This window comes from Hyla sarda, chromosome 1 (assembly GCF_029499605.1).
Source record: "Hyla sarda isolate aHylSar1 chromosome 1, aHylSar1.hap1, whole genome shotgun sequence".
NCBI lineage: Eukaryota > Metazoa > Chordata > Amphibia > Anura > Hylidae > Hyla > Hyla sarda.
Window position 1 is genome coordinate 366587662 of NC_079189.1, and position 144179 is coordinate 366731840.

Consider the following 144179-nt stretch of genomic DNA (forward strand, 5'->3'; position numbering starts at 1 on the left):
TTCTATTTGTAGAAAAAAGAATTCTATCTTGTGAAAATGTTAGTGCATTGGTTTAAAAATGACCACATACAAATTGTTATTTCAACCATACCATCCAAATATACACCGTATTTTTCACCGTATAAGATGCACTTTTTCTTCCCCAAAACGGGGGGGGGGGGGGGGGGGAGTTGGTGCGTCTTATACGACGAATATACGCCCGAGGCTGCTGCGGGCGAGAGCGGGAAGTCAGCGGTAAGTAGAGGCTGTAGAGGCGGTGGTGCGGTACAGCGCTGACTACCCGCTCCCTGCCTGCAGAAGCCTCATGACCGCCGGTGAATTTTTCACCTCACACCGGCTAAGTTTATTGCCCTACGCCTGGAACATACACTCCCGGGCGCCGGGCAAGTTAATTACTAATAACTGTATACTAAAAACCAGGGTGCCTCCAGCTGTTGTGAAACTACAACTCCCAGCATGTCCGGACCGGCAAAGGCTGTCCGAGCATGCTGGTAGTTGTAGTTTCACAACAGTTGGAGGCACCCTGGTTTTTAGTATACATGAATTAGTTTTTACCTGCTCTGGCCGGCCCCCGCCTGCAGTCGCACACAGGAGCCGCGCCGGGCAGATAAGGATAGGTTTTCCTATACTGGACATCACTGTGTCCCGAAAAATCTTTTGGGAACATAAGGATGTCCGCGGGTCACTAACCATTCCCCGGCCGATGCACGTCCTCCTCCGGTCTTCCTGCGATCCTCCGCCTCTCTATGGTTGTACGCACAGGACCTCATAGAGGCGAAGGAGGACCGGAGGAAGACGCGCGCTGGTCAGGGCCTGGCGAGTGACCGGCGGCGCGTAATCTTCAGTGTTCTGGTCACCGCACCTATTGCTATGGTCCATAGGCCATAGCAGTAGATTGTGACACCGGACCAGAGGAGCGGTGACCGGAACACTGTGGGGGCAGCACACAGACATACAGCCTCCAGCCGTACACTGTATATGGCTGGAAGCTGTATGTCTGTGGGGGGGAGCTGCCTACCATTGTGGGGGAACTATACTGCCAACTATTGTGAGAGAACTATACTGCCAACCATTGTGGGGGGGGGGGGGAGCTGCCTACCATTGTGGGGGAACTATACTGCCAACTATTGTGGGGGAACTATACTGATATAAAATATTTTACTACAGTATTTGGTTCAGAATCTTTTTTTTTCTAGATTTTCCTCCTTTAAAATTAGGTGCGTCTTATATGGCGAAAAATACGGTAAATCTGTAAAGACCCGTACAGAGGTAACATTGTACAGTTGTCCATAACAACCAGATTACTTATTTCATTTTTAAAAGGCTTCTAAAAAATGACAAACAATGTGATTGGTTGCTATGGGCAACTGCTCCAATTTTCCCAAATGTCTGCAGAATGTTTCTTTCCGCACTGCAAAGATTGTGAATTTTCATTTACATATGTATTCCCTGTAGTAAACATGTAAAAGTAAAAAAAAAAAAAAAGGCATAAAATGTTCATCTGACCAGGGGGCTGTAACTGAACGCAACACTTGCCATATTTCTATATCCCCACTAAAAATCTGTGAATGCCAATATCAGTGACTTGTAGAAAGATTTTAATGATAAATACCTTTCAAGTAAACCACTGTGCAAAGAAATACACACTTAAAACGCTTCCAGTCAGATCCATAAAATATACACCATAAAATATCAGTAATATAAAAAAGTATAAAAATACAGTTTACAGCACATACAAAACCACCAAAAACCATAACATCTGCAAATCCTATCTTTACAAAACAGTCAAAAAAAAAAAAAAAAATCAAAGAATTATATACAACTAGAAGGTGCATTGGCATTAGGGCATTGATTTTAGGCCCCAGCTGTAAGGAACACAGTAACATGATTTTTGCTGGATAACAGTGTAACTGCCATAAATTAAATAAGTTAGTTCACATTTTTGCTTGACACGCCCCTGGAAGGCATATATTAATCTAATGTGTATTTAAAGCTCTTTTCAATAGTTCCATATCTTTTCTTTTATTTGAGCCGACTCTTCGACATTCATAGGCGTCATGCTGTAAAGGTATATAGCTATCCAGTAGTCCCAAGCCCTGCCCAGCAGGACTCATGAATAGTTTTGTCCAAGATAGTTTAAACTTTCCTTTGTATCCAAAGAAGGCAATGCTACCTAAAAAAGTAAGAAATAAATTATTATATATACAGATGTATATGCCTCTATGGTAATAAACTATAAAATCCGAACAAGAAGCCACACCTATATCTACCTACTCGCCACCACACCGCCACTTCTGAACTTGGTGAATGATTACAAGTAGTTGGAAGTGGTTTAACAGATGCTATTATACATCTCTATTCCTATATATTTTCTAGAATTAAACCCCCATCAAATTCCAAAAACACCAAACAATGCTCATTGATACAAAACTGTAAGAGGGCATTAAAGTATAATGCATCATAGAGGGGAGATGCCTGGTCTGAAGGCCCCACCTACTGCTAAATGCCCTAAATGGTCATATAGTATAGACCTTCTCACATTGTATTTCTCATCAGATGAATCAGGCAAACTACAGTTTCTGCCATTTCCTTATAAGTTTCACAGTGTTTTCTGTTAATGGATTATGTTACTATCACTGCGCAAGTCCAGCAATAAAGAGGCCTGTCATCCTGCCTGCAAAACATATGGAAGGGGCCGTGAAAACGGAGAAAACTAAATCCAAAACGGTCAGCAACTATGCTGTGGATGCCTTTGGCTATGTTCACATGTTGGAATTTCCTTGCTGGATTCCGCATTGGAATTCTAAACAAAAATTCCGCTGCAGCAGAGCTCCATTGAAACCAGAGAAAATCCCAAGGGCACAAATCCATTATATAGCTGGGTTCACACACAGTATTTTGGGCCAAGTTTTAGGCCTCATTTTGTTCATTTGGTTTTTCCACTCTTGGGTTTGTAAAACTAAGAAAAACTACAATGGAAAGATTTGCACCATTATAATGGTTTTGGATCCACTCTAGGTTCTGGTAAAGCTACTGAGTAAAATGAGACTCAAAATGAGGCCCAAAACAATGTGAACCCAGCCTCACCACACCAACCCATTACTTGATCTATGCACATGCCTTGATATATATTGACTTCTCCTCTTTCACAATCCAATGGCCACAACAGTGACCTGCCTCTGTCAGGGACTTAGTGTGCATTTCCTGCGGGTTGAGATAGGGAACAGGGATTTGGTGAGCATGGGGACCCACGCACCTTTGGAAGGGAATCAGCAGGGGATCAGACAGGTGAGTACAGCTTTTTATTTATTTCATTAATTTTTAACCCATTAAAGGGGTACTCCACTGGAAAACATTTTTTTTTTATTAACTGGTGCCAGAAAGTTAAACAGATTTGTAAACTACCTACTTCTATTAAAAAACACATCTTAGGATTCCAGTACAGCATCTGATAAGTACTGGAAGGATTGAGTTATTACAGTGAATTACCATAGAATCCATTCTATGTATCCCCTCAGGAGGACAGTCAATATTGGCAGAAACGCGTTGGAAATTATCTGAAGTGGAGTTGTGTTATGCATACAATTTATGGTCTTCTACCGGGTTTTTTTAGATGGCTAAGCTTTACCTGTTTGGTTGTGGTCAGTAGAGCACTGAATTATTTTTATGGTGAATTTTATCTGGTGTTATTAAAAGTTACGTTTTAGGCACCTACCCCTTTATCATTTGTTGATATAGTGTTGGTCTTCGAAGCTGGGAGATGTTGGATGCCTTGTAGATCCATTACTATTTAGCAAATTATTTCTAGAAAATGATTAAAATAATCATTTTGGGACACATAGGCCAAGCACATGGGCAAAAAAAAAATAACAGTGAAAGTTTGTGCCTTTCTGTAGTAATGAGCTCAAACCAGCAACTGGTAGCAAAGTAAAAAGAATGCTGTCCAAAACCGTCCTGCATGGGGACTATTAGTAAAAGTGATATGTTTACATCTATTAAAGCGATTAGATGTATTTTGCCTTTATTTTAAATTCTCCCTTATATAGTCCATATCCCCATTGTGTGCTCTATAGCCCATGATGACTAAGGTCAATGCACTTTACTTATAATTGCACCTTGTGAAAAGCTATGGTTTAAAACTAAAAACACTTTAATGTGCAGCTTACCTTTATTCTGAAGAATTGCTGGTTTAGCTGTTCCCAGAGAGTATAACCATTGTGCAATTTTGCCATAATCCGCTATGTATCCACGTGATGCAATGGCAACTATTGATCTAGTATATAAAACAATAAAGATACTTAAACATAGGGCTGACTGGTTTAGATTACCTCGCTGCTGGAACTCCAGTAATCAGCCATGACATGGGAAGAAACCCTGAAGAAGGGGCATAACTAACGGAGGTGCAGAAGAAGCTGTCGCACAGGGCCCCTGGTGCCTAAGGTGAGCCCAAGGCAACTCTGCCCATAAAAAGGCACATGGAAGACATGGTGGCCTGTTCCAGATTATGCCTCTGTTATGCCTCTGTCCTGTAGCAAAATTAGACACTTTCCATTTAAATAATCCAGTTGTTAGCTGTATTGTATCAGTAAACTAGTAGAATTACTACAGATTTAGGTTTATTTTCTAGGTAGGGTCGCTAACTGTTCCTGCCATAATCACAGCATTACTGTGCACAATATCAATATTTCTGTATATTTATGATAGAATTCTTGCAATTGTCATATGACCCAGCCCAACCTTAAAGAGAACCTGTGGCTGAATCAAAAATAGTGTGTTTCTAAGTATGTGCTTATAGGAAAGTGGGGGCTGATCACATACCAGTTTATGGTATGTAAATCAGCCCCCATTTGCTGAGATATGGGGAAGGGGTGTTTATTTCCATCCGACGGTCTGCTCATACTATTTGGTTGCAGATGAGGAGAGACCACCACCACACGGCACTGTGAAAAAGACCAGGGAACTGAACTGAACCCAGGCTGACCTGGGGACTGCACAGCACTGGCCAACTGCATCATAATGGTATGATGGGGTAGGGGTTAATGCAGAGTCGGTAGGTGTTAATGAATGGGAGGGTGGCAGCAGCTGAAACATGTACTTGTAAAGACCAAGAAGATGAAGGACAGCACTGGACCTGTCCAGTGTGCACATGGTCGTCCAGATACGCATACAGAAAATAGATTTTTTTGCAGCACAAAACACACCTCCCCTCTGACAGATTCACAAACCATCACATGGAAATAAACACCCCAATACCTCGGGGGGAGGGAGGCTGATCAACATACTGTAAATGGGTATGTGATCATTCTCCCTAACCTATCTGCACATACAGCTTATAGAAACAGGTATTTCTGATTCGGCCACAGGTCCCTTTTAAGGAAACACTGAGGTTGCTTATGAGTTAGGGTAATGTTTTCATTTTCAGGAGATCCTGTATCACTATGGAGCCCTACCCTGAATCATTTCAGAGTGTTAAAAAATAAAAATAAAAAAAAATAAGAAAGAAAAAAAGTAAGACATATTCATGTGTAACCTAATTTGGGAAATGTAGTGCTCTTTGTAAACTACTAAAGACAAAACAAGTTTCAAGGAAAAAAAAATAATGTATATTTCTGCCAATATATACCTTTGAGGGATTCTGTTTTCCAGTACATCAAAATCTTCTTGTTTAACATGCAAGTCTTCTTTTACTGCTCCAGTGCAAGCGTCAATGACAACGACGAATAAACCAGCTTGTTGAAAGGAATACTTGGTGCCATTAACCTGAAAAACACATGAATGCAACAAAAAGATTGCCAACTATAATAGGATGTGAGAAAAAGGGGCCTGTGTTCCTCATGTCCAAACCTATGACGACATTTCTTATAAGACACTATAATCTTTCTAAAGCTAAAATGAACTTAAATTTCCTCACTGCTGGAGGAGCCTAAAATAGAGAAATCCCTGGACAGAGTAACAGCCAAAAAGTTAAAGTCAATAAGGAGGTGGTCAGCTAATATTTTACTTTCCATGCTCAGCAGACAATGCGCTTTTCAGTGCAAAGCTAAAATGTGGCATTTTCACCAGCTTTCCTTGTCAGAATGCTACTTATTTTATAGTCTTAAGAAGCATATAAAAGGCACAGGAGAGGGTGAAATTATGACACAAACCCGTTAAAGGGAATCTGTCATGCTGAGCATTGTGCCCTGTGTACAGGCAGGAAGTTACAGAGCAGACTGATTTATAGAAACATAGAAGGTGTCGGGAGATAAGAACCATTTGGCCCATCTAGTTTGCCCAATAATCTGAATACTATGAATAGTCCCTGGCCCTATCTTATATGAAGGATAGCCTTATGCTTATCCCATGTATGTTTAAACTCCTTCACTGTATTTGCAGCGACCACTTCTGCAGGAAGGCTATTCCATGCATCCACTACCCTCTCAGTAAAATAATAACTTCCCGATATTACTTTTAATCCTTTGCCCCTGTAATTTAAAACTATGTCCTCTTGTGGTAGTTTTTCTTCTTTTAAATATGCTCTCCTCCTTTACCGTGTTGATTTCCTTTATGTACCGTATTTATCGGCGTATAACACGCATTTTTTAGGCTAAAATGTATCTGCGTGTTATACGCTGATAAGCCGCTGCAGTTCAATGATTTAAAGTGGGCACTTCAAATCAATGAACTGCAGCGGCTTTTGCAGGTGCAGAGACCTGCCATCGCTGCCAGCTTCTCTGCCCCTGCCTGTCCTGGGGTCTAGAGCCCTGCTGCCGCCGCTTCTCTCCCCCTGGCTATCGGTGCCGCTGCCCCTTCTCTCCCCCTGGCTATCGGTGCCGGCAATGGGGCAGCGGCGCCGATAGCCAGGGGGAGAGAAGGGGCAGCGGCACCCATTGCCGGCGCCGCTGCCCCGTTGCCTCCCCCTTCCCCTGTTGTATAATTACCTGTTGCCGGGGGTCGGGTCCGCGCTGCTTCTGGCCTCCGGTGTGGCGTCCCCTGCGTCGTTGCTATACGCTGCACGGCGAGGCGCAATGACGAGTGACGTCACTTGTCATTGCGTCTCGCAGCGCATAGCAATGACGCAGGGGACGCCACACCGGAGGCCAGAAGCAGCGCGGACCCGACCCCGGCAAAAGGTAATTATACAACAGGGGATGGGGGAGGCAACGTGGCAGCGGCGCCGGCAATGGGTGCCGCTGCCCCTTCTCTCTCCCCGGCACCGATAGCCAGGGGGAGAAAAGGGGCAGCGGCACCGATAGCCAGGGGGAGAAAAGGGGCAGCGGCAGGGCTCTAGACCCCAGGAAAGGCAGGGGGAGAGAAGCTGGCAGTGACGGCCTCTCTCCCCCTGCCTTTCCTGGGGGCTTCTGCGGGGTCAGAAACAGTGTATCGGGGTATACACATGCACACACCCTCATTTTACCAAGGATATTTGGGTAAAAAACTTTTTTTACCCAAATATCCTTGGTTAAATTAGGGTGCGTGTTACAGGCCGGTGCGTGGTATACCCCGATAAATACGGTATTTAAAGGTTTCTATCATATCTCTTCTAGTCTAGTCTTTCTTCCAAGCTAGGATCAAGAGATTTAGTGTCACTTGAAAGTTACAGATCAGATAATCGATAATTCAGCTAACCACAGTGCAGTGGAAACAGAAGTGCAATGAAAGGAACGAATCCAGCGTTCCCGGTGATGTGGAATAAAATCACAACTTTACTACCTTCTATTAAAAATAGTAACAAACGTGTATCAATGCAGCATAGCTCAGCCTGACGTGTTTCGTGGTGTCTCACTTTTATCAAAAGTGATAAAGTGGGACACCACGAAACGAGTCCGGCTGAGCTACGCTGCAATGGTACACATTTGTTACTATTTTTAATAGAAGTCATGATTTTATTCCACATCACTGGAAGCGCTGGATTTATTCCTTTCATTGCACTGAAATTTAGAGATGGTATGTCGACCTCCCTCCCTGCATGAGATTCTGGACCCATTCTGGAGATCCCAGAAGTCGGATCCCCTGCGATTAGACACATCCCCTATCCTGTGGATGTTTTAAAACACTGGATAGGTTTTTAAAATCAATATCTAGGCATGTCTTAAATGGATACTCCTGTGGAAAACTTTTTTTTTTTAAATCAACTGGTGCTAGAAAGTTAAACAGATTTGTAAATTAATGTAGGAGAGATATGGAAAAATCAATCGGCCCTCACCGGTCTTCTTCAGCAAAAGGTTTCTTTAATGCAAAATACTCACATACCGTATATACTCGAGTATAAGCCGACCCGAGTATAAGCCGAGACCCCTAATTTCAACCCAAAATCCCAGGAAAAGTTATTGACTCGAGTATAAGCCTAGGGTGGGAAATACATCATCCCCCCTTGTCATCATCCAGACCCGTCATTAACATCCTCATCATCATCACCGCCTGTCATCATCCAGACCCTCATCATCATCACCTGTCATCATCCCCTTGTCATCATCCCACACATCCCCCCTTCATCATCCCCTTGTCATCATCCCCACCCCCCTTCATCATCCCCTTGTCATCATCCCACACCCCCCCCCCCTTCATCATCCCCTTGTCACCATCCCCACCCCCCTTCATCATCCCCTTGTAATCATCCCACACCCCCCCCCCCTTCATCATCCCCCCCACCCCCCTTCGTCATCCTCTTGTCATCATCCGCCCTCAGTGGTCTTCAACCTGCGGACCTCCAGAGGTTTGAAAACTACAACTCCCAGCAAGCCCGGGCAGCCATCGGCTGTCCGGGCTTGCTGGGAGTTGTAGTTTTGAAACCTCCGGAGGTCCGCAGGTTGAAGACCACTGCGGCCTTCGACATCATCCAGCCCCCTCTCACCCCCCTTTAGTTCTGTACAGTACTCACCTCCGCTAGGCGCTGGTCCGGTGCTGCAGGACTGTCCGGAGAGGAGGTGGTCCGGTGGGATAGTGGTTCCGGGCTGCTATCTTCACCGGGGGCGCCTCTTCTCCGCGCTTCGGGCCCAGAATAGAGGTGTTGCCTTGACAATGACGCAGAAGTACGTTGGTAATGAACGTACCTCTGCGTCGTTGTCAAGGCAACGTGACTATTCTGGGGCCGGGCCCGAAGCGCTTAGAAGAGGCTTCCCCGGTGAAGATAGCAGCCCGGAACCACTATCCCACCGGACCACCTCCTCTCCGAACAGTCCTGCAGCACCGGACCAGCGCCGAGCGGAGGTGAGTACTGTACAGAACTAAAGGGGGTGAGAGGGGGCTGGATGATGTCGAAGGCCACAGTGGTCTTCAACCTGCGGACCTCCGGAGGTTTCAAAACTACAACTCCCAGCAAGCCCGGACAGCCGATGGCTGCCCGGGCTTGCTGGGAGTTGTAGTTTTGAAACCTCTGGAGGTCCGCAGGTTGAAGACCACTGCGGGTGGAGAGTTCACTCGAGTATAAGCCGAGGGGGGGTGTTTTCAGCACGAAAAATCGTGCTGAAAAACTCGGCTTATACTCGAGTATATACGGTACATAAAGGCAATTGGGGAGAGGGGTCGACAGGGGGGGTATTAACCTCCGGGGACAGAATCTGTTTCACTCGTTAGACGAGCTTCATCTGGCCATGACAGTCTGGAAGGTAGGCTGGTTCTTATACAGGTGATCGGCCAGTCTTGATAGCTCAGGACAGAATCCCTGTTCTGACGTACCCGGTGAGAAAAATTCTGTTACTCATCATTAGCTGTAAGTCGCTATTGTAGGTCTACGTCAGTAGAACTTAGATTATAGTTTTTGTATTTTAAATGTGAATGCTGAGTATATACAAAACAAAACACATGTATTTTAAAAACAAGGTGCATAATCAACCTCATCATTCAGGCCAAGAGGACCTGCTGCCGTATGGATAATCCAGTATGTCTCTCTTTGGAGCAAGTATCAATCTAAGTTTATTCCAGGTTTATACTTAACCTTCTCAATGCCGGCAAATCTAAGATGGTCTGATTTACCCCCGTGGGCTTCAGCTACATGGGCGATAAGACGAGGAGCTCCTTTCATAGTCCGAAATGAGTACCAATGTTCTCTAATCCTAGCATTAAGTTGTTTTATCGTCTTACTAATGTAGTAACACCCACAGGGGGAAAAGACCACATAAACAACATACTTAGTTCTGCACGTAATTAAATCTGACACTGTATGGGTAACACAACCCATTCTCATGGTTTTAAGTTCTGCATTATACCTGCAAAAATTACAGGATTTACATGCATAATTCCCTTTCGGGTTAGAGAAGTCAACCAGGTGAGTTCTCTTTTATCCATAATAGTGTCACGTTTCTTTAGAGAGTCACCTAATGTTCTGTTCTTCCTAAACAAAATAAGGGGTTTCCTATTTGCCACAACTTTTAAATCTAAATCACTCTCTATTATGTGCCAATTTCTTCTAATGGCACATTCTAAAATTTGATTGATAGGAGAATTTTGAAAAGTAAAAGTAAAAAGTTTCTGTTCAGGTTTAAATTTCTTACTAGCTTTTATTTTTCAACGGATGTTCTCTTTTCATTTTCTTGGCCCGGGTCCTTCCTTCCTTAATCAATTGCAGTGGATACTGTCTCTCTTGTAATCTCATCTGGAGCTCATCTGCCTGTATGTTATACATGGTGTCCAACGTGTTGTTCCGTCTTAAACGGACGAATTGGCTGTAAGGGATCCCCTTCACTGAGCTCGGATGCGAGCTGTAAAAGTGAAGAAGGGTATTCCTGGACAACTCTTTTCTATACCCTTCACTAATGATTCTGTCATGTTCGACTTTTAATCTCACGTCAAGAAATTCTATCGACGACCCTCTAAAATGGGATGTGAAGCACCGATTCATTGAGTTCGCCTCGTTAAGGTAGGCAACAAACTCATGAAACTGCTCCTCAGTCCCTGCCCAAGCTAACAAGACATCATCTATGTATCGAGAATAGAATTTGATACTACTGATATATGGGTTAGTGGAGGAGTAGATTTATCTACTCTCGAATTCAGCCAGAAAAAGATTGGCATAGGTACAGGACACTGGGGTCCTGCCTGTACCACTGATCTCCAAACTTGAAAGTACTGTTAGACAGAACAAAGGCCAAGGCCTCGGTGACAAAATTAACAAATTCGTGTGGCGTGTCAGATCTCTTGAGGCTCTCCCTTACGGCCTGTACACCCGTATCGAGCGGGATACGGGTGTACAGGCTGACTACATCGACTGAGCATAGATGCCAATTCGACTCCCACCTCAATCCTTCCATCATTCGCAATAAATGGAGGATCTTTAATATAGGCTGGAATACTGGTTAACATTGGACTGAGCAACCACTCCAAATAATGGGATAAGTGCTCAGTGACAGATCCCACCCCCGAGACGATAGGTTGTCCCGGGGGTGGAACCTGCCCTTTGTGGACCTTGGGCAAGTGGTACCAGGTGGCAGGTCAGGGTATTTCTGGGATGAGCCGCTTGTCGTTTTTCTTGGAAAGTACTTCTCTCTCTACTGCATTGTGTAAAAAAAGACGTAAGATTAGAAAGAATCTTGCTAGTGGGGTCTGTTTTTATGGGCGTGTAAGTGGACCTGTCACCCCGACCTATCTTCTCGGGGGTGGGATCTGTCACTGAGCACTTATCCCATTATTTGGAGTGGTTGCTCAGTCCAATGTTAACCAGTATTCCAGCCTATATTAAAGACACCCTGCATTTACTGTAAATGATGGAAGGATTGAGGTGGGAGTCGAATTGGCATCTATGCTCAGTCGATGTAGTCAGCCTGTACACCCGTATCCCGCTCGATACGGGTGTACAGGCCGTAAGGGAGAGCCCCAAGAGATCTGACAAGCCACACAAATTTGTTAATTTTGTCACCGAGGCCTTGGCCTTTGCTCTGTCTAACAGTACTTTCAAGTTTGGAGATCAGTGGTACAGGCAGGACACCGGGACCCCGGTGTCCTGTACCTATGCCAATCTTTTTCTGGCTGAATTCGAGAGTAGATACATCTACTCCTCCACTAACCCATATATCGGTAGTATCAAATTCTATTCTCGATACGTAGATGATGTCTTGTTAGCTTGGGCAGGGACTGAGGAGCAGTTTCATGAGTTTGTTGCCTACCTTAACGTGGCGAACTCAATGAATCTGTCCTTCACATCCAATTTGGAGGGTCGTCGATAGAATTTCTTGACATGAGATTAAAAGTCAAACATGACAGAATCATTAGTGAAGGGTATAGAAAAAAAGAGTTGTCCAGGAATACCCTTCTTCACTTTTACAGCTCGCATCCGAGCTCAGTGACGAAGGGGATCCCTTACGGACAATTCGTCCGTTTAAGACGGAACAACATGTTGGACACCATGTATAACATACAGGCAGATGAGCTCCAGATGAGGTTACAAGAGAGACAGCATCTACTGCAATTGATTAAGGAAGGAAGGACCCGGGCCAAGAAAATGAAAAGAGAACATCCGTTGAAAAAATAAAAGCTAGTAAGAAATTTAATCCTGAACAGAAACTTTTTACTTTTACTTTTCAAAATTCTCCTATCAATCAAGTTTTAGAATGTGCCATTAGAAGAAATTGGCACATAATAGAGAGTGATTTAGATTTAAAAGTTGGGGCAAATAGGAAACCCCTTATTTCGTTTAGGAAGAACAGAACATTAGGTGACTCTCTAAAGAAACGACACTATTATGGATAAAAGAGAACTCACCTGGTTGACTTCTCTAACCCCGGAAGGGAATTATGCATGTAAATCCTGTAATTTTTGCAGGTATAACGCAGAACTTAAAACCATGAGAATGGGTTCTGTTACCCATACAGTGTCAGATTTAAATACGTGCAGAACAAAGTATGATGTTTATGTGGTCTTTTGCCCCTGTGGGTTTTACTACATTGGTAAGACGAGAAGACAACTTAATGTTAGGATTAGAAAACATTGGTACTCATTTCGGACTATGAAAGGAGCTCCTCGTCTTATCGCCCATGTAGCTGAAGCCCACGGGGGTAAAACAGACCATCTTAGATTTGCCGGCATTGAGAAGGTTAAGTATAAACCTGGAATAAACTTAGATTGATACTTGCTCCAAAGAGAGACATACTGGATTATCCATACGGCAGCAGGTCCTCTTTGCCTGAATGATAAGGTTGATTATGCACCTTGTTTTTAAAATACATGTGTTTTGTTTTGTATATACTTATATTATAGTTTTTGTATTTTAAATGTGAATGCTAAGTTCTACTGACGTAGACCTTCAATGGCGACTTACAGCCAATGGCAAGTAACAGAATTTTTCTCACCGGGTACGTCAGAACAGGGATTCTGTCCTGAGCTATCAAGACTGGCCGATCACCTGTATAAGAACCAGCCTACCTTCCAGACTGTCATGGCCAGATGAAGCTCGTCTAACGAGTGAAACAGATTCTGTCGCCGAAGGTTAACCTCCTGAGCGGTAATCCCGAGCGTGACTCGGGGTTAATTTTCCCTGCTAGGATCGGTAACCCCGAGTCACGCTCGGGGTAGAATTGCTGAGTTCCCGGCCGGGCTGCACGATATATCGCAAAAGCAATGCGATATAGCGATGTGGCCCCCGGGAAAACATGCGATTATCTGCTCTGGTCGGCTCCCGTTGCTGGGGCCGGCCAGAGCAGGTAAAGAAAAATACTAAAAGTCAGTGTTTCCCTACCAGGGGGCCTCCAGCTGTTGCAAAACTACAACTCTCAGCATGCCCGAACAGCCAAAGGCTGTCCGGGCATGCTGGGAGTAGTAGTTTCACAACAGCTGGAGGCCCCCTGGTAGAAAAACACTGAGCTAAGTGTAAAAGGAAGAAGTAGTAAAATAAAAAAAACCTTTTGCTTACCTAATCCCGGTCCCTGCAGATGCCGTTCCCCTCCGTGCGGTCCGGGGTGTCCTCTCTTCACTATTCATCTTCTAGGACCTTTCACTTTTCAGCCAATCACAGGCCGCAGTGGTGTAAAGCCTGTGATTGGCTGAAGGGGAAAGGACTTGTTCTGCAGCAAATACAATAGGTTTGAAATCTGCCGGCAAACCTAGTGTATTTGCTGCAGGACAAGACAAGGTGAGAAGGGGGGGATGAATGTGACAAAGGGGGGAATGTGACAGGGGGGGGGGGGGGAAATGTGACATGAAGGGGGGATGTGACAAGGGGGGGAATGTGACAAGGAGGGGGGAGAATGTGACAAGGAGGGGGGAGAATGTGACAAGGAGGGGGGAGAATGTGACGGGGGATGTGACAAGGGAGAGGGGAATGTGACGGGGGAGATGTGAAATGGGCGGAGGGAGATGTGAAATTCAGTTACAAAAATTTTACCGCTTTTGGTACAAATTTCCAGACAGAATCATACCGCCAGGGAGGTTAATACCCCCCCTGTCGATCCCTCTCCCCAATTGCCTTTATGTATGTGAGTATTTTGCATTAAAGGGTACCTTTCATCAAATTTTTTTTTGATATATTATAGATTAATGTATGCAGAATAACTTTCCAATAGCATGTTATAAAAAAAATATGCTTCTTTCTATTTAATTTTCCACTTTGAAAAAATGACCACTAGGGGTCTCCCTTCCAGTCCCTTTTTTTATAGATTTCAGACTCATGCAGGAGTCCTAAATCTCAGACTGCAGCTAGGACACAGACAAACTCAGCACTGCTCCCTGTCAGGGAGTTTGTCTGTGTCCCAGCTGCAGTCTGAGATTTAGAACTCCTGCATGAGTCTGAAATCTATAAAAAGGACTGGTAGGGAGACCCCTAGTGGTCATTTTTTCAAAGTGGAAAATTTAATAGAAAGAAGCATATTTTTAATAACATGCTATTGGAAAGTTATTCTGCATACATTAACCTATAATATATCAAAAGTTTTTTTGATGAGAGGTACCCTTTAAAGAAACTTATTGCTGAAGAAGACCGGTGAGTGCCGATTGATTTTCCATATCTCTCCTACATTGCACTTTCACATATCAGTCAGAGCACCCCTACCTTCTCAAAAGACTGTTTTCCTGAATCTCATATCCTGGCCCACCATATCCAGTTGGTCAGCCGAAGCAGTGCCGGACACATTCTCCTTTTTGCTAGATTTGTAAATCACTTCCATTAAAAAAATCTTAATCCTTCCAATACTTTCGGGACTGTATAATAAAGAGAAATCCAAAAAAGAAATGCATTTCCTCTGATGTCATGACCACAGTGCTCTCTGCTGACCTCTGCTGTCCATTTTAGGAACTGTTCAGAGCTGGAGAAAATCCCCATAGAAAACATATGCTGTTCTGCACAGTTCCTAAAATGGACAGCAAAGAGCACTGTGGTCATGACATCAGAGGAAATGCATTTCTTTTTTGGATTTCTCTTTAGTATACAGCCCCGAAAGTACTGGAATGATTAAGATTTTTTAATAGAAGTGATTTACAAATCTGTTTAACTTTTTGGCACCAGGTGATTTAAAAAAAAAAAAAATAATTTCCACGGGAGTACCCCTTTAAATGAAACATTCTATGTCATAAAAAATATGCTTTGAATAATCTCACTATTCTACTTCAGAGAGGTTATTTCCATAACTAGTCTGAATTCTTACCAAAATAAAAGATTCAGTCGCTCCTTGTTGGATTTCCTCTTTACTAAGGGATTGAATTTCCAAGGGGAGGTAGATATTATGAGGATCACTGGTGAAGACAACCTACAAGCAGAGCATACATTTACAATAAGTACAGGTAGGAGAAAAATAGATCAGCTCACCACAATTTTCTCATATAGTAGAACACCACGGCATGGGGTTCGGAAGAACTGAACAAAGGAGCCGCCTCTCCTCGTAGTCACAGAAAATGGAGAAATTTGTAAATCCAGCTCCAGATGGAGAAAAAAAATGGATAAAACTTAACATTCAATAAACCATATTAAATATGGTTTATTAAACTAAGTTTTATCCATTTTTTCCTCCATCAGGATCTGGATTTACAAATTTATACATTTACAAAATTTGTAAAAAAATTATTTTTTAATACAGTTAAATACACATTTAAGTTTACAAAATTTTTGGCATCAATGTTGACTTCTGTATGTTTCACTAGCAACCAAAGTAGACTGTTCAGACCATTACAGTCAGGCTGCATCATAAGCCGACATTGGACACATAAGGACATTCTGTAAATGAATCAGACAAAGCTACTTTGGTGAGCTCATGTTTCTCAGAGTAGCCTCAACTGACTATTATTTGATTTAAGACTTTATATAATGTGAGATGCAATAAGATATTGCACCTTGCAACCAAAACAACTGAGAGACTAGGTTGATATCTCCGTGTATTTAACAGCCAAAACATATTGAGGGGAAATTCAAGAGAGGATTTTTATTTGCTCCTGACTAAGAACAGTTGGTGTGCAGTACCGACACTCCAGGATCACTGGGGCCACTCTGCAATTCATTGAATATTCACTCAGACAAGGCTGGAAGTCTTCAGCTTTGCCATTCATGTGTGGTGTGTGGCTGAAGCTTAGACTTGCCAAAACGACAAACACTTCAATACAATGCGTGTGTTGAAGAGAACGCCAGTTACATAACCAGCGGCTTTACGGAAGGACTGGATGACTGATAAATATGTATAAAAACTTAACATGTTTCTTCTGGTCTCTTAGAGAGTACAGGACCTGCTCAGAGTTGGTTATTTTGCTAGAATATTTCAATCTTAAATGTTCATATGCCAAAATTCTTCTTTACAAATATAGTTACAGTTTTCTATTCTAGCTTTCCAAGACTAGCATATTTTAAATAAACATCTGGAGGTCATCCTTGTAAATTGAAAGGGCACAGCAGAAAGTTTTTATGAGTTTTAAAGTTGGTTATTGGTCAAGCTTTACTGAGAAACTTGGCTCATAAAACCCAAACGTGGGGTGAACTATGTGACTGGTGAATCTATTTATCCTTCAGCTAGAAAAGAATACACCCCATTCACAAGTATCAGAACAGTCAGACATTGCTGTCCGTTATAGCTGAGGGCCTCTTTGTATTTGTCATATTCATTCTGTTAAGCCAATGATCTCTTTTGTTGGTGGATCTTTCAGTTACACACAGGGTGTATTTAAAGCTCCGGGTCCCTTAGGCGTTTTGACTGCATACACCCCATGAGGGTGATATCACAAGCATTGGAATTTTTTCATGCAGACGTGTCCATATATACAGCAGAAACCTCATGCAGAATAAGTTGCAGTTTCACTGTGGCTCTCACCCCTATACATAGAATGTGATGAAATCTCATATAATGGATTCACCAAAAGTGGTCAGCAGCAACATCAAAAGTGCTTATTATTATTATCTATTCACTGACGTGCCACCCCCCGCCCCCTCAACCCTGCTGCCATGGGCACAGGTTCGTAAGTGCCTACTTGCAAAGACAATCCTGGTTACATGCACATGGCTCTATTCCAACTCCATGTTGTACAAAGCCGCAATAGGGCATGCATGGGACACTATTGTACCTTCAAATGCTAGATTCCCTACAGGAGGTATCAAATTTTTTAGTATTTTTTCCTCCTGGATTCCATACAAAGCAAAAGAAAAGGGATTAGTAGACCATGCATCTGAATCCTGCAAAATTTAAACATATGTTGGGGAAATGGACCGTATGTAGTCACTAGTTGACAACATTTGGTCCATTAAAGGGGCATTTCCAACTCTCAAATGTTATGCCCCACTACAGGATAGAGGATAACAAGCTGACTGGATGGGGTGTGACTGCACAGCTAGCATTCTAGTCATTCTCTATGGGGATCCCAACTTTGCAGAGATCCAAGTGTGATGCGCTCCATTTATTTAGGTAAGTTTTACTTTGGTTTTTCTTCCAGCAGTCAGACCCCCACAATCAGCTTGTAAACTCAATAGGCCTGCTGTCACGACACTGCAATACACATCAGCATACTTTTCTGACTCCTACCTCTGACGTACCCTTGTAATGTGTGTAAACCTGTCCTTAGCAGCTGGAATACTACTAAGTGACCATCTTAAGGATACATACATTATCACTTACTTTACGAGTATAAGGAAATATCATTTTATATATATATATATATATATATATATATATTATATATATATATATATATATATATATATATATATATTTATTTATCTTTTGGCTGCAACTTTTCTTTTACCAACTTCCCAGGTGTGGTTCACATAATAAACTTCATCAGTACCTGTGATGCTCCACAGTCTGTGCAACTCTTAGTTGATTTAAGTGGCATTGGCTTTGTTGCTGAAGGTGCTTTGCCATATAAGGGGTATGCTTTGGTCATGCAGTTGCTGGTTGCTTTGGATCGAAACGTGGCATTGATCACAACCCTTTCACATCCCTGAGAAGAGCAATAGCTGTAGCTGTTGCGGTTGTGTTTTGCTTGGAGAAAGAGGAAAAGTAATCTAAAATAGATTTAAAAAAAAAAATGCCATTAGAATTAGAGAAATGTATCATGTATAATTTTTTACCAATTAGAGCGAGATACAAAAAACATTTTTTAAATATATTTCTATTTTCTGATAATTTATTTATTTTTTGTACATTATTTTGGGGGCTGCCATCCTGCCTGAGCTGTTTTAACAGTATTTAAGGATACTCCAAACAGAAGTATCCATGGACATTGACGACAGAATATAGGACCTGTCCCTTTCAGATGAATTGAAGATGCTACTGAGATAAGTTGCTGATCACGGGGGGTTCCAATGATCAGCTTGGGGAGTCCCAATGATCAGCTACTTATCCCCTATCCTGTGGATAGGGGATAAGTTAATTTTCACCAGAGTTCTTCTTTAACATAAATACTGGATTTTAATGATATGTTTCTAATGACACTATCCCTCCTTTAAAGGGGCACTGTCAGATAAAATGTTTTTATAAAGTGTGTATTAGAAAGATTACTGTAAGATGTACAATATATAAAAACTTTATATTACCTTTTTATAGAAATAATGGCTTATAAAAATCATGGTGTTATCCAAGCTCAAGCACAGGCGTGGACAAAGTCCAGTAAATGAGGGTGGGCTAGCACTCCTCTGTGCTCTCTGCTGCTGATAGGACAGGAGTGAGCACAGAGGAGTACTATCCAGGCCTCTGCTTTAGCTTGGACAAAGCCATGATTTTATAAGATATTAAATAAAAAAATAAAAAAAAAGGAAATAACATTTTCATATGAAGTATATTAGAAAGGTTAATGTTAATATAAAATTTTTGAATCTAACAGTGCGCATTTAAGGTAGAGCTCCTCATTCAACAGTCAGCACCATTATCTCAGTAGCTGCACAATTATTACACCCATTTCAGAACCTTTTAAAAGTATAAATAATTTATTTAAACTCAAGTTTGTTATATAATTTATATTAACTTATTTTTAGATTACCTTCCTGAGCACACCACGTCATTATACAACATCTATACTTTTAAAAAAGGAAAAGACTCTCAAAAACACAAGTACTGTGTCATGCCTAATGCATGGTCTGATGGGGCAGTGAATGGCTCAGAGAATCAAAAATAGAGGTCATAAACCAACAATTTGGGCCCTTTATAACGTATTAGTTTTTCCTGGTTGGTTTCATTTCAAGGAACATTATTTTAAAGTAATGCAGCACCATGAAGGACATCCAGCCCACACAAATGCACCTAAGGGGTCCAATCTCAAAGGTTTCCATCTTCTGCCTGTTGTGTTTTAGTACAGGGAAAACCATGCTGAACAACCTCAAAGTAAGGGGTCCCTCAGGGAAAGCTGAAAATCAGCTTGAATATGAAAACCATCTGTCTGGATGAACTGTAGAGCAGCTCGATTGTGAAATATGTTTACCAATGTTAGAAGGTTCTAAGAAGAGGTGAGATTTTGGGTACATGCAGTAAGATGGAACAAATGGTACATCAAATACATAGAATAGTGACACTTTTTTTTCCCTTCACTATGCCTGACCTATGAAAACACAGTAATTAGTGGAATATCCTAATAAAGCTATAAGGCTAAGTTTCTACTTGTTTTTTTGTCCTGCGTTTTTGGTTTGAAAGAAACGCAAGAAAATGAATGCAGTAGTGATATAAAAACAATATAAAGTTAAATATATTTTTTTTCCAACAAATAAATAATTTCTCTCTTTTTTGACTTTTTTTTTTAGGTAGTACTACTTCTCCCAGCATGCAACACACTGTTCCATGATGGGAGTAGTAGTACCTGTACTAATAGACCTATCGCCCGATGCGATCATCCATAATATAGCAGAGATGCGGAGCGGCTCTATACAGCGCTTACATCTCTGCACTATACTCCGGCCAGTAATGTGAATAGAACATCACTCATTCATATTTTCCGCCCAGAGTGGGGATTGGCCGGACGGTTGCAGCCAATCACAGAGATGCGAGTGCTGTATAGAGTGCTGTATAGAGCCACTTCACATCTCTGCAATAGATAGGACGATCACAGCGGATGTCAGGAGTGATACCCAATGTGATCTTTCCTTAACTGCAGGTACTACTACTCCCATCATGAAGCACACTCTGTTCCATGTTGGGAGCTGTAGTACCTGCAGTTAAGGAAAGATCACAGCGGATGTCACTCCTGACACCCGCTGTGATCCTCCTGTATAATGTATAGATGCAGCCGGCCACTCTTCGATGGTTACCTGCACTGCCGTATATATACAGTGACACCTCGACCTACAATGGCCCGGACATACGATAATTTCAACATGCGATGGCCTCTCAGAGGCCATCGCATGTTGAAGGCAGCATCAACATACGATGCTTTTTTATGTCGGAGCCATCGCATAAACGGCTATCCGGCAGCGCTAACTGCTTCAGCTGCCGCCGGATAGCTGTTTACGGTGTCCAGTGAGCTCCTGTGATGTCTCTTACCTGTCCTCGGGGCTCTGGCGCGTCCTTTTCGGGATCCCCTGCATCGTCGGCGCTCTCCATCGACGTCATCACGTCGCTGCGCACGCCGTCCCGTCATCCAATAGGAGCGGCGTGCGTAGCGACATGATGGCGGCGATGGAGAGTGCGGATGCCGGGGAAGCAGAGGACTTGCCGGAGCGTCGGGGACACCTCGGGGTCGCAGCGACAGCAATGGACGGCGACATCCCGGGCAGCGGTGACGGTCCGGAGCGGCGGGGACAGGTGAGTACAACTTCCTCCAACAGTGGTCTACAACCTGCGGACCTCCAGATGTTGCAAAACTACAACACCAAGCATGCCCGGACAGCCGACGGCTGTAAGGGCATGCTGGGTGTTGTAGTTTTGCAACATCTGGTGGTCTGCAGGTTGTAGACCACTGTCCTATACTTTATATTGCACGGATCCCTAAACATGCGATGGTATCAACAAACAATGGTCCGTTTGGAACGGATTACCATCGTATGTTGAGGGACCACTGTACACCTATTCATATTTCCCACATAGAGCTGTGAGTGGCAGGAACCATCTGGCCAATCACAGCTCTCGGCGGGAAATATGAATAGGTGCATATATACGTCAGTGCAGGGGACCATAGTAGAGCGGCCGACCGCATCTATACATTATACAGGAGGATCGCAATGGAACCCGGGGCGATAGGTCAATTAGTACAGGTGCCACTACTCCCATCATGGAACAGTGTGTGTTACATGCTGGGAGTAGTAGTACCACCTAAAAAATAAAGAATAAAAAGTGAAAGACACACACATACTCCATTTTTATTATTGCCGGCTACATTTTTAGTGCCCTGCCCACCCACATAACTTGATCCCTGTTTAAAAATTAATAAAAATTCTGTAATAAAAAAAGATAAATTTCGTTAAATACAATTTTTTTACATAACTACTATATATCTTTTTTATTATAATTTTTTTAATGGTATTCTACGAAATTTTATTAAAAAAAGGTATCTCCATCACTTCTTTGGACCGCTAAAGTACAAAAGAGAATAAAAAACGCCTGAAAAAAAAAAAAAAGCCAAAGTAAAAAAAAACAGAGTTTTTCTTGGTGTTTTTTTTTTACTCCCATAGACTTCTATGGAAGAAAAATGCCATGATTTCAGGGAAAAAAACACCAGTGGCTCAACATGCTGCGATTTTGCTAAACCACCAAGGAGCTGAAAAAACGTCAAAAGGATTTAAAAAAAAAAAAAACGCCAAGCTGAAATTTTTTTTTGCGACTTCTCATTGATTTACAGCTAACATCTGGCCGCAGCATTTTTTGGTCGAAAAAACGCCATGCGGCAGAATTGGCGTTTTTCTTGGCGTTAAAAAAAATAAATAAATAAAATAAAACACACAAGTAGAAACTTAGCCTAATAGCGAGTGAAGGAGATCTTAAGAAATGTCTTTGCCACTCCATATTTACATGTACAAAAGCGTGAACAAATCCTTAGAGTAAATGGACATAATGATTTGGTGTTTTTTGTTTTTTTTTAACAAAGGAAATCCACAGCAGATAACAGTACCAGATGCATACACACTGCAGAAATGTTCTGCATAGGAATGGAACTGAGGTGTGGAGTTTAATGTTGTTTTTTTTTTGTTTATATGTAGCATGTCCCTTAGCGTTGTAAAAGTGTTTATGGATTTTCCTTTATGGATTTCAGTAAAAAATATCCGCAACAAATCCATATATCTGCAGAATATTCTGCATCATTTTTCCCACTCTTAAAATCTGGGGTATTTACTGCACCCAAATCCGCATGATTTATGCAAATGAATCAGGCGGACTGTTCCACGGAAAAGCTGGCAAATAAATTACCCTGTGCCGTTATCAAAAAAATATTTCCCCTCCGTCCGTCTCTTCTGCAGTTCTTCTATGGAGGATACAGGCTGATATTCTTCAACGGGAAACGTTTGGCTCTTGACTATTTGTGACATCACCTGAAAGCTTGTGTCTGGAGGATAACAAAGACCAATCCTAAGCCAGTCGCCTCTATAAAATAAACCAAACAAAAGCAAAAAAAAAATCATTCACTAAATATGGGAGGAACCTTATATAGAACCATTGTTTTAAAAGGAAAATCAAGTATACAATTTTGTAAATAGAGGTCCACAAAATACAATTCAGATAGTCAGAGGCCCATGGAGACCAGTCAGGCTCTTTTACGCCTTCTGCTGACTAAATGACTAGCATCATTGCCCAATGTCTGTGCAGTGATCTTTTGGTTGAATGAATATGAAAACCTAATAGGTTAAAAATCTAGTTGAAAACCTTTTAAGAATATTGAAGGCTACAGCAGCAAAGAATGGAGTCAATCCATACAAATACATTGTTTGGAGTAAGAAAACAAGCCCCTAATTTTATAGATGTATTGTACAGGTGAACAAATGCTTTTTTATGAAACAATACAAACAATAAAACAAAAAGAAACACATGACAAATATCCTTACTTGTCAAAGTTGATAGGGTAAAGGTGAGTAGTTTGTGGAGCCTGTGCATTCCAATGAATGGTGTATCCCTTTTCCAACATCACCACCGGCTGATACTGCTGGTAAGGAGCTTTTTGGTTGATTCCCCTTAGAGTCATAGGATTTGACGGATACTCATCTCTCACTATGGTCATGGTGAGATTCTGGGGATTTCGTGCTTGAACATAGACCTAGTGGGGAAATAGATGAATAAAGATATGAAGTGTTTCTATTAAAATAGGAATCATTTTACCTCCCTAATAAACGTGTTTGTAGAAGCCTTAGGCTAGGCTCACATCTATACCACAAATCATCCAATTGTGTTCTGACACAAATGGATGTACCAAAACAAGACCAATTTGACCCAATATTGCATACGTTTGTAGTATCAGTTTTTGTTTGTGGTACAGTTTGCACACTTTTAAAACATATACCATTTTGTTGTAAAATGTTTGAATTTTTGTTTAACCACAACAAAAACGTAAACACTTATCGCTAATATACTTCTAAGAGAAAAAAAACACACAGCATACAATTTTTTTTTTTTAGAAAAAAAACTAAAAGTAGCGCATGCATAACTTTGCTATTCCACAAAAAACTAATTTACAATAGACAAAAAAGGTCCAAACTGACATACTTTTGGCAACTTTTTATAAACATGGGTATACCACAGCATACTGTACTTTACTCTCTCACTTTTGGATGCCTGGGTGACTTGACTACAAAGTTTTAATTTATAGAGTCATATGTTACAATTCAGAAAGCTGGACACCAATGGCCACTAAATATGGTACCATATCGGCCTGGAAAACATTTCAGCCAGATGACTGACAGTAGTTTGATTTAGAGAAAGTAGGTGAGATAAACTGCTTGTCCAAAAACCTGGCTATAGCTAATGATCGCTGGCGGTCTGAACATCCAGACTTCAAATGGAACAAACATGTTTGTAGCAGGGACCCTTCACACCACAATTGTGTGCAAAATATTAGCTTAAAAAGGGAATCAGTCATCAGTATCACCCACACTAACCTGTTGGTAAAGCGTTATATGGTTAAAGGGGGATGCTCCTAAGCCCGCTGTGCAGTGTGACATCTGGAGTTCTGAAGATCCGTGCGTGCTGGCTTCTTTATTGTGGAGCTCCATTCTGCAGCATAGCAGGCTCAGCACAGGGGGAGGAGGCGTTACAATAAAGAACGCACAAATCTTCAGAATACCAGATGTCACCATCCAAGGGGGCTTGGAAATGCCCACTGTATTCCCAAAAGGCTCATTACCATATCCAAAAGATTGAGGATTACAGAAGAAAAGACAGCCACGGACAGAAGATCAGTAAGTAGTATTTTCATAAATGTCACCTGCACTATAACCCTGTACCAACAGGTAAGTTTGTGTGGTTCTAATGACAGATTCCTTTTAAAGTGAGCCAACTTATAGATGGCTTAAATGTAGTCTATAGATTGGAAAACTGACCTAAGTGCCTATGCCACTATGACAAATTTGGAGCATTTGTAGACTGTCGAGTTTAAGTTTACACTTTAAGGATTAGATAGTTTTAGATTAGATGGCCCCTGCCTTTTGACTGAACCCTATAAAACAATCTGCACAGTGACCCCATGCTAACCATAGCTTCTTATGTAATTTGGTGGCATTTTGTGTTCCAGAGTCAGAGGCATGGCCACTGGTCCGCAACGCCTCTCTGCTCCTACGCCACAGCCTATTTAGCTGTTGATTGACACATTGCTTGTCCACCGACAGTGGCCCTGTGTGTTTCGCCAGTGCAGACAATGAGGATTGCAGTGCACGTGTGAAGAGTGTGTGAGCCTGCCAGACACATGCGTGCAACATAATACTCATTGGTGGCATGTGCACCTACAAAACACGGGGCAACCTGTTAACGGAGGCTCTGTGTATCAAAGTGCAGACGTAACATCAGAGCAAAAGAGACGAGGGGCACAGCTGATCACTGGCCCCCATCTCTCCGATCACTGGCCCCCATCTTTTTTTTTTTTTTGCTAAATAAAGCCACCACATTACATAAGGTATGATAAGCATAGGGACACTAACCGTAAGGGCAGTTTTACAGGGTTCAGTTAAATGAAAGTTGCACTTTATTATATCTGCCCCACTATGTGTAGCATGCTCATTATGGTATCTGCATTTCTCCTTGCTTTAAAAACACAGCTTTTTGGCTTTACATATATTAGACAGAAGGTAAGTGGAGAGATTTCTATAGCAGACATGGACACTTTATTTTCACAAAAATATTACAGACAAAGAAAACAAAAACAAGAACAAAACTGAATCAAATTTACAGTATTCTAACCTGTGCATATTTTCCACTACAGATGACTCCATTCCATTCTGTAACATTGACACACTTTGGATGCCTGACCAAAAAGTTGTCCATTCTCGCCACATATGTATCATTATAATTTGTTACCGATCCATCCACGTCATGGAAGATAGAGTTTTTGTCCCCATCCATATCACCAATTTCAAACCATGGCCCAGACTGACCAAAAAACGCTCTTAATGAAACCTGGAGGGTCATAAGACAAAGAAAAATATTGATGTACAAATGCTTTTCATTGTTGCAGGAAGGACACATTATCTAAACTCCTTTTTATCCATTAGCTTAAAGAGCAGCATGTTGTCCTGATCAGTCTCAAGAAATACAGAATACTTGTAAGGAGATCAGTTCTGTTTATTTAAAGCAGGGCATCTAACAGTACTGTAATAGGTTTTTCATCCTAAGTGAATACACATGTTATTAACCTCCATAGCGTCTAATATAAGAAAGCTGGCCCAGATGGGTAGTAAAATATACAAAGGAAGCAATGCTATAATCATGAGACACTGCCTGGCAGATTTCTACAGTATAAAATATGGAAAAAGTCCAAGGAATCGAGAAGACATTGTTCAGCCTCCTCCTCTCCTTGGTGGAGAATAATGTACAGCAGAAGGCATGTAATGTCACACATACAAATTGTTACTGAACATTTTGTCTTCATTATGTATGGAGTAAAGACAAAAAGTTCCAGTGTCTGTATACTGCACTCCCAAATACTATAGCTGCTGGTGGTTTTTCCATGCTGTTGCATGTGTCGTGGTAAAGGGTAAGGCTCAAGAGGTACATAAGGACATCTTACCATTGCACATATAGACCTCAAGATAAAACTCTTGACGTTATTCTCTGTGATCACTTCCAGATGACAAAACTGTATCTGATTTGTGTTGGAAAAGAGGGTTATGTATTCTTCAAACATACTACTTTCTTTACAATGTAACATCTGGTGCAGTAAACTACCACTCCAGCCGAAATGTAAAGAACAGGAATTTGCAGTGTTAAAAATATTACATTATAGGCATGTATAGGTTAAACAAAGGCCTCATACAGAAACATCAAAGTAAAGAATAAAGTTATGATTGTAAACCTTCCTTGTACAACTGACACTGTGTTGGAAGCAGAGCTAGGAGAGATATCTGGAGAATTGGGCAGAAGAAGGGTCATTGCCATGTCTTCCAGCTTGGAGAAAATTACCTGGCTGAAGTAAACAAGCAAGTGGGGTACAACAGGGGTCAGTCTTGGGTCCTAATCTATTTAATATATTCATTAATGACCTTGTGGAGAGGTTGAATAGTAAAGTAGCGCATAGACGTAACTTGTGTAGACGTTACTCGTCTGGGGTAAAAGGAAATATGTTAGGACAAAAACACATGAATCAAGGACAACATATTTCATATGCAAATATATTTATTCAAGTAAAACATAAATTTCATATAGCAACTGGTAGGGGCCAGTGGTATTTACATATAAACTATATGTTATAAATTATATGTAAATACCACTGGCCCCTACCAGTTGCTATATGAAATGTATGTTTTACTTGAATAAATATATTTGCATATGAAATATGTTGTCCTGGATTCACGAATAGTAAAGTAGCAATCTTTGCAGTTGACACTAGACTCTGTAAAGCAGTAAACACTATAGAGGACAGTGCACTGTTACAAATGGATCTGGATAGGTTGGAGGTTTAGGCTGGGAAGTGGCAGATGAGGTTCAACACTGATAAATGTAAGGTAATGCATATGGGGGCAAAAACCTGGGCTAGGATTATGTATTAAATGGGACAACACTTGGGACAACTGACATGGAAAAGGACTTGGGAGTCTTAGTTAACAGTAAATTTAGCTGTAGTGACCAGTGTCGAACAGCTGCAGCCAAGGCAAATAAAATCATGGGGGGCATCAATAGGGGCATAGTGGCCACGACAAGGAAATAATTCTACCGCTGTCCAAATCCCTAGTCAGACCGCACATAGAATACCGTGTACAGTACTGGGCACGAGTGTATAAGAAAGATATAGTGGAACTGGAGAGGGTTCAAAGATGGGCAAACAGGGTAATACAGGGAATGGGAGGACTACAGTACCCAGAAAGATTATCAGAATTAGGGTTATTTAGTTTAGAAAAAAGAAGGCTTAGGGGAGACCTAATAACTATGTATAAATATATCAGGGGACCTTACAGAGATCTCTCCCATGATCTATTAATACCCAGGACTGTATCTATAACATGGGGGCACCCTCTATGTTTAGAGGAAAGAAGGTTTCTACATCAGCACAGATGGGGGTTCTTTACTGTAAGAGCAGAGAGACTCTAGAATTCTCTGCCTGAGGAGGTGGTCATGGGGAACTCTGTAAAAGAATTTAAAAAAGCGGTCTGGATGCATTTTTGGAGAGTAATAACATTACAGGTTATATATACTAGATTTATAGGGACAGAAGGTTGATCCAGGGATTTATTCTGATGCCATATTTGGAGTCCGGACTTAATTTTTACCTCTAGTATGAGGGTCTTTTGCCTTCCTCTGGATCAGCTCAGTAGGGACTCATTAGACTTTATGGACTCTGGTCTTTTTTCAACCTTATGAACTATGTTACTATGTAAGTGAAACAGAACAATGTCTAAAATTCTAAAAAAGGACACAAAATCTCATAGCTCCAAAAGCAGTAGAAAGTATCTGGTAACCCCAGAATCCCACAGACAGAAATTAAATACTCCAGCTTGCAGAGAAGCAGTCTTCTATCCCCTCTAGGATTGAAACAACATTTTGCACTTCTGGAAAGAATTACTAAACAGAGAACCATGCCTAGAACAGTACCTGGCTGGATCTAAAAGCTCCTTTTATGCGGACGATCCTGGCACTGGAGAGGCAGGAGATTCCTGGATTCCCCTACCAGCTGCCATTCATTATACATAGAGATGGTGATACTGTACCCATAGGACCCGCTAACACATTCTCTTACGTAGTTTATCATGTTAAGAAATGTAAATAACAATAACTTAAGTAATGAATGGACGTTACAACCCTTTTAACAGGAAAGCGGATAGCCTGTTTTTCATTTACAAAGATCAAGTTCTCCGCTGTGCTCACAATGCAGTGTAGAAAACTACATCTCCCAGCACAATAATTACTTATAGGACCACCTGGAGCTGCAGATCAGAGGGATGGCAGAAATATGGTAATTTTTTTTTTTTTTTTATAATGCATGTACATCGTATATGATCTCATCATGGACAGAAGAGCATGATAAGATACCACTTAATTTGTCTTCATTTGAACATATGTGGGGAGATTTATTAAAACCTGTCCAGAGGAAAATGTTTCTGAGTTGCCCATAGCAACCAATCAGATCGCTTCTTTTACTTTTGAAAAGGCCTCAGAAAAATGAAAGAAGCGATCTGATTTTTTGCTACGGGAAACTCAGCAACTTTTCCTCTGGACAGGTTTTGATGAATCTCCCCCATGATGTACAAAGAAAAATCCTAAATATATAGACCTTTATTTTCCCAGTAGTTTTTTTACATTATCCCTCAAGGATAACTGGCTCAAAATATGACGCTTGTTATACCTGCTGATCCACGAAACATTCATGTGTCGAAAGGGTACATAGTGGCAAGAACTCAAAAAGAACACCTACCAATTGAAAAGTCTTGTAAGAGATAAAAAAAAAAAAAAGTAAAAAAAAAAAACGCAAATATCAGATACTTACATTAGCTCCAAATTTAAGGGATGAAACATTGTTCCTAGGTGTTAGTTGCCATGGATTTTTCATCAAGAAGCCAATTGCACTTGTATAGCGGTCAGCTGTTGGCATGAAGTTTTTAAATGTGCTCTTTGTAAGACGGATTGGCCCATCATAAATCTGGAAGCCTCTGATTGGGAACGTCCTGGAAGGCAAAAACAACAGATCAAACAGCTGTCACATCCCATCACTTAGCATGCTGAAGAGGTGGCAGAAAATGTTTAAAAGGTTTTCAGATTTACTGGTGTCAGGAAATGATAGAGATTTGTGAATTAATTCTGTTTAAAAATGTTAACCCTTCCAGCACTTATTAGCTACTGTATACTACAGAGGACGTTGTGTAGTTCTTTCCAGTCTGACTACAGTGCTCTCTGCAGCCACCTCTGTCTGGGTCAAGAACTGTCTACAGCAGGATCAAAGAGCCATAGCAAACCTTTTCTGCTCTGGACAGTTCCTGACATGGGCAGAGGTGGCAGCATTTTTCCTCTGGAGTACCTCTGGACAGTTCCTGAGGTGGCAGCATTTTTCCTCTGGAGTACCTCTGGACAGTTCCTGAGGTGGCAACATTTTTCCTCTGGAGTACCCCTATAATACAGTGCCATGACTTCTGGCAAAAACCATGAGTACTTGCACAGTCTCTGGTTCTCATCTGTTGCAGTGGCTACTCATCATAAACATAAGAAATAAAATGAAAACTTATAGAGTACCTGTCACCAAACTGAACTTTTAATATGTTGTTCCTTATGTAATTATAAGACACTTTGCTATTTACTTGCAGTTAAAATTTTCAACCTTCATAGGTTTTTAATGTGATTGAAAAAACGGCCACTAGATTGCTCTGTTCTGTTCCCTGCACAAGTCAAACAGTTTGGTCTCCACCCGGCTTGGCAGGAGACAAAACTCAGGAAGTGAGGGTGGATGCTGGGTTTCTTTACTGCTTTACAATTGCTCTGATTCCCTGGAAATTTCTGGTATGGCAATTCCAGGGAATCTAAGTGAGCACTGCCACTTTAAGGTGCTTACTGGGCAAAGTTTATTGATGATCTATCATCAGAATACAGTAGGTAATCAATATCAGATCGGTGGCGTACGACACCTGGCACTGCCATACACAATGAAACACAGCAGGAGGCAGACAGCTTCATACACTGCTTAGTAGCCACACTGGGTTACAGCTGCTCAAGCCCTATTCACTTCCATGGGAGTTCCATTAGCTGCTGTATGATGCCCTGGAGCAAGTCATGTAGTCTTTCCAGTCAGATAGTGCTCTCTGGTGCCCCCTCTGTCTATATTAGGAACTCTCCAGAGCAGTAAAGCTTTGCTATGGGGATTTGCTCCTGCAGAGAGCACAGTGTATAACTTAAAAAAAAAAAAAAAGACTACATGGCTTCCTCCATGGCATACAGCAGCTATGCTTAACTTTTAGGCAACAGTGGATTGGATTTTTTTTCTCCAGAGAAACCCTTTACAAATACTGGTCACAAAAACAGAGCTGAAGATTAAACATACTGATAGAAGTACACCAGGTTTATTATGCTCATTAGAATTTTTTTTCAATGTACTTTTTATTTTAGGATTACCCTACAATATCTATATTTGTAATATGAAGGTTGCTATGGTTAATTTAAAAAATATTCATTCCTATTTTGAAGCTTCAGCTAAATACGTACGTGTGAATGTACCCTCAAAGTGTCTCATTTACAGCAACTTTTTTTTTTTTTTATCTGTGTTACAGAATGTTGGCAGAACTATAGATCCATTGAAGAATGCACACTTGGAACCGCATACCTTTTTATTTCCTTTAAGGAGGAAGATTTTCAGGGGGGCACTGAGTAATTTGGGAACCTCTGCTCTACACAATGTCCAGAGCTGTCGGTTTCCTGCTGTTTTTTCACTGTGTATGTTGGTACTATTGCTCTGGCAGACAGCTGGTCAGTGGGCATGCTGGGTGTTTATCTGATCTTAATCTTGGGGATAGGTCATCAATCGCCTTCAAAATTCCGCTTTGGCGATTTATCTCTATTCACAACAATTTACTGTATAATACACATGCATTTGGTTTTGAAAGGGGGTAAAGGCAAGCAGAGAATTATGTTGTAAAATTGTCACAGCTTTTCACCCTCCTCTACCTCTGGACTCTTAAAGGGGTATTCCGGGCAAAAACCATCTTATCCCCCATCGAAAGGATAGGGGATAAGATGTCTGATCGCGGGGGACCCGCCACTGGGACCCCCCCGCAATCTCCCTGCAGCAGCCCGCATTCTATGCGTAGCTGCGTCTGAAGTTTAGGAAACCTCCGGGCTTCCGAGACGGGGACGTGACGTCATGCCACGCCCCCTCCATTCATGTCTATGGGAGGGGGCGTTGCGGCCGTTACGCCCCTTCCCATAAAAATTAATGGAGGGGGTGAGGCGTGATGTCCCAGTCTCGGAAGCCCGGCGGTTTACGAAACTTCAGACGCAGCTACTCATAGAATGCGGGCTGCTGCAGGGAGATCGCGGGGGTCCCAGCGGTGGGCCCCCCGCGATCAGACATCTTATCCCCTATCTTTTCGATAGGGATAAGATGTTTTTGCCTGGAATACCCCTTTAAATGATCTTTAGTCCGGTGTCACAAATGACAATCAAAGCATCGTTTTGCAAACAATTCTCCACAAGTTACACTTCAGCAGGTGGTTTTACTTATTTTAGCAGAATGAATGCAATCTCTTGGGCATAAAACTGAATTGTGAAAGGTATAATTATACCGTAAACATCTCACAATGTTAATGGAGAATTATAGACTTCTTACACCACAGAACTCCTATAAAGCACATTTTTGGAACAAAGCTTTCTACTAGTCTTAAAGCATAAAAAGGCATTCCAATAGTAAATACGTAGAAACCATACAGACCATAATTTATGACGTCTACTTCCAACTCTTTTTTTCACATTCATTTTAATACTGAGCATATTTTAAAAATATTCACAACCCACTACCCCACACAAACCTAAAGCTAACAATGGAAAAGCAATTTCCATGCACTCCAAGCCACAGTACAGATCTCACACTGAGAAATATGTATCCAATTTCTCAATGGCATTTCCATATGAAGGACTCTGTGTACTCTGGTAATTAATAACACCTACTGGGTAGTCTTCTCTATAGACGCCACAACACGATTGGGAAGTGAAAAATAATAAAGGTCAAGCATAGCATTATTGTTAAGTCACCTCTTTTAAAAGAGCAGTTGGGAAGAGATGGAGATTTTATATGTTCTTGAGCTCTCTTTATAACAAACAAAAAAAAAAAAAAAACCCCTGTCAAACACACTGCAGTCCTATCCTGTATATTGGAAGTGATATTTGCCAGTATTTAGCTTCCAGGTAAATTGCCCAAGACAAACTTAAAGGGGTTATCCAGGACAAAAACTTTTTTTTATATCAACTGGCTCCAGAAAGTGAAACAGATTTGTAAATTACTTCTATTAAAAATTACTTCTCTTAATCGTTTCAGTACTTATGAGCTTCTGAAGTTCTTTTCTGTCTAAGTGCTCTCTGATGACACATGTCTCGGGAACCGCCCAGTTTAGAAGAGGTTTGCTATGGGGATTTGCTTCTAAACTGGGCGGTTCCCGAGACACGTGTCATCAGAGAGCACTTAGACAGAAAAGAACAACCTTAACTTCAGAAGCTCATAAGCACTGAAAGGATTAATATTTTTTAATAGAAGTAATTTACAAATCTGTTTAACTTTCTGGAGCCAGTTGATATATATATAAAAAAGTTTTTTTTCCTGGATAACCCCTTCAACACCCTATGTAGAAATTCAGAAGGGAGGGATAAATATGAATAAAATGGCAGATTCAGGAGTCTGGAGAAGCAAAATGGCAAACCAATGACAATATTGGAAATCACCCAGCTTTCCCAAAAGCCCAAGATTTCATTCACCAAAAAAATTAAGTGTTAATAGAGCTTCTCATGTTACTGGGAAAGCTGGCTTACAAACAATATGGTCCTTGCTGCCTTGTACTCAGCTTTTCCAGACTCTGGAATATATAATCTCTGCTCTCCTAGTTAGGTGTCCTCTGTATTCAGTGCAAAAGTGGCCATTTCACCCCTTTAAATAATGAATTGCTCTATATGCTAAGGCCAGTCAACACACACATTTTTTTTTCTTTGTAATACACATTGAGAATGTAGCTGTACCTGTTTCTAGGAAGCGTGCGATTTCTATTATACGCTCCTCCAGTCCCCCAGTATTTGTTTTGGCCTCCTTGAGATCCATAATTTCTACTCTCACCTATAAACAGAGATTCAGAAACTTCCTGGCTGGAGCCTTCATCTTTTGGAAAACTTCCATCACTGCGGAAAATAAAAAGTATTACCATTAGGATCTTGGAAAAAGAAAAAAAAAAAAAACAGTCGTGCGCACACACACACACACACACACACACACACACGAATACATATACTCCCATACATGGAACATGGTGAATATTATTTTATAGCACTGTAGTTTAGAAATGTCATGTAAGAATCAATTAAAGGGGTATTCCAGGCAAAAACTTTTTTTTATATATCAACTGGCTCCGGAAAGTTAAACAGATTTGTAAATAACTTCTATTAAAAAATCTTAATCCTTCCAATAGTTATTAGCTTCTGAAGTTGAGTTGTAGTTTTCTGTCTAACTGCTTTCTGATGACTCACGTCCCGGGAGCTGTGCAGTTCCTATGGGGATATTCTCCCATCCTGCACAGCTCCCGTGACGTAACATCATCATTGAGCAGTTAGACAGAAAACTTCAGAAGCTAATAACTATTGGAAGGATTAAGATTTTTTAATAGAAGTAATTTACAAATCTGTTTAACTTTCCGGAGCAAGTTGATATATAAAAAAAAGTTTTTGCCTGGAATACCCCTTTAAGTCTGCTGGAATCCTATCAACTTCAGAAGGGATGGGTGGGGTGCAGTCAAGCAAAATGTCTTGAACTTTCATTCCTTTAATTCAGGTTAAATCTAACATTTTAAGTTGCCATAGATCACTACGACTGGATGGTCCAATCCAGTCCCCTTTTTGTTACTTGGATTTACTTAAAACTGTTAAACAGCAAGATCACTATGTATACCAAGTCTCACAGACTATATCCTAGCACCTGAGCCTCCAATTTAACAATTAAAAAAGGAGAGCTTCAGTAATTTATTTTTACGCATTATGCTCGGGCTGCCGGAGTAATATCAACTTATCTGCCACTGCAGTGTGATGTGGAGGAAGGTAAGTTAGTGTTTAATTTTTTTTTTAATACATCATGCTTGGGTTGCGGGAATAAAAATGATATTTTTTAATCAACGAATATAAAGAAAATAAGATTCATATGGATATTATTAAAACAAAGTTGATCTTTAAAGTAAACCCTAGCGTCAACCCATATTAGTGTGGGTTCACACCACGTTTTTGCAATACAGTTCCTGTATCAGGTTTTTGATTTAAAAAAAAAAAAACGGATTCCTCAAAACCTGACTAAACTGTATCAAAACGTGTGTACAAATTTTTATCTGTATACGGTTGAAAAATGATGTCCAGTTGCATCCGTTTTTTACGAGAAAAAACGTATACGTTTTGAACTTTTCACTCCATTATGAATAAAGCTTCACTTGTTTGATTTAAATTCCAAGAAAAATTGTGGAAAGTCAAAAACCGTATGGGGAAAACCGGATGGAACTGTACGGTTCTCATTGACTCCCATGTTAAAAATAAAAACGTATATGGTTTAATACAGTTTTTCACCCGGGCCAAAAACCGTGGTAGGCCACGGTTTTCTGTCCGGAAAAAAAAAAAAAAAAGTAAAAAACCGTATGGTTTGAAAAACGGAGACAACCGTATATAATATGGTGCATACGGTTTTGAATGGGTAGTCTATGGGCACGGTTTTCTGTGCGGTTGCATGCGTTTTTTTTTTTTTTATGAAACTGTATGCTGAAACCGTATAGCAAAATCCTGGTGTGAACCCACCCTTAGTAACTTCCTACTGTTGACTGGAACTACCTATGTAAATACTTTGCTGCTGGTGTAGAAGGTAAAGACACACTTTATATGAGAAAAAAAAATTTGGGAGCCAAGAAAACTAAAATAGAAAATCTGCCACAAATACCAAAAACCATCTCCTTTTAGATTCAGTATCATCCAGTAGCTCTGGCTCTTTAGGAATGAGAGACTTATGTCGGCTGATATAGCAGCACTCGTAGTAGGGAAGACTCACTGTTCTTACTCCTTTTAAAAATGACAAGGGTACACAGGGGAGATCTGTGCTGCTATGTCACTTCTTGATGGTTGGTATCATATCAGCAACATTGTAAAATAGATCCGGTTTACCATGGAGGAGGAGGTTAGAAGCAGTGACACATGTAAACCCAGTCACATCTTGCAATGTAGTGTGGCTGCTCCAGGCTCTGAGTATGTATTGGGAAACTCAGGTTAACCCTTTTAAACCAGCTAGGCCTTCCTCTAACAGCATAACCCTTAAAGGGGTAGTCCAGTGGTGAAAAACTTATCCCCTAAGTTTGAGATCGCGGGGGGGTCCGACCACTGGGGCCCCCTGCGATCTCTCTGTACGGGTCCCCGGCTCTCGGCCCAGATAGCGGGTGTCGACCCCCGCACGAAGCGGCGGCCGACACGCCCCCTCAATACATCTCTATGGCAGAGCCGGAGATTGCCGAAGGCAGCGCTTCGGCTCTGCCATAGAGTTCTGCCCCAGCGGTCGGACCCCCCGCGATCTCAAACTTATCCCCTATCCTTAGGATAGGGGATAAGTTGCTCACCACTGAGTCACCACTGGACTACTCCTTTAAGAAGCAGCCATGTCCTCCTCTTTTAGCTGTGCTGCATAAAACCCAGAGAAATCTTATTACATGGCTAATCTTCAGCAAATTGCTGCCCAATGGGATGCTTTGGTGAAATTATAACTACAGACATTCGATTCTGCAATTGTATTCTATGATCCAGGACTCTAAAAACAGAAACTTATTTGCTTCTCCAAATCCGGGCCAGAATTAAGAACTGCTTTTGCCATTTATATGCCATTAGCTCCCCTCTCCCACACATAGTACCAAAGAGAATATTTCCAAATTTTAACCCCTCTCTGATATACCTAAAGTAAAACTATTAGATCATTAGATAAAAAAAAAAAAAAAAGTCTATAACAATTTTATGTACACTATGTGTTTCTCTTAGAACCAATAGGTCCTTTTTAAGGTTACAGAACTGGAAACCATTTAGACATTGGCACTCTTCCCAGACTACTACTAAAGCAATGAGGTCAGGAAATAGGAATCATAACTAGCTATAGCATGTGCAACTCACTCATGTTGCAAAAAGCAGAGAATAAATAAATAGGAGAATTCGAGCATCATTTTATATACTTGTTTGTACTATGACAGTTACCTAAAATAAAATAAAACATCTTACAACTTCCAGCATCGGCCACTGTGTCACCTTATGTGATATAACCTAGGGCTGGGCGGTATACCGAATACCGAAATGTTTGTGCTGCACAATATGAATTTTTCCCCATACCGAAATACCAGTTGGGCCCCTCCCTCTCAGGAATGAATGAATTATCAGCCCAGCGCTGCGCGGTCCCCACATCGGGGAACAAATCATGTGACCCGCGAGCGCTGTTCTGCCTCCTCCCCCCCCCCCCCCCAAATTAATTATCAGCCCAGTGCTGCGCTGTCCCCATCGGGGTACTACTCACGTCATCCGCAAGCGCTGCCCTACTCATCCTCCTGTCTGTTGCGGGCCGCCGGCGCTGAAACTCTATACTGTACACTGTATCCCTATGCCCGGGCTGCAAAAGATTTTCCCCCGTTGGTCCAGACCTGCTTCCTGGGGACGGGAATGTCAGACAGCTGTCAGCCGGCTGGCTTCTTACATGACAGAGGGCTCAGCCTATCACCGGCCGAGGCAGAACATTGCTGCGGCCGGTGATAGGCTGACGACTCTCTGATGTTCCCGTCCCCAGGAAGAGTGTAAGGCCGACGTAGCAACGTGCGTTAAAAGTTTATTTTGTTTATCTTTTGCAGCCCGGGCATAGGGATACAGTATAGAGTGTCAGTGCCGGCAGCTGCAACAAACAGGAGGACGAGGAGGGCAGCGCTTGCAGGTGATATGCGAGTATTCACCCTGATGTGGACAGCGCAGTGCTGGGCTGATAATTAATTTGGGGGGGGTTTGGGGAATACCGATATATACCGTGGAACCGCCATAAGTTAAAAAAATACCTTGATACACATGTTTGGTCATACCGCCCAGCCCTAATATAACAAGAGCCCTAGTTGAATATTCATGCCAAAGAGACAACTCATGAGCATCTGTAACAGCATTCTACCCTTCCAGAAGTGCACTTACATGCAACTTACATTTGTACTGCCGAGCTGATCTATAACATGGTTACATGGTGTATAGAAAATTATATATGTATCAGTACATTTATGTCTTTGTTTCCCAGGCATCACTACTTACCTAGCAAATGTGAGCCCAATTCCATTGTCAGCAAATCTGCAAAATACAATGACAAGAATATAGATGTAAAAAATTTCAAAATAAAGTGAATTTTTTTTTTGAGTAACATGCGTGACAAACAGTAGTGGGCAAGGAGTTTACGGCTTATTATTAGTATATCATTATTTGTAAACTAGTACCCTTGGGAAAGGTAGTACATGCCCATCTACATTAGCAAGCTCTGATCGAAGTACTCCAAATATTCCAAACTTTTCACATTTTATCTTCAGAAATATATCTATTTAAGATTTGGTTGAACTGTTGAAGAAGTTGGTTCTGGAATAGTATAAGAGCTATTTTCACATTTATGCACCTAAATATAATTGTGAAATTGGATCCAGTGAACAATTTTAGCTTCTTCTGTTTGGGATGAAAAATTCCCCATATGTCCTATTTTATATCTAATTTTCTATAAGCAATTACAGTCAACAAATGGGATTTATGACATTTATTAGGGGTCAACATAAGAATGTCAAAAGAGAGGTGACCTCGTGTAATGTCTATAATCATGTTGGGGCAAACTTACCAACTCAGGGGTTTCCATCTGAAGGGGCAGAACTGTATTTTCATGAAATTCTACCTAATAATATTAATACTTTAAAAAGTTCACATGAAACCATGGTTGGTGCTTTGCAGATACTCTGTAAACACTTTACAGGCATCTATACCAGTCATACATACCCTGAATTTCTTATGATGATGTCACCTCCTCTCACCCAAGCCCCATGGTCATTATTTTTAAAAGAAACAAGGCTGTCGATCAGCGCAGCAACTCTTGGTTTTTGGGGATCAGCGTCCACATGGGGTCGAAACCTACAAAAGAGACACAAGCACAGGATTAGTGTACATTGCTGTCAAGTGAATTTTGTAGCTCTACCGTATTCCGTAAAAAGTTACTGACCAAGAACTTAAATACCAGTTAAAAAATTCCAAACAGACATCATTACAGTCATGTGAGCAAGTAGAGCTGAATAAGTCTGAAGGCAACACCAGGCAGTCAGGAAAAGCCAAGTATAACCAGAGGTCATGAAAAGGATGAACCATCTTCTACATTACTGCTCTCACCTATAACATTATTGTTTTTTGAATTACTTTACTATAAAAAAAAGTGAAGTCTGATGAATCCATCACATCTATATGAACTGCATTAACAGGTGTTTGAAAAAAAGCTCTATTCCTGTACATTTCAAGTCAACCCTTTGTATCCACCTTTATGCTTTTTGAGAAAATTACGTTATTTCCTGGCAGCCCTATGCAAGTGGAGTACCAAATAATGAGTCTTTGTTTATGATGGGTTGAAAGCTCCTACATCTACCCAGCTAACAGCACAGACTACTGCAAATACAGTGCAAATTTTTCAAAAGCTACACGACAGGTACAGATAAATGCAATGCACTACCTTATGTTGTCTTGAAAAAGGACAGCACAGAGGTGGTAAAACATTCCCTTTAAGCATCTAATTCCCAATAAATATATGTGCTTTTAATTATTCTCAAGATTCCCATATGCCATCAGGGGTACTCCCATATGAAGAGGTTATCTCCTAGACACAAGATCAGGGATAAAAAGCTAATAGGTGGAGGTCCGACAGCTGTGGCCCCCACCGACCCTGGAAACAAAATTGTCCCTTGAATGAATGGAGTGAACCACGTGTGTAGCCAGCTTTCCGTTCATTTTCTATGGGGCCTCATAATATTGAGGAGAACTGATTTTAGCTCAGTTTGGCCGCTCAGTATAGAATTTATAAAACGCTAGTCGTGCCCCATTCATTCCAGGGACAGTTTTCCTGACATTTTTTTGGATCGATGAGGTTCCCAGTGGTCAGACCAGTAAGCTTATTAGACCCTATCTTGTGGATGGGGTATAAACTCCTCAGATAGAAACAACTAGTGCACACCATTAAAATCTGGTTCATTATAAGACTTAAAGCCATGCCTAATTCTAGACAAAGGCTGGGTTCACACCACGTTTTGTTAAATACGGTTCCCGTATACGGCTGGGAGGAGGGGGGCTTAATTGCGGCGCCCGCACTTAGCCGTATTCGGGAACCGTATTCAATGCATGTCTATGAGCTGACCGGAGTGAACCGCAGCCTCCGGTCGGCTTAGTTTTCGTCTGTATGCGGTTTCCCGACCGCAGGCAAAAACGTGGTCGACCACGTTTTTTTTTGCTTACGGTCGGGAAACCGCATACGGCCAAAAACGAAGCCGACCGGAGGCTGCGGTTCACTCCGGTCGGCTCATAGACATGCATTAAATACGGTTCCCGAATACGGCTAAGTGCGGGCGCCGCAATTAAGCCCCGCCCCCCTCCTCCCAGCCGTATACGGGAACCGTATTTAACGAAACGTGGTGTGAACCCAGCCTTAGAAAAGTGCCTACCAAAGTGCAAAATGTCTCTGAAACCAATGATAAATGTGACGTATGGATTTGTGCTAGCTTTTTGGTGCATTACAATCCAGAATTTGGCCTTGTGAACAACAAAAAGGAAGATTTAGCATCTGTAGCTAAAAACAATACATACTAAGTGCTGCACAGCATAGAGTCTGGGCAATGATCTGTGAGCCCAACAATTGGTTACTACATAGTAACACCCTCAAGACAGAAGGGAGATCTGGGGCACTGTTTGGCGCCCAAAGGATTGCCTAACTGGCCATATTGCCGCAAACCCAGGGCCATGAGCATGACTAGGCCACTTCGAAAAATGCAGAACTTTTCATTACACAATGAATAAGCAGTATAAATATAGAAAGACAAAAAATAAAAATTTAAAAAATTTAAAAAAAAACATCCTCAGAGTTTCTTCCCCAATTTTGCAGTCAAGAAGAGGGTGTGTCCTAGTGGCACATGTCTACATTTATTCTAGGCAAACAGCTGTCAGATGGTGAAATAAAACTGGATCTGTATAAACTTAGAAATTCATCAACCTTCAGGATGGGAGAACATCATGAAAAAAATTGAACTTCTGACTATATTGTCAGCATGAACATAGGGCGGAAAGATCAGGAAGTATATGTTGCCAAAGGCTACTGAGTGCTAGGAATCGGCTCCCAAAAGAAAAGAAAAATGCTTATGATAAACATGCCACCACCCTGAGTACTGAGAGATGGAAAGACTTTGAAGTGGAAACCATATAAAATGTTAAAAGGAGTGTAGAATATATTCGCATTACTGGAATGTAAAATACTTGTGTGTGTAAATGGGCGCTTTATCTTCCCTTTAATATATGCAGTACACATTCATAGAACACACAATATAATGTATACAATATCTGAAAGAATGCTTATGTCCAGGCCAGCAATAAGGAAGAGTTACTATACATGTACAACTCATTGACTGGGCCTCAGCAATTCTGCTCCTAGATCAAAGGGCAGCCAAGCATTCACCCAGACAGAACATGAATGCATAATATTCTAAAAATCTGTTTAATCTTTGTGAATAGTGGAATAAAATGGCCCCTTGGAATACTAAGAAGCTTTCTTCCCTAGCCTGGTTTCACCATTAAATGGATAGAGCATGTTAGAGCATGAAAAGGGAATCAACTAGAAAAAAAAAATTTACATTATTTTATAAAGCTGAAAACCATGCTGAGGTATGTTTGCGGACAAATAGGTTTTGATGATGTCTCCTACTTTTTAATACAGGTTAGGTAGACGTAAGGATCACACATGGATGCTGATTTCCAAATACAGTGAGGGTGTCACATTTAGGCCACCTTTATACTTTGTTTTGGCTTACAAATTCTGGTGTAAGACATGGAAGGAAGTAACTCTTAGCTTTGGGCTTGCATTCATGTACAGTAAATGGGCACATGTAAGCGTAGGTTCACACTACATTTGTAGTGTACGGGTGTTGGATCCGGTTGGGAGGAAGAGCGAAAACCGTCCGCTCCCGTACCCCAGCGGGATCCGGACGGAACCCTATTCATTTCAATGAGCCGACAGGAGCCAAACGGTGACTCCGGTCAGCTCATTTTTGCCCCGTATAAAGTTTCCCACTGAACCTAAAGCCATGGTATACCACGGTTTTAGGTCCGGTTAGAGAACCATCAAGGCAAAAAAAGAGTAGCGTGTTTCCACAGCTACTAATGGCCAATGTAGAAACAGAGGAAGGTGGGATAACAAGTTATTGGTTATATTGGCTATATCTTGATTTTCATCTCTGCAATTATGAGATTTTCTATGTTACTTGCCCTGCCATGTGCAGTGGATGCATAAAAATAAAAAAGGAAAAATCACCTGGCATTATTATCCAAACACAGATACTCTCTTGGGTCTTCGGCACTGGCATTTGTGGTTTTCACACCTTTATCAATAAACAAGCCTGCCTAGAAAAAGAAAAAAAGAAGTCTTTATATTACATGGTTTAGGCACATTCTCCTTACTAATATTGCACTCTTGTAAATGATGTAGTATGTGAAGGATACAAAATACACAGCATATTCAGGTGATGCAACTTTCTTCACACTGGGTTGTCTAAACCTTAATTTTTGCAATGCCAGTGATAAAAGTCAATAATAGCCAGCTGCACATAGCTAGCGGTCATAGAAAACAGTCATAAGCTGCCCAGGAAAAACTCAAAAGGAGTTAACAGAAGACAAAGCTAGAGGGCTCTTCTCATGTGGCTACCAGTTTAATCTAGTGACTGGCAGAGGACACAGCTGTCACTCCATAGCTCTTTGGACACGAGTGGTAGAAACAGGCAATATGCCATCAATGTCTAATAAGACAACCATTTAAACCAATTTCTTGAAAACATAGCAGATTTATTGTTTTATATGTATTGCCAGGTGTATTATGAAATGCTTGTTACCTTAAAGTTCGAATGGACTCTGTTATTGTAAAATATACCAAGAGGTGTGAGCTCCGATTTGGTATCTGGATAAAGCCCATGGGATTCTCCAGTTGAAGACTTGTGGAACACATACCAGATCCCGGCATCCTTTAAATAAAGAAATTATAAAAAGGTATAGCTCAAAAATCACCATATATAGCAATATTATAGTGACTATTCATAATCTATTTACTTTCATTCTCTTGAAGCTCTTTGTCTAGAATAAACCAGTTCAGCAGATTGTGTAGTTTGTTACTACAAATAGAAAGATGACAAAAGATGTTCTCACCAACGGGCCCTATTTGTTCTGGACATTGATAGTTATCACTTGGTAGGAGTATTTAATGATAGATTGTAAAGAAATGGAGCAAATGTACATTTGTGCAGTAGATTTGGTGCCTGTGTGTGTAGCAGGGGACCTGTCATCACTTTCATGCATCATTAGAATGGTCACCAGTGGCTTCTTTCTGGCCTCCCAGCCTTGATTGACAGGTCTCTCCCTATACCCTAACATGGTGAGATATCCATTAATCAAGGTCGGTGGGGTGGGGAGAACCGGCTGGGGTAAGCAGTGAAGACTCACATTTTGAGGACATGAAAGTGATAACAGGATGCCTTTATTTCCACCCCGGATGGTAATGTAGAGAAGGTGAAGAGAAGAGCAGTTCTTACTGGCAGCTTTATGCCTGATTTTGATCCTTCTATTCCATCATGTGATCTGAATTCAGACTCTAAATCCTATGGCCCAGATTTATCAAACTGTGTCAGAGAAAGTTGGAGAGATTTTCCCACAACAACCAATCACAGCTCAGCTTTCACTTTACCAGAGCTTGTTTGCTTAGCTGTGATTGGTTGTTGTGCGAAAATCTCTTCAGTTATTCTCTCACAGTTTGCTAAATCTGGGCCTTTATGGTCTATTCACATGTACAGTATTCAGTGCAGATTTGATGCGCAGGATTTTCTGCTGCAGATTTCAATGTAAACTGAACACAGCTTGAAATCCTGCGCATCAAATCTGCGCAGAATACTATACGTGTGAATAGACCCTTAAAGTGTATTATGTGTGAGCCTCTCACAGAGAAAGTGACTTCCGGTACACACAGAACATTCAGTGCGATTTGGAGAGTGTGGAGGTCTCATGGACCAGGACATCGCTCATAATTTGGGGGGGGGAATAAAAGCTGCCAATACGGAAATCTACCTCTTATCCCTTATCTACCTCTATTTAAGCTACATAAACAGCAGGGCAGAAAGTGAGAAGTTTCCAGAAGTATTGGCAGCACAGACAAGAGTCAGGCTTTGTTGCCATTATAAAAGATGTCGTTATCCATGTTCACTCATCGTGCTGACGTAACAGAACTATACTGAGAACTCCAGGGTAAGATTAAAGCAGCATATCCCAGAATTATTGTGGCAGCCCCAATCACGTGATTGCAGCTGACCTGTAATTCTAGACTAAAAGCCGTGCTACATCTGATAGAACATCTCCCGATCCCCGGTGCGCCAGGCTGTGCAAGTCCCCTCCTTATTAGTAGACGGCTTAGTTATAAGACCCTTGCTGATTACACAATGACGGCATTCAACAGGCATCAGCCATCAATGCACAACAGGATAGATCCTCTACACTAACAGACCTATTCTAAGTCCAACAATACATTTTACAACCCAGTGTTCTGGCAGCTAAATTTACATTCTAAACCACATCAAAAAAGGATTTTACTATATACCTTATGGCAAAAGCTAAAACCTTAAAAAGGTAAAAGATAACAGAAGATGTTACAGTCACTGCAGGCCATAACATAATAAAACTTGCCTGAGAGCCAGCGGCTGCATTACTTATCAAGTTATTGTTGGGATTGGCTATCCAGAACGTCGATACTGCCCTAAAAAAAAATCAACAGGAAAAAACAAAAAAAACACATTTAATTAACAAAAAGGAGGTTAGACATAATATATAAACACTTCAAACTGAACATAAGAAAAGACTGAAGAGACAACGATGTCTTATATTACAGGACCTTGGAATCCGTATTATATTCTTACATTTGTAAACAAACTAAGTTTATATCATTCCAGCCACCATATTACATTAAAGGGGTATTCCAGGCCAAAACTATATATCTCAACTGGCTCCGGAAAGTTAAATAGATTTGTAAATTACTTCTATTAAAAAATCTTAATCCTTCCAATAGTTATTAGCTTCTGAAGTTGAGTTGCTGTTTTCTGTCAAACTGCTCTCTGATGACTCACGTCCCGGGAGCTGTCCAGCTCCTATGGGGATATTCTCCCATCATGCACAGCTCCCGGGACGTGACATCATCATTGAGAAGTTAGACAGAAAACTTCAGAAGCTAATAACTATTGGAAGGATTAAGATTTTTTAATAGAAGTAATTTACAAATCTGTTTAACTTTCCGGAGCCAGTTTATAGATATAAAAAAAGGTTTTGCCTGGAATACCCCTTTAAGAGGAAAGGTTCACAAAGTCATCTCTTTAAATAAGAGAACGGCTTTGTGATCCTGAGGGTCACGTTAAAAGGTCACTTTGTTTCCAAACGAATACATCATAAAGATCCGCAGAAGAACTGACAAGTACATGTATTGAAAACTGAGGAGAAAAATAAATAAATAGAATTTCACCTTTTTTTTATATATATTGCAGCCTTGTGCTTTTTATTCTGCACTTGATACCCCATAATAAGAATGAGAAAAACTAACAACTTTAGTATTTTTTACAGTTTTATTAAAAATGAAAAACTAAAATGTCATAAGTATTCAGACCCTATGTTATGACACTGGAACGTTAGCTCTGGGAGCCTCCTATTTCTCTTGATATCCAAGATGTTTCTACACCTTGATAGGAGTCACCTGTGGTAAATTCAGGTTTTTGGACAGGATATGGAAAGACACAGCCCTGTCTATATAAGGTCTCACAGCTGACAACGTATATCAGGACATGAGATCAAAAGAACCGCCTGTGAACTCCAAGACAGGATTGTGTGGAAGCACAGATAAGGAGAAGGGTACAAAAAAAAAAGTCCGATGCACTTAAAGAGCACAATGGCCACAATAATCCTTAAATGAAACTTATTTGGAACAACCAGGACTCTTCCTAAAGCTGGCTGCCCTAGCAAGCTACCAAAGTAATCCGGGGGAGAAGGGTCTTGGCAACCAAGGATCCAATGTCACTGCGGCAGAGCTACAACCATCCGGTGTGCAGATGGGAGAAACTTTCAGAAGGCCAACACTCCGATCCTTTCCTCCTAAATCAATATCTTTCGGGGACAGCCTGTTGGCCACCGTACACATTAAATGGATTACTGTTCATCATGAAATCTGAGGTTTTGGCCAACAATAACCAGGAGTATGACCAACTCCTGCTGCAGTATCAATCCAGGTCCCAATAATCCAGTATTCCATCTCCTATAAAACAATGATCAGGAATGCTGAACTTCAATTTAGCCATTCCCATCACGCTGCCCCACATACTGTATCACTATTAGCTTCTCAGTCTCTGCAGAATACATAAGATCAACTAACATTTATCTAGTGTATACAACCAATGTAAACTCAACAGGAGGGAAAACACATGAAGTCCCCATATAGGACTGAATGAATCGGGTTTTCTCCTTCAGTCGAATAGTTCCTCAAATTCCAAAGTGTTACAAGTTGACATGGAAGTAGGTTGTTGTACTGCCAGATACTTACATGCAGTCAGTGGCTGGATTAGGAACGTAGTTTCCATATACTTTATCCCTCATAGCTGTGCAGACTGTATTATTTCGGTCTGTGGGTAATAATGTGCCTGGCTTGGTAACAAGTCCAAGGTTATGAAACAGAGTGTTCCTTTGTTCTATGCCATCTTCCAGAAAGAAACAGTGTCCCAGTGTGTCATAGCCAATTGTGTTCTTTATCTGTATAGAAAAAAAAGTCAGCTAGATTAACCACTTAAGGACCAAGCCCATTTTCACCTTAAGGACCAGAGCATTTTTTTTGCACATCTGACCACATACTTTTACCTTTCATTCTGATTCCGAGACAGTTTTTTTCATGACATATTCTACTTTATGTTAGTGGTAAATCAATATTTGGTGAAAAATTCCCAAATTTGATGAAAAATGTGATTTTTTTTTTTTTTTTTTTTTTTTACTTTGAAGCTCTCTGCTTATAAGGAAAATGGACATCCCAAAAAATTATATATTGTTTCACATATACAATATGTCTACTTTATGTTTGCATCATAAAGTTGACAAGTTTTTACTTTTGGAAGACATCAGAGGGCTTCAAAGTTCAGCAGCAATTTTCCACATTTTTACAAAATTTTCAACATCGGAATTTTTCAGAGACCAGTTCAGTTTGAAGTGGATTTGAAGGGTCTTCATATTAGAAATACCCCACAAATGACCCCATTATAAAAACTACACCCCCCAAAGTATTCAAAATGACATTCAGTAAGTGTATTAACCCTCTAGGTGTTTCACAGGAATAGCAGCAAATTCAAAATCTTCACTTTTTACACTCACGTGTTCTTGTAGATCCTGTTTTTGAAATTTTACAAAAGGGTAAAAGGAGAGAAATACCCCCAAAATTTGTAACCCAATGTCTCTCGAGGAAGGAAATACCTCATATGTGGATGTAAAGTGCTCTGTGAGTGCAGTAGAGGGCTCAGAACTACAATGGGATTTTGGAGAGTGAAATTTACTGAAATGGTTTTTGGGGGGCATGTCACATTTAGGAAGCCCCTATGGTGCCAGAACAGAAAAAAAAAAAAAAATGGCACGCTATTTGAAAAACTACACCCCTCAAGGAACATAACAATGGGTACAGTGAACCTTAACACCCCACAGGTATTTGGCGACTTTTCGGTAAAGTCGGATGTGTAAATTCTATTTTTTTTTTTCACTAAAATGCAGTCCCCCCCCCCCCAAATTTACCATTTATACAAGAGGTAATAGAAGAAATGGGGGGGGGGGCATTTTCTTCTATTACCTTTTGTAGAAATGGTATATTTTGGGGGGAAAACAGCATTTTAGTGAGAAAATAAATAATTTAATTTACACATCCGACTTTACCAAAAAGTCGCCAAACACCTAGGGGGTGTTAAGGTTCACAGTACCCCTTGTTACATTCATTGAGGGGTGTAGTTTCCCAAATAGTGTGCCATGTGTTTTTTTTTTTTTACTGTTCTGGCACCATAGGGGCTTCCTAAATGGAACATGCCCCCCAAAAACTATTTCAGCAAAAAAAAAAAAAAATTAATAAAAAAAAAAAACACACACATGCCACACTATTTTGGAAACTACACCCCTCAAGGAACGTAACAAGGGGTACAAGTGTTTGACAAATTTCTGCTAAAGTTGGACATGAAAATGAAAAATTTGATTTTTTTTTCCACTAAAATGCTGGTGTTGCCCCTTGTGAAAATGGAAACATTTGGGGTAATAGGAAAAAAGCCGCCCCAAAATTTGAATCCTTATTTCAACTGAGTATGGAAATACCCCATATGTGGATGTAAAGAACTACAATGCTCAGAAGAGAAGGAGCGCCATTGAGCTTTTGGAGAGAGAATTGGGTTGGAATAGAAGTCGGGGGCCATGTGCATTTACAAAGCCCCCTTGGTGCCAGAACAGTGGACAACCCCCGCCCCCCTCCCCCACGTGACCCCATTTTAGAAACTACACCTCTCAGAATTTAATAAGGGCTCCAGTAAGCATTTACACCCCCACTGGTGTTTGACAGATCTTTGGAACAGTGGGCAGTGCAAATGATAAAATGTTTATTTTCATTGACCACTGTTCCAAAAATCTGTCAGACACCTGTGGGGCATAAATGCTCACTGTACCCCTTATTCCATTATAATAGGGGTGTATATTCCAAAATGGGGTCACATGTGTGTGTGTGTGGGGGGGGGGGGGTTGTCCACTGTTCTGGTACCATGGGGGCTTTGTAAACACACATGGCCTTCAATTTCGGACACATTCTCTCTCCAAAAGCCCAATGGCGCTCCTTCTCTTCTGAGCATTGTAGTGTGCCCGCAGAGCACTTTACATCCACATATGGAGTATTTCCATACTAAGAAAAGACCCCCCCCCCCCCAAATTTGTAGCCCCATTTGCTCTATTTCCCCTTGTGAAAATGAAAAATGTAGGGTAACAGTAGCATTTTAGTGAAAAAAAAAAAAATTATATATATATATATATATATATATATATATATATATATATATATATATATATATATATATATATATTTTACATTTTCACATCTAACTTTAATGAAAATTAGTCAAACACCTGTGGGGTGTTAAGGCTCACTATACCCCTTATTATGTTCCATGAGGAGTGTAGTTTCGAAGATGGGGTCACATGTGGGTATTTATTATTTTGCGTTTATGTGAGAACCGCTGTAAAATCTGCCAACCTTGCGCAAATAACCAATTTATGCCTAAAATGTAAATGGTGCGCTCTCACTTCTGAGCCATGTTGTGCGCCCGCAGAGCATTTTACGTCCACATATGGGGTATTTCCTTACTCTCCCCCCCCCCCCCCCCCCCTTTTACAGCTTGTGAAAATTAAAAGTATAAGGCAACACCAGCATGTTAGTGTAAAAAATACATATATTTTTTACACTAACATGCTGGTGTAGACCCCAACTTTACCTTTACATAAGGGGTAAAAGGAGAAAAAGCCCCCCAAAATTTGTAACGCAATTTCTCCAGAGTATGGAAATACCGCATATGTGGCACTAAATGGTTGCCTTGAAATACGACAGGGCTCCAAAGAGAGAGAGCGCCATGCGCATTTGAGGCCTAAATTGGGGATTTGCATCTGCCACCAAAATACCTTACAGCAGTGTTTCCCAAACTGTGTCTCCACCCTGTTTGGAAAACAAGGGTATATGTAGTGTTTTACTTTTTAGTTTGTGCAGGTGTAGTGTAGTGTTTTGAGGGTACATTCACACGGGCGGGGTTTACAGCGAGTTGTAGCAGTGTGCCTCCAGCTGTTGCTAAAATACAACTCCCAGCATGCCCTTCGGCTGTCAGAGCATGCTGGGAGTTGTAGTTATGCAACAGCTGGAGGCACACTTTTTCATAGAAAAAATGTGCCCCCAGCTGTTGCATAACTACAACCCCCAGCATGAACAGACTACCAAAGGGCATGCTGGGAGTGCTAGTTGGAACTCCAGCTGTTGCAAAACTACAACCCCCAGCATGAACAGACTACCAAAGGGCATGCTGGGAGTGCTAGTTGGAACTCCAGCTGTTGCAAAACTACAACTCCCAGCATGCCCTTTGGTTGTGCATGCTGAGAGTTGTTGCTAAGCAACAGTAGGAGGTGAACAGGCCTCACCTCCTGCTTTATCCTACCGCCTGCACCGCCGAGACCGCCGCCGTTGCTGCCACTGCTTCTGCTGCTCCTGTCCGCTGTTCCTGAGGGGACCCCCATGGGGCCAGGCAAGGGTAGGAGACCCCCGCTGGCCCCCATCACTGCCCGATCACCGACCAGCAGGGTAGTGATTGGTCGGTCGATCCGGCCGCTCAATCACATGATCGTGAGGTAGCACCCGTGCTACCTCACTCCTGCTGGGTAATGGTGAATGGGGCTGTCTCGGACAGCCCCATTCACCCTTTTTTTCTGGGTCACTGGAGACCCGATTGACCCTGAATCCACATCTTCTTTCCTTTTGATCTTGGTAAAATAAAACCTTATGCCCTACAATGAAGTGGTCTTCCATACAGTGCTTCCACACTAACTATATCAACATATTTTTTTCTTTTTTAATAGAAGATCACTTTTTTTCTAATTACAACTACAGGGTTTACCGCAGAAACACAATAGGAACCTTACTAGCAGACTCATTGACTTACAGGGGACTTCTATGGTTCAGTAACCTGTACAGGGGACATAGTGCAGCAAGGGGGAAGAAGGGAGCACCTACTGTGTCCTTTATATAGGTATTTTTTTTTCCTGTAATCCTGCCTGTAATAAGGATAGTGAGAAGACTACTGAAAAGTTCTCTCTACAGAAAAGGAAGTAAGCTTATTATTGGTCTTAGTGGCCAGAATATAGAATAGAATGTGTAACCTAAAACCTAACTGCTCATTTACACCTTACAATATAGACTAATATTGGATAGACAATGGACAGAAATCTATAAATCCTGTACTATACAGTAGTTCAAAGTTAAAGTGACAATTCTGCCAGTTTCAGAGCTGAAATCTCCCAGCATTCTTTGGTGATTGAGCACCCACAAAGTGTAGTCTATAGTGTAATCTGATTTAAAGAAAAAAAAAAAAAACTGTTCCACCGCAATAATCCCCCCCCCCCCCCCACCCCACCAAGTATTGATCATACAGCCCTAATTCTTAAAAAAAAAAGGGTAGAAACCCGTAAATACCAGTTTCTCTACAAGGTCTGTTTACATTCCAAAAAATTGCTGAATGGCTTGGCAGGGGAATCAGATAGGTCTGATGTTTATCTTAGCTAAGCTTTTGCAACAGTTTCATAATTTGGCAAGTGGTAGCTAAAAATTATGTAAATAAACCATTCACAATGTTCTCTGGGGAGGCTCTCAGTTCTTTTTGGAGAAAAGTCTTTTTTTTTGTTTTTATCAACTTTGGAGAAAGGTGGTCAGCATCAAATAAGGGTATGTCACAGAAGACTCACAAAATCCATCTACTTAAAACATTTGTAGTACAAAAAATAGTTTTTATATAAAAGTTTAGAGCCTGTCCTGTTTCAAACTTTTTTTTTTTTTTTACTTTCCTTCTACAAAGATAGCATTCAGAACTTTGGGAAAGCCGTGTGATAATTCTTGTGATGCCCCCCTTACCTGCTGTCATCCAACATATTCCGTTATATTTGTTTCTAAGTATCTGATGAACAGAATTGTCTAAATCCCGACAGAAGGAGAAACTCCTGTACATACATGGCATATTGTTGGGATATGACATTCTGGCATCTGCAGTAGGTACTTACAGTATATCATATACAAGGGTACTCATATGTTGGGTCCTAAAAGTATACATACCAACAAGCCATTTGTTGCATGGACTGTGACACATCTGGAAAAGCTATGGTGAATGGAAAGGCCATCAACATACGTTCCAGGACTGTAACCTCCCATTTCATCAACATCCCCACACAGGTGAAAATGGACGGGGTAGCTGCCCATTACTTGCTGGCCCATATTCTTCAGTTCAACATTTGACAGATGAACAGCCGTGAAGTTCTGCAATATCTGCCAAAGAAAGTGTATATAGTTACATACACATGTCTAACATAACAGAACACGCAGTATAGAGCACTGTAATCAATATTTCAGGGAGCTGGAGGAAAGAACTAGACATACAAAGTTCCATTGAAGTGAACAGAGCCATGTTGTATTACCACACACAACCTGAAGACAGGGGTGGTGCTGTTTTTTGGAAGGAACTAGCTTTATGTTTCTATTCCTTGATAACCCCTTTAATAAAGATTTATATGTCAGTTAAGCTTTTCAACATTAAACCGGACCTGTCAGATTGAAAATGCAGTCCAAGCTGCAGGCAACATATAGAACAGGAGGAGCTCAGCAGATTCATATATAGTTGTATGGGAACATTTCCAGGATAACTTATTCATTTAGTCCTGTAAATCTCTGTTTATAATGGGCCAAGTAGTCATGTGGGAGGCCTTACTTAGGGATTGATCGCTTTCTCTTCATGCACACATAAAGCTGTCAACCAATGAGTAGGACCACCCACATGACTACTTAGCCCAGACTGAGCAGAGTTCTATATGAATAAATGAAAGGTTACCCTGCACATTAATTACAAAATTATGAATCAGCTTGGCTCCTTCTGCTCTATAACATTATGCATCCCAATTGGACTGAATTTTTTGGGCTAAATTTTCATGGTGAAAGGTTTCTTTTCAACCTGCATTTAAACTGTAAATTTATTCAGAATGGAGAGAACTACTATGCCTTATCTGTAATGGTCAATCCATTATTTTATAACTTATGCATGAATCTGAATAAAAGCAGTTCTGCTTTAAACATATCACTGACTCACTGGGTTCACTTATCCTTGATGTGTCCTGGATCACAATTAAAGACAAGAATCATTTTATAGAAGTGCTGCCCTGGACTTCTGTATCTTCTACAAGTGTGTTGGACTTCCTCCAAGTTTGTTCCTACTGTGACCGGTAAAATTGGGCTGAGCTAATTCTTTGGACTGTGTTCATGGCTTAAGCAATAAGCATACATACATATTTTTTTTAGATAAAAAGTTGAGTAGTTGTGTACCTACAGTACATACTATACTGATCCTGACTTCGTCCCTTTCAAGCTGTCAGATGCATGTCTGAATGAAAACATTGACTCCATCCAGGGCACATCTCCTAAAGTGATGCCATATTGAAAGGATATGCAGTCACTTCTTAATCCGTGAAAGTTTAAAAAACTGGGCTCAACTGCTTGCCCAGCCAGGTATGTAAGAGAACCACTGTGCAGAGAAAGACATCAAGGGGTGGGACACAGCACTGAATTAGTACTGCAACTATTTTTTCTCAGGATCAATGGAGGAAGTTGAGCTCTTTTCAGGCAGAAATTCGGTCTCTATTTTGGTTTATCTGTGAGACTCCCTGCTTAGAAACTGCAAGAATCCAATGTAAGGGGGGGGCAGACCGAGCGTGCAGCACGTAAGCACATGGGAGATCTCTGCTGCTATCTCACTTCATCCTGGACGGTATTATATTAGCCGCAATGTAAAAAGGATTCCTGTGTATTTTAGAGCAGCAGGAGAAAAGGCTAGAAGCAGCAGCAGTAATAGGGGTAGAACATGTGACAGCTTTTTCCTCAGTGTGGCATGACTGCTGCTGGCTCTGTGTGTATAGTGAGAGACTAAGATCCACAGGATAGGGGATAAGTAACTGATTGCTGGAAGTGAGGAGCTCATGCTGCAGATGGCATGCACTTCATTCCTTTTTATGAGAGTGACAAAAAGAGTATAGCACTTGGGCATCATCGGCGCTCCCATAGAAACAAATGGAGCATGTGCGGTCCTCAGAGAGCCGGTCTCGTAGAGTGTAGGGATTGCAACTGCTAGGACCCCCTGCGATCAGCTACTTTTTTCCTATTCTGTAGATAGAGGACAAGTTAATTTTTGCTCCTTTAACTCTATACCATCAGCTGTGTCCCCCTCTAGCAGATTATCTCTTTACAAGCTGTAGTTCTCTTTTAGCAGATTTTCAGTTTAGAACAGTGAAGTTTTATTAAATAGTAATATTTTGTATAAAGTTTAGGCTTCCGGCAGAAAGTGAGCGAAATATGTCCACACTTTCCTCGCTGATTCACTGCTCATTAAGACGCAATGGTGAAAAAATACACAGAATTTGTTATTAATTTTTTTGCGCATGAAAGAAAATTAGGTGAATCCATTCCTCCCTTTCAATCCATCCAATTTGCCATTTAGATGCCATATAGGATCAGCTCCTCCCCTCACACAAACTCCCAGGAGAAGTGGATCGCAAGATTTCCAGCTTGGTCTTCTAAAATTTAAGTAAAACCTGTTTCCCAGTAAATTATTCTAATGATCTGCACGTGCAACGTTCTATACTATCACTTTATATGTTTTGTCGGGTTGTGCGCCAGATTCTGCGCCAGAATGTGCGCCAGAATTGAAAAAAACCCGACCAATTCTGCATTTTATATGGAAAACACGAAAAAGGGGCATGTCTGACATTTTCACAAAAAAACAACATTTTTATTAAGGATTCAACAGAAAATGGATTTGTAGTGGATTTGAGCTGAGGTAAACCCGATAAAGAGCATGTGTAAAAAAAAAAAAAAATGTAGGGAAAGTGCCAAATGTAGGGAAACCTTAGTAAATACCGTGAAAAAAAAATTGCATGGAATTAAACCCCGCAAAAGAAAACTACACTCCACTCTTGGCAAATCAGGGCCACTGTGTTAGTATTTCCCAAAAGTAAAGACATCACTATTACATATGATCCATCATCATACCTTAATATGGCCTCCAAAGGTATCAAAATTAAAGAACTGGCATTGGTTGTTCCCATAACAAGTCTCCTCCATTTCTCCTTGGATGACAATGTTCCTTGTAAGGACTCCCACTTCAGCCCGCATGTCCAAACCTTCTGTGATTTCCCCCATATGGAAAAACATGGGTGTTTCTAAATTTAAAAAAATATATATAAATCCTTACACTTTCAAAAGAAGAATTATTTGCACGTGGTCAAAATTACCATACATATACATTTCTATGCCAAGAAGTCATCGTGATGACATAATCAGATCCAAGATACATCTTTGAAAGCCTGTTTAACATAGTCATTAAAAGTCTCAAAAAAATAAAACATTTGGAAGCTTCAGATACTTTAGCCTGTAATACAGACTTCTGAAGCTTAAAAAAAATACAAAACAACTAACATTTTATTAAGGTAACACACCGGAATTAGAAAACTGCACAATGATGAAATAGCACTTAGCAAGTAGAATATAGAAACTACAAAAAAAAAAAAAAAAGTTTGAAGATAAGCATAAATACTGTTTTTCCTGTTGTTCTCTTATGAGAGGTCATGGGAAATGTTATCATGTGATTTTAACATGTGACTGTCAAGACATAAGATTATACAAATTCTCTTTACCCATGCATATTTTGCTATCATGTAATGTTTCTGCTGGACTTTGTTAAGTTGCAGCATTCCACACCATTTGAATAAACCTTTAACATGCTATACAGTATCCAACCCACGGCTGTACAGCACTATTTACTCAAAGTACCAAGTATGTACTGTTTTTGTATCCCCTATCCATCTGAAAACAGGATTTAAATGGTTACAATTGTTTCAAACAACTTATACAAATATGTTAGGAATCAAGTTGCTATCAAAAGATGTGATAATTAACCAAAAAATCACTCCTTACCCCAGAAGAGGAGATCTAAAACAGGGTCACATTTCCCTGCAAACTAATTCCATCTCTAGCAGCAGAGAGACCAAGATGAAACACAAAGTATGAATGGGGATTAGCTACGCTATGGACATGAGAGAAGGAGAATGCTTGGGCTATATACCTGCAAGCTGTGAGCATGTCTGCCTTCTCCACAGGGTCAAAACTGTAACAAAAGGGCAAGTCAAGGTTTTCGTCTCATCTCTTACCACCTTTAAAGTTCTGGGTAGTTGTGCAAGTGTTCCTACTACTGTTTGCGAACAGTTATGCCACCTTAATATAATTGCCCCCCCCCCCCCCCTTTTACTTTATTCTGCAAAATTGTCATCAGCAGCAGTTTCATGCTAAGTGTATCCCCTTCCTTGCTGTGCTGCTGCTTTCCAATTTGCTTGCATAGCACCCAGTGCATCAAACCCCCCCTTCTCCCCCACATGCCATCTATACTACTGAACTGTACATCATTCCCAGCACAGTGTATTTTCTCCAGCACTATGGCATAGCAGAGAGGAGGATTTATTGGGAGTAGGTTCTGTTCTGTGATTGGCCAGAGGGAGAAAAGAAGCCCATGTGTGAATACTGTTATACAGCTGAGCTCTGGTCCCATCGCCTTAAATTTTGAGAATGAAAAAACAGCTGTGCAGAGGGAAATCTAAGAAGCTCAATAACAACAGTAAGAGACCATAAATCACTTTGTTACCACTCTGAAGGGTTAATGTAACAAACCCACGTAGGTATTTAAAATGCTTTCTAATGTACAGATACCTGATATCTTTCATTTATGTCAATAAAAGCATTTTCATTCACTGACAGGAAGCAAATATATTAAAACTGTTTAGAAATGAGTGTATTAGAAAGTTGTAAAATGCTTTTATTTATATTGTGATTAAAAAAATTAAAATAAATTCTTGAAGTGCGTCTTTAAAGTTAAACTACATAAAATATATATTTGTCTTTACGGATATAGGGACTGAGCACAGCCATGTTTATTTTACCTTTTGTTGGAACTTTTATTTTAACTTGAAATTTATTACATTCTGGACAAGACAGGAGGGTAAACTCTTCAGCTTGATACATTGAATAGTCTGTGCTGGCAACAACTATTTGATCTCCTGGCTGCCAAGTGTGCACATCATCCATGAGGTCTACCACAATCCCATCAACAGCTTCAATGCTAAATCCGGAAATGGCTTTACCTGGAAGACAGATAAACGGGAAAAAAAAGATAACAAGCGAACATACTAAATGTCACTTACAGTATATGAGAAAGTAGAAAGGTTTGTTTAGCATGTTTTCTGGTTGGACTTTTGGCTGTCATGCAGTAAAGTTATCATTTCGTTGCACGGCATGTGTACTGTAGTTTTGGCTGTAAGGCTATGTTCACGTCGGAATGTCCGCATGGAAAATCTCAGTGCGGACATTCCGCAGACGGCATAATATGCCGGTGCTAGGACAGCACGGGAATGCGCCGTCTCAGACTGATATGCATTCCGTGCGGAGTCTGCAGAAAGAATGTACAGGTTAATTCTTTCTGTGGACACCGAAAACGGAAATTCTGCTGTGTGGACAGCACAACAGAATCCCACTGAATATAATGCGACTCTGCTGCTCCGGAAACTGACCGTCCAGAAAATTATAAGTGTGGTTGCAGGTGGCATGGGCTTGCGACATTTGGAGGGCAGTTATGTTAGCTAAATGTGAATTTTTCGAAAAGTCACATGTAGTAAATACACTACCACTGCAAAATCCCTGACCAAATATGACCATATAGTTAAAGGGGTTATCCAGGAAAAAAATTTTTTTATATATCAACTGGCTCCAGAAAGTTAAACAGATTTGTAAATTACTTCTATTAAAAAATCTTGATCCTTTCAGTACTTATGAGTAGAGATGAGCAAACTTACAGTAAATTCGATTCGTTGATGATTTATCCTGCATAAATTAGTTCAGCTTTCAGGTGCTCCCGTGGGCTGGAAAAGGTGGATACAGTCCTAGGAGACTCTTTCCTAGGACTGTATCCACCTTTTCCAGCCCACCGGAGCACCTGAAAGCTGAACTAATTTATGCAGGATAAGTCATCAACTGCCGAGCCGAGAAGTTCGTGACGAATCGAATTTACTGTAAGTTCGCTCATCTCTATTTATGAGCTTCTGAAGTTTAGGTTGTTCTTTTCTGTCTAAGTAATCTCTGATGACACGTGTCTCGGGAACCGACCAGTTTAGAAGAGGTTTGCTATGGGAATTTGCTTCTAAACTGGGCGGTTCCCGAGACACGCGTCATCAGAGAGCACTTAGACAGAAAAGAACAACCTTAACTTCAGATGCTCATAAGTACTGAAATGATTAAGATTTTTTAATATAAGTAATTTGCAAATCTGTTTAACTTTCTGGAGCCAGTTGATATGTATAAAAAAAGTTTTTTCCTGGATAACCCCTTTAACCGCTTTGGAAATCTATATAAAAAGTTGTACTTTTTTTCTTGTCTGCGCCAACCCCATAACAGCAGTCGGAGACAGCCCTAATGGAACCGCACATCATTTAAGTTTGACCACACGGATGTCAGATGAGGAAAGAGGAGAACTAAGCTATGGACTGCCACACTGCCAAGTTATTTCAAGTGATGTTAATATCAAAATAATCAATACAACTTGATATTTGTGTGAGTAAAACGCAATGTGGTTCTTGTGTTTTCAAACCAGGATCTAGAAGTAACCAAGCAATTCTGTAGCCTTGCTGCAAAGCCGCACAGACCATTCTTACCAAGGTTCCATTCACTGTAGGCTTTCACAGCAAATCGCTGTCCATCCAGCGTAGTAAATACTTTCTCTGCTTCTGCCTTTCCTCGAGTGCTATGATTTTCGTAGTCTCTGGTACTTTCACTGCACGAGGTGTTACTCCCACCAACAACGCTGACGAGTGCCCAAGCTTGTCTTTATGTAGAAGAAAAAAAGTCCATTATACATAGAAACATGTGTGAGATACAGTGGTCCCTCAAGTTACAATATATTATTCCAGGACGACCATTGTATGTTGAGACCATAACTCTATGGAAATCTGGTAATTGGTTCTGAAGCCCCAAAATATTATCCAAAAATAGGAAAAAGTTAAGATTAAACAAAAATAAGCAGATAACTAATATAGATAAAACATGTCCCTACTTATAAAAGTAAGAAAGATCTGCTGGGAGCTGTAAATCACTGTCTATGTCAGTGCCTCCAGCTGTTGCAAAACTAGAGTGCCTCCAGCTGTGCCAGAGTGCCTTCAGAGTGCCTCCAGCTGTTGCAAAAGTACAACTCCCAGCATGCCCGGACAGCATTCGGCTGTCCGGGCATGCTGGGAGTTGTAGTTTTGCAAAAGCTGGAGGCACCCTCTTTGGGAAACACTGGTCTATGTAGAGGGAAGAAGCTTCTTCAGGGTCCTGTACAGTACACACAGTGTCCTAAAAAAGTAAAATGGAGTCACTCTCATCTGATGTCCAAAGGAGCAGCTAACTCTGGCACAGGTAAAGTGTACAGAACATGTAATAGATCCCTGTATTGTAGGGGGCGCTACCAGACACCAGGGGTTTTACCAGTGAAATGTCCATTCTGATTGGTCGGTTCTTCCAGCCCTTGACACGTTTCGCAGATTCCATAGCATTGTATGTTGAGTCTGGTTTCATGTTACAATGGTCCAGAAATGACCATTGTATGTTGAAACTATTGTATGTTGAGGCCATTGTAAGTTGAGGGATCACTGTATACACAAAGCATAGTCTAATGAAATAGAAATCCACTCCTGCTGCTCAGATAAGTAGCTGCACCAATGCATGGCACGTACCTTTAACAATCTATAAAAATAGATTAGCCACAGAGGATGGAAAGCTGCAATATTAGAGAGAGACTACAGTTTATGAAGGACAGGTTATCTACAGTATACAGCTGATCTACACTATGTGGTCAATCATCACTGAAAAGGCTAATTTTGGATTATAGGACCTAGATATGACAAAGGGTATAGAGAATACCAAATGCTATTTCCTATGCCTTCAGATTATGAGAGCCAAACTTCAGCTAAGAGTGCATGGAGATCTTGTGAAGCATTAGGTAGATAAACTGTAAGGCTATGGGTATATATGTAGACGTTTTTAACCTTAAACCCCCCCCCAAAAAAAATAAAAAATTTCTGTCACTGATTTCCATTGAACGTGACAATAAAACGTGAATACATTTTAGAAACCAAAGAGATATCCAGCACAGTGGAGTGCAGACAGGAAACTTTATTGAAGGTACATGGACAGCACAGGTAAAACCAACACGTTTCGGATCAAGCAGGACCCTTAGTCATGGCATAGCATATTCACAAAAAAGGACATGTTTAAATAGAAGCATAAGTGGTCGCGTGTATGTGACCTCACATACACGTGACCACTTATGCTTCTATTTAAACATGTCCTTTTTGTGAATATGCTATGCCATGACTAAGGGTCCTGATTGATCCGAAATGCGTTGGTTTTACCTGTGCTGTCCATGTACCTTCAATAAAAGTTTCCTGTCTGCACTCCACCGTGCTGAATATCTCTTTGGTTTCTATTGCTGTTTGGACTGGAGGCACTGCCGGTTAGTCCGTGCGCAGGTGTGGGAAGCACAGCAGATGTGAGCCGTCTTACCCAACTTTTGTGAATACATTTTACAGCTGAAACAAACACGGACATTTAAAAAGTGGAAGGCAATTTCCTTTTATGTGGCAAAGTGTGCCAATATTTTGGGATGTAAACATCTCATTTATAAAAAGTAATGTTTGGGATAAAGCTTTTGCTAGAGCCCCAAAATGTCCCAAAAGCAAAAGAGGTCTGAAACGCTCTTAACTTGGCAGCATAGACAAAGTACACATACCTATATGACAAGAATTTCACTTGACTACTACCAAGAAGACGTTGAATGGTCAGGCGAGTTTCTTGAAGTAGTTTTTTTTCGGCAGAGTCCCCTACTGCCATGGCAACGATACGACCTGGTGGTAGAGCATTGAGGAAATTCTGCAACCTCTTGCTTTCATCTTCAGAACTAAAGGTGTCAAATTTTTCAGTCACTAATAACTGAGCCGTTTCTTGGTCCACAACTCTCACATTCAGACCTCTAGAAAAAGTGCGTTCAAAGCTGTATGCTCCGGCTAGAAGTCCGGACGGAGTAAGAGATTTTGTCAATAGGGTCCAAGATAACTTTTTGGAACCGTGTAATTCCAGTGTTCCACCAGGTGATACACCAATGAACTTCTTCCCAAATACTGGCACACTACCTTCTTCATCTGATCTACCGTACAAGATAATATTTGCTTTGGATTTGTAGCTGCATTTCTCTGCTCCAATATGAAGCGCTCCACCATCCTGTATTAGGATAGAACGAGTCCTAAGAGTAATATTTTTTGACCCACTTTCATCATCTTCAAAGACTAGTTTACCTGTAAAATAGAAAAAACATGTGACAAATGTATACTAAGTTTTTATTAAAATGTTTGAAAGTAACTTATACAAAAACAAGTATATTGATAAGTAGCTACAGAATGTAGATTAAAGGGTACCTCTCATCAAAAAAACGTTTGATATATTATAGATTAATGTATGCAGAATAACTTTACAATTGCATGTTATTAAAAAATATGCTTCTTTCTATTTAATTTTCCACTTTGAAGAAATGACCACTAGGGGTCTCCCTACCAGTCCTGGCAGCAAGCATTTCAGACTCATGCTGGAGTCCTAAACACTACGAGCTGCCAGTCTGCTTTGTTCACAGCCTGTTTGGCTGTGAACAAAGCAGGCTGGCAGCTCTGAGTGTTTAGGACTCCAGCATGAGTCAGAAATGCTTGCTGACAGGACTGATCGGGAAAAATACAATAGAAAGAAGTATATTTTTCATTAACATGCTATTAGAAAGTTATTCAACATTCATTAATCTAAAATATATCAAAAGTTTATTTGATGAGAGGTACCCTTTAAATAAACTAATCATCATCCTGTATAAGTACTAGTACAGTATACTACAAACCATGTCCACTACTATCTCAGCAAGTAGTAGTAGTAGAGTGCAAGAGGTGTGAAACTCCTCCCTATCTACACTCCATGAATAAAAATGCTGTTATCCATGCCAGTGGTGCTTATTGCATCATTGATATATAGGGTGCAAGGTGGAGAAGCTGGATGTTTAGAGTGGTACATTACAGTAGACCTGCCATCTCTTCTGACATGTCTGTTCTTATAAATAGTTGTACTATGTTGAACTTCCTACAAATGTATGGAAAATTTGACATCAGAGAGTCAACAAGTCTCCTGTCAGTAGGGTATATCCCAACTAGAAATGAGCGAACTTACAGTAAATTTGATTTGTCACAAACTTCTCGGCTCGGCAGTTGATGACTTTTCCTGCATAAATGAGTTCAGCTTTCAGGTGCTCCCGTGGGCTGGAAAAGGTGGATACAGTCCTAGGAGACTCTTTCCTAGGACTGTATCCACCTTTTCCAGCCCACCGGAGCACCTGAAAGCTGAACTAATTTATGCAGGATAAGTCATCAACTGCCGAGCCGAGGAGTTTGTGACAAATCAAATTTACTGTAAATTCGCTCATCTCTAATCCCAACATATTAGGACACGGTCAGTATTGATAGATACTTTCACATGCTTAGCTCCTCCCTCGCTGTAACATGATGCTGATGGATCAGACTGTTAGTTCAATGTAGAAATAAGTCTGTATATCGCTCACCCATGTTTGTGGAATCGGTCCTCTCCCACCATCCAGAAATAATCCAAAAGAGAAGCACACATCACTGGAAGTTAAAACATCCACTTTATTAATCCATTAAATCAACATATAGCAAAGTGCAGTGCAACAGATAAGACAATGGTGTATATTTTCTCCTCCTATGACACATTTTTTATGACTAAGGACTGGTAGGGCAGAAACGTGTCAGAGGAGGAGGACTTTTAGACCATTGTCTTATCTGTTTAACTGCATTTTGCTATATGTTGATATTAATAGATTAATGAACATTTTAACTGCCAGTGCTGTGACCTTCTATTTGGGATTTATTTGTTCAATGGGACAGTTTCCCTTTAAAGGTTTATTAAAGGGGTACTCCACCGCTAGCCATCTTAGCCTCTGTCTCGCATCGCCAGTCATCCGGCACAGAGCGAAGTTCGCTCCGTGCACTGGATTGTCTGGGGTGCCGCAGCCAAGAATGTGGGGGTCCTCAGCAACGGGACCCCCGCGATCAGACATCTTATCCCCTATCCTTTGGATCGGGGATAAGATGTCTAGGAGCAGAGTACCCCTTTAAGGCATACACGTCCGTTGATGAGAAGTTCCAGTCATTTATTCCTTTAAATCTCTGTTCAGTCGGGGCTAAGTAGTCATGTAGGTGGTCGTGCTTGGTGACTGGCAGCTCTTTAAAATGTACACGTATACACAGATAGCCGTCAATGACTGTCAGTAGAACCAACCAGCTGAGTACTTAGCCCAGAATTAGCAGAAATCAAATAAATGATTATTTACGAACATTTCCCCCCCCAAAAATGTATAAATATGTAAACATGATTTACAACATGATGCCTGCAGGTTCGCTTTAAATCAGTGGTCTCAAACTGTGGCCCTCCAGATGTTGAAAAACTTCAACTCCCCTGTCCGGACATGCTGGGAGTTGAAGTTTGGTAACATCTGGAGGGCCACATTTTTAGACCACCGCTTTAAATGGTCCTCTTTGAAGGAAATAGCTGCCATATACAGCTATTTGTACTTATTTCATGTTTTGATGGAAAACCTGTTCGTTGACAATATCACTGGCTATAACAGTGGTCTTCAACCTGCGGACCTCCAGATGTTGCAAAACTACAACTCCGGGCATGTTGGGAGTTGTAGTTTTGCAACATCTGGAGGTCCGCAGGTTGAAGACCACTGGGCTATAAGATCTTAGCTAGCCATATCCTTTTACATTAAAAATACCTCTGAAGTCCACCTCACATTACACCACAGCTAAAGAGCAACAATTTTTCCAAGTAAAAACAGAAACATTAAGGGGGAGATTTATCAAAACCTGTCCAGAGGAAAAGTTGCGCAGTTGCCCATAGCAACCAATTAGATTGCTTCTTTCATTTTGCAGAGGCCTTGTTAGGCTGGGTTCACACCACGTTTTGTTAAATACGGTACGTGAATATGGCTGGGAGGAGGGGGCGGGGCTTAATTGCGGCCGTATTCGGGAACCGTATTCAATGCATGCCTATGAGCCGACCGGAGTGAACCGCAGCCTCCGGTCGGCTTCGTTTTCGGCCGTATGCGGTTTCCCGATCGCCTGCAAAAACGTGGTCGACCGCGTTTTTGCCTACGGTCGGGAAACCGCATACGGCCGAAAACGAAGCCGACCGGAGGCTGCGGTTCACTCCGGTCGGCTCATAGACATGCATTAAATACGGTTCCCCTATACGGCTGAGTGCCGGAGCCGCGATTAAGCCCCCCCCCCACCCAGCCGTATAAGGGAACCGTATTTAACAAAACGTGGTGTGAACCTAGGCTTAAAAGTGAAAGAAGCAATCTGATTGGTTGCTATGGACAACTTTTCTTCTGGACAGGTTTTGATAAATCTCCCCCTAAGGGTGTATTCACATGTACAGTATTTTAATAAACTAAAATTAAAAAAAAACCCTGCTAAGGATCTTATTTGAGCAATGGAGGTGGTCTTGAGTGTCCATGAGCAATGGTTATCCTGCCCACCCTGACACCGACCACTTGATAAATATTCATCTTCCCTTCTTCTACACATTCATTTGATGTGCCAAGACTTCTCCCATGTGACCTTCATTATTGAAGACATGAAGTGGCTATGGGGCAGGTCACATGGGTCTTGGCACATCTACCATGTTTCTCTGAAAATAAGACCAGTCTTATTTTTTATTCACAAAACACACTAGGGCTTATTTTCAGGGTAGGGCTTATTTATTTATGGGGGGGCTGCAGGAGTGTGGAGCATGGGGGGCTGCAGGAGTGTGGAGCATGGGGGGCATCCTCCACACTCCTGCAGCTCCCCATCCTCCCCTTCCCCGGTCGTCCTCCACACTCCTACCGTACCCTACAGTGCCCCCCCACCCCTCTGCCATAATAAACTAGGTAAACATTTCACCTTCATACCCTGCGGAGAGATCATGGGGGGCATGTGGGGTCTGCGGGCATTACTGGCGTCCGCGGTCCGCCAGCTGATTACCCCTGGACTAGGTCTTATTTTCGGGGTAGGGTTTATTTTCTGGGAAACATGGCATCAGACATGCTGAAGAAAAGATTAATATTTATGAAGGGAGCAGAATTATAAGTCGGAGTGGGCAGGATCATCATTGGTCAGAGAGGCTGAAGACCACCAAAGCAGATAAATAGCATAACTGGATTGTTACAGGTTTTCTCTGGAACGGCAGAGCGGACTTTTAGAAGGTTAACTGTGTTTGAATCAGTATTACCTGCACTATTAACCTGTAACCCTTTACATTACATTAGAATACAAATTAAGACATTCTGGTTGTATTCGTATGCGCTTTCTAAAACAATAATGTACAGTCTGAGAATAAAGAAGCTAGTTCAAGAGACATAAAGAAACTGCTCACACACCTCCATTCTGTATGGTTATAGAATGCACTGTGGCATCAGACTGCAAACGCAAGAGGTCCCCCTTCCTTATGACAATTCTTTTATTTGGGTCATGGCCAGGGTTCCAGTTACTAAGAAAGTAGTTCTGATCCGGACAATTTTCTACAACATCAACCAGAAAAGAAAGAAAAAAAAAGGTTAATCAAAATGTGCATAAACATATAATCTGTGTCAGGTTTAATAAATGGTTATAGAGATTGCCTTTTTTTTGGCTTTGTAGACGATAATATCTTCTCTTTAGATCTGTGCCCAGTTTTCAGAAGGGACATTGGAGGAGATATATCTTCTGGAACAGAAAGGGTGAATATGCACAACCAGAAGCTCAATATGGGATTCATTATTCGCCGGCTTCTCTTTTGGAAGCGGATATCCCTCAAAGCACAAGGTTTGCAAAAACTGAAATGCATGGGGAAACCATCTGGATGATGAGATTTAACACTGGCAAACGCTGGAGCGTGAATCATGGGAGGACACACCTCTGGCGTGACTATAATTATATAGAGGAGATTCCAATATTACATGCAAATCACCCAGCTCCAATCCTTTATCACTGGGCCGATCTAAGTACTGGAATGTTTTACACGCAGTTACAACATCCTTGTGGACATTGGCCAGGAGAGTCCCAGCCTCTGAGTGTATCATGCTTGCTCCTGGGAGGTCTCACTTCTGTCCCGCTCTATATCTCATAAAGCTGGAGATGCCTACTGAGAGTTAACAGCCATGGCTCCAGTCACAGCCAGAATGTAAGCTTAGCCCAAAAGATTATTGTCCCCTCATTTCTTCCAAGAACATTGCATGAATCATCACTATATGTAAAAATGAAATACATTTGCCCTTGCTACGAGTATACACTTTTGGTAGCTACACAAGTTATTGACATTTTAGTCTTTGGAAAATTACAACATTATTCTTTAAGAACATCAACTTTAGTTCTAAGTAAAATCCTTAAGAAATACACCAGAATTAAAAATGTAAACCAGCAATCTGAACACATTAGTCTAGCTACTACTATTGTTTTCTTCAAGACACGTTAAAGGAGTTATCCAGGAAATTTTTATTTTTTATTTTTTTTATATATATATCAACTGTCTCCAGAAAGTTAAAAACAGATTTTTAAATTACTTCTATTAAAAAATCTTAATCCTTTCAGTACTTATGAGCTGCTGAAGTTCTTGTTCTTTTCTGTCTAAGTGCTCTCTGATGACACCTGTTTCGGGAACCACCCAGTTTAGAAGCAAATCCCCATAGCAAACCTCTTCTACTATGTGCAATTCCCGAGACAAGCAGAGATGTCAGCAGAGAGCACTGTTGCCAGACAGAAAAACAACTCAACTTCAGCAGCTGATAATTATTGAAAGGATTAAGATTTTTTTAATAGAAGTAATTTACAAATCTGTTTAAGTTTCTGGAGCCAGTTGATATTTAAAAAAAAAAAAAAAAAAAAGTTTTTTCCTGGAATACCCCTTTAAGCAGAGCCAGATCTCACTTATCTGACAGGGGTTGGGGATTGCTAGTACACTCATTTATAGGATACAACACGAGTGCAAATGACGGCAAGTTGGTGGTCAGCTTGAACTTTTTTCAATGTTCATCATGGTTAAAATCGCTCATTTCCTCAACTTTTGTGTAGGGGCACCTGTCACATGTCCTTTCTGTATTGTATTTCTGTAAGCAGATTGTGTAAAAGGGGCATGGGGAAGAAACTAGTAAATGTGTTCCCTACACCCTCAAAAAGGTATATTCCAGGCACAAATGTATTTTCTATCCATAGAATAAGGGATGACAAGCTAATTCATGGCCAGTGAGGGGTTTCTTCTTTAATGCCAAGACCCTCACAAGCCAGCTTGCTATCCTCTAGCCCAGGGGTCGGCAACCCGCGGCTCTTTTAAGCCTTTGCTGCGGCTACGCGAGTCTGTCCCGGTCACTAGGGATTGTCCAATTATCGGTATGGCCGATATTATCGTCCGATAATCACTATTTTGGGCATTATCGGTATCGGCAATTACCTTGCCGATAATGATCCGCCCCCCCTCCCGCACCGCGACCGCCCCCCCGATCCGCCGCCCCGCACCGCACCGCGACCGCCCCCCGTAGTGCTGGGCGGTATACCAGTATGGATTTTTGCCCATCCCGCTATACCGGTCGGGCCCCTCCCCCACCCTCCGAGTCAATAAAAAAATTAAACTTACCCGTAATGAGGGTGGTCCGGGCCATCCATCCTTCCTGTAGTGTCCAGCGGCATTCCGGGTGGAGGGTGAACCGGTCCGGGCTGTCCTTTTCCGGGGGTCCTCTTCTCCACTCCAGGCAGGCTCCGGCCTAGTACGCTGCATAGACGCCGCTACGCCGTGACGTCAGGTGCGTCGCTGCGCACGGGCGTCACTGCGCAGCGGCGTCTTTGCAGCGTACTAGGCCGGAGCCTGCCCGGAGTGGAGAAGAGGACCCCCGGAGAAGAAGGACAGCCCGGACCGGTTCACCCTCCACCCGGAATGCTACAGCCGGACACTACAGGAAGGAAGGATGGATGGATGGATGGATGGCCCGGACCACCCTGACAGGGAGGGGGAGAGAAGCGGGTGGTGGCGGCGGCGGCCTATGGCACCGCATAAGCCACCGCAGTGCATTGATTTAAAGCGCCCGCTTTAAATCAATGCTCTGCAGCGGTGTCGAGGGGGGATAAATAGCCGATAACTTATACCGAAATATCGGTATAAGTTATCGGCTATCGGCCCTAACCTGCACCGATTATCGGCCCTAAAAAAACAATATCGGTCGATCCCTACCGGTCACCCTTACCTTTACGTTTACTCACCTGCCCTGGTGCCATCGGAGCGGAGTCTCTTCTTCCGGGGCCGCGTGGATACTCACTGTCATGTGACAATGTAACGTCACATGACAGTGACGTCGCCGGCCTGCGCGCTCAGTCGAGGAGCGCCGCCAGGAGAGGAAGATGCCTCGCGAGGAGCTGGTGAGTACCATTACTCACTTGCTTAACCCCTCACCCCGCGGCAGCGTTAATGCTGCCGGGGGGTGAGGGGTTAACGCTACCGCTGCCATGGGGTGAGGGGGTAACCTAATCCCTCACCAGGCTCACCCCATGGCAGCGGCAGCATTAACGGTTGGTTAACCCCTCACCCCGTGGCAGCATTAACCCCCCTCTCCCCAGCCCACCCCAGGCCTGGGCCTAACTAAAAAAGCCCACCCCAGGCCTGGGCCTAAAAAAAAAGCCCACCCCAGGCCTGGGCCTAACTAAAAAAGCCCACCCCAGGCCTGGGCCTAACTAAAAAAAAGCCCACCCCAGGCCTGGGCCTAACTAAAAAAAAAGCCCACCCCAGGCCTGGGCCTAACTAAAAAAAAGCCCACCCCAGGCCTGGGCCTAAACAATGTTAAGTGAAAGTCCTTTTTTTCTTCAGATTGACAGTTGACTGCACGATCCTGCATTATATATAGCATTAAGGTAATAAACAATATATGCAGTGTTATATTTGTTTTAAATGTTGCAATGGTTTTGCGTCTCCCAGTTTTTTTCTTTTCTTCGGAAAGGGGTCCAAGTGGCTCTTTTTGTCTTAAAGGTTGCAGACCCCTGCTCTAGCCTGTAGATTTTTTTTTCGAGTTGGAAACCTCCCTTAACAGCATAACCTGGTGGGGCTAGGCTATTGTCTAGTGTGTGGGACCCTCTCACCTTTCCCCTGACAAATGATATTGATAGAGGAAAAACCAGGCATGTTAGGCCATGTTCAGCCGCAGTATTCCGTAAATTTTAATGCTCGTTATCTTTAATGGGGATTCCACTGTCCAATTTACACAGCTGAATTTCAGCAGCGGACATCTCGACAGGTCTTTAAATTTTGCGTTCTTTCCGTTCAAGTTAAGGAGACTAAGAATTCGAGCGGAATCTGTATTTTTATAGCACAGAAGTTTCACTCAAATTTTGCACGAATTCTGCAAAAATATGAAAAAACTGTAGTCTGCTTTTCTCAGCAGACATTAAGCGGAATTGCAGAAAGTTTGTCATGTGAACATAGTCTTCAACTTCAACTGCTCAACAATTTTTTTCTTTGAGTCTGGCAATAGCTTACCCCTCCTTTTCAAATTCAGAAAGGGATTATCCAGCATTAGAAAAACAAAGCATACTTCTTTAAAAGAAAAAAAAAAGAAATTGCACCACATTTGTTATCAGGTTGGGTGTGGTTTTGCACTCAGATGCATTGAAGTGAATGGAGACAAGTTGTAATACCACAGACAACCTGTAGACAGGTGTACTGTTTTTGAAAGAAATCAGCTCTGTTTTGCTATAGCTGGATAACCACTAACTATTCTGGTCATATAGGGCACAAAGATTTAGGTGCAAGTACATGCTTACGTTACGCATGGGTTCTAAGTATATCCTATACTAAATTAAACAACTCGGGACCTTACATTACATTTGCCTATTACCAGAACCTCAACCAACTATTGGCTCACCATAAAGCCATTATAATGGTTTCTTCTGAGATACTATACAGTAGTTCATACATGACTATTACATACAAAATACAGAAGTTCTTAAGATTACAGGAGATAGATGGTTGCGTGACAGTATTTGCAGTATGTAAATAGATTTCCCAATACTAAACAGGATATGGACGTGTGAACATCACGCTTACCATCAGGGGCATATTTAGAAGATATTCCTAGAACAATAGCAAGGATAATAAGAAAAGTCAGACTGGAAATTGCAAAGCATATTAAGGTATTTTTGTGTCTTCTCCTGCGAATAACCTGTGCGTGATTGTTTTGTCCATTGCCTGAAAACCCAAAGGTTGTATGTGCTTCTTGCCCAGAGGAATTAAATTTGGCTGTTGCTTGAGTCTTTGGAGGAGGCGGTGGACGTAATGGCACAATTCTGCCAGGCACGTAGCCCGGTGATCGTATATTGCTGCCATTCTGAGGTTGGAGGAAGAGGCGTGATCCTCCCCTGTAGTCAGGAGACTGCATGATAATGTGTTTAGTTTTACCTGAAATGTACAAAAGGAAAAGATCAGTTCAAGTACAGGATGAATCAAATATACTGTACATACAAACACAATGCTTGAGACTTAGATCATTATATATATATATATATATATATATATATATATATATATATATATATATATATATTAGGGATGTAAGAAAAAATCGATTCTCGCGATAATCGCGATTTTTCATTTGCCGATACAGAATCGATTCAAAATATTTTTGAATCGATTCTTTTAGGGATGTGGAATTTTTAATAAAACGCACTTTTCTTACCTGCCAACGAGCCCGCGGAGCTCCGGTACAGGTGTTCGGTCCCCGGGCTGTATTCTTCTTACTTCCTGTTAGTCCGGCACGTCACATGGAGCTTCAGCCTATCACCAGCCGCAGCGATGTCCCGCCTCCGCTGGTGATAGGCTGAAGCTCCATGTGACGTGCCGGACTAACAGGAAGTAAGAAGAATACAGCCCGGGGACCCAACACCTGTACCGGAGCTCCGCGGGCTCGTTGGCAGGTAAGATAAAGTGTGTTTTATTTTATTTTGCAGCACCGGAGTACTAGATCGCCGCTGTCAAAGCTGACAGCGGCGTCTATTGGGATCTATGAATGCTCCCAGGTGGGCGATATATCGCGATGTATCGTCACCTAGACGGTATCGCGATATATCGCGATATATCGAATCGCCACACTGGTATCGCGATTCGAATCGAATCGCCAAATTCTTGGCGATTCACACCCCTAATATATATATATATATATATATACACACACACACAATATATATACACACACATATACATATATATATATATATATATATATATATATATATATATATATATATATATATATATTACACACATACAGACACACACACACACACACACATTAGGAAAAAGTAATGATGCCCTTGGAAACAGACAGTACTTATAGGTGGCATTAGAATATGAACACTTATTGGCAAATGCATCAAATTTACACCAGCATCATATAGCAACATAACCGAGTAGGATGCAAAATAAACACAAGTCCAACTAAAGTTCAATAAGTCCAACACTACAGTAATGGCTCAGTGAAAGGCAAATACCCTGCAATGTAAACACCAACTGACACGATTTAGGAGCAATATTCCTTCTCCAAATACAGCATTTAGAATAAATCCCAGGATCACTGTGCCACCACCAGAAATCTAGTATAACTAGAGCACGACTAGAGAATTCATGAACAAACTGTTCCGAACGCTGGAGCCGGCGCCAGGAGCTCGTGACATCATAGCCCTGCCCCCTCATGATGTCACGCACCGCCCCTCAATGCAAGTCTATGGGAGGGGGCGTGACTGCTGTCACGCCCTCTCCCATAGACTTGCATTGAGGGGGCGGGCGTGATGTCATGAGGGGGCGGGGTTATTACATCACGAGCTCCCAGCGCCGGCTCCAGTGTTTGGAACAGTTTGTTCCAAACGCTGAGCAGCGGAGTACCCCTTTAACAAATGACTATTTCAGCAGACCAACGTCAGACTGTAATTGTCCAAAAAGGAGTCAGTTGTATTAAAGTTTCTGCATAGTAGTTGGATGAATAGTCTTTTATCTACAAAAAAAATTTCAGGAATGATCATTCGTCCGGTCTTAATGATCAGGTATGGGCAGTTTGAACAAGTATAACAGCCAAAATTATTTAAAATCTATATGGCAGAGTTTCCAAAAACGGAACAGCTGAGCGAACAGTCATCCGATGAGCAGCCATCAACCCGCTTCTATCCATCGTGTACGTAGCCTTAGATCGCTGCCAAGTGTCCTATGGTGTCCAGTCCTGGTTTCTTTGGTAGACATCAGGGGAAAGTCAGACTTCCACCATACACAAGATTATTATTGCGGTCAGCCAATATTTAGCTAGTCTACATTGCCCACTTCACTGTCATAACTAGAATTCAGAATAAAAAGGAATTAGCTAGGAAAGAAGGCTGTTGTGTATACTCCATATAAATACACTAATGTTTTTTTACTTGGGAATACTGCGAGATACAATGCAAAAAGAGCATGTCAGGCAGTCACAGATGTGAATACTCCAAGACAAGTGTCAGCCCTCAAGAGACCAGTCTAGGCAGACACTGCAACCCTGTCCCAGACATAACACTGCATGTTAACATTACAAAGGGGGATGATTACAGGGGAAAAACTAATCCCACTGGGACAGGTATGTGGTGCAGCGTGTACAGGCAGAACAGTGCAAGCACCATGTGCTGACAAGATTTACTTTCATGGAATATTTTGCACCCTACGCTTAATACACACAATACATCTGAATTCATTGAAATGTGCTTTTACAATAAAATCAGTTGCATGTGAACACAACCATATTACAGCTGTGAGTGCAAAATTTGTAAAAGTCACATATAATAAAGAGCATGTCATAAAAAAAATAAAAAATAAATGTTCAGAATGCTGGGGCACAGGAGTACCTCTTTAAGCATTCTTATAGTTCCTAAAAATTAATAAATATTAAATACATTTATATCTATAGCTAGCAGACTCAGGGAGGAAGTGAATGCATAGTGAGTGAAGGCAGGCTCAGTGTTTGGCTGGGTTAAAATCACGTTTTTGTCACTGTTTTCAATCCGTTTTTCTAAAGAAAACCGTATGTCAAAAAAACGGATGGAACAGTATGGAAAAAAGTAAACCGTATGTGTTTTTAAACAGTATACTGTTTTAAAAGTGCATACAGGTCCGTCAGTTTTTATAGAAAAAAAAACCCATACTTTCTGAGTCAAAACCGTGGTTGACCACGATTTTATCTCCGGTTTAAAAACCGTACTGCAACCGCATACGTTTTTTTTAACATGGACGTCAATGGGAAACGCACATGTATACGGTTCCATACGGGAAAACTTATACATATTTACTTTGCACATGCGCATTTGAATCCTAAAGTCCCCACCCAAGACCCCTCCCATTAAAAATGGACAACATTTTCAAAAACGTATGTTTTTTTTCTATAAAAACTGACAGAACTGGATGCACTTTTAAAAACAATATACTGTTTAAAAAAGCATACGGTTTACTTTTTTCCATACTGTTCCATATGTTTTTTTGCCATACGGTTTTCTTTAGAAAAACGGATTGAAAACAGTATGGCAAAAACGTAGTTTGAACCCAGCCTTTGCCAGGGACATGCCCTTTCTTGGGCACTGGAAGTCAGAATGAGTGAGCAATAGGATAGAGGGATTTGTGAGCCAACTACAGAAGCTAGACACATAAAAAGACCTGTAAAGCATCTGCATGACCTAGTGAGTAAGATATACATTAAGTAAACATTATTTGTGTCCGTGATATGACATGTATGCGGTAATGCAATGAAGTCACCTAGATATATTATTGCTAGCCTTGTCATTTGTTCTCAGTAAGTGCCGAGAATCCTACGCAAGTTGTGATAACCCATGGAAATTTAGGGTAAACTAATTTACTGCAAATTGCCAATTTTAGCAACAAATACAATATAGATAAAATACAAACCAACTACAAGGCTACTACATGAGATGGTAAACACATGCTGTAGGATCACCCAGAGACCTAGAATGCAATAGGAAGGTCTACAATTAAGACCCTCTCTATTGCCTGCTGATAAGTGAAGCCAGATGAAGAAAGCAGGGACAGGATTGGTTCACACATGGGAAGGCCCCTTGGTAACCATGTGTACACGAAAAATTACTCATGTTATACATAATTAAAAATCTGTTAGTGATTTCCACCCATACAAGACATATGCAGCATGTTAGAGCTCTAGTGCGTTGTGTAGAACAGCAAACACAACCCTCCATAAACCTCGTAGAGTCAAGTTCTTCCTCTTGTCTGCTGTTTGACACTGCCCCAGATCCAGAATTACCAAATAGAAGGAAACCCTTCTGGAAAAAGTTAGATCCAGCATTTCCTGCTGAAAATTCAGAGAGCAAGATGGATTACACAATCTGGAGTTAAACACATGCAGGAATATAGTCAACTATCTCTAGGAGAAAAAGATTTTTCCTCAACAGTTACATCCTTATGATTTTGTAGACTTTTATACATGGACTTATTGATGCAGAAGATTTCCTTTTAAATGGTCTAGTCCAGTGGTCTTCAACCTGCGGACCTTCAGATGTTGCAAAACTACAACTCCCAGCATGCCCGGACAGCCATCGGCTGTCCGGGCATGCTGGGAGTTGTAGTTTTGCAACATCTGGAGGTCCGCAGGTTGAAGACCACTGGTCTAGTCTATATCTGATACATAGAGAGCCGTAGAGGTGTGCTGAATAGAGATGAGCGAACTTACAGTAAATTCGATTCGTCACAAACTTCTCAGCTCGACAGTTGATGACTTTTCCTGCATAAATTAGTTCAGCTTTCAGGTGCTCCCGTGGGCTGGAAAAGGTGGATACAGTCCTAGGAGACTCTTTCCTAGGACTGTATCCACCTTTTCCAGCCCACCGGAGCACCGGAAAGCTGAACTAATTTATGCAGGAAAAGTCAGCAACCGCCGAGCTGAGAAGTTCGTGACGAATCGAATTTACTGTAAGTTCGCTCATCTCTAGTGCTGAACACAGACTTCCCAGCTCTTTCACCCTTATAAATTAGAAACAAATAGGTTCATAGATGACTGAGAAAAGAAGAATATAACAAAATCTCTGTGACAAGTGGTTGAGCAGAAGCCTTCTTCCTCTGCCATGGTTGCAGTAGAATAAGAAATCATAAGCCCTGCCCCTTTGACTAAGTTCCATACCTCCATGAGTGAGGGGGCCAGAAGCTAGCACAGCAGTGCTGGACCTGCTGTCAAGCACATCAGAGGGTCCATGATGTAGTGATGACTGCTGGACACTGCTTAGCTGGTATATGTCCAAGAAGGCAGGGGGACCCCTAGTGGCCAGTTTTTTCACTGGCTTTTTCAGTATAAAATACTGAAAATTTTCTGATTAGAGCAATTGAAAAACATACTAAAAGTTTTTGTATCTGACAGAGCCCATTTAAGTTGAATATACTATATTTTTAGTTGACATAAGTATCAAGTTTCATTGAACTGTCTCCTGCCATTTGGGAAGTTATTCTGGAACATCCATACATTGAGAGATATAAATGAGAGAAAGATTTCTAGGTTTAGCATTCTTTGATCACTGCTGTTTCAAAACAACTTCCCTCCATGTGATAGTCTTATTTGATTCTTAAAGATATCCAAAAAAGTCTTATCCTGTCTTCAATCTCCTTCTCTCTTCGGTCTGCAGGCTTGTCTTCAGCAACAGTTTAGTGCTTAGTGTAACCCCTTTCTTGCTGTGCTACTGCTGGGTTTCACCCCCCCCCCCCCCCCCCGTTTCTGCTCACAAAGCACCTTACAAGGCCAGTATTTAGTAACTCCCATATAGCATTTATAGAAGTGTATTGTGCTGGGCCGATTTACACAGTGCAAGTATGTTCAGTACAGTGCTATGGCATAACAGAGTGGAATATGTACTGTGACTGGACAGATAACTAAGGGAGCCTTGTCCCCTGAAATAAAGAGAATGAGAAATAGTTGTGCAACATGGAGGTGATTTTCAGGGGCTCAACAGAAAGAGCAATACAACACCCTTGTCACCACTTTGAAGAGGTAAAGTAACAAAAGCATACAGATTTTTAAAAAATCTTTTGCATTAACAGGTTACATGTCTTTAGAGTAATAACACAATTATGGTCCATATGTCACTATGCTAAACAATGAACATGACAAACAAATATATGAAGAACGATCACAGAGTGCACTTACAGCCTAGAAGCAAAGATGGCCTTGGTGCCAATGCAGTAATCCTAAAACTAGCTCTTCTAGCAGAGGACCTAAAATCCACATTTTTACCCAGAAATTATTATTATTAATTATTATTACTACTCTTCTCAGGTAAAATGTTTTACCTATACTGAACAAGCAACCAAAGCCTTTTGTAATTCTAGCTTGTCACAGTACAAAACAAGCTACATCCTTAATACACAGAAGAGAAGTTCATGTGAAGAAACTTCCTGCTCTAAAAACAGATTACTGTAACCCTGAAGGTTTCCGTAGTGGAGAAAAGCTCAACACTATTTACGGGCAAAATAAATGAGATGAGAAGTATCTTCTGCTAAATCTTAATCCTATTTATAGCTTTGGAATGATTGAGCATGACAGTCCAAAGGAAGATATCTTCTCAAATACTAGCTCTATTAAACCTAGTAGATGTTACACTTGATATAGGGCCATTGGTTTGTGCACATGCAATTTGATCTATTCAGTGAGACACAAAAGTAACCAAAATATGGCTGATCTAGTTTCAAACTGTTAAAGGGGTACTCTGATGGACTTTTTTTTTTTTTTTAAATCAATTTGTGCCAGAAAGTTACAGATTTGTAAATTACTTCTATTAAAAAAAAAAAATCTTAATCCTTCCAGTACTTATTAGCTGCTAAATCCTACAGAGGAAGGTGTTTTCTTTTTGGAACACAATGCTCTCTGCGGACATCATGAGCACAGTGCTCTCTGCTGACATCTCTGTCCATTTTAGGAACTGTCCAGAGAAGCATGTTTGCTATGGGGATTTCTCCTACTATGGACAGTTCTTGAAATGGACAGAGATGTCAGCAGAGAGCACTGTGCTCGTGATTCAGCAGAGACCTCTGTGTTCCAAAAAGAAAAGAAATTCCTTTGTAGTATTCAGGAGCTAATAAGTACTTGAAGGATTAAGATTTTTTAATAGAAGTAATTTACAAATCTGTTTAACTTTCTGGCACTAGTTGATTTAAAAAATAAATAAATAAAAAGTTTTTCACTGGAGTACCCCTTTAATATCTACTCCCAAACCACCCCATGAGAGAAAAATTATTAGAGACCTAAAAGTGTGATCCTCACTTGAGAGCTTACCTTCCGAAAAGGTCTTGAAGTGACCCCATATACTCAATCATTGCTTAGCCAGTCACTGGTAAGCTTTGGGATTTTACAATGTTTTTAAAGTGTCCTTGGAAAGAAGGTAGAAAGGCTTTTTAGGGACTCCTTCATAACATCAACAGTATTCTGCTGGGTAGGCAGACCACACAAATCCCACTGTAAACCAGTGTGTATATTATTTCAGGTAACTTTTCAGAAAAAGCTGCCGTGTGTACATTAAGAAAAGTACTTGTATATGGCATTTTTTAACCAGTTTTCCCCCCTTTAGGCTAATTTTCTCATTTTTCGTTATCCGTAAGCTAAGGGGTGGAGCCTAGCCTCTATGAGGTCTCCATACACAGAAGAGGAGATCCAGTCCTTTTTGTCTATAAAGTACACCCTAAGAAGCAGCATGAGGATGGAGGACATTATAGTGCAGTATTGTGCAGATCGAGTTGTGAATCCAATACGATAACACTTCTAACAAGCTGCTTCAGCCTCTCTGTGGGCACCTGTCTCTCTGGCCTGACACTGAGAAAGATGAATTTTTCTTTCACACACAAAAGTTACCTATATTCACATGTACTATTGCCTCATGCAAAGTTTGTTTAAAGGATATTTATCACTAAGGCAAATAAAAAATAAAAAAAACAAGGATGTTACCCACACCATAATTCGGATCATGTTCTAGTCACCCTTCCCTTTGCTTCTATATTCCTGGCCACCAGGTGCTTTCATGGGCAAAGAGTTCCATGAATATTCACGAGGTGGGTGGGCATAGAAGAGCAGAGGGGAAAGAGGTCCTGCCTCCATTGCACAAAGGACAACATTTACATATTAGCAATGGAGGATAATACTCACTGTATCTCTGGAATGGCAGCACTGATCTGGGTAAATTATACATCCTTTTAACCCAGTTCACCTGCACTATAACCCACATAAACCTATAAATTATATTCCAGGAATTGCATGTCTTCAAGCTAGATAACTTTTTTTTTTTACGTAGTACACTTTTTTGGTAAAACTGTTATCTTTATTCTGTAGGGCAATATGATTAAAATGATACCCATGGTTACATGCTTTTCTATTACTGAACTGCTCTTAAAAACAGTCAAACATTGACAAAATAATTGTAAACAAAATTGTGCTTTTCTGACCCCTTTAACATTCTTAGGTTTCTTTCTAAAGGGCTATATTATGGCTTATTTTTTGCACTGTGATCGGCAGTTTTTATCGGTACCATTTTTTGCTTTGATGAGACTTCTAGATCGCTTTTAAATTTTTTTTATGACATATGTGACCAAAAAACAGCAATTCTGGCATTTGGTATTACTTTATGTTAATGCCGTTCACCGTGTGGTATCAAAAATTATATTTTTATAGTTTTGGCATTTCTGCACACGGTGATACCAAATATGGTGTGTTTTTGTATGGGAAAGGGGGTGATTTATATTTTTTTTGGGGGGGAGGGGAGGGAATATAACATAGTACTGAAATGATCAGTACTATTGGCAATCTTCCTGTGCAGCATGTAGAGTTAGGCTGTACAAAAAGATCTGCCATCCTGCATGTTGGAGGCTGGTAAGAGACCTCATCAGACCCCTGTGATTGCACTTTGGGGATCCAGTAAGCCCACTGGCATCTCCATTTTCACTATAGATGCTGTGATCAACATTGATCCCAGCATTTATTGGGTTAATGTTAGACATCAGCATAAACAGCAATATCCGCTATTATAGGAATTTACCTATTATGCAGCTAGTGCAGCTCCTGCGTTTGCTTCAAAGCTGCGCCATAAATGTATGCCATAAATGTACCTAAAAGTTACTTGCTGCAGCTATGTACATGTCTGTAAGAGGTTAAAATGTGAAAAAAGCAACTTATATTGGATAAAGTAAAATTTAAGACTACGTAGTGATACTCTTGAAATTTAGCCCCGGGGCCTCCAATTTCTCTTGATAATCTGACATGTTTCTGGGTCTCACAGCTGAATGGATATCAGAGCAAATAATAAGCCATGAGATGAAAAGAACTGCCAGTAGGGCTAAGAGACAGGATTGTGTGGAGATAAAGATATGGAGAAGGGTACATACATTTTTTTTTGCTGCACTGAAAAGTTCTGAAGAGAAGTGGCCTCCGTAATTCTTAGATGGAAGAAGTTTGGAACAACCAAAATTCTTCCTAGAACTGGCCATTTCACCAAATGAAGTACCGTATTTTTCGCCGTATAAGACGCACTTTTTCTTCCCCAAAACTGGGGGGGGGGGGGGGGGGGGAAAGTCGGTGCGTCTTATACGGCGAATACACCCCTATCGCGGCAGTCCCTGCGGCCATCAACGGCCGGGACCCGCGGCTAATACAGGACATCACCGATCGCGGTGATGCCCTGTATTAACCCTTCAGACGCGGCGATCAAAGCTGACCGCCGCGTCTGAAGGGAAAGTGACACTAACCCGGCTGTTCAGTCGGGCTGTTCGGGACCGCTGCGATTTCACCGCGGTGGTCCCGAACAGCCCGACTGAATAGCCGGGTTAGTGCTTACAGGACACCGGGAGGGACCTTACCTGCCTCCTCGGTGTCTTCTCCATTCAGGGATCCCCTGTATGGCCGGCGCTCTCCTTCCTCGTCATCACGACGTGATGACGGCGACGGAGAGCGAGGATACCCGGTCGGCAGAGACGTTCCGGAGCGAGGGGGACACGGCGACAGCGATGGAGCGACATCCAGGGCAGTGGTGACGGGTCCGGAGCGGCGGGGACACGTGAGTATTACCTCCTATGCAGTATTCTTCAATCTGCTGACCTCCAGATGTTGCAAAACTACAACTCCCAGCATGCCCGGACAGCCAACGGCTGTACGGGCATGCTGGGAGTTGTAGTTTTGCAACATCTGGAGGTCCGCAGGTTGAAGACCACTATTGGGTTCAAAATCTTTATTTTTTTTAGATTTTGCAGCTATAAATTGGGTGCGTCTTATACGCCGGTGCGTCCTATAGGGCAAAAAATACGGTAATCAGAGGAAAAGGGCCTTGCTAAGAGGTGACCAAGAACCAAGGGTCACTCTGGCTGAACTCCAAAAATCCTGTGTGCAGATGGGAGGAACTTTCAGACAGTCAACTGCACAATTTAGGCTTCATGGCATTGTGGCCAGAAAGAAGACTCTCCAGAGTGAACGACTGAATGTCCATCTAGAGTTTGCAGAAAGCGCCAAAAGCCTTCCTACAGTGAATGGTGGGGAGAGCATCATGCAGCAGGTTTTCAGAAAGGTAGACTGGAGCAAAATACGCGATTTAGCACAGTAACATTTTTATTTATACAAAATTTATCTTTTAATCAAGAGTATACCAAGTAACCCCCCCCCCCCCCCCCCAAATAAATAAATAAAATATTCAAAACCCATTCTGAAAATCCAGCCAGAGCCTTGACTTGTACCCAATGCACCATCTCTGGAGAGACCTGCAAAGAGTTTCCACCAAGGTTTCTAATCCAACCAGACAGCGCTTAAGAGGATCTGCAGAGAAAAATGGCAGACAATCTGGAAATACAGGCGAGCATACAGACCATGAAAGGCCCCATGCTTCTCCATAACAGTATTGACAGGGTGTACCCAATAACGGCGCTGCTGCACTTTATGCAACCTCCTTTGCCTCCTCCTCAATTGCAGCATCCTCATTCGCATAAGCAATGATATAATCATTGTAAATTTCTCTCACACAAGCACTCCTATATCTCCTATCTCCTTGTACACTCAATAAACCTTTCAACACGCCCCTTTTATGAATTGAATAATAAAGCTTTATTTACCCTTGACAACAAACATGATCCGATTTTTATGAAGCAAATCGGATCAAATTTGGGAACCATACGATTTTTTTTTAACGATTCTTTAATCGGATGAGTGTAATTTTTTAGATACGATTGTATACGATTCTTACAATCCATTTCCATCAGATTTTTCTGTCCAATATTCGGATGGAGAAATCGTGATGTGGACGCAGCCTTATATCCAAGAAGACTGGAGGCAGCACCTTTGGCAATTATTACCAAGTACTGAGTATAGGGTCCGAATACTTCTCTTAATGCAATATTTTTGCCTCTTTTTCAAAAAAAATATGTGAAGATTGTTAAACATTGTTTTTACTTTTTGTCATTATGGGTACACTACTGAGTGCAGAATGGGGGAAAACATAATATTTTTATATTTTAGCACAAGCCCACAACTTAATACGTAAAGAAAGTGTAAGGGTTTAAACTTTAAAGGCTTTCTGAATAAATTGTAGTCTCTCATTCTACCAAGCCTATTCCCCGATTAGCCATAAAGTTATGTATGCAATATACAATGTAATGAATGGCAACAGCATTATGTCAAGAGTTGAATCCGTCAAGCATTACAAATCTAACAGCCATGCCCTTCCAGAGGTCTTGTCCGGCGCTGCTCACTAGATGATCAGAGAAAATCATTCTGCTGCTAGATTTCACATTTTTATGTTCTGTGTTCCTAGAACGTCCTTTAGGGTGCATGCACATGCTAGTAACTAGCAGTGGGTTTCCCTCTTACACTACCATTCATCTGAAATAACCTAGCAGACTGCCGAGACAGCGGGAAGACGGCTGCTAGCTACTAGTGTCTGAACGCATCCAAGGATTATCCATAACGAAAAAAAAAAATGTATAAAAAAAAAAAAAGCTACTTTCTTTCAAAAACAGTGCCACACCTATCCAAAGGTTGTTTGTGGTATAACCACTTGTATTGCAGCTCAGTTCTTTTGAAGTGAACGAAGCCAACACACAACCTGCTGATTTCTTTTTGAAGAAATCAGCTCAGTTTCTCTAATGCTGGATAATCCTTTTAATATTCTCTGTAGCAGATCCCCCTGCAAATAGTGATTAAGACGAATCCCGTGGTGTTCTCTGCAGCATTATGGGGGAGATTTATCAAAACCTGTGCAGAGGCAAAGTTGCCCATAGCAACCAATCAGATCGCTTCTTTCATTCTTAACAAGGCCTGTGAAAAATTAAAGAAGCAATCTGATTGGTCGCTAAGGGCAACTTTGCCTCTGCACAGGTTTTGCTAAATCTCCCCCTATATTCTGGGACTTTACATCAGAACCCTACAGTGCATTGTAGTGCACATTAAGTACATTATATTTCAGGGTATTAGTCTGCAAACACTGCAGCTCTGTATGAGCCATAAAACACACTGTAACTCTACAAATAAGAGTATACAATGTGTTATACAGATAACAAAAACAGAAGTGTATTGACAGGCAAACCTAGCCTAACAATGAGGTCATTATTAGCTACTTTGGTACAGGTACCAGTTAAACTAGTTCTGCATTGTTAATTTAAGGTTGCAAGAGTACATCTGGTTTTACCGTTCTTGACCATATTATTAGGAACTTTAACAAACAGCAACCCCTGACTATGGTTAATAGTGCCCTGATGTTTGCTATAGGAGAAAAAAAGGCTCAGTATTCCAGCATGCTGGACTTTTGTTCCCCTGGGCAATGTTTCTACAACTGCCAGCATGCCCAGACAGCCAACGGTATTGCAGCTCAGTTCCATTAAGGCAAATGGAGCCAAGCTGTAATACCACACACAACCTGAGCACAAGGGTGGTGCGTTTTTGTTGAAGAAATTAGCTTAGTTTTTTTTCTATTCCTGGATAACCCCTTCAAATGGTTACAGTGGTTTCAAACAACGTCCCTCCATTTGATCGCCTATGTAATTCCTAACATACTTTTAATTCACTTCATTTTAGAAAAAATGGCTCCTTATTCCCAGAAAAAACTGCTGAAAAGTCTTTGCCTCTACGTGTCTCACTTCTTGGCAACATCCTGTCTGGAGAAATCTGTCCCCAGTAACAGCTAGATCAGGACAATTTACAGGAAGCGGGGAACCACAGAGACATCTCTGACCACCCATAAAGTTTAGGGCAGTGGAATACTGTCATTCATCTACGGTGCTGCTGTGTCATCCCTTCCTTACCCTCCCTTTAGCTTGTCAGCAGCTCAGTGCTTAGTGTAACCCTTTCCTTACTGTTACAGTTCCTTGAGATCACATAGCACCTTGCAAAATCAGTGCATCTGTAACCCTTTCTCTCCCCACATGTCAGCAAGTACTGTACTGTGTAAATTATCAGCTCAGTAGTGTCATCCTGTTCGGTCCAGTGCACTCCGGAACTATGTGATGGCATAGCAGAGAGAAGTAGGTGTGGCGAGTGGCTAGAGGAAGAATGAAAAAAAAAAAAAAAAAAACTGTGTGTACTGCTGACAGCAAGCCAGCCGTGGTCCCACTCCCTTAAATAAAGAATGAAAAAATAACTGTACTAGTCACCTAGTCATCACTGTGACAGGTACAAACAGAAGACTGTCGCCAATTTGCAGGATTTTCTGCATTCTCCTGAAACAAAGCATCTACACATCCTACAGGGAATACAGGAGTATTCTGGTGGCAAACAAAAAGTTTTCAAATCAACCGCTGGCAGAAATACAGATTCATAAATTACTTCTATATATAAAAAAAAAAAAAATCTTAATTCTTCCAGTAGTTAGCTGCTGTATACTATAGAGAGAGTTGTTGTTCTTTCCATTCTGACCACAGTGCTCTCTGCTGACACCTCTGTCCATGTCAGGAACTGTCCAAAGCAGGAGAAAATTCCCCATAGAAAACTTATCTTGCTCTGGCTGGACAGTTCCTGACATGGACACTACAACAAACTGTGTCCTGGCAGGGATCCACATAGAAAAAAGGGGACCATTGGCACTTAATACTAATGTGGACAAGTTGATGAAAGGATACTTAATTGTTGCATATATGGAATAAAGATTCTTTTTATGGATAAATTAGCCAATTGAAGTTTCAAACAATACATGGGTTCTTCCTCAGGCATAGGCATATTCAGTACTACACTCGTATACATACATATGGGGGGAGATTTATCCAAACCTGTGTAGAGGAAAAGCTGCTGAGTTGCCCATAGCAACCAGATTGCTTGTTTCATTTCTGAAAAGACCTCTATAAAATAAAAGAAACAATGTGATTGGTTGCTTCTGGACAGGTTTTGATACATCTCCCCCATGGAGGACAAATCCTACCGGGTCACATGTGACCAGAGGCATGTAAAAACACATTATCAATTGTTTAAAAGAATATACATACAGCTGTTTCTTAAATGCCACATATTATATCATTGAAATTCACATGCAATTGTATGCTGCTATGATGTGTTGATATTATTTGTATATTTATTACTTCTTTTAAACAATTGATAGTGTTTTTATCCTAATTAAGTTTTTACATGCCTCTGGTCACATGTTACCCTGTGACCCGGTAGGATTGGTCCTCCATGGGAGAAATTTATCAAAACCTGTCCAGAGGAAAAGTTGCCCAGTTGCCCATAGCAACTAATCAGATCGCTTCATTCATTTTGCAGAGGTCTTGGTAAAAAATGAAATAAGCGAGCTGATTGGTTGCTATGGGCAACTGGGAAACTTTTCCTCTGGACAGGTTTTGATAAAAATCCCCCCATATGCATGTACACACACACACACACACACGAGTGTATTACTGAATATGCCTATGCCTGATGAAGAACCCATGTGGGGTTCGAAACTTTAATGTTGCATAAACGGAATAAAGATTTTTTTTTTATAGATAGGGAAGGCAATTGAAGTATCCTTTCATCAACTTGTCCACATCGGTATTGAGCGCCAGTGGCTGAATCCCCTTCTTCCTTTTTTCTACATGGATCCCTGCAAGGACACAGTCTGTTGTATTACTATACCGGATCGGACTGATCTCGGGTGGATGCCACAGCTGCTCTACTCTCACCTGCGAGTCTACAGGAGATCACAGGTGCTGCACTCTCAGCGCAACATCAAAGGGAAAGTGCATTGGATCCCTTACCACCCCACTTGCATATTAACATTATTATACTATTAACACTATTCTACTTTTTTTGCAGGCTGTGAACAGATTCAAAACGGTTTAAAAAAAAAAAAAAAAAAAAAAAAAAACCATTCATGTCAATGGGATTTTTTTTTTTTTTTTACACAATCTGTTTGCACTCGTCTGCACTCATTTCCGTTTTCTTTGACGGCAGAAAAAATGGCACATGCAGTATTTTTTCTTCCGTCCAAAAAAAAAAAAAAAACTAATAAAAAACGGATACAGTAAATTTAACATTGAAGTCTATGGAAAACTGATGAGCTTTTAATGCCATCTGTTTGCATCCGTTTTTACTTTTGAGCATGCTCAGAACAAAAAAAAAAATTTGGTTTAACTTAACAAAAACAGATGCAGACGGATAACATACATTTGCAGCCATCATTGTCCGTTTTAAAAAAAATAAAAATTTTTAAGTCTGTTTTTAATTTTGACCCTTATTGGCTAATAGCTCAATACAACAAGACTATTATTTGAGAAATTATGTATTAACTCTATCTCCTCTCTGGGGGCAGGTGGTATTACACAGAGGACATAGTGTATTTATATAGTTTATTATGTTTAACCCTGAATATACAAAATTACCATGTCCCTTTTTATTTTTTTTTTATTTTTTTAACCATTTCAAACAACCAGCCAGCCCATTCACACTATTGCAGTGGGTGGCCAGGCCCCCCCCCCCCCCCCACTTCTGATCACATGCACATGATCTTCTAGATCAGTGGTCTCCAAACTAGAGACCACTGATCTAGAGTATCTTCTCTTATGACAAGTTACTCTTATCTGTCTGCAGATGTTATTAGGCTATATAGATCACCATATGTTCATTTGGGGAGATTTATCAAAACCTGTCCAAAGGAAAAGTTGCCCAGTTGCCCATAGCAACCAATCAGATGGCTTCTTTCATTTTTAACAAGGCCTCTGCAAAATGAAAGAAGCGATCTGATTGGTTACCATGGGCAACTTTTCCTTTGCACAGGTTTTGATCAATCTCCCCCATTGTGTTTACGGTAAGAATAACTACAGTTCTCAACAAAAGCATGAATACAATGCTGAAAGCCTATTTAATAGAAATCAATGCTGCATGTTCATTTATATCAACCTCAGACCAAGGGTAAAAATAACTATGGCACAATATTTATTACAGAAGATGGTTTGCACAGGCTTCATATGGTTTCACAAGCTTGTTTTCCACCTACAGCTGCCAATGTTTCGGATTCTATTTTCATGGAAAATATGGAACATCTTCCTCTAAGATATTTCCCATAGGGGAATAATGGAGGTTTATTGTTTAATATGCAGGCATAGTTCATAGGTGTTTCCTGGCGTCACGGTTTTCCCTTTTTTCTGAAAGCAGTGATTTTCCACCACAGAACCATAATAGATCAGCAACACAATTTGGAGATGTAGCAGGCGAATTTTGCAACAGATTCGCTATGGATTTCACCACTTCTACACTGAGTTTTGGAATGTTCAGGGCTTCTGCAAAACACATCCACAACATATCTGGTATGATGAGGAAATCTGCCGCATAAATTCTTAGGAAAGAAGATGTCTGAAGTGGTGATAAACAACTGACCCCCTCTGCCCTGAGCCCATGTCATGCACCACCCAACATAAGTGAACATCACTTACTCAAGTTTTGTTTGCCTTATCACATTGGGGTTTTTCATGCACTTTTTCCCCATAGTAAGTGGTATGTAATCTCATTCTTTGACTACAGATTTTCCAATAATCTGGATTTGCCTCAACCCCATTAAGGCTAGGTTTCCAAGTCCTAGCTTTTGCAGAGATGCGGAGCGACTCTATACAGTGCTCGCATATCTGCACTATACTCCGGGCCAGCCAGTGATATGAATAGAAATTCCTGCCACTCATTCATATTTTCCGCCCAGAGTGGTGATTGGCCGGATGGTGGTAGCCAATCCCCGTGGGAAATATGAATTTATATTCACATCACCAGCCAGCCGGAGTACAGAGCAGAGATGCGGAGTGCAGGAAAAAGCCACTCCGCATCTCTGAAATAGATAGGACGATCGCATCGGGTGTCAGGAGTGACACCCGCTGTGATCTGTCCTTAACTGCAGGTACTACTGCTCCCAACATGGAGCACACTCAGCTCCATGCTGGGAGCTGTAGTACCTGCATTAATAGGCAGATTGCAGCAAGTGTCACTTCTGACACCTGCTGCAATGTCTTTGTGTGCTCCATGTTGGGAGCAGTAGTACCTGCAGTTAAAGCACAACTGTCACGGATTTAACCCCCATAAACTAGCCCCAGGATGACAAAGTTGTTAGAAATTACAGTTCAAGCATACCTAGCTTTCTAACAGCTTTATTCGGGCAAAAAAAAAAAAATGCTTTTTATTAAAGTCAGCAACAATCAGATATCCCTGTATGTCAGCGCTGAGACCACTGTGTAATTGACACACAGGTCCTAGCGCATAGGCCCCTTATTCATATGTGGGTGGCAAATTTTCTACTGTAAAAGAACAAACAAACAGTCTCCGTTCTCCTGTGCTCAGGGGTGATGCAATGCGGGCGGCCAGGTCTCACAGCAAGCTCTCGCTCCCCATGGGCAAAATAATGCAGTAGCGGAATGAGCTGGCCGCACGCATCGCATCACCACTGTGCACTCTAGGAAGACAGGAGAATGGGCGGCTACTGCATTATGCTGAGCATAGGGCCTTAGGGACCGAGCGCTTGCTGTGGCCGCCAGCATCGGAGGACACCCTGTTAATGCACCACCCGCATATAAGAATAAAGCGGCCTATGTGCTGGGACCTGTGTGTCAATCAGCACTGACATACAGGGGATATCAGACTGTTGCTGACTTTGAAAGTGTTTTCCAGGAATTTTTTTTATTTGACTATACTACAGGGTCTGTGTAGTTAATAACATAGTGTCTGTACCTGTGTGTGATGGTTTTCTCACAATTCTTCTGTGATTTTCATCCCAATATTTATTTTTACCAGCATACAAAATGACTCGTCTCAAATTTTTCCCAGGTTGCAATGCGACCGAGACCGGACTCACTAGTCAGCTGATGACAGGGAGCCTATCTGCTTCAATGGGTGGAGCGATCGCTTGATGGGAGAGATCCATCTCCAACTAATGCAACAGCTGTAGGCACCCTGATTGAAAACCACAAGTCTTTTAAATGGATGCAGCTCATTTATGTTTCAACGGGTGGGGTGACTGATGTGTGGGGGCAAGGAAAATTAAATAATGGGATTTGTAGGCAAAAAGAAGAAAACTCAGAAAGGAAATGCCAGTTCACAAAAAGCTAGCCACAGTATTATGGTAATCTCACAACATAGCCTAGACCTGAAACATGTCCAGCCATAATACAAGTGCGACCACCACTAATTCTGTAATAGAATACAGGAATATCGGACTATATTCGCCCAAACTCACCGGCATCACTGAACCTGTCAATTAGCCCATGACAGGGCGCTCCATCCCGACACAAGGAGTATCTACATCTTCTGCACACAGAAGAAGCGTTGCAGTGATGGCCGAGTCTCCAGCAGCGCGCTCTCTGCCTAGAGAGCCGGGACATGGACCGTGACCAGCGCACATTGAAAGGTATGATATACCCATTGCCTAACTGATACAAACTATCGCAGTGCAGATACAAAGTCATTAGTGTACGGAGAGAGCGCTGTATCCTATACCCCCAGATCGGGGAGCCATAAAACTTTACAAACTACTTATCTGGATTGAATTAACATGAGGAACAGTGATTCAAGGAGTAATCACTGAATTTAATGAAAGACACAGTTCACTACACTGTACAATACCACATCCAGGTAGGACTTATTGCCAGTGTGCGGTCACATTTTGTCCATTTTTCTTAATCTTTTTACCATCATTCTTGCATAGATTTTTTTTTTTTAAAGGACTATTACCATTTTTAGTACTTATTTGCCATTGTAATCATTGTATTGTATGCCATCTTGTGTCCCTGCTGACCCACAAGGGCCCTGTGAGTCACAGGACACAAAGCACATATATATATTAATTTTATTCTACAATAATAAACTATCCTTGTTCCAATACCCACGACCCAGAGCCCCAATTTCTTCTTTTATCTTCTCCATGATCACCTAATATTTGTAAGAGCAGGCTGATGTCATAAAGTAACTGTCTTTGTTTAGCACGTGACATCTATTGCATCTGTTCTGAGCATTTCAAAAGACTTTCTCAGGAAGTAACACCTTCAGCTTTCTTTATAGAAGCATCAGCATTCATATACAGCATTCTTTACTCATGTTTAACAGTCTACAATGAAAGAGCTCACCCTTCAACAAGACAAACTCTGAATGTCCTTTAGCATTCCCCATCTAACATGATAGAGCATCTGTAGAAAAGTATGGCAGAAAATCTCCAAATCCAAAAGACTGAAGGCTGTTATCCCTGCCAAGGGTGTGTCAACTAAGTACTAGTAAAAGGGTCTGAATACTTATGTCAATACTTAGGTTTTTTCTTTTCAATAAATTGGCAAAGATTTGTAACATTCTGTTTTCACCCCCATATCATTCTGCACTCAATACCCCATAATGGCAATGTTTCATTTTGGGATAAGTCCACAACATAAAATGTGAAAAAAGTGGAAAACTTTCTTAATGAAGACCAAAACAGACCTAACTTAGTTATTAGTGGATTCAATTTGGTCCATGGAAGTCCATGGTGTGTCAGAATGCCTCAATGGGTACCAGCAATGTAGTCCCAACACAAGAAGTGAATAGGACCTTAATTCCAAATGCAATAAGGCAGTGCAAAACTATAACTCCCAACATGAACCGACAACTAAAGAGGGAACTCTGCAATAGGGCATATGACAAGACTATAAAAATTCTAACCACCGCTAAAAGCAAGGCTCAACAAGTCTTAAGCATCTGGTCACCATGGTGACTAAGAAATTTCCCTCTAGCGCCTATCTGTCAGTCCTGTTACAGAAATACTTAAACACGTGAAACTACACATCCCAGCATTGATTGTCATCGGCATTTAAGCCAAATTAGGCTTTAGAAACCGTCCGGCAGCAGAGATGGCCCACAATGTCCTCTCCATGCTCCTGATGTTGGTTTTCATAGAAGGAGCAGCGACGTGTTTGGGAGAATGGTGCTCCGTGGCTTCCAGACACTTTCTAGAAATCCTTCCCATCAGCTTTCTCACATGAAGGACATGACAGTGGAAGTGCACAATTTTAACAGAGCTTTCTATAAGGTAACTAATCTACGGGCTGGTACCAGACTGACATGGTGTAGAGGGCTGGGCCTGGTCAGACCCACCACTGCACAGGAGGGAGCTAGCCGCACACTCCTCCATACACCAGAATTGGGTCTGCGGAGGGGCGATATGATGGGGTTCTTAACATCATGGGTATTCCATTAGCAATTTATTGGTTGTTAGGGGGCGTTGCCTCGGTCGTTAGGAGTAGTGGCCTAGTAACATAGTATTTCTACTTTTTATTTTTACTACTTTCTCTGCCTTTTAGCCCCTCAGTCTGCCCCTAAATATCCCACTCTCCATCCTGTGCAGTGACAGATCTTCCTGGAACAGGGAGGACAGCCATTAGTAAAATCTGAACTACTCCTTCTATCTTGTAAATAACATGAATGAGAAGGCCAGATCATGTATTCCTACCCCTAGGTATCCTTTATTATCTGCCACTGTATAGACAGATACCTCTGAAGTTGGCTTCACATTGTAAAATTCTAGGCGGAACCCACTTGCAGCAGCCTACTATTGCTGTAAATGGGATTTTGCAGCAACATTTTCTATGCGGAAATTGTGCTTATGGATTTTTTGTCGAAAAGAAAAAAAAAAAAAACATTCGTTCTTTTGGCGGAATTCCATGCAGGCTGCCTTGACATCGATAGTGACAGTGCAGGTCTGTGCAGTCACAGGGGGAGATTTATCAAAACTTGAGCAGAGGAAAAGTTGCTGAGTTGCCCATAGCAACCAATCAGATCGCCTCTTCCACTTTTGAAAAGGCCTCTGTAAAATGAAAGAAGCGATCTTATTGGTTGCTATGGGCAACTCAGCAACTTTTCCTCTGAACAGGTTTTGATAAATCTCCCCCATAGTCTGCTGCACTGATAATCTCTGCCTGGAATTTGTCTGGCCGAAAATATTTTTAAACGTAAGGCTGGAATTCCATTTTTTATTTTTTTGCAAAAACGCCAATTCTGCCAAATGGCGTTTTTTTTGGGTGCCAAAAAATGCTGCGGCCAGAGGTTAGCTGTAAATCAATGAGAAATCGCAAATTTCTAATTCCACTTGGTGTTTTTTTAATCCTTTTGGCGTTTTTACTTTTCTTGCGTTTTTTTTCAGCTCCTTGGCATTTTTAGTCAAAATCGTTTTGCTCCAATAGAAGTCTATGGGAGTTAGAAAACGCCAAGAACAACGATATGTGGGTTTTATCTTTGCCATTTTTGCGGGCAGTTTTTAATCTTTTTTGGACTTTAGTGATCCAAAAAAGTGATAAAGTGATGGAGATACCTGTTTTGAATAACATTTCGTAGGGTACTATTAAAAAAATATATATATTTTTAAAGATACAGTAGTGAAGGAAAAACTTGTAACGAAATTTATATTTTTTTTATAAAAAAAATGTTTTATTACTTTTTAAACAGGGATCAATTTATGTGGGCGGGGAAATAAAAATGTAGCCGACAATTATAAAAATGTATTGTGTGTGTTTTTTTTTTTTTCACTTTTTCCTCTTTATTTTTTACATTTTTTTAGTTCGTACTACTACTCCCAGCATGGAACACACTGTTCCATGATGGAAGTAGTAGTACCTGTACTACTAGACAGATCGCCCGTTGCGATCTTTCTGTATAATGTATAGATGCGGCAGGCGCTCTTTTATGGTCCCTTGCCCTGACGTATATATACACATATTCATTTTTCCCGCAGAGATGTGATTGGCCAGATGGTTCCAGCCAAAAAAAAATAAAATAAAAAACAACAAAATGAAAAAAAAATGCCAGAAAAAACACTAGAAGCAGGACATTGCACTGGCTTTTTTTTTCAGGTGTTTTTTTTAATCCAAAAAAAAATAAAAAAACGCAGCACAAAGAAAACAAATGGAATCCTAACCTTACACTTTAAACAGACCAATTCCAATTCTTGAGCAATAAAACAAAGTAAAAAATAAATAATTATGATATGTATGTATAATAAAGTATCATTCAGTACTAAATGTTTACTAAAAAGGTGTTGTATCTACAGATTTAAATTCTTTCTACAAGACTTTATATGTTGAATGCACAGCATCTAATCTGGTTGTGTTTTTTTTTATTATAATAAATAATAATATCTGTATGGTTTCTTCTACCGTTCTCTTAGCATCATGAACTGAAGATATAATAGCTTGCATTTGCAAGGAGGGGTGGCTGTTCTGCTCTTGCTGAAAGATCAATCCCTTCCCCCAGCTGGAGTAGGCATCCCACTACAAGTAATGCATTTTCCCAAGTGTCCATTCATCCTCTTTCTAGTGCAGCCCTGCGTGCACTGAACAGTTTGCTTCCCTTGCGTATTACACTGTAATAGCCATTGTGAATCATTACTTATTTAGGATCACTTTTCCTAGGATCAATGTAAAAATTAATTCTCAGCGTGCGTATATTTGTCAAAATTCCCAGGAACTTAACTGCAGCAATTTCTGCCTTCCTTTATATTTTTCCATGGAAAACATATGCTACATGGCAGCTGTAATGTAACATGTATATTGAGTTTGTGTGGTGCCCCACAGAGAGGTCACTCCGATCCCAGGATCTTTTCTGGACTTTATAAACAGAGATGGATATTTAGTGACAGGATGGAGATGACCCACCTCTACTCATTCCAGACACACCTAGGTGAACAATATATGGGTGAGGCTTGCGTGTGTAGCTCCACGTGCAGTACTTTTATTAGTGGTACATACTTCATGTTCTATGTTTGTGTCATTGGAAATACTTTATTTATGCAATATTACATAGATTGTTCCCCACACAATTTTAATGTCATTTTGTAACTTTTGAAAAATATTTTGTTAACCCCTAAAAGACTCAGGCCCTTTCCTTTTTCCTCCTCAACAAGCATACATTTTTCAGTTTTCACCTACAGACCCATATGAAGGCTTGTTGTTTTGCACTTCCAATTTTACTTTGTCATGACAAATTATTTCACCACAAGAAAAATAAAAATAAAATAAAGCTATTTTGTAATTTTTTGGAGGCTTCTGTTTAAAGAAAATAAAAATACTTAGTTGTCACAGTGTGAGTGCGTTCAGACTCACAGAGCATGCATGCATGGCAATATTCACTTATGGCCCATGCAATCTCACAGGGCAGTCACTGACAAGCCATGTGTCAAACAGGAGGCTCAGACATTACATCAGAGAAGAGAGGCATACCTCTCTGAAATCCAGGAACGGTCTACAAATGAGACCACTAATTTCTTCTAAAGAGTGTCAGCAGTTTAGCAGATGTAGGTGACAGATGCCCTTTAACCCCTAGACTACAATCGGTCACGCTAGCCAGCTGGACCTTAACATTCCAGGGAATACCTGTACGTCTTGGAGCGTTAAGTGACTGAAGGAGCTGTGCTCACTTCATATGCGGTGAGTGACATCTACCATCAGTAGCCAAACACTCACTGCTAATGATGGGAAGCAGTGATTAGTCATTAACCCTTTAGTACCCCTTTGAATCCCACATGCCGTTTAACTCTGGGTGCTCATCAGACCCCTGAAACGTGGTCGCTGGAGTCCGATGAGCACAAATGGCGACAGAGGGTCCTCAATTGGCTGTGTCCTTACAAGGTTATTTGGGCTGCATGTTTATCGATTTGCTTAAGGAGTAGAACACTGGAACCTATTCCTTTTATACCCTAAATGCCCTGACCTCCCTATCCCTCTCCCCTTATCTATAGCATTGAAGTCCTTAGTGAATAGTGTACATGTACAAAGTGTACCAATAAATTGTAAACTCCTCACAGAAAGGACTAAAATGTGGGTGTATCAGATATAAACCAAGAGTTGGCAATGTGGTTAGGTATAATTAGCCTGCTTGCTCATACAAGGCTATTACAACAAATTATAAATTACGCCTCTACAGTCTGGGTAATACACTCTTAAATGACTATCACGGGCCAATGCAGATCAGCTCACTATATAATCCAGGGCAAAAACAGTTATCAATAACGGCCATCTAATCCAGTGCATTCCTCGAGTCACAGTACAAATGCCCAAACTACATTGGCACACTTATACTAGATCAAATTTGATATGCCTCGTGCAAGTGCTTAAACTAGATTGCTGATCGGATCACGGTCAGTGCACCAAAAGCCATTATGTGGCTACCCAGGGCTCCTCTGCAGACCCAAACTGTATATTCTGCTGGCGACTCATTCAACAATCACACTCTGGAGCCATGTGTGCTCCTGGCCTCAGTGGAGGACCATGAGTAGTCTGTTCTTCCTCTGACTGTGTAGGTAAGAGTGGTATGACAAGGGCATACTGCTAACCAGTGTGATCGTAGATTTAAGTAGCCCATTACATGTCTAGGTTCTTATGCAGGCAGGGCCACACTAACAATTCAGCAGTTGTGTGTGCAATCAATTCTATTATCCATCAGCCACACATCAACCTAATACTCGGTGAAATATGCGGCCGACAAACCAAAGTTTAACCTACCAAAACAATACAGTCTGCTGACAAGCATTTGCCAATTACTGAGCCTACTATACTATTATTTACCTGTTAAGTTGATAATGGGCCCATGTAGTAGTGCCTAGTCTGCTTCTCCACTGCAAACATACTGATAGGATCACCCAGAAGTCAGATTGTGAGCTCCATAGGGGACTGGGGCTAAATAAAATTGCATTAAAAAGACTGATCCTTCCACAGTAATATCTATACCTTGCATATGCTTTTCTCCCTTTCTTTAAATGCTCTTATTCTTGACCATATTACTGTACACTACAGGAATTGAGCATTAGGGCAGACTTATAGGAAGAGTTAACATAAGGATGAGGGGGGGCCACAAGAAGAGAATGTACACTGTGGTTATAATGAACACCAGCATTGGTCTTCCAAGCTGCAACTAACATTTTTTCCATTTACTTGTGTTTCCACATGGGTTTTAGTCTGGGCATGGGTCAGGACAGCAGGAGAAGCTTCCATGTCTAATATCCTGCTAAGTGACATCAAAGTCTGACTGTACGTCAAGGCTTCCTACAAAGCAGGTTTCTTGATAAGTTTCCTAACAGAAGCGAAGGTTTCAACACAAGCTTGGCATCAGACAATTTATATGGTCACCAGAGAACATCTGCTGGACAGTCTGTACAAGCAGCCGTTTGGGTGAACGGATGCCGACAACTACTAACTACTTGTAGCATTTCTGTTTTCTCAGCAGCGTGCTACATGTTACAAATCTCACTTCATGAGCACACTGTCACAAGAGGAACATGGTAGAACTACCACATGAGAGGTATGCGGTGCACAGCTACTTCAGAGGTACTTTTTGTTCAAGGCCTTCATACCATGCAAGGGGTTAATAATCATATATATTGCTTCATACCATGCAAGGGGTTAATAATCATATATATATATATATATATATATATATATATATATATATATATAGCTCTCATGGCAGAGAGAGAGACTCTAGAACTATCCTGCTACAAATATAAAAGGAAGAGTCAACCAGTCATGTGTAGCCAGTCTTATGATCAGTAGAGTTGTTTAGGCCAAAAAGCCTATGTTCACCATTAGTTTATGTTTAACAACTAAGTTTTATTCTCTTGAGAAGGATAAAAACATATAGGTTTGGATGCTGCTGTAGGTTATCTGTTTCCAAATGTGATGTGAATGCAACCTTACATTAGAGGGGGAAAAACTCAGATTGCAACTTATACTTTTTCTGCAATATAATATACATTTTTATATACAGCAAAGTTAAACATGAACAATCGTGTAGAGGAGAAACAAATAAATCCGGCACAGCCACTACTGGTACTTTAGCTGGAATTCTGGCTCGTGCAATAAGTACGTACTATCGTGCTGGATCATAGCAGACTAGCGGTGCTCTGCCATAGTATACAAAAAGATGAGAAATTCTTGATTGTAGTAAAACAAATGATAGCACTCCCCACTTTTTGCTTTTATTTCTGTCACACAGCTCAAAACATCCAGGGACAAGAGGATATGCCACCCATCCCACCTGGTATACTGGAAGATTTACCTTCATTTACACCAGAATTTAGCATATGTTGTGCCAGAAATCTACACTGGCTTATAACTGGAGCATGGACAACGGGGACCTTTTTTAATTTTTTCTTCTTTTTATTAAAATCAAAGTTTCCTTTTGGAAAGATTTATATCCAGTAGCTTTGTCTTGTCATAAAAAAATAAAATAAAAATAGTGCAGGCCACTAAGAGTACTGGAATCTGATGATAAATGCTGACTCGTGTGTATGAGCAGAGGCATTCCGAGCCTGTATGTCTCGTGTGCATTGTAACTCAACCAGTTGTAAGCTGGACTTCCAGCAAAATATCAGAGGTGACCGAGTATTATTTCTCACTTCTCTGCCAAAACACACTAGCTACTAAAAAGTCAGTTTTACAGCTATCACTTTACAGTGCACTTCCCTCATTTCCACAGGAAATTGTTCATAGCAGGTCTGAAATCTGTACCTTCAGCTGCACACACAAAATGACCATTTCTATAATGCAGTGATTCTACACATACTAACTACACAGTCCTTTAAGGTCATAAAGACATCACAGAAGGGGTCCCTTTGCTCAGGACACAACCTTTGAACTTGAATGGACAGCCACCTTGTTCAAGAACCTCTTGTTCTGGGGGATTCGAGAAACTCTTGTATTACATGAGCCAGGTGGGTGAAGCATAGGACTTGAGGCAATCAGATGTGTTTTGAAAGGAGTGATCCCTGATGAGACAAACCCCCAATAACAGTAAGGCCTACGATGAAGTCAGTAGGGGCTAGATGCGCATCGGCTGAGTTGTTTCAGCAGCTGGTTTGTTCTGGAAATACAGGTGGTCCTAATACTACAGTAAGGGTATGTTCACACTGCAGAATCTCCACTTGTCGAATTCCGTGAGCAGTGATTCCGTTAGACGGCTGCTGCTGAAAATACTTCGGTGGTAGGACCGCGGGGCACTGCGCCATCACCATTGACGGCTATGCAGCACTCGCGAAATTCCTTGCAAAGAATGAACATTTTCTTTACGCGGAACAATTTCAGCGGAAGAAAGTGTAGACAGTGTAAACAGGTCTCGCGGAAGAAAAACAATTATTGGCGCACATTGCTCTGTATAATTGGGGGCTAACAATGATGAATCGGAAGGGTTGCATAAACCATTCTGCTATCATTTGTGCGGCCCGGACTACACAATACTGAAGCGGTAAACAATCTGGGCTCCTTATCAGGCACTTGTAAGGTGGCCTTAAAGGGGTACTCCACTGCTCAGCGTTTAGAAGCATTCACGCCCTCTCCCATAGACTTGCATTGAGGGGGCGGGGCATGACATCATGAGGGGGTGGGGCTATGATGTCATTAGCTCCCTGCAAAAGCTCCAGTGTTCAGAACAGTTTGTTCCAAACACTGAGCAACGGAGTACCCCTTTAAGACTGCACTGGAAAGTGTTCAGCAAGAAGGATGATCAATATTAACCATGGTTCCATATAGTGCCACCTTAGACAGCTGCCTTACTAAAAAGTTAGTGTGTGAGGATCCTGCAAGCAGTATCATTCATGAGGTAGCCCTCTGCATCTCACATAGCCAACCAGAGCCCTATATTATGCTGATAAGAAACACTAACAGTGCTGTGTACATATGGGTGTCATTGGTTTGGCTGATAAGTCAAAGTTGCTTAGCATCCACCTTTAGCTATTTTTTTCAGGCTCCATTGCTCTAAATTAGAAGTAAATCCCTGTAAAACTTACCTTTTTACAGTTGATTGTTGCTTATTCAAAATAGCCTTTTCTATTGCTGAAGCCTTTAAAAGGGGTACTCTGCCCCTAGACATCTTATCCCCTATCCACCCCAATCATCCGTTGCACGGAGCGAACTTCGCTCCGTGCTGGATGACTAGACATGCGGTGCCAGAGGTTCATCATGTCACGACCACACCACACTCGGCCGCCACGCCCCCTCCCATAGACCTGTATCAAGGGGGGCGTGACTGTGACGTCACAAGCCTCCAGAGCCGCAGCCAGAGTTTTAAACAAACGCCGGATGCTGCATTGAGATCGCGGGGGATCCCAGTGGTGGGACCCCTGCGATCAGACATCAAAAAAAAAAAAATAATAAGATTACTTTCTCCTTCAATAAAATAAAAAAATAAAAAGAAAAATAAAATCATTTGTGTAAACCAATACTCAAATCATGAATGAATGAATAATAAAAAAAAAAAAAAAAAAAAGGGTTTCTTCCAAAACAATATCAGGTCCAACACTGCACGGATATAAACCCAACAAATGTATGTATTGTATGCAACCAGAGATATCACAGATGTAAAGAGGAAACATAGGAGATTCCATGTACATCTAATCGTAGCTCAGGCCTGTTATGACAAACGATTGATCAATCATTAGAAACCAACGCATCTAATCCTAGCTCATGTCTTACGAGTCATGATTCATCTGGAAATGTTAAATTATTTGTTGGCTGGTAAAAATATACTCTGTTTAAGAAGGATGGCAGCATGAACAATAATCCATTAACAATGTTGGGTTATATCCAAGAAAAAAATAATAATAATAAAAAAAAAAATTCCCACTGATGATAACTACACCTGCTATAATAAACAATTCTCTCAAGATACTCACCTAGTAATACGCCAACATAGACATATAATAGAAAAGAAATGTGGAGCAGTCACCCAAAGAAGCCAATGAGATTGTTTATTTTATTTAAAAAAAAAAGCTTGAGTGAAGAACATGAAAAAACTAATGACTGGTGACCAAAACCAACCATCAAGGCCTTTCAAGTGATAATTGATATTTTGCCCTAGAAGTCACTGAAGAAAAGCAGTGCAAGCTTCCTGAAAAGGGTAGCTCAATTTTGGAACATCTCACCCTCAAGTTCCCTTATGCACCCTATAATGTTCTGGATTGCAGATGCCCATTGCCAAGGGTATAAATTTGAAGGTGCAACACTAAAGTGCCCTGTGTACTGTCCTGACTGTTCAGTAATTAGACTGACGACAAGTAAAGCTACCACCCCTTTTTAGAACGTCAAGGACCTGCACATTCTGCTGAGCAAGGCATTTGATAATGGATGTGTTGATGCCCGATGCTTTGTACAGAACATGTCTCAATAACTCATTGGCTACTGCGTCATTTCCTGAAGTTAGACATTAAATTATTAAGGGAAATGGCTATGATTTCCTCCACGGAGATAATGCATTTTACATTATCTTTAACAGTACTCATGTGTAAAATAAATTTACTCAAGTAAAACCCGGTATGCTTGACCCTAGAGGTCTGGAACAAGTACACAACTAACAAAAAGAGGAAATCTACAGGAAATGGAAGTTAGACTCTATAAAGATAAATTACAAAAAAAAAAAAAAAAAAAGGCTCTAATGGGCATACAGTCCACAAAAGGTAATTGGTCAAAAAAACATTAGTAGGAGAATCATGGTATCATACTAAATTTGCATGTACAAATGGGCCATTGGGCCAGACAGGAGACTGAAGTCTACCTACAAGGATGGCCAGCATGAAGATTAAATATACAAATGGCTCCGTAGACATCTTATCCCCTTACCAATGGATAGGGATAAGATGTCTGATCACGGGGGACCCACCACTGGAACCTCCGCGATCTCTGTGCAGCACCCGGCGTTCGTTTAGTCATGGCCATGCCCCCTCAATGCAAGTCTATGGGAGGGGCCTTGGCAGTCATAAACTTGCATTGAGGTGGCGTGATGGAGCTTGGCCGTGACGTCATGACCCTACCGTCCACTCCAAGCGTTCTGAACAAAATGTTCTGAATGCAGGGGCAGCGGAGCACCCCTTTAAGGAAACTACACTTAAAGGAAACCATTACAAATCATGACTTGTGGTCCAGTTGCTCTTTAAGTTTGGCTGAGCCAGGACTACGGGTCTAAGAAAATGGGGCGATAATCACCTGGCGTATTAGGGTCAGTGATCGGCCCATGAACTAACATGTGTCTGTTTGGTCAAGCTTAAAAATTGTTGTTTGTCAACCATAAATCTCCTTGTGTACTATAAGATAAGCACAGGAGTCAGGCTGCACGAACAAGCCAACTCTATTTTTTGGATCACGCAACCCCAGTGTCCAGCCAACGAAGGAGCGATTGCTTGATCATCAGCCAATTGCTGGCTTCTTTACATGGCCTGTTTCACTGATAGTCACCCTGTATACAGGGCCCCTTAATTAGAGTTTTGAAGGCAATTTTTGATTTACTTTATATTATCCAAGTACAGCTGGGACACTATGGGGGATGGGGAAAGACAAAGTAACTCTCCGACTTAAGTGAGCTCCCAGAGGCTCTCCTTACCAGCTTCCTCTATTAAATGTAGATGACAGCACTAGAAGCCGAATATAATCCAATACAAGCTTCTATTGGCCACTGTAAAGGCATCTGTTCCTAAAAAATTACAGACAAAGCTATACAAGGTCATGTGAAGAAGAAGGAAAAAAATAAAAATAAAAAAAAAAAACACACTACAAAGAAAATGATAGTATTTTTGGGCTCCAAAAACCATGACACTCACTCCAGGTTCGTCCAACATTTTATTGATTGCGGATAAACAGGCACATCTGCAGATCATTACCGCTAAAGCGTCCTGCAGAGCGCAGCCACAGTAATACTGGTGGGGAGGGACAAGAGGCTGGACTGCCCAACCAACACGGGCAGATAACAGAGATATATATGTCTTAAGGTATCCTCACTGAATGACATGGGACCAAATAGACTCCTATTGCCAAGGAGGCTCCACACATCTTCACTGACAGTGCTGGTTTTCCTAAGGAGATATTCACACACAGTAAATATGTTCATGGATGTCTGTCCCATTCAGATGAACAGAACAGTTGAAGAAATTTCTGCATGAGAGGTCACATGTGAATGTACCTTTACTCTATTATTCACCACGGGCATACATGCAACAGGCACTTATCCTGTTCCGTTACAGAAATAAGTATGTACTAAATGAAGAAACTATTCAGTTACCATTTCGTTAGGAACTGTAGCCGAGCCCCTAAAATGATGGTTTGGTATCTGAACAAAGGGAAAGAACTCAGAAGTCACTTAATAGACTGACACCAAGATTGTACCTGATCTCACTCATGAGACATGCGGCAATCACTACTTAGAAGTCAGGGTAATTTGCAGCAACAAACCAGCTGTCAATCATATATGACCTTTTCACTATAGAAGTCTATGCAGCAAAGAAGGTCGGATCTATCGGCCAGGGAGTGGAGACCTCAATGCCGTGCATTTACCGGCAGTGGGTCCTGCAGTGTGATCAGAACATTTTGCATATCTGGGCAACAAGTCAAAAGTTTTATTTTTAATGATAGTAACTCTTTAAATCCCAACTCATCAGAAAACCCTACAACCTACAGTAACCCTATTACTAGTATATTGCTCTATGAACAGCTGCATTCCTCCCCCTGTAGATTTTAGGCCCTGGCAGGCACAGTCTTCTCCTCCTGTACCAGTCTCTCTAACACATTTACTCTACTTGTTCCTTGCCACATGTGTTATGTGCTTAAAGCGTACCTGTCAGATTCCACACAAAAAAAACTAAACTTTTATATGTTACTCAGTACCTCATCCTGATCATGTACATTTTTATGTCTCTATCACCGATATTTCACTAACAAATAGCATATTACAGCTGCTCAATGTCTTCTCTATCTTGTCAAAGGGAGGGGGAGTGTTCATCTCTTGCCGACACTGTGATGACCCCTACCTCACTCTACCTACAGCTTTTGCAAAACTACAACTCCCAGCATGACCAGACATCCTTTGACTGTCCAGGCATGCTTAGAGTTATAGTTTTGCAAAGCCTGGAAAAATATGATTGGTAAAACTCCATGTGACAGCAGTGTTGCTGTATGCTGTGTTCCTCCTGCAGCCTTGTCAATCAGTGCTCTCATGTCCATGACCCTTGGACACACTCATGCTGCTATTGAACTCAGTGTCCCAAGAGGTATGGGGACCCCTAGTGGTGGGATTTTCAAAGGCAGTTTAATAAAATATGATTTTTTTTTTAAAGTATATTAGGAAAACTATTGTTTTGCAAAGATGTACAACATATAAAAAGTTTTTATATCTGACAGTGTCCTTTTAAACCAGTTTCCATATTTATTATTACAGAGCTAATGATGATTGTGGATCATATAAATGGTTTTAGATTAGAATGGTTGTTTGGGTTTGCTTTTTGGCATGTGAGATAAAATGCATATATTATGGATTATTTATGTGTGTGCTATTCCTTTGTCAAGGTTCACACCGCTTAATTTATGAGCAGAATTTCGCGGCAATATTCCACTCTTAAATTCAGCTGCAGCAGAGTCCTATTGATATCAACGGGATTCTGTTGCACTGTGCACACGGCGAAAATCCGGATTCTGGCATCTGCAGAAACACTGAACCTGTTCAATGTTTCTGCGGAATCCGCTAAGAAATAAATTACCGTCTACGGAAACGATACATTTATGAGTGGTCCTAGTGCCAACGATTCAAGTGTGGAATGTCATTTTGCCCATTTTCATCCGTGTGACCGTGGCCTTAGGGTACGTTCACACATGCGTATTTTTTTTGCTGCAAGTCTGTAGAAGATCAAAATCTGTTGAAGAAAATCTGCAGCAGAAAATACGCACATGTGAACGCACCCTTAGGGTACGTTCACATGAGCGGACCCACAGGGTATTTTACGCTGCAGATCCGCCACTGAAGCACCCCTGCATGGTGGCTTTACATGTGCCTGCTCGGAGCGGCAATACGCTACACTGCGATGTGCGAGTTGCAGCGTGTCTGCTCGTAGTGGCGTACAGCCGCTCTGAGCAGGCACATGTAAAGGCACCATGCGGCGGATCTGCACTGTGGGTCCGCTCGTGTGAACTAGATTTCTAGATTAGGCTAGATTTCCACTTGTTTTTATTTTTTTTACTGAAAAAATGCCATACAAACTGACTTTTTTCACTCCCAAGGTGCAGTTTTTGTGGATTTTATATATTTTTTTTGTATAAAAATTTGTCAGCAGCCTTTGTTGTAAAGCTGCCACAGAGCCCAAAAATGCCAAAGGAAAAAACGCAAAGTGGGTTTGGTGTTTCCTTATTCCCTACTGACTTTAAGCTAACATCTGATAGTTTGTTTATTTATTTATTTTTTTACATATTCACCTAAAAAAAGCAGTCAATGTAACATTTTGGTGGACCTTTTTGCCGAAAAAAAATACAAGTTGGTTTTGTTGTTGGTCTGTTTTGCTGACACTTCTAACATGTTGAAAGTCTTGATCTGTCAGAGTCACTGTGCTGGGCCCCTCTGATCTTCAGACATAGCCAGGAGAAGCTCACAGCAGCATTCTTCACTCACCAGCCGTTCATTGGTCTCCATAACAGAGCCTGTCTCCTGCAAGTGCCGAGTTGGGGAGTGAATGGTGCTGCTGCGTGCTTCTCCTGGATATATCTAAACACATCTTTGTAACAAGTCAAGTTTTCATAAATCACCGTAACTACATTTTCAGGAGATACAAACTGAAAAATCTGGTTGCCGTAGTAACCATAAGACATCCAAACCACATGATTGTATATTTTAGTAGACAGACTTAATTTTGCACCCTGCTGGCACGTGCCATTCTGGGGGTGCCAGTGTCCTGTGGTGAAATAGCGTGGCAATATCCTTCCTAGAAATTTCATAGCCAAGTGGTCTCCAAACTGTGGACCTCCAGCTGTGGCAAAACTACAATGCCCAGCATGCCCGGACAGCCAACGGCTGTCCGGGCATGCTGGGCATTGTAGTTTTGCCACAGATGGAGGTTTACAGTTTGAAGGCCATTGTCATAGCCCCTTAGCTGTAAAGAACACTTCATTTCTGACAGGACCCTTTTATGTTTTTGGGTTAAAGGTTGGTTGACCCGCACTACTTCCACGCTACAGCTCTAACAAGGGTTAAATGTATGCTGGGCATTGTAGTTTTGCCACAGATGGAGGTTTACAGTTTGAAGGCCATTGTCATAGCCCCTTAGCTGTAAAGAACACTTCATTTCTGACAGGACCCTTTTATGTTTTTGGGTTAAAGGTTGGTTGACCCGCACTACTTCCACGCTACAGCTCTAACAAGGGTTAAATGTATGCTGGGCATTGTAGTTTTGCCACAGATGGAGGTTTACAGTTTGAAGGCCATTGTCATAGCCCCTTAGCTGTAAAGAACACTTCATTTCTGACAGGACCCTTTTATGTTTTTGGGTTAAAGGTTGGTTGACCAGCACTACTTCCATGCTACAGCTCCACAAGGGTTAAATGTCTCCTCTCTCCCATCCATCAAATCAACAATGATAAGGAGAACCTCTACCAAGCTGGATGGTCCAGGCTTCTCACACACAAGAGGCAAACACACAGCACACATTCCAGCAGTGCTCACAACAGCCAATCACGTCACGCCTTCTAAAGAAAAACCAAAACTACAACAATACAAGCAGAACGGTGATTGGTCACTTTCTCCCCTCACAGAAGAGAGTGCGGTGCCACTTACCGGAGCGGCGCAGGGTCTCACACGTGCAGAGCGCCGGGCAGTGCCCTCATGCCCATGGCACAGGCCACTTCTCAGCACAAGGCACCGGTTGCTCAATAGGTGGAAGAAGTTTTCCTCCCAGAAATGACGTTTCCGCACAGCTCTCCTCCCCGACCTGCGGCTCGACTCCCGCACAACAATGGAGCCGCCGGCAACCTCAGCCCTCTTTGTTCCCCGGTTGTGGGTCAGTGTACGGGGCACTGTAGGCGTGGGTTTCCATCCACCCCCTGCGATCTCGGCTCTGATACCGCTATAAGTCCGGGGAGGAAATACGAAGAACACGGAAGAGGGGGGAAAACTAAATGAAGGGAAACCGGAGCCACCACTCCGCCTGAGACTGAGCGATCACTGCCCGGTCACCATATATATGTCTGCGGGAGCACCCAGGGAGGAGTCTCAGCACCGCCAGGAGGGCGCCCCCTGCTGGAGTCCGCTCACCTCTACTGTACGAAACGGAGATTAGGGACACTTTGTAAGAGTGTCATATATAGAGATCGGCTCAGCTATGGGGACAGTGCACTGTATGTCATAGGGATCGGCACTGTCATATATAGAGATCAGCTCAGCTATAGGGACAGTGCACTGTATGTTAGAGGGATCGGCACTGTCATATATAGAGATCAGCTCAGCTATAGGGACAGTGCACTGTATGTTATAGGGATCGGCACTGTCATATATAGAGATCAGCTCAGCTATGGGGGACAGTGCACTGTATGTTATAGGGATCGGCACTGTCATATATAGAGATCAGCTCAGCTATGGGGGACAGTGCACTGTATGTTATATGGATCGGCACTGTAATATATAGAGATCAGCTCAGCTATGGGGGACAGTGCACTGTATGTTATAGGGATCGGCACTGTCATATATAGAGATCAGCTCAGCTATGGGGGACAGTGCACTGTATGTTATAGGGATCGGCACTGTCATATATAGAGATCAGCTCAGCTATGGGGGACAGTGCACTGTATGTTATAGGGATCGGCACTGTCATATATAGAGATCAGCTCAGACATGGGGACAGTGCACTGTATGTTATAGGGATCGGCACTGTCATATATAGAGATCAGCTCAGAAGTAGGGACAGTGCACTGTATGTTATAGGGATAAGCACTGTCATATATAGAGATCAGCTCATCTATGGGGACGGTGCACTGTATGTTATAGGGATCAGCACTGTCATCTGTAGAGATCAGCTCAGATGTAGGGACAGTGCACTGTATGATATAGGGATCAGCACTGTCATCTATAGAGATCATCTCAGATGTAGGGACAATGGTATGTTATAGGGATCAACACTGTCATCTGTAGAGATCAGCTCAGATGTAGGGACAGTGCACTGTATGATATAGGGATCAACACTGTCATCTATAGAGATCATCTCAGATGTAGGGACAATGGTATGTTATAGGGATCAGCACTGTCATCTGTAGAGATCAGCTCAGATGTAAGGACAGTGCACTGTATGATATAGGGATCAGCAGTCATCTATAAAGATCAGCTCAGATGTAAGGACAGTGCACTGTATGATATAGGGACCAGCACAGTCATCTATAGAGATCAGCTCAGATATAGGGACAGTGCACTGCATGATATAGGGATAAGCACTGTCATCTATAAAGATCATCTCAGGTGTAGGGACAGTGCACTATATGTTATAGGGATCAGCACTGTCATCTATAGAGATAATCTCAGATGTAGGTACAGTGCACTATGATATAGGGATCAGCACTGTCATCTATAGAGACCAGCTCAGATAAAGGGACAGTTCACTGTATGTTATAGGGATCAGCACTGTCATATATAGAGATATATACAAACAAGGAGAGCGCTCCTAGTGTGATAACGTAATGTAAAAAGAAGATGAACAAACAAGTGGAATTGCTCACCAAGTATAGTTGTACTGCAACCAAGTACAACTATGGTAAAAGTGTGAAGTAACCCTACAACGGGCGAAGAACGGCAGCTGCTCCTGGAAACACAGGCGAAGCACTCAGATGGATCCCTCCAAGGAACAGCCCAGGATAAAGGCAGCGCACAAGACTTCAAAGGTAAAATGGTTTATTTACCCGGCATGCAACGCGTTTCGCTGGATAACCAGCTTCATCAGGCATGAATGATGAAGCTGGTTATCCAGCGAAACGAGTTGCATGCCGGGTAAATAAACCATTTTACCTTTGAAGTCTTGTGCGCTGCCTTTATCCTGGGCTGTTCCTTGGAGGGATCCATTTGAATATATAGAGATAATCTCAGATAAAGGGACAGTGCACTGTATGATATAGGGATCAGCAGTCATCTATAAAGATCAGCTCAGATGTAAGGACAGTGCACTGTATGATATAGGGATAAGCACTGCATTCTATAAAGATCATCTCAGAGGAAGGAACAGTGCACTGTATGTTATAGGGATCATAACTGTCATCTATAGAGATAATCTCAGATGTAGGGACAGTGCACTGTATGTTATAGGGATCAGCACTGTCATCTATAGAGATCATCTCAGATGTAGGGACAATGGTATGTTATAGGGATCAGCACTGTCATCTGTAGAGATCATCTCAGATGTAAGGACAGTGCACTGTATGATATAGGGATCAGCAGTCATCTATAAAGATCAGCTCAGATGTAAGGACAGTGCACTGTATGATATAGGGACCAGCACAGTCATCTATAGAGATCAGCTCAGATATAGGGACAGTGCACTGCATGATATAGGGATAAGCACTGTCATCTATAAAGATCATCTCAGGTGTAGGGACAGTGCACTATATGTTATAGGGATCAGCACTGTCATCTATAGAGATAATCTCAGATGTAGGGACAGTGCACTATGATATAGGGATCAGCACTGTCATCTATAGAGACCAGCTCAAATAAAGGGACAGTGCACTGTATGTTATAGGGATCAGCACTGTCATTTATAGAGATAATCTCAGATGTAGGGACAGTGCACTGTATGTTATAGGGATCAGCACTGTCATCTATCGAGATCAGCTCAGATGTAGGGACTGCACTGTATGTTATAGGGATCAGCACTGTCATCTAAAGAGTTCAGCTCAGATATATAGGGACAATGCACTGTATGATATAGAGATCAGCACTGTCATTTATAGAGATCAGCTCAGATGTAGGGACAGTGCACTGTATGTTTGTTATAGGGATCAGCACTGTCATCTAAAGAGTTCAGCTCAGATATATAGGGACAATGCACTGTATGATATAGAGATCAGCACTGTCATTTATAGAGATCAGCTCAGATGTAGGGACAGTGCACTGTATGTGATAGGGATCATCACTGTCATCTATAGAGATCAGCTCAGATGTAGGGACTGCACTGTATGTTATAGGGATCAGCAGCACTGTCATCTAAAGAGTTCAGCTCAGATATATAGGGACAGTGCACTGTATGATATAGAGATCGGCACTGTCATTTATAGAGATCAGCTCAGGAATAAGCACACTGCACTGTATTCTACATGAGATCAGCACCGTCTTCTATGGAAGTCAGCTCAGATATATAGGGAGAGTGCACTGCATACTACAGAACATCAGCTCTTTCATCTATAAAAGTTAGCTCAACACTATCATTTATAGAAATCAGCTCAGATATATAGGGATAGGACACTGTGTTGCAAATGAGATCATTGCTGTCATCTGTAGAGTCAGCTTAGATATATAGGGACAATGCACTGTAAATTACATGAGATCAGCTCTTTCATCTATAAAGGTCATCTTAGAAATAAGGGCAGAACACCATATACTGCCAGATCTTTCTGAAGGGATTGTGCTGTCAAGAGATCAGCAGAGTCATCTATAGAGGCCAACTCAGGAGTAAGGACAGTGCACTGTATAATGCATGAGATCAGCCCTTATCTAGAGAAGCCAGCTCAGATTTATTGTTACTGTGCATTGTATTTATTATGCATCAGAACTGTTATCTAGAGAGACATCTCAAATGGAGGGACAGTGCATTCTGTACCACATGAGACCAGCACTGCCGTCTATAGATGATAGCTTAGGAATAAGGACAGTGCACTGTGTACTACATGAGATCAGCACTGCCGTCTAGAAAAGTCAGTGCAGATATATAGGGACAGTGCACTGAATACATAGGATCAGAACTGTCATCTAGAGAAGTCAGCTGAGATACAAGGACACTGCACTGTGAGATACAAGGACAGCACTGATAGCTAGAGAAGTCAGATCAAGAATAGGTATAGTGCACTGTATACTACATGAGGTTGAGGCCTTCAGTAGGTAGAGAAAGGCAAAAAACCTTCATGAGGCTGATATCAGTTGCCCCATGACAGAGGAACAATATGACTCTAATATGAATAAATCCCTGACAGCAGTGTCATACATAAAGGGTAAGAGTTATCAAAACTTGTACTGAGAAAAAGTCATGATAATGTTAATATTGCTGATTTAGAGTCCCTTCATATACCAGAAAAAAAAAGAATAAAAATCAAAAAGTCCCATCAACACAAAAATGGTACCAATAAGAGTTATAAGGGTCAGAGTACAATTTTCGGCATACTATTTTTTTATTTTTATTTTTTTTTAACAAAAGAAATGCGCTATTGAAGGGTTAAGAGAAAGCTACCTGGAAAAGGTGTTGTAAGAGAGCTGCTCTTCATATCCTTACTTCCCAGAATTCCTAGTGAAGCATGAATAGTCCCTCAAGAAGAAACATTAACCCTTTGGTCCCATGAAGAATAATGTGCATAGCTCGTATTTTCCCTTTTTCTAGACTATACACGTTTAGATCCTTAGCTCTTTCTTGATAAGTTTTATGCTGAAGACTTCCACCATTTTTGCAGCCCGTCTTTGGCTCGGGGGTGGGAATATGAGGCTGAGGAGGTGTGAATATGAGGCTATGTGGGGGGGAGGATATGAGGCTCAGGGGGAGTAAATATGAGGCTTAGAGGGAGTGAATCGGGCTCACAGTTTAGCATGCACAGCTTTTTTGCAAAATAAAGTTCACACGCACCAGACTAGGAAAAAATTATGAGAGTCAACCAAGAAGTAAAGTCCATTTATCTATATATCATGGGAACTAGGGGACATAGCAGCAAAGTCCAGAGCAGCATATGTTTGCCATGGGGATTTTCTCCTGCTCTGGACAGTTCCTGACACGGAAAGAGGAAGCACTGTGGTCAGACTGGAAAGAACTACCCAACATTCTCTGGGGCATATAGCAGCTGATAAGTACTGGAAGGGTTAAAGAGTACCTGTCACCAAATAAAGCTTTTAATATAGTGTTCCTTGTGTAATTAGCAGACACTTTCCCGTTCATTTGCTTTTAAAATTATTAACATAAATATGTTTAAAATGTAGTACCGCAAAAGATTAAACACTATCACAAGAATTAGTCCAAAAAATCCATAATCTTTATTAGACATATTACAAACAATTTATAAAATCATGTTAAAAACACATAGCACCAGTAACTACCTCTTTGAATTACATGACATGATAAGGTGTGGTAAACAGAAAAAAATATATCAATAATATGTATGCAGGGATATGCACAATCAGTTTCTAAGTAAATAATATAGTAAACAGACAATATAGCAGCATGCACAAAGTCCCAGCATCTATGAATAAAACAAGCCTTACCAGACATGTAACAATCCCAACATGTGTTTTGCTACCATAGGCTTCCTCAGGGGGCGTGGCTAAACCCCGATCCCGTCCTGGTTTATATATCAATCACTGGCCATTCACATTCACTCATACATACATCCAATATATCTCTCACGTATCCTGGCTTCTCTTACATATAAATATTCCTTGTTAGACTCACCGCAGTCAACTGAAATTCAGTAGGTAGTGGATCCGCAATACCACGGTGGACTGGAGCTGGAGATGTAGTGGATCCACTGGACCTGTGTGGCAGATGACGCGAGCCGTGCCAGGGAGCAGAGTCTAAGGTGCCGCTGGTTTTCACCACGGCCCGCCGCAAAGCGTAATGGATTTGCTGCGGTAGGCGGCACCCAGGTCGCTACCCCTTGCACAGCTCGACCACACAGGAGGCTAAGGTGAAAAGTGGAACAGAAGGGATGAGACAAGACTAAGTCAGGCTAGTGGAAGGTCTGGGCAGGCGGCACAGGAGTGTAATCAGTAGGGTAGCAGAAGGTCAATACAGTGGGGATCAAAAGTTTGGGCACCCCAGGTAAACATTTGTATTAATGGGCATAAAGAAGCCAAGGAAAGATGGAAAAATCTCCAAAAGGCATCAAATTACAGATTAGACACTTATAATATGTCAACAAAAGTTAGATTTTATTTCCATCAGTTACACTTTCAAAATAACAGAAAACAACAAAATGGCATCTGCAAAAGTTTGGGCACCCTGCAGAGTTAATATCTTGTACTGCCCCCTTTGGCAAGTATCACAGCTTGTAAACACTTTTTGTAGCCAGCCAAGAGTCTTTCAATTCTTGTTTGAGGTATCTTTGCCCATTCTTCCTTCCAAAATCTTCCAGTTCTTTGAGATTTCTGGTCTGTCTGTCACGCACTGCTCTTTTAAGGTCTATCTATAGATTTTCAATTATGTTGAGGTCAGGAGATTGTGAAGGCCATGGCAAAACCTTCAGTTTATGCCTCTTGATGTAATCCCCTGTGGATTTTGAGGTGTGTTTAGGATCATTATCCATTTGTAGAAGCCATCCTCTCTTTAACTGCAGCTTTTTCACAGATGGCATCAAGTTAGCATCCAAATTTGCTGAAATTTTATTGAATCCATTTTTCCTTCTACTCGTGAGATGTTCCCTGTGCCACTGGCTGCAATACAACTGCAAAGCATGATTGATCCACCCCCATGCTTAACAGTTGGACAGAGGTTTTTTTCATTAAATTCTGTTCCCCTTCTTCTCCAAACGTACCTTTGCTCATTACGGCCAAAAAGTTCAATTTTAACCTCATCGGTCCACAGAACTTGTTTCCAAAATGCATCAGGCTTGTCCATATGTTCATTTACAAAGTTCAAACGCTGATTTTTGTGGTGAGGACGTAGAAGAGGTTTTCTTCTGATGACTCTTCCATGAAGACCATATTTGTACAAGTATCTCTTTATAGGGGAATAGTGTACCACAACTCCAGTGTCTGCCAGATCTTTCTGGAGGGATTGTGCTGTCAAACATGGGTTTTGAATTGTTTTTCTCACAATCCTGCGATCTGTTCTGTCTGATATTTTTCTTGGGCTTCCAGATCTTGCTTTAACTTCCACTGTTCCTGATGACTCCTGTTTCTTAATAACATTCCGAACAAAGGATGTTGACATCTGAAAACATTTTGCTATCTTCTTATAGCCTTATGATTCTGTTCTATTTATTTCTGTATTGTTCTTTTGGCCGTGTTTGTTATCTATTGGCCAATTCTGTTTTGTGAAAAAAAATTCTGGAAAAATTAAATAAAAATAATTTGAACCTCCAGCTTTGTGAGCGTCAACTATTTTCAGTTTCACATTTCTAGACAACTGCTTAGAAGAACCCATGGTGCTGATTGTTGGGGCAAGGTCAGATGAGTCTGGGCATTTAAAACCTTTGAGATTGACATCACCTGGTCTTCCCAGGGTTCCCAAACTTTTACAGACGCCATTTTTTTGTTTTCTGTTATTTTGAAAGTGTAAACAATGGAAATAAAATCTAACTTTTGTTGACATATAATAAGAATGTCTAATCTGTAATTTGATGCTTTTTGGAGAGTTTTCCATCTTTCCTTGGCTTCTTTATGTACATTAATACAAATTTTCACCTGGGGTGCCCAAACTTTTGATTCCCACTGTAAGCAGGTGGCTAGGAACACGGCCAGGTCACGGAATGCAAGGTCTGGTACACGGCAAGGAATCACAGAATACAGCTTTCTCTCAGGCACAAAGGCAAACAAAGATCCGACAGAGAGTGGGGGGGGGGGGGGGAGATGCAGAAACATTTAATGAATGTGCAGGTGCAAAACATAATTACGGGCGCACTGGCCCTTTATATTTGAGAGCTCCGGCGCGTGCGCACCCTAGGAGGCGGGGACACGCACGCCGGAGCTGTGGGGAACAGCAGGGGACAGAGGTGAGTGACGGACTGGGATTTGCAAGTGGACGCATCCCACAGTGCGAATCCCAGCCCCGCCTGCGAGAGAAGGAGAGGGGACAATACGCTAATGGCCAGGATGTGCGGCCAGAGCGCAAGATGTCACAGTACCCCCCCCCCCCCCCCCCCGCTTGGTCTCCCCCTCCTTTTGGGGCTGAGAAAACGTTTGAGGAGACCACGATCCAGGATGTTTTCCTCAGGCTCTCAAGATTTCGAGGCCAAGATCTCTTTAACTTGAAAAATGTCAGAGGAACTGGAGACAGGAGTGGGAGCGGTGTTTGTATGAAACAGGATTAATTTTTTGTAAGACCTCGAACGGACCCAGGAAACGCGGACCTAATTTGTAACTTGGGATTTTGAAACAAATGTATTTAGAACATAACCACACTTTATCACCAGGAGAGGAGGATGGAGGAGATCTTCTTTTCTTGTCTGCCTGGGTTTTCATGTGGGAGGAAGCCAGAGATAAAGATAGCCAAATAGAGGAGAAATCATGGACAAGTTCGTCTACAGCTGGGACACTGAAAGAAACTGGAACAGGAAGAGGAGACCGGAGATGATGACCAAAAACAATAAAAATTGAGATGTCCTCGTGGATTCAGAATCTTTATGATTGTAGGAAAATTCAGCCCAGGGAAGAAGGTCTACCCAGTCGTCCTGACGGGCTGAAACAAAATGACGTAAATAAGTCTTAAAAATTTGATTTACCCTCTTCACCTGGCCATTGCACTGGGGGTGATAGGAAGAGGAGAAATCCAAGCTGATCTCGAGCCAGGAACAGAGAGCTCGCCAGAATTTGGACACAAACTGAACTCAGCAATCCGAGACAATATTTTCTGGAAGACCATGTAGACTGAAGATATGGAGTAAGAAGTGCTTCGCCAGTTGTGGAACTGACGGGAGACCGGAAAGTGGGTTAAAATGAGCCATTTTAGAAAACCGATCAACCACAACCCAGATGACTGTGTTATTATGAGATGGCGGAAGATCGGTAATAAAATCCATAGCAATGTGAGTCCATGGAGTCTCAGGAATGGGCAATAGCTGCAAGAGTCCTGCGGGTCTCAGTCAAGGGGTCTTGTCACGAGCACAGGTGATACTGGAACGTACAAATTCAGAGATATCATGTTCCAAATTCGGCCACCAATAATGATGGGAGATTAAAAGAAAAGTCTTACGCACTCCAGGATGACCAGCCAATAAAGAAGAATGACTCCATTTCAAGACTTTGCGTCTCAATCTGACTGGTACAAAGGTTTTTCCAGGAGGTACCTGCAGAAGATTGGCAGGAGCTGCTGAAATCAGACGGTCAGGAGGGATCCAATCACACAACGTCAGAGGATCTGGAAAGGGCATCAGCTCTGATATTCTTGTTAGCTTGATGGAAACGAATGAAAAAATTAAACCTGGAAAAGAACAATGACCACCTTACATGTTGAGGGTTCAAACGCTGAGCAGACTGAAGGTACAGGAGATTCTTATGGTCTGAGTAGATACTGATCGGATCAGGAGATCCTTCCAACAAATGTCGCCACTCCTCTAAGGCGAGTTGTTACGTTATGCGCTCCGGCCGCACACGCTGCGAGCCCCAGTCCGTCACTGACCTGGTGCTTCTCCTGCAACAGCCTCTGCCTCTCTGCTCCAGTGCACGTGTCCCTGTCCCCTAGGGCACTTGCTCGCCGGAGCTATAAGATTTAAAGGGCCAGTGCGCTCATTAGTGTGATTCACCTGTGGCTTATTTATATATTCCTCCACCCTCCTCACTCCCCTGCCGGATCTTTGTTACCTTGAGCCTGAGAGAAAGCATTCCTGTTTCTGCCTTGCCGTGTATCTGATCCTTCGCTTTGTGACCCGACCTTGCTTCTCTTCCGCCTGCCTATTGACCTCCTGCTACATCCTGACTACGCAACCGTGCAGCCTGCCCTGACCTTCTGCTATCCAGACTACAAGCTGCCTTATCCCTCCTGTTCCTCGCATCTCCTCAGCCGCCTGTGTGGTCGAGCCGTGCCAGGGGTAGCGACCTGGGTATCCCCTGCCGCAGCAAGTCCATCCCGCTTTGCTGCGGGCTCTGGTGAAAACCAGCGGCACCTTAAACTCCACTCCCTGGTACGGTCCAAGTCATCTGCCACACAGGTCCAGCGGATCCACACCCACCGGGATTCCTGTCTTATGAAACGTGAGTGTTACAGTAAGATCTGGCCATGGAGCCCGCTGAGGTGCTCCTGCATGAAGTCGCGGATCTTCCCTCCGTTGTGGTATGTCAGTCACAGCAGTTGTCCTGACAGGCGCAGCAACTTTCTCAACTTTCAGCTATGATGCAACAGCTTTTGGCCTTGCAACAGCAGCAGGTACCGCAACCTGGCCCACTCCCACCACCAGCTCCTGCTGTGTCTTCTGGCTCCCAGCTACACCTGCCTTTACCTTCCAAGTATGATAGGGTTTCCAAGTCATGCAGAGGCTTCGTTACACAGTGCTCCATGCACTTGGAGCTCATGTCTGAACTGTTTCCGACAGAACATGCTAAGGTGGCCTTTGTCATTAGCCTACTGTCCAGCAAAGCCCTGGCCTAGGCTACACCCCTTTGGGACCCCGGTGATCCAGTAGCTTCCAACTTAATGGCTTTTCTGGCAGAATTTTGCTGTGTCTTTGAGGAACCTGCACGTGCCTCTTCTGCTAAGTCGGCTTTGCTGAACTTATGTCAAGGGAATTTTTCCATTGGTGACTACGCGGTTAAATTCCGCACTCTAGCCTCATAACTGGCATAGAATGATGAGGTCTTGTGTGCCACATTCAAAAAAGGACTAGATAGCAGGATTAAAGATGCCCTTGCTGCATGTGATCCTCCTTCTTCTCTGACTGAATCTATGCACCTGGCCACATTATTGGCCTATTGATGTGCATTTTGCTGAGAGGCAGGAAGAATTGCGCTTAGAGATGGCACCTGCCCGAACTTGGAGATATCCTCACCTGGCAACCGTGTTTCAACGTTCACCTCTACAGTTTCCTGCCCCTCATGCCGAAGAGGCTATGCAAGTGGGTCGTTCCCGTCTTACGCAACAGGAGAGATCACGACGACATAAGGAATTCGTGCTTGTGTTGTGCTTACCCTGAACACTTCCTCAAAGACTGTTCTGTTCGTCCATCCAGGAAAACGCTTGCACCTAGTAGGAGAGGCGTCCCTAGGTGTGAATACAACCTCTCTTTGCTTAACTATTTCAGTACAAGTCTTCACTTCTGCCAAGTTTTCCTTCAGAGCTACAGCATTTTTGGAATCAGGATCAGCAGGTGACTTTATTTATGCTTCTTTGGTCCACAAGTATCATCTTACTGTCACTCGCTTTGCCAAGCCCTTGTTCATCTCCTCTGTTAATGGACAAAATCTGGACTGTATGATTCACTTCCGTACTGAATCTCTTGTCATGCAAGTGGGTGTATTGCATAAAGAAAAGATTGAATTCTATGTTCTGTCACACTGTACTTCAGAGATTCTTCTTGGCCTTCCTTGGCTGCAACGCCATTCTTCACAACTGGATTGGAGAACTGGAGAGATTATTTGTTGGGGACAATCCTGTCAAAATCTGGGCCTCCAACCAGTTCTGCGTAAAGTTGTTTCTCGCCTTCCTTTTACCTGGCCTGCCACCACCTTACCAAGATTTCTCTGACATTTTCTGCAAGAAACAGGCTTAGTCTCTGCCTCCACTTCGTCCTTACGATTGCCCTATGTAAGACTCACCGCAGACGACAGGTACCCAGGAGGTAGTAGATCCGTAATACCACGGTAGACTGGAGCAGGAGATGTAGTAGATCCGCTGGTCCTGTGAGGCAGATGACATGGGCCAAGCCAGGGAGCGGAGTCTAAGGTGCCACTGGTTTTCATCAGAGCCCGCCGCAAAGCAGCATGGACTTGTTGCAGCAGGCGGCACCCAGGTCGCTACCCCTGGCACAACTCGACCACACAGGTGGCTGAGGTGAAGCGTGGCACAGAAGGAATAGACAGGATGTAGTCAGACTGGCAAGAGGTCAGGGCAGGCGGCACAGGAGTGTAGTCAGTAGGGAAGCAGAAAGTCAATAGGCAGGCGGCTAGGAACACGGTCAGGTCACGGAATGCAAGGTCTGGTACATGGCAAGGAACACTAAAGACTGCTTTCTCTAAGGCGCTAAGGGAAACAAAGATCCGGCAGAGAGTGGGGGGAAATGCAGAAACTTATAATGAATGTGCCGTTGTAAACATAATTTCGGGCACACTGGCCCTTTAAATCTGAGAGCTCCGGCACGCGCATGCCCTAGGAGGCGGGGACACATGCACCGGAGCTGTGAGGAAACAGCAGGGGACAGAGGTGAGTGACGGGCTGGGATTCGCATGCGGGTGTCTCTCGCAGTGCGAATCCCAGCCCCACCGGCCATAGAAGGTGAGGGGACAGTGCGCTCACGGCCGGGATGTGCATCACAGTACCCCCCCCCCCTTTGGTCTCCCCCTCCTTTTGGGGCTGAGAAAATGTTTGAGGAGACCATGATCCAGGATGTTTTCCTCAGGTTCCCAAGATCTCTCCTCAGGACCAAATCCCCTCCAGTCAACCAAAAAAAATTTCCTTCCACATACCGTTTTCGAGGCCAAGATCTCTTTAACTTGAAAAATATAAGAGGAACCGGAGACAGGAGTGGGAGTGGTGTTTTTTCTTTGATAGTAACGATTGATAACTAGAGGCTTGAAGAGAGATACATGAAAGGTGTTAGGAATGCGTAGAGAAGGGGGTAAACAGAGTTTGTATGAAACATCATTCATTTTTTGTAAGACCTCGAATGGACCCAGGAAACAAGGACCTAATTTGTAACTTGGGATTTTGAAACAAATGTATTTAGAAGATAACCACACTTTATCACCAGGAGAGAAGGATGGAGGACATCTTCTTTTCTTGTCTGCCTGGGTTTTCATGCAGGAGGAGGCCAGAGATAATGATTGCCGAGTCTGTCGCCAAATGGAGGAGAAATCTCAGACAAGTTTGTCTACAGCTGGGAAACTGGAAGAAACTGGAACAGGAAGAGGAGACTGGGGATGATGACAAAAAACAATAAAAACAGAGATGTCTTCGTGGACTCAGAGAGTCTTTCTGATTGTAGGAAAATTCGTCCCAGGGAAGAAGATCTACCCAGTCGTCCTGAAGAGCCGAAACAAAATGGCGTAAATAAAAGTCTCCAAAATTTGATTTACCCTTTCCACCTGGCCATTGGACTGGGGGTGGTAGGCAGAGTAGAAATCTAAACTGATGCCAAGGCAGGAACAGAAAGCTTGCCAGAATTTGTACACAAACTGAACTCCGCGATCTGAGACAATATTTTCTGGAAGACCATGAAGACGGAAGACATGAAGTAAGAAGTGGAGTTGAGCTGATGGAAGACCGGGGAAAGGAATAAAATGAGCCATTTTAGAAAACCGATCAACCACAACCCAGATGACTGTGTTATTATGTGATGGTGAAAGATCGGCAATAAAATCCATAGCAATGTGAATCCATGGAGTCTCAGGAATGGGCAATGGCTGCAAGAGTCCTGCGGGTCTCTGTCGAGGGGTCTTGTCTCGAGCACAAGAGGCACAGGAACGCACAAATTCAGAGACATCGTGTTCTAGACGTGGTCACCAATAGTGCCGGGAGATTAGTAGAAGAGTCTTTTAACTCCAGGATGGCCAGCCAATAAGGAAGAATGACCCCAGTTTAGGACTTTGCATCTCAATCTGACTGGTACGAAAGTTTTACCAGGAAGTAGCTGTAGAAGATCGGCAGATTCTGCAGTAATCAGACGATCAGGAGGGATAACATGTCTGGGTGTAGGATCCAAACCCACAATGTCAGAAGTTCTGGAGAGGGCAAAATTCTTGTAAGCTGGACGGAAATGAATGAAAAAATTAAATCGGGAAAAGAACAAAGACCACCTTGCCTGCCGAGGGTTCAAACGTTGAGCAGACTGAAGGTACAGGAGATTCTTGTGGTCAGAATAGATACTGATCGGATGAGGAGATCCTTCCAACAAATGTCGCCACTCCTCTAAGGTGAGTTTTCTAGCAAGCAGTTCACGATCTCCAATGGAGTTTCTTTCTGCTGGCAAGAAGGTTTTAGAAAAGAATCCACAGGTCACAGTCTTACACTTGCCATTTTTCTGGGTAAGAATGGCACCCGCTCCAACGGAGGAAGCGTCAACCTCCAAGGCAAAAGGTTTTCCCGGATCAGGTCTTGATAGCAAAGGCAGACTTTAGGCTGGAGAAAGCCTCTTCGGCCTCAGAAGGCCACAACTTAGGGTTAGCATTCTTTCTGGTGAGAGCTACAATGGGAGCGACCACAGAAGAGAAATGTGGGATGAACTGACGATAATAGTTGGCAAATCCCAGGAAACGTTGAATAGCCTGAAGACCGGTAGGGTGAGGCCATTCCAAGAACGCAGACAGTTTTACTGGATCCATTTGCAGACCTTGATGAGAGACAATATAACCAAGAAAGGGAAGACTGGATTTCTCAAAAAGGCATTTTTCCAGTTTGGCATAGAGATGATTCCTTCGGAGGCATCAAAGGACCATACGAACATGAGTACGATGCTCCTCCAAGTTGGAAGAATAGATCAAGATGTAATCAAGATAAACAACAACACAGGTATAGAGAAGGTTGCCGAAGATATCATTGACAAATTCCTGAAAAACAGCTGGAGCATTGCAAAGAACGAATGGCATCACGACATACTCAAAATGTCCATCTTGGGTGTTAAAAGCTGTTTTCCATTCATCTTCCTCTCGAATTCGAATCCGATTATAGGCTCCACGTAAATCCAGTTTGGAGAAGACTTTGGCCCCCTGAAGACGATCAAAAAGTTTTGAGATCAAAGGAAGAGGATAACGATTCATGACCATGATTTTGTTAAGACTTCGGTAGTCAATACATGGATGGAGAGAACCATCCTTCTTGCTCACAAAGAAGATCCCGGCTCCGGCAGGTGAAGAGGGTTTTCAAATAAATCCTTTTTGGAGGTTCTCTTGGATGTATGTTTGCATGGCTTGAGTCTCTGGGACTGACTAAGGATGGATTCTACCACGAGGTGGCATAGTCCCAGGCAGTAAATCAATGGGGCAGTCTTAAGGACGATGCGGAGGCAAAGTCTCGGCCTGTTTTTCGCAAAAGACATCAGAAAAATCTTGATAAGGGGAAGGCATAGGAGGAAAGGAAGAAACAATTTTAGGCAGGACCTGCACAAGACAACGATTTTGACAGCACTGTCCCCAGCGAGTGATTTCTCCAGACTTCCAGTCAAGCTGAGGGGAATGACGTTGGAGCCAAGGAAGACCAAGAAGTATCTGTGAAGTACAATGAGGAAGTAAATAGAATTCAATCCTTTACTTATGCGACACTCCCACCTGCATGAGAAGAGACTATGTGCGGTATAGCACTTTACAGTGCAGATTTTGTCCATTGACAGAAGAGATGAACAGGGGCTTGACAAGGCGACTCACAGGAAGACGATATTCATGCACGAGAGATACATCAATGAAGTTGTCAGCGGAACCAGAGTCCAAGAATACAGAAGCGAAGAATGAAGTCTGAGCAGAAACGTGGACTTGAACAGAGATACACAAACAAGGAGAAGTAGTATTCACGCCCAGGGACCCCTCTCCTATGTGTCCTAGGTGCGAGCATTTCCCAGACGCTTGTGGATGGGAAGAACAGTCTTTGAGAAAGTGCTCCGGACTGGCACAAATTCTCATTGCGTTGTCGGGATCTCTCCTGCTGGGTTAGGCGAGTGCGATCCACTTGCATAGCCTCTGCGGCAGGAGGCAAAGAAGACTGAAGAGGATGATGTTGGAACACAGGTGCCAAGCGAGGATAACGCCGTGTTTGGGTTGGTTCTCTTTCATTACAAAGTTCCTCCTGTCTTTCGGCAAAACGCACATCAATACGTGTAGCTAAATGGATCAGTTCACACAGGTTAAACGGGGGATCTCGTGCAGCAGTCCTTTTTTGAATGTAGCACATAAGGCTTCCTCGTTCCATGTCAATTCCGAAGCAAGGGTGCGAAACTGGACAGCATAATCACCCATGGAGGAAGTCCCTTGTCTTAGGTTAAGAAGAGCGGTCTCGGTAGAGGAGGCACGTGCGGGTTCTTCAAAAACGCTGCGGAACTCAGCTAAGAAGGCTGTGAGATTAGAGGAAATTGGATCATTGCAATCCCAGAAAGGAGTAGCCCAGGCCTGGACCTTTCCGGACGAGAGACTGACCACAAACGCCACCTTTGCATGTTCCGATGGGAACAGATGTGCCATGAGCTCCAGGTGCATGAAGTACTGAGTCACAAAGCCTCTACACAACTTAGGATCTCTGTCAAACTTCGTGGGAAGGGAAAGGCGAAGCTTTGATCCAGAAGTAATTGCAGGTTGTGACTACTGTTGCATGGTCAGAAGTTGCTGCATCATGGTGGACAGTCGATTTAGTTGCTGCGCCTGATGGTCCAACTGTTGCGACTGACGGACCACAATGGAAGGAAGATACGAAACCTCTGGCAGAGGTACCTCAGCGGGTTCCATGGCCGGATGTTTCTGTTAGACTCACCGCAGTCGACTGGAATTCAGTAGGTAGTGGATCCGCAATACCACGGTGGTCTGGAGCTGGAGATGTAGTGGATCCGCTTGACCTGTGTGGCAGATGACGCAGACCGTGCCAGGGAGCAGAGTCTAAGGTGCCACTGGTTTTCACCAGAGCCCGCCGCAAAGCGGCATGAACTTGCTGCGGCAGGCGGCACCAAGGTTGCTACCCCTGGCACGACTCGACCACACAGGCAGCTGAGGTGAAGCATGGAATAGAAGGGGTGAGACAAGACAAAGTCAGGCTAGCGGGAGGTCTGGGCAGGCGGCACAGGAGCGTAGTAAGTAGGGTAGCAGAAGGTCAATAGGCAGGCAGCTAGGTACATGGTCAGGTTACAGAATGCAAGGTCTGGTACACGGTAAGGAATCACAGAATACAGCTTTCTCTTAGGCACAAAGGCAAACAAAGATCCGGCAGAGAGTGGTGGGAGGTGCAGAAACTTATAATGAATGTGCAGTTGCAAAACATAATTACGGGGGCACTGGCCCTTTAAATCTGAGCTCCGGTGCGTGCGCGTGCCCTAGTAGGCGGGCACACGTGCGCCGGAGCTGTGAGTAAACAGCAGGGGACAGAGGTGAGTGACAGGCTGTGATTCGCACGCGGGAGCGTCCCACAGTGCGAATCCTAGCCCCGCCAGCAAGGAGAGGGGACAATGCGCTTACGGCCAGGATGTGCGGCTGGAGCACAAGATGTCACACTCCTTCCCTTTGTGATGCGCGTCTTTGCACAGCTGAAAAATACTTATGTGGCTTCCTGTTTCCGTCTGTGAGAAGGGAATGTAATCTCGCATCTCGTGCCCACGTGATCAATCCTGGTCACGGGGTCTTGTGTTTACTCTGTGTCCATGTGATCAGTGATGATCACATGACACATACTATCCGTGATCGAGTGATGTCGAAATTTCGGCACACGCGGGATCACGGACCTAAGCGTCACTCAAAACAGTGATCGCGCGTATGCGCATAAATGCCAAAACCAAGTAAGTGAATGAAAATAATATACAATGGTGTGCAAATTACCCGGTGCAACACAGTAAACTTGCATCGTGATACTTACCCCAATTCATGTGAAAAAACAATATTATTATTATATAGACAATATCACTCAATCTATTAGTGCATAATATATAACCCCCGACTTATAACTGGATAAGTGGTTTATAATGTAATTCCCTAAAAAAATTATTACATATATAAATAATAAGTAAATAATAAGTACCACCAATAACATAATACTAATAATAATAAATTAATATTAAATAAATTATGTGAATAAATAGTGTGTCATATTATAAATTCATATATAATTTAGCATAATTCATGAGATAAAAAAATATATAAGAATATATAAAATTTTATGCATTAATACATGGTAAGTATAAGTGTAATAGCATGTATACTATATGTGTGTACATAAAAGTAATATTTACAGTGGGGATCAAAAGTTTGGGCACCCCAGGTAAAAATTTCTTTAATGTGCATAAAGAAGCCAAGGAAAGATGGAAAAATCTCCAAAAGGCATCAAATTACAGATTAAACATTCTTATAATATGTCAACAAAAGTTAGATTTTGAGAATTCAAGTAGAAGAAACAGACATGGTCGCACATCTACATATTGGCCCTCATTTACTATTGAAAACCTGACATTTTTTGTCGGGTTGTGCGCCAGAATCTGTCGCATTGCGCCAGAAATTCTGTCTGCACCAGATTTTGTGCCAGAATTAGCGCCAGAATTGAAAAAACCCGACTAACTCTCCATTTTGCTAAGAAAAGCCGAAAAGGGGCGTGGTCACCATGAAAAGGGGGCGTGGTCTCAGAAATGGGCGTGTTCTGACATTTTCACAAAAAAACAACATATTTACTAAGGTTTCCACATTTAATGTGGTGGATTTGAGCTGAGGAAAACCAGACAGATCAGAGCATGTGTAAAAAAAGCAAAGTGGATGTAGGGAAACCTTAGTAAATACCGTGGAAAATAAATTGTAGAGAATTAAAACCCACAAAGAAACCTACACTCCACTCTTAGTAAATGAGGGCCATTGTATTTTGATCTAATTGCTTCTCAGCATAAATTCAAAAACTAACAGGTTGTTAGTATACATTTTGATCAAAAGGTAAAAGCCCACTCGCCACGTCAAGGCCACCCAATCAGAGTGGGTCCCTAACGTCCCTAACATAAAATGGCGTAGTACTGGGCGGCGACCACCACAGCCACAACACCAGTGCCCACAGGGGAACGACCCACTGGCAGAGCGGCCCCAATGCCACTCAAACCAGTCCATGGGTCGCACCTCCCCACAGACACAGTGCCACAGCAGCAACGTACGCCGCACAGCACCACACCAGTGTGAACAGGGTGTAAAAGCTCACTTACCATGTGCTCCCAATCAGACTGGGAGGCTGGTAGGAAAGGAAAGGCCCTTGTGTAGCTACCTGATACTTATATAGGGTTGGGTTGAGGGGGTGGAGCAGAGTGCACAAGTTAAAACAAAAAAAAAGGAGGGGATAGAAAACACAATGTGTATTCAAGTAGAAGAAACAGACATGGTCGCAGATCTACATATTGTATTTTGATCTAATTGCTTCTCAGCATAAATTCTAAAACTAACAGGTTGTTAGTATACATATTGATCAAAAGGTACAAGCCCACTCGCCACGTCAAGGCCACCCAATCAGAGTGGGTCCCTAACGTCCCTAGCATAAAATGGCATAGCACTGGGGGGCGACCACCACCGCCGCAACACCAGTGCCCACAGGGGGAACAACCCACTGGCAAAATGGCCCCAATGCCACTCAAACCAGTCCATGGGCCGTACTTCCCCACAGACACGGTGCCACCAACTTGTTCACACTGGTGTGGTGCTGTGCGGAGTCCGTTGCTGCCACGGCGCCGTGTCTGTGGGGGGGGGGGAGGCCTGGAGACTGGTTTGAATCGCATTGGGGCCACTCTGCCAGTGGGTCATCCCCCCTGTGGGCACTGGTGTTGCGGTGGTGGTGGACGCCGCCCCGTGCTAGGCCATTTTATGCTAGGGACATTAGGGACCCACTCTTAATAGGTGGCCTTGACGTGGCGAGTGGGCTTGTACCTTTTGATCAAAATGTATACTAATAACCTGTTAGTTTTTGAAATTATGCTGAGAAGCAATTAGATCAAAATTGTGGATGTGCAGCCATGTCTGTTTTTTCTACCTGGATTCAAAAAGTTAGATTTTATTTCCATCATTTACACTTTCAAAATAACAGAAAACAAAAAAATGGCATCTGCAAAAGTTTGGGCACCTTGGAGAGTTAATATCTTGTACTGCCCCTTTGGCAAGTATCACAGCTTGTAAACACTTTTTGTAGCCAGCCAAGAGTCTTTCAATTCTTGTTTGAGGTATCTTTGCCCATTCTTCCTTACAAAAGTCTTCCAGTTCTTTGAGATTTCTGGTCTGTCTGTCACGCACTGCTCTTTTAAGGTCTATCCATAGATTTTCAATTATGTTGAGGTCAGGAGATTGTGAAGGCCATGGCAAAACCTTCAGCTTACGCCTATTGATGTAATCCCCTGTGGATTTCTAGGTGTGTTTAGGATCATTATCCATTTGTAGAAGCCATCCTCTCTTTAACTTCAGCTTTTTCACAGATGGCATCAAGTTAGCATCCAAAATTTGCTGAAATTTTTTTGAATCCATTTTTTCCTTCTACTCGTGAGATGTTCCCTGTGCCACTGGCTGCAATACAACCCCAAAGCATGATTGATCCACCCCCATGCTTAACAGTTGGACAGAGGTTCTTTTCATTAAATTCTGTTCCCCTTCTTCAAATGTACCTTTTCTCATTCTGGCCAAAAAGTCCCATCGGTCCACTGAACTTGTTTCTAAAATGCATCAGGCTTGTCTATATGTTCATTTGCAAAGATCAAACGCTGATTTTTGTGGTGAGGACATAGAAGACATTTTCTTCTGATGACTCTTCCATGAAGACCATATTTGTACAAGTATCTCTTTATAGTGGAATAGTGTACCACAACTCCAGTGTCTGCCAGATCTTTCTGGAGTGATAGTGCAGTCAAACGTGGGTTTTGAATAGTTTTTCTCACAATCCTGCGTTCTGTTCTGTCTGGCATTTTTCTTGTTCTTCCAGATCTTGCTTTAACTTCCACTGTTCCTGATGACTGCCATTTCTTAATTACATTCCAAACAGAGGATATTGACATCTGAAAACGTTTTGCTATCTTCTTATAGCCTTCTCCAGCTTTGTGAGCATCAACTATTTTCAGTTTCAGATTTCTAGACAACTGCTTAGAAGAACCCATGGTGCTGATTGTTTTGTTTTGTTATTTTGAAAGTGTAAATAATGGAAATAAAATCTAACTTTTGTTGACATATTATAAGAATGTCTAATCTGTAATTTGATGGCTTTTGGAGATTTTTTCATCTTTCCATCTTCATTTTTCCATCTTTTTCCATCTTTCCATCTTCTTTATGCACATTAATACAAATTTTTACCTGGGGTGCCCAAACTTTTGATCCCCACTGTAAATTCATATAAATAGTGTAAAAATTCATAGATATATAATAATAAAATTATTTTTGTCCTATGACAGTGAATGTGATATCATGTAAAGCATATTATATCATAGATGTTGGGATCAACATATCAAATTCAATATCAACACAGAAAGCTCTTAAATAGGGAGGAGTCTGAGTAGGTCCACCACAGGCACTCTAAAAACAAGAGAATGGAAAGGGGAAAAGGGAGGAAAAAGAGAGAGAAAAAGTTATTAGTATAATAATAAAACCAATGACGAAACATGCCTAAAAGAATTTAAAACCAGGCAAGGCTATACCTAAGTATTACTCCATATATTTGTCCATTCTCCTATCCTATAAAAATGGAGCAAAGCTCACTGCCTCATTGAGTCCATTCGGAACGATGGTGTTAAGTTTATATATCCATTTCGCTTCATGTTGTGCTAATAGTTTTTCCAATCTCCCTCCCAGGGCCAATCAGGATTCGGTCAATGCCCCTTACCCAGAATCCTGTGGGGTCGCATCCATGGAATTCTCTAAAGTGTTTCGGAATCGTGGTCAGATTGGAAGTATCTTCTGCATCTGCCACATCAAGAATCCCCAGCACATGTTCACGAACATGCCGTCGTAGCTCCCTTGATGTGAGTCCTATATAAACAAGATAACAAGGGCTGGTAGCATAATAGATGACTCCAATTATGCTACAAGTTATTCAGTGAGTGATCTTATATATCTTGCCATTTTTATCTGTAAAATTGTTGCTTGTATCAATATTAGGACAGGCAATACATTTCCCACATGTATTACAGCCCCATTTTGGGCCATTTGTGCCAAAAGCATTTTCAGGTTTCTTGTCAAAATGATGGCTTCATACCAGAACATCCCGTAGGTTAGTTGACCTTTTATAGGTAATAGATGGGGACTTCGGGATAGACAAATTCAGTACCGGGTCTATCGGCAACAGATTTTTCACAGCAACAAAAAACTATCAGGTTAAAGGTTCCTCTCTATGTATCACAGCAACTAACCAAGGAAAGGAAATATAGGGTCCTTCAGCCACTGATACGTATACCCTTGGAGATAATTTATAATAAATCAATCCACTTAAATCTACCAATGAGGCCACAAATATATACACAAATGAGCTAAAATGTTTATTTTTATTAAAGATCGCAATAAAAGGACATTGCCTCACAATAAAGTGCTCAGAAAAATTGCATCATATATATATTACAGAATGAAAGACAAAGAAACCAGGGTGGGGTATAGGATACAGGTGAATAACCTGATCTAACCGACCCTGCCTAGTCTAACCCCTTGCCCTGACTGGAATACGTGTGGACAGGGACAAGGGATATAAATGATGTACAAAACCAAGAATACCAAACATAGAAAAGTAGACAATAAAAAATGACACAATATGTCTAAACTCTTACTCCTTATAACCGGATATAAGGAGTAAGAGTTTAGACATATTGTGTCATTTTTTATTGTCTACTTTTCTATGTTTGGTATTCTTGGTTTTGTACATCATTTATATCCCTTGTCCCTGTCTACACGTATTCCAGTCAGGGCAAGGGGTTAGACTAGGCAGGGTCGGTTAGATCAGGTTATTCACTTGTATCCTATACCCCACCCTGGTTTCTTTGTCTTTCATTCTGTAATATATATATATGATGCAATTTTTCTGAGCACTTTATTGTGAGGCAATGTCCTTTTATTGCGATCTAAAATAAACATTTTAGCTCATTTGTGTATATATTTGTGGCCTCATTGGTAGATTTAAGTGGATTGATCTATGTATCACAGCAGCTGAAAATAACCTTTTTCTAAAACATATATACTTTAATGGTATGTGTGACGATCCGTCTTGGGGATTAGCTCTGGGATCGTCCTGGACCACGCCACAGGATGCGTTTCTTCTCAATAAACCAGCAAACAAACGCTTGTAATGCAAATCTGGCACCTTGCCAGTTTTATTAGACAGGTTGCAGGGAAAGAAATAAACAAAAAGCAGGAACAAAACAAAATCCTAGACCGTCTGGTCACTGCCTAAACAGATCAGCTTGTCCTGACTAACAACCGCTGAGCTTCCCTCAGCCGGTTAAACATATGTCCCCTGCAACCTTCTACTCACAATATCACTCTCTTTGAGCCCCTCATAGCTCGGGCTGTGTACTCCTCAGCAGGCTCTGTCTCTTCCCTACAGCCCACATGCTGTCTCCTAGTAAGAGCCTAGATTAGACTGAGTCTCCATCTCATATACACTTCCCTTCCTTCCTGCCTCATTACTTAAGAAGCAGGTGAGAGCTTCTGCAGGGTGAGCCAAGGAAATACACCCTTTCCTTGCCACACTGCCACATATGCTTTAAAATGAGAATAACTAAAGCAAAAATAAACTATAATTTGTGACATATAGGTGAAAAAATATATCAAATAACGAGACACAGGTCCTATTATTAGATAGACAGCACCCTGTGAGAGAGATAATGTACCACAACTGTCAGTCACTGCGGATATGTTAGTGGTACAATTAAATACATTCTCATATATATTCAATGGTGCTACTCATAATCTAGGACCTCTCCCCACACCACGTGAGAAAGGTGATAAGGTAAAATGTTACAATTTGGTATCGGCAACAGATCCCAATGTTTTGCTAATACCTGCCGAACATCATTTGCTTGTGCATTTCATTTTTTTTTTATAAATCTTTATCTTTGCCATCTCTTCTTTTGTAATGTAGTAAGGAGTCCCTTCTTGAGTATTTCGCTCTTCGGTATGTTCGTCTGATGGATCTCTCACTGTATCCTCATTCATGAAAGCGTGCACACAGTTCCAGAGCCTGTTCTGATCTGTTGAACAAATACATCTTAGCCTTAGGAATTGTCCCACCGGAATGCTCTGAACTAATTTTCAAGGGTGAGAAGAGTTAGCCTGTAATAGTGAGTTGACTGCTGTGGCTTTCCTAGATAGGTTTGATTGTATATACCCCTCCTCATCCACATAGAAATTAACATCAAGGAAATCCATGTCTTTACGACTGTATTTGTATGCTAGTTTTATATTCATGTCATTTTCATTAAGCTCCATCATGAATTGTAATTTAGTAGTTGGGCCTTCCACACAAATATGATGTCGTCTATGTAGCGGGCACAACACTGTACACGGTCAATCAGTGGATGTGGATTTGTAAGAAAGACGGTTCTTTCCCAAAATCCAAGAAACAAGTTTGCGTACACCGGCACGCCATCACTGTACCTTGCAATTGGACATAGGACATTTGGCGGAACGCAAAGAAATGATTATACTTCAATCAGACATGAAGACGGACTTCGAGCAGTGAAATATTTTCTCTCCATGACAGAACACAATTCGCCGCTGGGACCCTTACAATCTCCATGCAGCACCTGGCAATATAAACAGTGGGGGAGATTTATCAAAACCTGTGTAGAGGAAGAGTGGTGCAGTTGCCCATGGCAACCAGTCAGATCGCTTCTTAATTTTTCACTGGTCTCTTTAAAAATGAAAGAACCAATCTGATTCATTGCCATGTGCAACTGCACCACTCTTCCTCTGAACAGTTTTTGAAAAATCTCCCCAGTATGTTTATAGCGCTGGGTTTCTTTGGATAGGGGATAAGATGTCTATGGGTGGAGTACCCCTTTAAATCTAACTGAGGGCATTAAGAGGCATTAATAATGCATAAGGTGCACAGTGGATGCATTCATTCTGAGTAGAGTGCACAGTGGGGGGTATAAAAGTGAGTGTTGATACTGGGGCATTATTACAAAGTAGGCATACTGTGAATACATTGATACTGAATATAGTGCTCAGTTGGGGGCATTAAAGGGGTACTCTACTGGAAAAAAATTTGTTTAAACCAACTGGTGCCAGAAAGTTAAACAGATTTGTAAATTATTCTTCCAGTACATATCAGCTGCTGTATGTTATAGAGAAGGTTCTTTTCTTTTTGAATTTCCTTTCTGTCTGACCACAGTGCTCTCTGCTGAAACCTCATCTATTTTAGGAACTGTCCAGAGCATGAGAAAATATCCATAGCAAACCTATCCTGGTCCTGACAGTTCCTAAAATAGACAGAGGTGTCAGCAGAGAGCACTGTGGTCAGACAAAAAAGGAAATTAAAAAAGAAAAGAACCTCCCGTGGAGCATATAGCAGCTGACAAGTACTGGAAGGATTAAGATTTTTAAATAGAAGCAATTTACAAATCTGTTTAACTTTCTGGCAACAGATAATTTAAAAACAAATGTTTTTCAGGGGAGTATCCCTTTAAGTGCAAAGCCTTATGTGGCCGCCTAACTCTCCTGATGGGAAAGCTGCCTCTATGCGTAGGACACAAAGAAAGCAACTAAGGAGTGCACTATTACAGTATGGTACACTAAAGGGGGCAGCAAACTACAGAGATGGACGGTGGCTGGAAGAAGTCTTTATGGCATCCTGGGCAGGACAGAGAAGAAACTAGAGAGTGAGCAATTCCAAGAATACATCACCTGTGCGTTGCTAGGTGTAACAGCACTGTTATCACTTATATGGTCCACAGGACAAACTAGTATCTACCATTATATGGTCACTGTATGGTAATATGGTTTGTTATATTGGTTAATGTGGTAGACAAATGTGATCATGGTGTGGAGGGAGTATTAAGCCCCTATATAGTGTTATTATGTAGTAAGGCTGAGTTTACATCACGTTTTAGGCAATAAGGGACCGCATACGGCTGGGGGGAGCTAAAACCGGGCGCTACCGTATCCCTCAACGCTCACTCATGCTTGCCCCGAATGCGGTTTTTCCACCAGACCTAAAACCGTGGTCTACCTGGTTTTAGCTCCCCACAACCGTATGCGGTCCCGTATTGCCTAAAACATTATGTGAACCCAGCCTAACTGCAATACTTATGATGATGTGGTAGATTATTTGGGGACAGGACTGGTGTACTGTATTAATGGGTACATGATTAATGATAAAGTAATATTCAGGGACAGTGTACTGTTGGGTATGAAAGTGCAGTGCACAGTATGGTGCCTATTTGTCAGCTGGTACTTTAGTTGTACTGTACATGTCCTTTACTGAGCTGTAAACTGTTTTTTGTACAAATTCCTCAAACTTCCACTAGGTGGTGATGCAAGACTATTATTAGTTTATTTATTTAGAACACAAATATTCTACCATTATTTTAGCCTAGATGTTATTAATAATTTGCTTTAAATTCGAAAGGTTTAGAAAGTTAAGAAATATACTCTTAACACATAATTTTAAACCATAACTACTACTGTAAGGTGAAGTAGCAGCTTAATAAGATCCAGAAGTTCTGCCAGAAAACTTAGGTACCCTTTGTTTCCCTGCTATTTTTAGAGCAACTGCAGGTATTTGTGAATTACAGTTCCTACCTATGTTGCCCAACATAAATAGGAATATACACACAGAGATATTCAGATGTAATCACCAATTTTTTTAAAAAAGATTTAATAATCATATGCCTTCAAGGGGTTTTACATCCAGTAGGATCCCACGCAAACTCAAGATTTTTGGGTGCAGCATTTAGTGATAAGCTTTACAGAAGGATCCAAAGACAACAATAGTCAGCAGATATCCCATTTAGATGAATTGGAGACACTACTGAGCATTCCCTTTGATCTATTGAGAGGTCATTTTATAGGAAGGGGGATGCCGATCTCTGCTGTTAATTGTGGTGTGTCCAGTGTTATCTGGTGTTGTCAACTTTCACTGTGCTCCTATGAAGAAAGACTGGTAAATGATCTGTGGAGAACAGAAAGTCTCAGTTTAGACTTTAGCATTATTATAAAATATCAAAAACAATGGATAATATAGATAGCAAATGGAAAATTATAAAAAGAAAATCACCAAAAATTCTTTTAAAATACGGTTAACATAAAATCCTGATTTAACCTCTTCACAACACATGACAGATCTAATCCGTCATGGTGCCGGTAAGGATGTATGCAGCAGGCTCCTAACTTGAGCTTGCTTCATAACCAGAGCCCCCTAGTGATCACCACAGTGATCAGCGTTTTAGCATTTTCGATTTTTCCTCATCACCTTCTAAAAATCATAACGCTTTAAATTTTGCACCTACAGACCCATATGAGGCTTATTTTTTGCACCACCAATTGTACTTTCTTAATGACATCAATCATTTCACCACAAAATTTACGGCAAAACCAGAAATAAAAATATTTGTGGGGCAAAATTGAAAAAAAATGCCATTTTGTAATTTTTGGGAACTTCCGATTCTATGCAGTGCACTTTTCGGTAACAATGACACCTTATCTTTATTCGGTAGGTCCAAACAGTTACAAGGATATTTAATTTATATAGGTTTTATTTTATTTTACTACTTAAAAAAATTATAACTACAGGCACCAAAATTGACCCCTATAACTTTTTTATTTTTCCATTTACAGGGATATATGAGGGCTAATTTTTTTGTGCGGTGATCTGAAGTTTTTATTGGTACCATTGTTCTTTTGATGGGACTTTTTGATCACTTATTAGACATTTTTAGGGTATACAAAGTGACCGGAAATACGCAATTTTGGACTTTGGAATTGTTTTATGTTTACGTCATTGACCGTGCGGTTTCATTAACATTATATTTTTATAGTTTGGACATTTATGCACGCGGCCATGCCACATATGTTTATTTTTATTACATTTTTTTTATGGGGAAAGGGGGGTGATTCAAACTTTTATTAGGGAAGGGGTTAAATCGCATTTATTAAATATTTTAAAAAAATTGTTTTGCAATGTTATAGCCCCCATAGGGGACTATAACATGCAATACCTTGATTGCAGACACTGATCAATGCTATGCCATAGCATAGCATTGATCATTTTCATCGGTGCTCTGCTGCTCCAGCCTGGATCTCAGGCATGGAACAGCAGAGTGACAATCGGACAACGGGAAGCAAGGTAAGAAGCTTCTCGCTGTCCTCTCAGGTGTTCGGGACGTTGCGATTTCACTGCAGCGGTCCTGAAAAGGCCACTGAGCTAACCGGCAACAGGTTTCTCCCGTTTTAAAAGGGTTAATTCCGGACATCAGCCGTATCGGCCATGTCAGGTATTAGCCATGGGTTTTGGTTGCTGATATCAACTGGGACCTGCCAAGTATGAAGCGCGCTTAGCCCCCTTGAGCTTATGTTATGAAAAAATGAAAGAAGTAATTACAATGTACAATTTGTCCCGCAAATACAAGCCCTCATATGGGTGTGTAGATGAAAAAGTAAAAGTTATGGCTATTAAAGGGGTACTCCGGCCCAAAGGATAGGGGATAAGATGTCTGATCGCAGGGGTCCCGCCACTGGTGACCCCCCGCAATCTCTCATGCAGTACCCACCTGTGTGAGATGCACGCAGCACTGGAGGCTCAGAGTCTGAAGCCTCACGACCACGGGGCTGGAGTATTCAACTTCACGACTCTGCCCCGTGTGACATCACGCCCCATCCCCTCAATGCAAGTCTATGGGAGGGGTGTGGCGGCCGTCATGCCACCTCCCATAGGCTTGCATTGAGGGGGTGGGGCGTGATGTCACAATACTCCAGCCCCGTGGTCATGAGGCTTCAGACTCGGAGCCTCCAGCGCTGTGTGCAGCTCACACAGGTGGGTGCTGCATGAGAGATTGCGGGGGTCCCCGTGATCAGACATCTGATCCCCTATCCTTTGGATAGGGGATTAGATGTCTTAGGGCCAGAGTTCTCCTTTAACAGATGTCTGCCATTTACTCTTTAGATGCTGTGATCAAAGTTAGTCGCGGTATGTAAAAAGGAAAAAGTTTGATCCCCGAAGCTCAGCGGAGTGAAATCATTGGGTCCTGATCAGCTGAGAGGATGGCAGCAGGGCCCTTACTCGCCTCCTCACCACCCAATTTGTTCTTTAATGTTCCAGGAAGCCATGACAGCCTGGAGCAATAAAGTGTCGATAACACTGATCAATACTCACACAATGCTCACAGCATTGAGGGGGTACTCCAGTGGAAAACTTTTTTTTTTATCAACTAATGCCAGAAAGTTAAACAGATTTGTAAATTACTTCTATTAAATATCTTAATCCTTACAGTACTTATTAGCTGCTGAATACTACAGAGGAAATTCTTTTCTTTTTGGAACACAGAGCTCTCTGCTGACATCATGACCACAGTGCTCTCTGCTGACATCTCTGTCCATTTTAAGAACTGTCCAGAGTAGGAGAAAATCCCCATAGCAAACATATGCTGCTCTGGACAGTTCCTAAAATGGATAGAGATGTCAGGAGAGAGCACTGTGGTCATGATGTCAGCAGAAAGCACTGTGTTCCAAAAAGAAAATAATTTCCTCTGTAGTATTCAGCAGCTAATAAGTACTGGAAGGATTAATATTTTTTCATAGAAGAAATTTACAAATCTGTTTACTTTTCTGGCACCAGTTGATTTAAAAAAATAAGTTTTCCACCGGAGTACCCCTTTAACCCCTTAAGGATGCAGGGTGTACCTGTACGCCCTGCGCTCGCTCCCCTGCTATGACGCGGGCTCACGAGCTGACCCCCCGTCATAGTGGGGTGGTCCTGGCAGCTGTCAGCCGCCAGGACCCATGTCTAATGCCAGACATCACCAATCGCTGTGATGCCCAGCATTAACCCCTTAAACGCCTCAATGAGAGTTGAAATAAAAGTTAATAAATGTGAATTAACCCCTTCCCCAATTAAAGGTTGAATCATCCCCCTTTTCCCATAAAAAAAAATGTATACAAAAATAAACAAACATATGTGGTATCGCCGGGTCCATAAATGTCCGAACGCTATAAAAATATAATATTCATTAAAGGGGTACTCCGGTGCTTAGACATCTTATCCCCTATCCAAAGGATAGGGGATAAGATGCCTGACCACGGGAGTCCCGCCACTGGGGACCCCCGTGATCTTGCACGCGGCACCCCGTTTGTAATCAGTCCCCGGAGCGTGTTCGCTCCGGGTCTGATTACGGGCGATCACAGGGCGGGCGGCGTGTGACGTCCCCTCCCGTAGGCAATCACGCCCCCTCCCGTAGGCTTGCATTGAGGGGTGGAGCGTGACGTCACACGGGGGTGCAGGCGTGATGTCACACGCCGCCCACCCTGTGATCGCCCGTAATCAGACCCGGAGTGAACACGCTCCGGGGACTGATTACAAACGGGGTGCCGCGTGCAAGATCACGGGGGTCCCCAGCAGGGGGACTCCCGCGGTCAGGCATCTTATCCCCTATCCTTTGGAAAAATAAAGTTATAGGGTTCAGAAGATGACAATTTTGAATGTACTAATCAAACCTATATAAGTTGAGTATTATTTTAATCATACGAACCTATAGAATAAAGATAAGGAATAATTTTTACTGAAACGTGCACTGTGTGGAAACGTTTATCCCCTTAAAGGGGTACTCCATTACCTTGCAGTCGGAGCTCCGCTTTCCAGCATCCAGAAGTTATTGTTCCGAACGATGTGTGTGCGGGCTTCCGTGTTCAGGACCACACCTTGTGTCGTCACGCCCGCCCCCTCAATGAAAGTCTATGGGAAGGGGGTGTAGTTTTGAAACTTCTAGGGGGCCACAGTTGAAGATCACTCACCTCGTTCTTTAGACTGATGCCTGCCTTCGCCGTTCCCGCCACCTCCAGTCACATCCGCCGATCATGCTCGCTGCCACTGCCACCACCGAGTCACCACAGCCATCAGCAAGGTACCCCCTCTTTGCACGTACTTCTAGGGGTGGGCAGAGCGGGGGATCATGACTTGTGACCCCCCCGCCCCCTCCTGCTATTGGTCGGGCAGTTCTGATCGACCAATGGCAGGGGATAAAATTAGGTGGCACCCCTGCCATTTCGCTCCTATCCTTCACGATGATCAACACTGTCTCTGACAGCGCCGATCACCCTTATTTTCCGGGCAATCGGTTTACCAGATACCCGATCGGCCGGAAAAAGCCGTGATTCGTCGATCATAATTGACCGGCAAATCACAGTGATTGTCGACAAGGGGGGGGGTCTCAAGACCCCCCTAGGTGATGTCCTGGGATGGCTGCTGATAGATATCAGCAGTCATCCCGTTTCAATCACCGACCTGTGCGCGGTGGTGACCGTAAACACCAAGGGCGTACAGGTATGCCCTTGGTCCTTAAAGGGGTACTCCGCCCCTAGACATCTTATCCCCTATCCAAAGGATAGGGGATAAGATGTCAGATCGCCACGGTCCCGCTGCTGGGGAGCCCTGGGATCCCCGCTGCAGCACCCCGCTATCATTACAGCACAGAGCGAGTTCGCTCTGTGCGTAATGACGGGCGATACGGGGGACGGAGCAGCGTGATGTCATGACTCCGCCCCTCGTGACATCACGGCCCGTCCCCTTAATGCAAGTCTATGGGAGGGGGCGTGACCACCGCCACGCCCCCTCCCATAGACTTGTATTGAAAGGAGCGGGCCGTGACGTCGAAAGGGGCGGAGACATGATGTAACGATGCTTCGGCCCCTGTATTGCCCGTCATTACGTGCAGAGCGAACTCGCTCTGTGCTGTAATGAGAGCGCGGTGCCGTAGCGGGGATCCCAGGGCTCCCCAGCAGCGGGACCGCGGCGATCTGACATCTTATCCCCTATCCTTTGGATAGGGGATAAGATGTCTAGGGGCGGAGTACCCCTTTAAGTACCAGGGAGCAAGGGCGTACCTGTATGCCCTTGATCCCTTACAAGTTAAAATCACAAAATGGCATTTTTATTTTTTTTTTCAATTTTGTCCCACAAATAACTTTTTTTGTTTGATCGTAGATTTTGTGATGAAATGACTGATGTCATTACAAATTAAAATTAGTAGCGCATAAAACAAGCCCTCATATGGGTCTATAGATGGAAAACTGAGTGAAGGGGAGGAGGAAAAAGAAGGGGAGGAGGAAAAAAAAAGAAAGTGCCAAAATGGAAAAACCCTGAATGAATCAACCCCTTCCCTTAATAAAAGTTTGAATCGCCCCATTTTTAAAATAATGTAAACAAAAATAAGCATAGACATATGTAATATCGCCACATGCATAAATGTCCGAACTATCAAAATATAACATTAATTAAAAGGTACGTCAGTGGAATTACATAAAGAAAATACCAAAGTCCAGAGTTGTGCATTTCTGGTCACTTCATATTTCATAAACAGAATTATAAAATGTGATCAAAAAGTCCCATTAAAAAAAATGGCACCGATAACAACTACAAAACATGGCGCACATCGTACACTGATCACTGCTATGTCATTGCAAAGCACTGATCAGTGTAACCAGCGATCTGCTGCTCTAGCCTGCTGCGCAAGCTTGGAGCAGTAGTTCGCTGACGGACAACGGAGAGGCAGGTGAGGACCCTCTCGTCGTCTGGTAAACTGATCGGGACATCGCGATTTTGTCGGGATAGTCCTGATCAGCTTCGTTGAGCTGCCGGATTTCTTTTACTTTCGCTTTAGATGCCGAGACCAACTTTGATCACGGCATCTAAAGGGTTAGTGCCGGGCAGTGGCCCTATCGGCTTTGCCTGACATTAGCCGTGGGTCCTGGCTGCCTGTTGCAACCGGGACCCACCGGGTTTAACCCGTTCTCCACCAGAGAGAATGTTTTAAACCTATTAAACTGGACCAGGGTGTACAGGTACGCCCTGAGCCCTTAACCCCTTAAGGACCAGGCCATTTTACACCTTAGGACCAGAGCGTTTTTTGCACATCTGTCACTTTAAACATGTAAGGGTACCTTTAATCAAAAAAAAAAAACTTTTGATATATTATAGATTAATGTATGCAGAATAACTTTCACATAGCATGTTATTAAAAAATAGGCTTCTTTCTATTTAATTTTCCACTTTGAAAAAACGACCACTAGGGGTCTCCCTACCAGTCCTTTTTTATAGATTTCAGACTCATGCAGGAGTCCTAAATTTCAGACTGCAGCCGGGACACAGACAAGCACAGCACTGCTCCCTGGCAGTGAGCAGTGGTAAGTTTGTCTGTGTTCTGGCTGCTGTCTGAAATTTAGGACTCCTGCATGAGTCTGAAATCTATTAAAAAAAAAGGACTGGTAGGGAGACCCCTAGTGGTCATTTTTTCAAAGTGGAAAATTAAATAGAAAGAAGCATATTTTTTAATAACATGCTATTGGAAAGTTATTCTGCATACATTAATCTATAATATATCAAAAGTTTTTTTTGATGAAAGGTACCCTTTAATACTCTGGAATGCTTTTAGTTATCATTCTGATTCCGAGATAGTTTTTTCGTGACATATTCTACTTTAACATAGTGGTAAAATTTTGTGGTAACTTGCATCCTTTCTTGGTGAAAAATCCCCAAATTTGATGAAAAATTTTTAATTTTGCATTTTTCTAACTTTGAAGCTCTCTGCTTGTAAGGAAAATGGATATTCCAAATAAATTTTTTTTATTCACATATACAATATGTCTACTTTATGTTTGCATCATAAAGTTGGCATGTTCAAAGTTCAGCAGCAATTTTCCAATTTTTCACAAAATTTTCAAACTCACTATTTTTCGGGGACCAGTTCAGGTTTGAAGTGGATTTGAAGGGTCTTCATCTTAGAAATACCCCACAAATGACCCCATTATAAAAACTGCACCCCCCAAAGTATTCAAAATGACATTCAGTCAGCGTTTTAACCCTTTAGGTATTTCACAGGAATAGCAGCAAAGTGAAGGAGAAAATTCACAATCTTCATTGTTTACACTAGCATTTTTTTGTAGACCCAAGTTTTTGAATTTGTACAAGGGGTAAAATGAGAAAATGTATACTTATATTTGTAGCCCAATTTCTTTCGAGTAAGCACATACCTCATATGTCTATGTAAAGTGTTCGGCGGGCACAGTAGAGGGCTCAGAAGCGAAGGAGCGACAAGGGGATTTTGGAGAGTAAGTTTTTCTGAAATGGTTTTTGGGGGGCATGTTGCATTTTGGAAGCCCCTATGGTGCCAGAACAGCAAAAAAAAAAAAAAAACACATGGCATACCATTTTGGAAACTAGACCCCTTGAGGAACGTAACAAGGAATAAAATGAGCCTTAATACCCCACAGGGGTTTCACGACTTTTGCATACGTAAAAAAAAAAAAAATTTTCACTAAAATGTGTGTTTCCCCCCAAAAGTTAATAGCAGAAAATAACCCCCCAAAATTTGAAACCCCATCTCTTCTGAGTATGGAGGTACCCCATAAGTTGACCTGAAGTGCACTACGGGCGAACTACAATGCTCAGAAGAGAAGGAGTCATATTTGGCTTTTTGAGAGCAAATTTTGCTCACGGGGCATGTCACATTTAGGAAGCCCCTATGGTGCCAGGACAGCAAAATAACCCCCACATGGCATACCATTTTGGAAACTAGACCCCTTGAGGAACGTAGCAAGGGGGTACAGTGAGCATTAACCTGCCCACTGGTGTCTGTCAGATGTTTGGAACAGTGGGCTGCACAACACTTTTAATTTGCACAGCCCACTGTTCCAAAGATCTGTCAGACACCAGTGGGGTGTAAATTCTCACTGCACCCCTCATTACATTCCGTGAGGGGTGTAGTTTCCGAAATGGGGTCACATGTGGGGTTTTGTTTTTTTTGCGTTTGTCAAAACCGCTGTAACAATCAGCCACCCCTGTGCAAATCACCTCAAATGTACATGGTGCACTCTCCCTTCTGGGCCTTGTTGTGCGCCCCCAGAGCACTTTGCGCCCACATATGGGGTATCTCCGTAGTCGGGAGAAACTGCATTACAAATTTTGGGGGGCGTTTTTCCCTTTTACCTCTTGTCAAAATGAAAAGTATAGGGTAACACCAGCATGTTAGTGTAAAAAATTTATTTTTTTACACTAACATGCTGGTGAAGACCCCAACTTCACCTTTTCATATGGGGTGAAAGGAGAAAAAGCCCCCCAAAATTTGTTAGGCAATGTCTCCCGAGTACGGCGATACCCCATATGTGGCCCTATACTGTTGCCTTGAAATACGACAGTGAGAGCGCCATGTGCATTTGAGGCCTGAATTAGGGATTTGCATAGGGGTGGACATAGGGGTATTCTACGCCAGTGATTCCCAAACAGGGTGCCTCCAGCTGTTGCAAAACTCCCAGCATGCTTGGACAGTCAACGGCTGTCCGGCAATACTGGGAGTTGTTGTTTTGAAACAGCTGGAGGCTCCATTTTGGAAACAGTGGCGTACCACACGTTTTTCATTTTTATTGGGGAGGGGAGGGGGGCTGTGTAGGGGTATGTGTATATGTAGTGTTTTTTACTTTTTGGGTTGGGAAACACTGAGTTAGGAAACAGACAATGTTTCCCAACCAGTGTGCCTCCAGTTGTTGCAAAACCACAACTCCCAAACATTCTCAGGCATGCTGGAAGTAGTAGTTCGGCAACATCTTTAGAGCCAGATGTTGCCGAACTACAACTCCCAGCATGCTTGGAGTTGTAGTTTTGCAACATCTGGAGGACTACAGTTTGCAGACCACTAATACAGTGGTTCCCAATCTGTGCCCTTCCAGATGTTGCAAAACTACAACTCCCAATATGCCAAAACTGTCCAGGCATGCTGGGAGTTGTAGTTCTGCAATATCTGAAGGGCCAGATGTTACAGAACTACAACTCCCAGCATGCCTGGATAGTAAGGGCATGCTGAGGATGTGTAGTTTTGCAACATCTGGAAGGGCACAGTGGTCTCCAAACTGTGGACCTCCAGATGTTGCAAAACTACAACTCCCAGCATGCCCGGACGCCAAGGGCTGTCTGGGCATGCTGGGAGTTGTAGTGTAAGGGGACCAGATGGAGCAGTCCAGATCGCTTTACAGCGGTCTGTACTGCTGCAAAGTTCCCGCGATGCCGCAGAAGATCCACTCACCTGTGGCCACCGCCGCCGGGATCCGGGTCTTCAGTGACGAGGTAAGTACCGGGGCCAGGCCCCAGCACTCCCCCGTCCCCTGCCGCGTCCTCCGGTCTTCCTCCCGTTTTCTCCGGACTTCCAGGGGCCGGGAAGGGCGGGAGGAAGTAACCGCCCGCCCCTGCGATTGGTCAGTTAGCTAACCGAGGAATCGCAGGGGATAGGAGGAGGTGGCAGGCTTGCCACCTCGCTCCTATACTTCAGCATGGTCCTGGCTGTCTGTGACAACCGGGATCATGCAAAATTACCGGGCTGTCGGGTCCCAGAGACCCGATCAGTCCAGTATCGCCGCAGATCGCTGTTGTGATTTCAGCAGCGATTTGCGGCGATCGCCAACATGGGGGGCCTACATGGCCCCCCTCAGCGTTTGCCCTGGATGCCTGCTGAACAATTTCTGCAGGCATTCGCTTCCGATCTCCGCCCGGTGAGTGGCGGAGACCGTAATGACTCAGGACGTATGCATACGCCCTGGGTCCTTAAGTACCAGGGTCGCAAGACGTATGCATACCTCTTGGGTCCTGAACAGGTTAAAGGGGTACTCCGGTGGAAAACTTTATTTTATTTTTTTAAATAAACTGGTGCCAGAAAGTTAAACAGATTTGTAAATGACTTCTATTAAAAAATCTTAATCCTTCCAGTACTCATTAGCTGCCGAATACTACAGAGGAAATGATTTGCTTTTTGGAACACAGTGCTCTCTACTGACATCTCTGTCCATTTTAGAAACTGTCCAGAGCAGCATATGTTTGCTATGGGGATTTTTTCCTACTCTGGACAGTTCTTAAAATGGATAGAGATGTCAGCAGAGAGCACTGTACTTGTGATGTCAGCAGAGAGCTCTGTGTTCCAAAAAGAAAAGAATTTCCTCTGTAGTATTCAGCAGCTAATAAGTACTGGAAGGATTAAGATCTTTAACAGAATTAATTTACAAATCTGCTTAACTTTCTGCACCATTTGGTTAAAAAAAAAAAGTTTTCCACCGGAGTACCCCTTTAAGGATATGGGATGCAGGGCATAAATTAAGGGGTTAAACAATAGGTAATTTTCTGACAACACATTCCCTTTAAGTTATAAAGATAAATGATAGCAGTAACATGTGACACTCTAAAACTGCTTAATGCTTATCAATGATTATTTATTGTAGTTCAGAGGAAGCAAACTAAAGATGAACAACATCACAACTATATATTGCTTGCAGCTAACAGTCATGCATGGCATAAGGTTTCAATGCCTTCAATGCCCTGGAATAGTACAAACAAGTAGATATCGCGGCACACCTTGATGAGAAGTAAAAAAAAATTTTCAGCTTTATTCGGTCATGAAGACACACATCGGGGGAGGATGAGACATCACAGGGATGGTAAACAGGCGGGCGACCGTTGTTTCATATAAATTACATACTTCTACTAGCCCATGACCATATAGCAAACCATATACATTGACCTCCCATACAAAAAGGTACACAACAAGATGTATCTGGTTGTGTAAGTTTTTGTACTTTTATGGTGTAGTTGTGCATAGTTTTTCCTGTGCACAAAACCGTAGTCTACCACGGGTTTTGCGTCCGGGTGTGTCCTGTTTTTCTGTTTACAAAAGGCTTTGTGTCCTCTGGATGGTCAGCTGACCTTGTCGGCTTTGCACCTATGTAGCTCCCTATTTAACCCCTTAAGGACGCAGGGCGTACAGGTACGCCCCCGTTCCCGAGGACTCAGGACGTACCTGTACATCCTGTGTCCCGCTAACGGGGTTTAAACCATTCTCACAAGCGGAAAACGGGTTAAACTCTGTGGGTCCCAGTTGCTACGGGTAGCCAGGACCCACGGCTAATGCCGGGCACCGCTAATTGGGCCAATTCCCGGCATTAACCCTTTAGACACCGCGCTCAAAGTTGATCGTGGCATCTAAACTGAAAGTGAAACTATCCCAGCAGCTCAGCAGAGCTGATCGGGACTATCGCGACAGCTTACTGGACGACAGGAGGGTCCTCGTCTGCCTCTTCGTCGTCCGATCGGCGATCTGCTGTCCATGCCTGAGCAGCAGAGCGCTGGTAACACTGATCAATGCTGTGCAATGGAATAGCAATGAACAGTGTATGCAATCAGAAGAATGCATAGTATAGCCCCCTAAGGGGGCTAAAAAAAAGTAAAAAGTGGTAAAAAAAATAAGAGAATACATGTGAATAAGCCCCCCTAATAATAGTTCAAACCACCCCCCTTTTCCTCTTTTTTAAAATAAAATAATGTAATAAAAAATAATTATATGTGTTACCGCCGCGTGTGTAAATGTCTGAACTATTCAAATATAACGTTAGCTAAACCGCACAGTCGATGGCGTACACGTAGAAAAATACCAAAGTCCAAAATAGTGAATTTTTGGGCACTTTATATTCCATAAAATATTAATAAAAAGCGATCAAAAAGTCCTACCAAAACAAAAATGGTACCGATAAAAACTACTGACCACGGCGCAAAAAATAAGCTCTCAAATAGCTTCATACGCGCAAAATTTAAAAAGTTATAGAGGTCAGAAAATTACAATTTTAAACATTCAAATTTTGGTGCATGTAGTTATAATTTTTTTAAAAGTTGTAAAATAAATAAAACCTACATAAATTGGGTATTCCTGTAACCGTATGGACCTACAGAATAAAGATAATGTGTCATTTTTACCGAAAAGTGCACTGCATAGAACCGGAAGCCCTAAAAAGTAGCAAAATTGTGTTTAAGTAATGTCATTGCAAAGTACAACAGGTGACACAAAAAACAAGCCCTTATATGGGTATGTAGGTGCAAAATTGAACGTGTTATGATTATTAGAAGATGAGGAGGAAAAAACAAAAATGCAAAAATGAAGATTGTTTTGAGTCCTTAAGCTGAAAATGGGCTGAGTCCCTAAGGGGTTAATCCTGCAGTATGCATCCAAGCTTTGCCTGCGAAAGAGCTTCATCTCCTAGCTAGCATGTTTATTGTATCCTG

The 144179-nt window shown here is 42.0% G+C and overlaps 1 protein-coding gene across 1 annotated transcript; it reads right to left on the reverse strand.

Annotated features, from left to right (window-relative positions):
* Window positions 1-1107: 1107 nt before the first annotated feature.
* CEMIP2 (cell migration inducing hyaluronidase 2) lies at window positions 1108-105676 on the reverse strand. Its single transcript, XM_056523087.1, has 24 exons — window positions 105017-105676; window positions 70063-70413; window positions 65381-65521; window positions 60641-61202; window positions 58527-58696; window positions 56763-56963; window positions 54823-54992; window positions 51847-52056; window positions 46525-46730; window positions 44631-44700; window positions 42797-42925; window positions 42223-42311; window positions 38667-38798; window positions 37947-37982; window positions 33636-33791; window positions 29416-29593; window positions 25680-25895; window positions 23339-23547; window positions 22707-22880; window positions 18163-18382; window positions 15549-15650; window positions 5624-5760; window positions 4167-4273; window positions 1108-2173 (listed from the first exon to the last, which is right to left on the reverse strand). Exons 2-24 carry the CDS (start codon window positions 70391-70393, stop codon window positions 1977-1979), a joined length of 4143 nt encoding a protein of 1380 aa, XP_056379062.1. The 5' UTR covers window positions 70394-70413; window positions 105017-105676; the 3' UTR covers window positions 1108-1976.
* Window positions 105677-144179: the final 38503 nt, after the last annotated feature.

What these genes read in the sequence shown, in the direction of transcription:
- CEMIP2 (XM_056523087.1), bottom strand. Translation starts at nt 70,393, where the DNA reads ATGCAGTCTCCTGACTACAGGGGAGGATCACGCCTCTTCCTCCAACCT. An exon ending in TGTTTGGATAATAATGCCAG is followed by an intron (nt 38,799 to 42,222) that starts GTGATTTTTCCT and finishes TCTCTTTTGTAG; the next exon opens with GTTTCGACCCCATGTGGACG. An exon ending in CGACTGAATCTTTTATTTTG is followed by an intron (nt 5,761 to 15,548) that starts GTAAGAATTCAG and finishes TGTGTTTTTCAG; the next exon opens with GTTAATGGCACCAAGTATTC.